Source organism: Lynx canadensis, chromosome B1, assembly GCF_007474595.2.
Source record: "Lynx canadensis isolate LIC74 chromosome B1, mLynCan4.pri.v2, whole genome shotgun sequence".
Lineage (NCBI taxonomy): Eukaryota > Metazoa > Chordata > Mammalia > Carnivora > Felidae > Lynx > Lynx canadensis.
In genome coordinates, this window is record NC_044306.2 from 35,013,882 (window position 1) to 35,126,752 (window position 112,871).

A 112,871-nucleotide genomic window follows, 5' to 3' on the forward strand; every position below is an offset into this window, starting at 1 on the left:
GCACGTGTAGTAAGCGAATGAGAATTTTACAAGCCAGTGTCTCAGGCAGAAAACGCACCCGGGGGTTCCCACGCCGCCGGCACAGGCTGAACCCCAAGCCCCGTGAGGCAATACCCCAGGTCGCGGGCCGGGGCAAGTGCGCGGGACGCCCGCCGCCGCGGAAGGGTTAACTCCCCGAGCCCCGCCCACCCCCGCCTCTTCCGGGCACAGTGGGCGGGGTTCACGTCACTTCCTGGAGACTGGCTGAATCCGGAAGTGATCCCTGAGGACCCTGTAGCGGCCGAGGACCCCGGCAGCAGGGCCAGGTTCAGGACCATGAGCTGGTGAGTGAGGCCGGGACAGCACAGCCGCTGGAGCCCCAGGCCCGCCGTGCGCCTTGCCCGCGCCCACCTGAGTCCCTTCGCCCCCGCTGCCTGCCTTGCCCACACGGACCCTCCACCCAGGGTCGTTCGAGGGCCCTTCCTCCGGTGCTTTCCCGGAGGCTCCGTCTGTCGGCAGGACTCACCGGGATATGGGGCGGGGGATCTCCTTGGCCTGGAATCCTGCGTCTGTTTCCTGACTCTTTCTCTTCCAAGCTCGTCCCGTCTTCTCCCAGCTGCTTGAAGTGAGGAACTTTCCCGTCTCCTCCTCTTGTAAATATCCGCTGAGGTGGAGTAAATGCCTTCTTTCTCCCTGTGGGCATCTTTTCACCGCTCCCGCGGCCCAGAGCTGTAGCCCTCGCTGGCAGTCTGGGCCCAGTTCACTGATCAAACAGCCACTCGCTTTCAGATGACTAGCCTTTGCACCACTTAACAGTCTTCAAAGGACAAAACTTGCTTCTCTTTTGGAAAGGTCCAGAATTGAACACCCACACCCACACTCCCAGTGTGGGTTTGGACTAGTTTTAATCATTTCCAGGGCCATTACCCACTCACTGCTTTCTCTTGAAAATAGCGGTTGGTAAGCTTAAACATTATGGGGACTAGCAGGCCATGAGAAAAGATGCTAGGAGTCTCAGAGATGTAGAGTCACGACTCCAGAGTTGGAAGGTACGTTGCTATATGTGCTAGGTTCATGGTAGATACTTCATAATATTTAATGGTTGATTTATTTTGTAAGACTCGGTTTGCCCAAAGGGCCTTACCTTCAGGCCCAAGGACCTGCATATCCATAATGCGAAACCTCAGAGGATCCAGCCGTAGTTTGCTTGTCTGAATACATTGACCCCACCCCCCCACCCCCACCCCCCGGGGATGTACAAGATGAATCAAACCTTTTGGAATCCAAGGTCCATTAGCATCGGGAACATGTTTGCCACTCTGTCCTCATAGTCTAGCTGTTTCTTTACACAAAGTAAATGTGTGATAACTAGTCATGAACGAATGAAGATAGTAGAGTATCCTTCAGGAAGGCTCTTAACGGGCTCACATTTGACCATTAGTGGAGACTAAGCTCTGGCGACAAGCAGCTAATGTCAGTCAGTGTTCAGGACAATTCTGTAATACAAAATTTAAACCATTTCTGTCCCCTCCTCCCTCCTGTTTCTTAGACAAAGATTGATGGACAAACGTTAGACAGGTGGTGCCTGCACACGAGGGCAGCCTGGAGCAGTGCCCTAATAAGCCCCGGTAGGAACTGCTCCTTTTCCCTCCACCTTAGCTCCAGGAGGCCGATACGGGGCTAGAGCCTTGAAAGTTAGCTAACTTTCCCATCTTGTTATAACCTAGTTAACAATGGGCAAAGTGGCAATCCTTCAGTTCCCTTTCCTAGAGGAATTACTTCCTTAAAATGTCAGCCTGGGTCTCCCAGCCTCGTGATACAGATGTCCTCTTGCCTGCTGCACCTTGAATCGTTGGAGTTCTCTTGCTTAATTTTTCAAGGTAAGAAAGCAGGAAGTTCAGATGCTTTTTATTGCTTACATTGGCATTTACAAATTTAAAAATAAATTGACCTTTTCTTCACAAATCGGGAGGAGAACAGAGCCCAGACCAGAGTAGAATATTCTCTTGGTGATCTGAGGCGTGCTGTTCCCACCCGTCTTGAAGAAGCTTTTTTCTGAAAAAGTAGTAGCCTATTTCCTGAGGTCTGTCAGGCTGCAGAGAATTGAAATTGACAACTAACTGTTCAGCAAAAGCTGCGATTTTTATCCTGTAGAATTAACTTATTAGTACATGTGCAGCTTGGCACCTCCTTGGACTGAGGGTCAGAACCAAAAGGGCGGCTTTGTCCCTCAAAGCTGAGATTCCTTTTTCTTCTTCTTTAGAGGGCGACTACGTCATCTCTTACGTGGACCCTGACCCTATCTCCCTGAGAGGGGAACAGCACCGGCGCCTGGGCACACAATCACACTCAGTTCCTGGCTCAATGGCTGGCAAAGGGACCAGGGCTGGGTCCTTCTGATTCACTCCTGGAGTGGTTTTCCTGCTCCCAGAATGAATCCATCCATTCATCCAAGACTGGAATTCTCAGTGGGGGAAGAGACCAGAGTGACGTAGAGCCATCATGGGAGGCTGATGCCCAAGGTCGAGTTCACCAAGCACATGGGGTATGCCAAGCCATCACTGAATAAGGCCTAGGGGCACTCAGCCCCTGGTCCCCAGAGGGTAACCATTGTTCTGGGCTAGGCCAGGCTTTCAAAATGTCACAGTGAGAAATGTCCAATATTGATGCCCTTTGCACACTGTGGATTTTGCATGAAGAGTAAGAGGTCTTTGTTCCCCGCTTCCTCTGTGCATGCAGCCCGCCCACCCCGTTTGTTTTGTGGGTACCTGCTGCCTTCCTGTTCATCTACCCATGCATTCACCCACTGACCACCCACGTGTCTTTAAGCCAGGCTGTCCAGTGGTGTGCCCTGCAAGGAAGGAGGCATTTTATGTTCATATGTCAGATCACTGATTCACCATTTGGGCTTACGTCAGGTGCTTCCCTCTCCTCTCCTTCCGCTGGTCTCCTCTCTCTTCTTATGTGTATGTGTCTTTATTATTGTATGGAGGGAGAATTCAACAGAATTAAGAAGAATCTGGCTTATTTACCTGGCTTCGCTGTCTTCAGGGGTTATAGCCTTCCCTGGAACCACATGCCTTGATGCTCTTTGGGTTCAATGTCAAGGGAAAAAGTAGTCCTGGAGGAAATCTTCCTATACTAGGGATCCAGAGGTTTGACTCAGAATGAAGGAAATTAGAGTCAGTGCAGATAAATGTGGCTGGGAGGTAGAGGGCTGAGTTCAGGTTCTGGTTCCCTCCTTCACAGTGTGGCCTGGTCAGGCATTTAACCTTCCTCTGTCTTGTTTTCTCCACCTCTGACATGGAATGGATAATCCAAGCTGACGCTGCCACCCAAGCCTGTTGTGAAAAAAATGGAGACTATGCAAATATGATTGTTTTCTGACTCTTCTGGGCTCTTTTACCTCTGTCTGCCCCTTAAATATTGGTATTCCTTGGGACCTGTCCCCCCACCCACCATGTTCTCACCGTATATGCCCTCCCCATCATCTTCAGGATAAAGGCCTGACTCTGGGCCGTAACCTACAAGGCCTTTCTGGATCTGGCTGTCCACGTTACTCCTGTGTCTCAGCTTTCCCTGGCCTCTCGTGCCTCTTCCCCTCTATATGCATTGTTCCTCTGCTGCAATGCCCTTTGCTCCCACCCCTCGCCGCCTCATCCACCAGGCCAAGGTGCACTCATTCTTCCAGAATAAGGGCAGGCTTTGCCTCTTCTGAGGGTCTCCCCTGAACAGGCCCCCACACCCCACTAAACTGAGCCGGGTCCCCTTGCTCTGACCCTCATTAGCATCTGGACTTGAATCGTTGGTTTACTTGTCAGTGACCCCCTAGTCTGCAAGTTACTGAGAAAGGGACTGTGGCTTGGTCATCACTATATCCCTAGTAGTATTCCCAGCAATCAGTGCATGTTTACTGAAAGTATGAATGAGCACTTTTTTTTTTCCATTTCCTGGCTTGCCTCAGCTCAGGAAAAGTTTTCAGATAAAAATGTGCAGAACCTATAAGCCACTTCCTCAAATGAAGAGCCTCTAAGCGTGCTGTTGTTAAATCAAAGAGGGAAGAATGGCCTCAGCGCCTCCCTGAGGCTGTCTCTGATTGTTCTCTCCCCTCTCCTCTCCACCCTCTCCCCAAACTATCCTCTTCCGAACTTGCATAGAACTCCTGTAGCACTTCCACATCCTTCCAGGGACCAAAAACGTGTTCCTCTCCCACACAGACTCCGTGGCGGCAGGATCTACAAGTTCTTCACGTTTGTGTATGCGCACTGTTTGCACATAGTAAGTACCTAGTCAGTAATTGTTAAATGAAGTTAATGGACTATAAAGGAAAGAAGGTAAACTGCTGGGTTAGTCTGAACCATCCATTCTGTTTCAAACATGAATCTCTTTTCCCTCTAGTATTACTCTTGCTATCATGCATTCGTATAGTGCTTTTACCTTTTCAAGTTACCTTCCCATCCATTATCTGATTTCGTCCTCACATCTACCCTTGGCAGTATGCAGTTCGGGTCTTATTATCTCCCTTTGACAAGTTATTAGAATTCACTCACGGAGTACCTGGGAGAGCTAGAACTAAAATCTGAGTATTCTCAGTGCTTGAAAAGTGGAAGACCATTCCCAAGCTGATTGGGTCCCAAAGGATGCTATTTTACTTTGCTGGTCTGTATGAACACTACCAGGTTGGTAGTGAATTACAGGAAGTTGTCAGTTTTCACATGTAAAGTGAAGAGGAAGTCCTGTGTCCTGCAGACCTCCAGGTGTTCTGGACCATGTCAGCTTTGTGGTACTCTGAGGCCTCCCCGCCTTGGGTGGCCCTCCCACTCACTTCGGACAGGGCAGACTCCCCCCAGGCTTTTTCTTCTATACCGAGCATGGTCATGCCCAGAAGGCAGGGACCCCCTTGAAGAGCCTGTGAGACCCTCTATTTGACATTGCTTTGGGCACAAATGTAAAACATCTCACTCTTGTTCCAGCTGTTTGTAATGAGAGGGGAAGGGGCTCTTTCCAGATTTGGGAGTAGTTGGAAAGAGGCAAGTATCTTGAATCCCACAGCTTCTTCATCAAAGATGTTTTCTTCTGTGTTACACTCTTGACGTACATGTGTTGAAGTGGCTTTGGAGTTGGCAGTTAAGCTGTTGCTTCCCCGAACCCACTATTTTGGTAGCTAGTCCATTAAACAGGACCCAGTATAACATGTTGCACACAGATAATGCTCAATAAAATTTTTGTTGATTTAATGCTCATTGAACATTTATAATGTACTAGGGCCTGTGCTGATACTTAATACTGGTGGACAGTCAGAAGGCTGTAAGAATCGATACTTATCGTCAGCCAGTGTCTGGAAAGTGCCCGGGATTCATAGGAATGACAGCCAATAAATGTTGGTGTGGCATTGTCAAGAAAGATTTCAGAGGATGTGATTTGTTACAGTGGGGGGCGAGGGGTCCACATTAGAAGAATAGTGTGGAAAAGGTGTGTGGAGACGGAATGCATCAAGAGTATTTGGGGTGGACGGTCAGGAGACCAGCTTGGGTTTAGCAAGTAGTGATTTGGGTAGAGGCTTCGTTGATGGCAGTTGGGGCCCCACTGTCAGTACTCTGAGTGCCATGCTGAGGGACTGACATTGAGCTTAAGCTTTTGAAATTTGAAGGTTTTGAGCAAGGAAGTGGCATGGGGAAACCAGTGAGTTAATCAGATTAATTTGGCAACAGTCTGTACTTCAGGCAAGAGGAAGAATGGAGCCAGGGGCTAACTTGGACAGTGGCTTCCAAAACTTTTTGACCACAACTTGCAGTTAGAAATACCTTTGAGGGGCTCCTGGGTGGCTCAGTCAGTTAAGCATCGACTCTTGCTCAGGTCTTGATCTCAAGGTCGTGAATTCAAGCCCCGTGTTAGGCTCTGCGCTGGGCATGAAGCCTAAAAAAAAAAAAAGGAAAAGAAAGAAAGAAAAAAACCTTCATTATTGCAGCACACGAAAACATTTATACTTCAAATAAAAGTTTCACATGGTATATGTGTGATGCATTCCTATATTTTCTATTATGTTCGATTTCATTTTTAAAAGAATGATGCATTTCAATTGATCCCATGTCTAATTTGGACCCAGTGTGTTGTGGGCAAACACAGTGGAATAACGTATAGCGGTTTACATGATTGATGAGTGATCCCATTTAGAAACGCACTGATCTAGGTGTTTATTACAAATATTCAGGCTATCAGCTAATAGCTATGACTCCGTGTTGTTGGTTTACTTAGTTGTTTTTCGTGGGTTATAATAAGAAATACAGAAGGGGCAACTATGAAGAGCACCAGCCATGTACTTTATAAGAACTTAATCCATAGATGTGAAAAACGTCATCACTTTATAGAAAAGAAAACCCAAATGGACAAAAGCCTATACCAAGATGTTGGTTTCTTAGTAATCGGGGAAAAGCAGATTAAAGTAACAATGAGATGCCATTTCACAGCCATCTGGCTGGCAAAAATTTTAAAGTCTGGCAATGCCAAGTATCTAAGGATGAGAATCAGGAGGAGCTCCCATCCACTGGCATCGGGTGCAGGGTGGCGTAGAGCGTGGAGGTAAAAATTGACACAATACAATCACTTTGGAGATTTCTACAGTCACCCAGAGAAACCTGAGCTCTCCTGCAGCAGGTGAGTGCAGGGGAGTATTAGTTGCTTCATTGTTTATGATGTCCAGCCTATATGTGCTGTCTTTACATAATGAAACACGTAGTCAAAATGAATGAAGTGCAGCTATATCTATCAACACGGACAAATCTCAGAAACAGAATGCTGGTCATAAAAAATTAGTTTCAAAGCAATACATTCAATATTGTGCTATTTTTATAAAGTTCAGACCTATAAAACCATACTGTATTGTGCTCACGGATTTAAACAAATGTAGTGAAAGGGTGAGAATAATACATACTAAATTCAGGGTCGTGGTGACCGCTAAGGTCATGAGGAGAGACAAGGAAATGGAATCAGACTGCATCAACAGTATCTGAGCTGTTGCGTTGCTTAAAGAGTAAGATTTGAAGCAAGTGTGGCTCAGTATTAGAAACGCGGTAACAGTAGGTGAATACAGGAGTATTTATTATGTATTCTAACTTTCTGAGTGTTGGCAATATTTTATAATACTCTCTGTTAACTTTTGTCATGCCTAGCCTGACTGCCATCACGACTAGAGCTGACCTCACCGCTCATAGCAAGGGAATTATTGCCTCCTATGGCCGGTAGATGAGGATGTCCCAAGACAGTGGGCCTAGGAGCGAGTTTCCGAGTTTCCATCTCAGCCCTCCTCCTCCTCCTCCTCCTCCTCCTCCTCCTCCTCCTCCGGCCTGCTTCCAAACCTTCAGCAGATAAGAGAAAAGGTAGACTGAAAGCTCTTTGTACAATCCTTCGTTGGTAAGAGACAGAAGTGAACATGAGATTAGAGCTCGTGCCTCAGAAGCTAAACAACTGGCCCGGCACTTCGCAGTCTGTGGGCATCTGAGCCACCGTGGGCCCATCAGCATGGAAAGCAGTCCCCTGAGGCTTGTCTCCGGCTTGTGGATTAAGCAGAAGACTTTCACCTCGCAATGCCTTCTGTTTCCCTTTTATAACATGGGAGAACCCATTTTCTAAAGAGCTACAAAATAAACAAACAACCTCCCTCCCTGAATTGCCTTCTTTCCTCCCTTTTCTTGACCTTTAGATGCTCCATCAGCCTCCAGACTTCTGTGACAGATCCTTTTACTACTTGGGAGGAAGTCCCCATTCATTGTTGGCAAATGGATTCACTTGGGGGGGCCTGGCAGTAGCTGATTGCCCCCCAAACAGAAAAGAATTGTTTCAGGTTTCCTAACCATACTTACCTCTGTGTAACTGAGTGTGAGCCACCCCCTCGGGCCTCAGTTTGATCTTCATCATCAAAATATCACCACCACTGCCTTTACTGCCAGTACTTACAGGCTGCTGACCTACGACAGGATCTGTTTTGAGCACTAAACTCATTTGGCCTTCACGGCGACCCCATGTGATAGCTATATTATTGTCCCAGTCTATAGACAGGGAAACTGAGAGACAGAAAGGTTAGGTAACTTGTCCGAAGCCTCACAGCTGGCGGCTGGCAGAGCAAGGATTTAAAGCTAAGCAGTGTCAGTGTGGCTCCAGAGCACGCCCCTCTATCCAGCGCAGTGTCTCTTGTGAGGAATACAGGAGTGGACCGCTTTAAATGAGCGGATGTTTCTGAAGTACCCAGCCCAAACCAGCAATAGTAGATGCTCCATAAATGGTCACTTTAATTGGATGATTTCTGTGATCTCACGTTCTGTGAGATCACACTGACCATTCTGTGATTCATTCTGTCTAAACTTCTCAGAGGTCAGCCTGGGGAACAGTGGGGAAGAAGGGATCACAGCTGAGCTGGGGGACCGTTCTAGTCCAAGTGACAAGTCAGCCAAGTCACAGAGTCATGCCTTTTATTTTTAAACACACACATACCTCCTTGGACTGGTGGCGAGTAGGGTAGTGTGTGTTGCTCTGGTTTTGGATGTGGCTAATTTCGAGGAAGGACTGCGGTGGGGGGTGAGAGGGGGCGCTGTGGTCAGAGGTGCTGGAAATGGGTATTTTGCAGCTCAGTTCATTTCCCCTTGTGATGGGGTCTCTCACGTCCTTGCTCAGGCTGAACTTTGTGTGGCCGGTTGGCATCATGGCCAGCTGGCCCTGCAGAGGGGATGACACCCAGCAAGCAGCTGTTCTGCCGGAGCCGGCTGCCTCTCCCCGGCAGCCTCTCCAGAAGCCCTGTCCGGGCCCCCGGCTCTCTGTTCTCTCTCCCAGTGTCAAGGTGGCGATAGCCTTGGTGGGGCCTCAGACCAGGGAAGGCAGTGACCCAAGGACAGGGTAACAGAAGGGCCGGGACAGGGGAGGGGCTTGTCCTTCCAGCCTTCAGAAGCTGCTGCCTCTCGCCCACCTTCCTGCTCTTGCCGAGACAGTGACTCAGGCCCAGACCACTCCCCGGGGAGCCAGGATTTCAGCCACTATCAGCTGCCGCCTACTCTTTGCTCAGCCCTCCCTCCGTTCTCACCTCCCTCACCTCCTCCCTGCCCCCAAAACTGTGATCCATCAGAAAGTGTGGGGTGGCATAGACTGAATCATTTCAGGGTTCTTGCCACCCCCAAGCCAGGCCGAGGCTTATTCACATTCAGCAGAAACGAATTCCAGAGGCCAAGGTGAAGACCAGGGAAGAATGTGTAGGTTTCAGCTTCTTTCCACTCATCTTTGTAATGGAAGCAGAGGACTCTCCAAAGAAGGCGGGGCTCGAGGCAGCCTGCTGGGGTGACCAGGGGATCCCCACCCAACTGCCATCTGGGCCTGCCTCTTGTCTCTGCCTCTGCAGCAGAGGGGGTGGGGAAGCAAAAGATTGAGAAACCTAGCAAATTGAAAATGCAAAAGAGCTGTTTTTGTAAATAGACATTACACAAGAGCAGGAGCTTTTTTGGAAAGGTTTTACTGAGACAGACAGAATTAGCCAACTGGCATCGTGCTGCTAATAGAGATATTTACTGTTTGAAAAAGTGTATTTGTAGCTTTGGAGAACATCCTGTTGACTTTTCTTTATTGTGAAAGTAAATCTTTCCCCCTTTCCCTCTGTATACATAGAACTTTTTTTCTGTTTTGAGGTGGGGCATGTTGGGGGTTGGAGGAGAGTATGCTTGAGAGAACTGCTCTCTGCATTTTGTTGCTCAGACCAAAATATCCCTGCTCCTGCCCTCCGGTGCTCATATTTACGGAATGGCAAGTAGAACCAAGTGAGGAATCCTACTCCAGAGGCCGGGAGCTCAGAGCCCTCTTGATTTCTTCCAGAGCAGAGACATCCTGTGGGGAGCAGGCCCTGTCTTCTCTCCGGACCTCTGCTTACCCACCGCATGCCAAGGGGAGAGCCTAAGGAAAGCTGTGAGGAGGAGGGGAACTGAGGTCCCGAGGCCCAGTGAGCCTTCCCGGGTCCTGGAGGACTGTCAGCCTCGACCCACCACCCCAGTTGGGCCGAGGAGCCGCTGCGATGCTGTTGCTCTTGCCACACGCCTTCCAGAGCAGCTGTCTGTCCCGAAGAAGTGCCTAGTGCCACAGGGGGAGATCAGGGAGGCAGTGGCAAGAAGAGGCAGAAGAGCGGCTTGAAGGGTGGCTGTTTTGCTCTTTCTACTCGCTTTCCCGTCGCCACCTTTGACTGCTTCAGTGGTGGTGGGCCACCTGCCCCGGTTTTCTGGCCCTTTCTCTGACAGAGGGGAGCATATCGACCGTTTGGCAGCCTTGGAATAAGCCCAGGAGACTCTTCTCCCTTCATATTTCCTCTTAAGCTCTTTGAAATGTCGGTTTTCCCTAAACCCGCACTCTGATAACGTCACCTGGCTTTACTGTGGACGCCAAAGGCCACCTCCGTTTCCTCGGTCTCCACGAGTGCACTTTCCCCTTTTTAACTTTTGTTTGAGTCGGATAAGGACTGGGAGACCCAAAGACAGTGATATTACCTTTTATTTGTTCTTTCTAAAGCCTTATCTGAGAGTAATTTTTTTCAGGAAACTTAAATTAGAGTATGGTATTATATAGGGCCCTTGGAGCCATGTACTTGTTTATTTGTTGAATCATTTATCCAGTGTTTACTGTGTGCGCAAAACTAGACCATGAGCTCCATGAGATCATAGAATGAGTTCGTCTTGTTCATCCTGATATTGCTAGAACCTAGCAGAGTCCTAGCCATAAAGGAGGCCCTCGATAAATATTTACCGAACATCCATTCAACGAAAGGTTGAGAATAACACTGTACCTTGTACGGTACTTACAGGAGTTGCAAAGAACCGTAACATTCAGTCCCTGCACTTGAGGGGCTTATGTGGCATAATCAGAAAGCAAGATGCATACACAGCAAAGCTAGTTAACCTGACCCTTTACCAAGCAGAATTTTCTTCAGTAAGGAAGCAGTGGCTCAGTCTTAGGAAATACATTCGCACAGTTCATCACAGTACTGGGTCAAAGAGAGCAAACTGGTCATCTAAATGTATGCTGAAAAAGGCACTGTGATATAATTTAAAAATCCAATCTTTGTGTCTTTTAGGAAACTAGAAACAAAAAGATATTTCCTTGCTATTAGAAGTCTTTCTGAATGGAACCAGTAGCCTTCTTCCTATTTAATAGTGAAAGATCAGATTCGAACCATTCTTACTAAAGTCAGAAACATTTTTCTCCAATTTCTGGCCAATGCTATAACACACAAGACAAGAAGTGGGTATGAGACATTGAGAAAGAAAAGGGAAATTTTATCATTATTTTCAAGTGATAAGACTTGTCTATTTAGAAAATCTAATTCTGGGGTTTTTTTTCCTACCTGAGTTTCTCAGGCTATATAACTTAAGTATATAGGTGTGATGAATGGTTTCAGGGTAAATATTTAATACCCAATGGCTTTCCTGTGTACCAGGCCAATAAAATGAGAAAGAGAATTCCATTTGCAGTACAACCAAAAATTAAAAATCTCGTGGAATGTACCTAAGACCTGTGTAGGGCTAAAAATTTCACATGTAAGTGTTACTTTGGGATCTTGGTATTAAACAAAATAAAAGTAGAGGACCTATATGGAAAAACTCTTAAGACTAAAAGACCGAATAAAAAGACTTGAATAAATGGAAAGAAATGTTATGGCCCTGAATGAGCAAATGTAGTATTTGTAAAAATGTAAGATCTTCAGAAGTTAATCTATAAATATAATGCATTTTCAGTAATAAGTATCTTGATTTTGGAGGGGGGCGCACCACCTATGATTTTGAGGTTCATCTTAAAAAGTAACACAGGGGAGGGGCGCCTGGATGGCTCTGTCGGTTGAGCTTCCGACTTCAGCTCAGGTCATGATCTCATGGTTTGTAAGTTTGAGCCCCGCGTCGGGCTCTGTGCTGACAGCTCAGAGCCTGGAGCCTGCTTCGGATTCTGTGTCCCACTCTCTCTGCCCCTCCCCCACTTGTGTTCTGTTTCTCTCTGTCTCTCAAAAATAAATAAATAAATAAATAAATAAATGTAAAAAAAAGTTAAAAAAAAAAAAAAGTAACACAGGGGCACCTGGGTGGCTCAGGAGGTTGAGCATCCAACTCTTGATTTTGGCTTAGGTCATGATCTTGCAGTTTATGAGATTGAGCCCCATGTCGGGCTCTGCACAGAGCCCTCTTGGGATTCTGTGTCTCCCTCTCTCTCTGCCCCTCCCCCCCAAATAAATAAACTTATAAATAAATATTAAGACAAATTAAAATAGCCAGTAAATTACCTGAAAATGAAATGTAATGAGAAGAGATCTGTTTGTCTAGAAATTAAGAGCTGTTATAACCCTAAATAATTAAATCTGTGTTACTGGCCAAAGAGTAGACAGGTCTGTGGTATGGAATAGAAGTATTTAACCCTAATAAAATGATTTGTCAAAGATAGTTTATTTTTTAGATTATGTTAAAATAACTAAACAACTGGCTGGCCAACATTCAAACTCTAAATGGAGTGATGATTTAAATATAAAAAATAAACCACTAAAATTCATATGAAAATGCAAGGGACACAGAGTAGCCAAAACAGTCTTGACCAAGTTGGAAGGCTCAATACTTCTCAATCTTGAAACTTACAACAAAAGTCCAATAATTAGGACATTGTGGTACTAGCATAGACACGTAGATCAATGGCATAGAATTAAGAGTCCAGAAATAAACCTTTACATTTATGGTCAGTTGATTTTTTTTTTTTTTACAAAGATGCCAGGACAGTTCAATGGGGAAGGAATAGTCCTTTCAACAGCGTCAGGACAACTGGATATCCACATGTGAAAGAATAAAGTAGGACCCTTACTTCACACCATATACAAAAATTAACTCAAAATTGATCAAAGACCCAAATGTAAAAGCTAAAACTATGAAATCATAAAAGGAAAACATAGGGGTAAGTCTTCATGACCTTGAATTTGGTAGAGAATTCTTAGATGTGATACCAAAAGCACAAACAACAAAAAAATGGATTAGACTTCTTCAAAACCTAAAATGTTTGTGCTTCAAAGCATACCATTAAAAGAGTGAAAAAAAAACCTCAAAAATGAGAGAAAATATTTGCAAATCATATATCAGATTAGGCACTTGTACCCTAAATAAAGAACTCTTACAGCTCAACAATAAAAGAAGATGGGGCACCTGGGTGGATTAGTCAGTTAAGTGTCCGACTTCGGCCCAGGTCAGGATCTAATGGTTCATGGGTTCAAGCCCCACATCAGGCTCTCTGCTGACAGCTCAGAGCCTGGAGCCTGCTTCAGATTCTTCCTCTCTCTCTCTGCCCCTCTCCCACTCATGGTCTGTCTCTCAAAAATAAGCAAACATTAAAAAAATAATAATAATAAATTTTTAAAAAGACAACCCATTTTTAAAATAGGCAAAGGGTTTGAATAGATGTTTCTCCAAAGAAGACCTACAAATGACTGCTAAGCACATGAAAAGATGTTCAACATCATTAGTTATTACAGAAATGCCAATCACACCACAGTGAAATAGCCCCCAGAGTGGCTAAGATAAAAAAGACAATGACAAGTGTTGGTGAGGATGTGGAGGAATTGGAAACTCCATACACTACTGTGGAAATGTAAAATGGCGCAGCCACTTTGGAGAAGTCTGGCAGCTCCTCAGAAGGGTAAACGGGTAAACGTGGACTTACCATATGGCCCAGCAGTTTTACTCCGAGGTATATACCCAAGAACAATGAAAACATATGTCCACACAAAAATATGTACACAAATGTTCATAGCAGCAGCATTCATAATGGCCAAAAAGTAGAAACAACCCAAGTGACCACCGCTCAATGAACGGATAAATGGATAAGTGGATGTGTGGCTAAATGTCGTGTATCCCTGCAATGGACTATTATTCTGTGATAAAAGAGGGATGAAGGACTGATACATGCCCAAACATGGATCATCCTGGAAAACATTTTGCTGATTGAAAGAAGCCAACACAAAAAGCTACTTATTGTATAATTCCATTGATATGAAATGTCCAGAATAGGCAAATCCGTAGAGATAGTACATTACTGGTTTGCCTGTGGGCTGGAAGGAGAGGAGAAAACGGGGCATGATGCTAATAGATACAGGGTTTCTTTAGGGGTGATGAAAATGTCTTTGAAATTAGATCATGGTGATTGTTGCACAACTCCCTGAATATACCAAAAACAACCAAATTGTACACTTGATGAACGTTATGGTGTGTGGATTATACCTCAATAAAGCTCTTATTTAAAAATTAATAAACCAGCTTCGAAGCAAGGATGACAGATTGAATACGTACATGTAATTTATCTCCCTCACAAATCCCACAAAAAAAGCACAATAAAGTGATTTTTTTTTTTTTTTAAGGCATAGATCTACAAATTCAGGGAGGATAGAGACATCAACACCATTTGGGAATTGGAATGCAGTTGCATGCAGTAACTGACTTAGTTCCAGGAAAGCCAGATCCTAAACTGGCATTTAGGAAAACCACAAGCCATCATGACTTACATCACAGAATCCTCAAAGGGTCAGTAATCGGTGGCACTGGGTACTTCCAGAAGTGGGGTGAAGCCGAGCTCTCGGATCAGAAGAACTGGTTGAAAGCTGTTTCTGAGTAAGTTTAGAGCCCTGCCATCTCCTCTCCAACTTCGGTGTCCCTGGGAGACTGTCCCTGCCTCACCCTAGCAAAAGAATGAAGGGGCCCCACCCCTTGGAGAGTATGAGACAGGGAGTTCCTATACTAGGCACACAAAAGTGGATTTACTATGTAAAAACTATTTAATAAAATTTAAGCTTCAGGGCTCCTTGCTGGCATGGACCTTGTCCAAGACCCAGAAGGAACCTTAGCTGTGTGTTCACATGATCCTGTGTTTTTGCAAACATCAACAATGTGTTTATACTGCATTCAGTTAAGAAACCTTCTGCCTTCACTTCCTCCTTTTGCTACTTGATACTACCCCTCATGTCCGGCAGCTTTGGAGTAGCCTAGGCCTTTTGGGATGCGACTGGAGGGTTGAATTGTAAATATGCTGTTTTAGCTGTAGTTTGTAGACATTTTTTGAAAACTTTGATAAAACCGTGAGAAATTTCAGGTTCCTGAATTGGAAATATACAGAGGGCACCTCTTTTGGTGATCTTTAAATATATTTAAAAACTAAGGGAAAGGGGTGCCTGGCTGGTTCAGTCAGTAGAACATGCGACTTGATCTCAGGGTTATGAATTCAAATCCCACATTGGATGTAGAGCTTAATTAAAAAAAAAAAGTTGTATGTCTTTCACAGTGTTATATAGATCCATTGTATCTCAATAAAGCTGGGGAAAAATTTTTAAAGAAGAAAAAAACTAAGGGAAAAGTTGGGTAAAAAATAACAACACAAAACAAAAGTGACACAGGTGAGCAGTTAAATCAGGAGATATTATTCTGAAATCAAAGTGCAACAAAACATTTTCAAATTGTACTCAAACCTAGTCATTCATTAAGAGAATGAGATCAGGGGTTTGCCTGGGTGGCTCAGTCGGTTAAGCATCTGACTTCAGCTCAGGTCATGATCTCGCAGCCCGTGAATTCAAGTGCCGCATCAGGTTCTGTGCTAACAGCTCAGAGCCTGGAGCCTGCTTCGGATTCTGTGTCTCCCTCCCTCTCCGCCCCTCCCTCATTTGCACTCTGTCTCTCTTTGTCTCTCAAAAATAAATAAACATTTAAAAAAAAATTTTTTAAGAATATTTCTTAAAAAAGAATGAGATCAGTTTTAAAGAGGAGCGATGGTTTGATAATCTAGTTAATAAAGAGGCGCAAATCATTAGAACACATTGATAAAACAATTTAAAGTTCTTAACACGAAAGATAACGAAGATGACAAAACTCATGATGGGCCCTCCTCCAGTGACATCAGGAACAGAGAGGTTGGTTACCTCCATTAATTCAGAGAGTGGTTAAGAGTAGTCATTATACAAGAAACCTTGAAATGTGTCCTGAAATCTTACAGTTTATTTATGAAGGAAACGAGATTTTCCTAAGTTTTACAGCAAAATTTTTATTATATTTATATATTACTGGTAAGCTGGAAAAAAAAGCTTTTCTGAACTGTCAATAATAGAAAACAAGTTTCAGTCAACCATACTAGAGGAAAGGCTGAATTACCTTCCTTTTCTCTACGAAAATGATGTTACCCACTCGGTGTCACATGAAGAGGCAATCATAGACTACGCAGCCAAAAAATGCAGGGAAATGAATACAGAGGTGTGTCAGGCAGATGATTAATAAAAATTTTAGGTTATTCTTGAGTTTTTGATTTCATGTTATTTGTCAGCTTTTATAACTTGTAATTTATTATGTTCTTTTCTCTATCTAAATAAACACTTTCATGCCGATTTTAATATTTTTTAATGTTTTTAAAAGATTTTATTTTTGGGGCGCCTGGGTGGCGCAGTCGGTTGGGCGTCCGACTTCAGCCAGGTCACGATCTCACGGTCTGTGAGTTCGAGCCCCGCGTCGGGCTCTGGGCTGACGGCTCGGAGCCTGGAGCCTGTTTCCGATTCTGTGTCTCCCTCTCTCTCTGCCCCTCCCCCGTTCATGCTCTGTCTCTCTCTGTCCCAAAAATAAATAAACGTTGAAAAAAAAAAAAAAATTTAAAAAAAAAAAAAAAAAAAAAGATTTTATTTTTAAGTAATCTCTACACACAGCATGGAGCCCAAACTCACAACCCTGAGATCAGGAGTCCCACGCTCCACAAACTGAGCCATCTAGGGGCCCCGTCCAATTTTGATATTTGTAAATTCATTTTCTTTAAAAGGCATACAAAATCATATAAGCTTCGGGCCCACAAAACACAGATCCACTGTAAGCCCAGCTGAGGGCAGGACTGCCATCCTGAAGGCAGGAGGGTGAAGTGAAGAAATGCGTGGGGAGTGCCGAGACAACCCTTCCCCTCCCCCATGGCACCTGCACACATGGCATGTGCTCAAGTGACCTCTTCTACTCACTGAGCTCTCAGAACAACTCTGCTGGGCCTTTACTCCCATGGCGAGAGACTGAAAAATTCTCTAGGAAATCTTACCTGCCCGGGAGTACAGATACTGACATCAGGGGCTCCCCACAACACTGCTCAGCCAGGTCACTGCACACAGTACACAGACAATATCTGAGCGCTCACAGCTTCTGATCAGCTGTCTTGTCTCCAGTCCCGTATGTGAGCAGACACCCAAGATTACCACACTCCCAAGGGGAGTGTTTAGTGTGAAAAATGGAGGCAAAAGCAGAAAACAACTTGAGGGGAAACAGACTGAAGGAAGGCAGAAGAAATTTTTTGTAAATCTGTCATTAAGATCATCAGAGAGAGATGGGGCGCCTGGGTGGCTCAGTCGGTTGAGCGTCCGACTTTGGCTCAGGTCATGATCTCACGGTCTGTGAGTTCGAACCCCGAGTCAGGCTCTGTGCTGACAGCTCAGAGCCTGGAGCCTGCTTTGGATTCTGTGTCTCCCTCGCTCTCTGCCCCTCCCCCGCTCATGCCCTGTCTCTGTCTCTCTCTCTCTCTCTCTCTCTCTCTCTCTCTCTCTCTCTCTCAAAAATAAAGAAACATTAAAAAAGAATTTTTTTAAAGATCATCAGAGAGAGAAGCCATCCATGAAATAAAACAAGATACCATAAAAAAAAGGACATCCTGAAAAGTAAAAAGACCTCTCAGAAATTAAAAATATGATAGCAGAAATGAAAAACTTTGCAAGTATTAGAAGATACGAAATGTTGAAAAATAAAGAAACTGGAGAAGCAACCAAGTTCGGTCAACACTGGAATTACAAGAATTTCAGAAATAAATGGGGCACCTGGGTGGCTCAGTTGGTTAAGCATCCAATTTCGGCTCAGATCATGATCTCACTGTTCGTGGGTTCCAGCCCCGCACTGGGCTCTGTGCTGACAGCTCGGAGCCTGGAGCCTGCTTCAGATTCTGTTCCTCTCTCTCTCTCTCTCTGTTCCTCCCATGCTTGCTCTCTCTCTCTCTCCTTCAAAATAAATAAACTTTAAAAATTTAAAAAAAATGAATTTCAGAAATGAGAAACAGAGAAAATGGGGGAAGACACGAGCCACAACAAAGTTTTTTTAAGCCCAGAACGAAAGATTACAAATTGCCAAATTGAAAGAATTTGGTGCGTATCCCAGCACAGTGAGTGCAATTAGACCCACGAGGTACATCACTGTGAAAGTTTATACCACCAGGGACAAACATGATTCAAGAAGCTTGCATGAAGAATGGGTAGGTTGCCTACAAAGGATAGAAATAAGAGTGCTTTAGACTTCACCACAATAGCACTGGGAAATGAGAAGCCAGGGAAGCAAAGTCTGTGAGATTCTGAAAGAAATGAAGTCCAACCTACATTCCATACCCAGTCAGACTAACTGGTGTGAGTCAGAGCAAAGAGGTTTTGGTTATGCAAAGTCTCAAAAGGTGATTTCACACACACTTTTACTCTGCCCAAACGAGGAGTAAACCAGCAAAGAGGAAGACCCGGATTCCAGCCGTCAGAATTCCTATAGGAGGCAGGAGAAGGGCGAGCCTGGGCCTCCAGCTCTACACCAGGGGCCGAGGCGACGGGTCCTGACCGGAGCAGCTTGGAGGCTGCCTCGGACACCGCTTCAAGAAGTGAATACCTGACACGAGTGAATGTATTAAGAGTAAATTTAGACAATAAATACATAGAAAATTCAGCATGTGAAAGAAAAATGACAATTTTAGGAGCAAAAGCATGCAGTGTTATTAGTTACGTATTGCTGTGTAACAAATTCCCCCACAACTTAGAGTCTCCAAACAACAGTACCAGTTTCTGCAGGTCAGGAATTTGGGAGTGGCCTAGCTGGGAGGCTTGGCTCGGAACTCTGCAGCTTCTGAAGGTTTGGCTGAGGCTGAAAAATCTGCTGGCTGCCACATGCAGGAAGGACAAGAAATCACATTATTCTCCCAACAGTTTACTTATTGATCTGACCAAATCACGTAACTGTATCGAGAAGAAGAGGAGATTCGGATGTGCCTTTGTGTAACGGGTAGAAGCCTGCAAGAGCTTGGTCAGTTGGTTGGTTTCGTTAAATCTTCCCCTTGCAAAAGAAAAAGTCAGCAGCTAGTGCCTAAAACCTAACCAGAGATAGAAATAGACGCATTTTTGTTTAGAGATGCAAAGGTACGTGCCAAAAAACCCAGCAGAGTCGAAAAGTGCTTGTCTTGGGCAAGTGAGATTAGGGCAGGGGGAGGGAGGATAGGACCTCATGTTTCACTTAACAAACCTTGCTGTCTTATTAAACCATGCACACGTGTAACTTTGATAAAAGCAAACTCAGATTAATTGCACAAAAGAGAAAGGCAAACGCTAAGCCAGAAAAAAAATCCTGATAAACAGGCCAAAGGGCTAGTGGTAAAATGTAAACCATTTCAATCTTTTAAAAAATGTAAACTGTCTCAATCTGCCTCCAGGGCAATTTGGCAAATGTATCAAAGCCTTAGACATGTATATATCCTTTGACCCAGCAATTCCAATTCTAAGAATTTATCCTATGTGACTAATCCTTGATGTACACAAAGATTTAGCTATTAGTGTTTTTAATAATAGAAGAAAAATTGGAAACAGTTGAAATGATCATTAGTAAGTGATATGGATCACAAAAATAAAATAGGGATATATAATGAAATACTAGGTAGCTCTTAACAGGGCAGGCTGATGACAACCACATCTTGGCATATAGAAGCCTTTATGATATGTTTAGGTTTTTTAAGTTATATAAATATGCATATGTACACATGTCCATGTATTTACACACAGATTCAGGGTGTTACTGTTTCTGTGTGTGTGTGTGTGTGTGTGTGTGTGTGTGTGTGTGTGTGTTTCCATTTTTTCCAAGTGTTTGACACTGATCAGGTGTTATTTTTGTAGTCAAGGAAAAAAACAAGGGATTTTTTTTTTAGTTTATTTGAAAAATATGGAAAGTGCAAAGAAGAAAACAGTAGTCACACTCTTACCACCCAGAATTAACCACTATTAACATTTGGCATATTTGCTTCAGATTTTTTTCTTTCTGCAAACTTTTAAAATATAATTAACACCAAAACATTAGCCTTGGTTATCTTTAGATATGAGACCGTGCACTGTTTTGGTTTTTTCCTTCTTTTCCTTCCCTTTCTCCCTCTCTCTTTCTCTCTCTCTCTGTCTCTGACTTTGCTGTATTTCCCAAGTTTTCTCTGATGAGTATGTTTTACTTTTTAAATGGGTAAACTTCAATTAATATAAAAGGTAGGCTATTTTTTAATGCCAAATGAAGTCTTAGACGTTTAGAAGAAGGTAAGCAAGGTTTTGGACTTGAGGACAGCTTTGATCAAGCTGGGAGAAGGGAAGGCATTCCATGTGGGTATAATGGCCATGTGTCCCAGTTGCCCTGGACAGTCCAGGTTCTTTACCTGTTGTCTCAAAGACATTGTCAGTGACGTTTTGCACTCAGCCAACATGATACCTGGAACCTATCATTTGTTCAGACGGAGCCGGGTCAGCACAAGCCTCCTTCCTCCCGATAATGCTGCCCTCCTCATTCCTTGCATTTCCAGTCTTTTCAAGAATAGTGAAAATTCCGCAGTATTTTAAGGTTAGGTATTTTGATCAGATGATTTTCCTTAGTTCCTTCAAATAAACATAACAAATTCATGGCAAAGAATAGCAGAGAGAAAAGTGGATTGTTTACTCCTGGTTCAGTCGTGAACCAGCAGAATGACCCTGGGCTAGTCACTGGACCTTTCCAGATTGGTTTTCTCATCTACAAAATGAGAGGGTTGAACTGGAACAATTTCTATGGTAACTTGCAATTCTAAAAATACTGTGATTCCAAATTAAGATTTAGAGAGGCTGTGGCACCACAAATAATGGCATCTAAGTTCTTCATTTCTTTATAGCTAGTCTGTAGTACTAGACTCCAAGTTAGAATCATTGTGAAGACCACTCTGAGAATTCTGTAGAATTTCACCCTGCCCCCATGTTCCTGGAACAGAGATTCAGTTTAGAATTCAAGTTTCCATCTCCTCTGTTTTAGAGTTTAAGGAATAGCTCCAGGGGCGCCTGGGCGGCTCAGTCAGTTAAGTGCTGACTTTGGCTCAGGTCACGATCTCACAGTTCATGAGTTCAAGCCCCACGTTGGGCTCTGTGCTGACAGCTCAGAGCCTGGAGCCTGCTCGGGATTCTGTGTCTCCCTCTCTCTCTCTGCCCCTCCCTGCTCACGTTCGTCTCTCTCTCTCCCTCCCTCTCTCTCTCTCTCTCAAAAATAAACATTAAAAGAATTTTAAAAAGAAAGAAAGAAAAAAAGAAAGAAAGAAAGAAAGAAAGAGAAAGAAAAAGCTCCAGAGAGACCGTGATTTGTTCGCATCACAAAACTAGTCAAAGGCAGAGATCAGTTTTCTGATTCCTGGTCCAAAGCTTATTATCCCACAACATGCTTCGTGCAGGCTCAATCTTCTCTCAATGCCACCAGGACCTCATTTGCACTGTCACCAAAATAGTCCTTGAGGGCAGTTGTTCACTGTCTAAAACCATTGTGTCAGTCAACTCCAATCCCTGATTTGGGGAAAAGTAACTGGGGACACGAGGAGGGGACTATGGAGCTCAGCTCCCTTACCCTCTGTTCTTTAGATTTGAGGAGGGGAAAGAGCAATTTCTCCCTTTCTCTTCTTTTCAGTTCCAGAGCTTACCTTTCCCCTGGTAATTATATAGCCACTGATTATTTGTTTACAGAAGCCACGTGAATCAGCCAGCCCCCAAAGGGTTAACGCTCCCAAATTACCGGGCTGGGTTAACAATAAACAGGATGTCCTCCAGAAATTAAATTTAAACCACTGTGACTCAGGCTGGCCCATCCTCTCGACCGGATCGTTGTCTGGGGTTATTATCGGTGGTTAATTATACCATTGGGTTTAGCAACAGTGTTGGTCAGTTTGGGCCAAGAGAAAGAAGGCTTGGGCAGAAGGGGGTGCGGAGGGAAGGGGCGGGTGTAGCGGTGGAAGCTGGAAGCGGGAGGTTTGAAAGGGAGGGACTGCAGCGTCCTGAGCACTGAGAGAAGAGTGGGAGTGGAGTCGTGCCCTGGGGACTCTCCTGCTGACTCCCTGTGCCCTGAGCTGATCTCAGGGGTGCTTCACTCACTGCTACCTTGGGGGCTCTGGGGAGCCTCTTTTTCTCCAGCAGTTGGCATGCACTGTGTTTGCTCCTAGCGGGACCACGCTTCTCAGAATTGTAGAATCAGAATTTTTCATGCCTCAAGGAAGCTTCTGAATTATCCAGTCTAACCCTGTCCTTTCACAGAGTGGGCAATGAATCCCAGGGCAGTCGTTACCTGCCAGAGGGCAGCCCGCTCCTCAGAGCGGGAGGCGGTGGGGACCAGTGGAGGGGGGCCTAGATTTAGAGGCTAGATTCTTGACCCTCCTTCTGTTATGCCAAACTGCCTTCCATTTCCAAGTGGAGAACCTGAGGTGCAGAGGGCAGACCTGGGCTAGATTCAGGTCCCTCTTTGAGTTAGCCACGTTTCAGGTTGTCAGTTCTCACCAGAAATAACCCAGCCTGGCTGGGCCTTAATGCCCTGTAGTGTGTCCTCTGTCTCCAGCCACGTAACAAGTCCTCTATAGAGAAGTAGCGAAGCACCTAATACAGACGATAAGTGGTTCTCATGGTGTTTTTAAACGCTTGTTTTCAAGGATGATAGCTGCCCCAGCGAGCCTGTAATTCTGACTTTGCAGCTCCTCAGGACACAGATTTACAATGACTGTCTGTCGTGTGGTATCTCCCCTTCCCTGCCCTCACCTTTGCAACGTGTTTCAACACCCGGCTACTAGTAGGAAAGATGCTCTGGGGCAGAAGGTGGTGCCCAGGACTTCCATCCAACACTGTCCATGGGAAGATCACCCTCCAGAGCCCAGCCTGGCTGCCGACGGCCCTAGATCCACAGGGCGTGTGGTTCGAGTGCCAGGAGCAGGCCACTGGCTCTCGTTACCCTCCAGGGAAAAGTGGCCTTGACTTCATCAGTTCTTTTCAGCTACATCCTTCCCTGTTTCTCCTAAAATCCCTCTTTGTCTCTTTCTCTCCTAGGATTCCTTTCAAGATTGGGCAGCCCAAGAAACAGATTGTCCCTAAAACAGTGAGTAACCCGATTCTTTCATTCTGAGACTCCGTCTGTCTCACATGGTCTTTGCAGAGAACCAGAGGTTTGATTCAGCACATTGTGGGGCTGGGGAGGGCAGAACCCGGGCTGCCTCATTCCCAGCCGTGTCGCTCTGGAACCTCACTTAGACTGGGGCTTGCGGAGGCCTCCTGGCCTGGGACATCTTCCTTCTGCAAATCAGGCTGGCTCGTCCCCATCCTGGGGCAGGTGGAGCAAGTGGGTGACAGCCTATCTCTGCAGTCTGGCGTGGCACTCTGCACTTTCCTGAGTGGACTCCTGAAACCTAGGCCCCTGCCAAGGACATGTCCCAGGCCTTTATCTCCAGCCACCTCAGGCTGTGTGAAGACCAGGAAGCTTCTCCAGGAGGCTCCAGGTCCCTTTCTCTCCACTGCCAAAGGAATTCTTAGCCAGGACCCAGAGTCAGGAGGGCATGATTGAATCCTACCTCCTTGAGAACCCACAATTTTTATCTCTATTAATCTCCAGAATGGGAGAGGAATCACAGATTTTTAGAAAGTTTAGAGCTGGAAGCCCTTACAGATCATCTAGTCCAACCTGATTTTCCTTACAAGAAAACCAAGGCCCACGAAGCCACCATGACTTTCTAAGGTTGTAAAAAACCGAACACTAGGGCAGCTGGGTGGCTCAATCAGTTAAGCATCCAACTCTCAAGCAGAGCTGCTTGAGCTGCTCTCTCCCTCTTCCCCTCCCCCACTCATGAGTGCTCCTAAGACAAAACAAAAAAAAAAATTTTTTTTTTTTAAAACCCTAATACCGACGGAGCCGAAATTGGAACCCAAGTCGGAGTCTCTGTTCAATGCACATTCCACTGCTCTATGCTGCCTCACTCAGGCTGTGAAGGTCTGCCGAGGTTTGGGAATTCTAGTAAAGAATGGCCTCTTGAACTCCCTCACCCCCAAATCTAATCAGGCTGTTGGTTTCACCGTGGGAACCCATAACTGTACAGTATCTCTCATTGTGACAGTTCCAGCAACTGTCAGCCTGCTGGAGCCCCTGACGGTTCTCCTTGTCTTAATAACCTCGGCCCTCCTTGGCTCAGAACTCAGGACTACAGGAAAGCTCCTGCTTCATTTTGGCAGGAAGGGAAGTTCAGCACACATCTGACCAATGGCTCAGTCTTTGGAAAATCCAAAGGCAGGCCACTTAAAAGGAAATGGGCTGCGTTTCTCTTTCAAGTGAAGGCAGGCCGAGGACAGACTGAGAGTTTACCTCCCATGCAGAGGCTGACCATCTGTGGAGGCTCTCAGCTGAAGCGCAAAGAATCTGGGCGTGCAAATGTTGGGCTCTAGCCGGCTACAGGAAGTGGGAAGGTGTGGCTTTGTGTCTCCAGAGTTTAATCCAGGGCAGATCTGAAAGGGAAGTGGTTTTGAGAAGGGTCTTTTATTCCCAGCGCTCACTACCAAAAAACAAACAGGCAAACAGAAAACCCTCCCAACACCCTTACCTCTATAGAGATAGCCGTTGTTCTCTACAGAAAAGTATAGGTTAGAATTCAGTTTCTAGCTTCTTTGCCAGTTTGTTGACGGAAAGATCTCTGGGTCTTTTAATCTGAGGAGTGGCAAGGACTCCCCAGAGGAGGGACAAATGGACAATCCCAGCACCTATGGACGGCCCTACAGACAAGCCCACAGATGGGCCCGTGGCTTCCCTCTTCCCCTCCTCACGTTAGTCTTGTTTGGGATGGAACTGCGGTCCTCTGACTTCTGGAATCTGCTCCCCCAGTCAGACTGGGCACCAAGTAGTGGTTAAGAAGCCAGATATGGTAGGTTTCCTGCCTGGATTCCCACCGGCTCCGCCACATGCTGTATGTGACCTTGAACAAGGCCCTTTACTGTCTCTGAGCGTTGGTTTCCTCCTTCGTAAGTGAGGATCCTAGTACCTATGCCACTGATATAGTATGAGTCTTGTGTACATGAGGTCATGTGTATGAACCACTTAACACAGTGTCTAGCACATGATGAGCCCTCAATAAATATTAACTACCTGTGGGAAGATAGTTGATTTGACTCTTTAGAAACCACCGAGGACTCAGCCTGTTCCAAGCAGCCGGATCCCCTACTACAAGGAAATGGTAGGCCGGGCCTTTGATCTCTCACAAGGAATCAAAGCCGACTTAGGCTTTGGAAGAGAGTTACTTGCTCCCTCAACTCCCCAGAGGCACCGAAGTATAGGGAGCGAGAGCCTGCCTCTTCAATCTCGTTCTCTGCCGCACAAGCCTCTCCGGGCCCCCATCATAGGCCGAGCCCGGGCAGCCGTCTCAGCGCCTCCGGCAGCTGCCCCCAGACAGTGGTGACGCGCTACCATTCTTGCCCAGGCACCGTCAGAGGCGCAGATGTGGCTGCCTGCTGCCTGCTGCCTGGAAGTCATGGCGCCCCCGTCATGGGAAGAAACACTCACGTTATCTTCAGGGAGTTTCAGGAGGTTTTTGGCTCAAGGTACCCAACTGTCAGACACAAAGAAAGCATTGTGTGTTTGCTCTCACTGTTCTTCTGCACCCAGGTTATTAACACGAATTCCATTGTTGTCAAGGCTCTGGCGAGGGAATGGCATGTTCTCTGCAGGGGCTGGCCACTGGATGGAGGCGGAGGGACAAAAGCTCGCCCACCTCCCAGTCCGAACTCTCTGCACCCTCTGCTTACACCCCTCCTGCCCCACCAGTCCCATAAGGTAGCCAGAGCATCTTGGCATGGCAAAAAGCAGCCGCTTCCCCGTCCGTAACCTTCGAGGAGGGAAGAGCTCTTGGAAGCAGGGGTCACCCTGGGTCTCGCACACGAAGGAAAGCACACTCTTAGACTCCGAGCTAGGCAGGCATGCCACAGCGTCAGGGCAGGGGAGCATCCTGCCACACGGAGCCCCCACTTGAGGACAGTCTCCACTTGCAAAGTGGAGAGCCTCTCAGCCTCATTTGATCATGTGGTAACACATGATCCACCAAAGGGAGGCTGCTTTCCGCCCCTAGCACCCCTCCAAGAGGGAGCTTCCGAGATCACCCAGTGTGCCCTCTGCCTCAGCTCTGATCCGACACGGCTTAGCTCCGGGGCTAGAGCCGGAGCCCTGCCTGCCGGTCTCCTTCTTCACTTCACCCCGAGTGTCCGTTTGGGTGAGACCTCAGCCCACTCATTCATTTAACGAATACTGACTCCTGCTCCATGCCAGCCTGACCCTAGGCGCGGGGGTAGAGCGCTGAGCAGCACAGTCTCACCCCTCCACCTTGAGCCTTTGCAAATGCCCAGAGCAGCGGGCCGTCTGGTGCTCATTCCCCCTTCGCTAACCTCGCCGCCCGGCCCGGCCCGCCCTGACCCGCTGACAGCCGTGCACATGTGTTTGCACTTGCATTGTTGACTGGGGGCTAATCGCCTTTTTGGCAAAAGCATCAAGCATTCAGAGATGTTCAGATCTTCCGTGTTTGGCTGTTTCCCTCGGAATGGAGATACCTTGCACTAGGACTCCAGTGTGTCTCCTTATTCCCTTATCCATTATCCGAGGGGCCAGAATCCTGGTGGTGTTGCCTCGGATCTTTCCTCAAGGGAGGAGAGCGATCTTGAGAGCAACCCACACCTGGCTGCCAGAGGCAGAAGGGGGACACGTTCATGAACATCTCAGGCTCTCACGTGGCCGTGAGCAGCAGCAGAAGGATCGAACTCCACCCTGACATACTTCTCAGCTGCCGGGGTAAGACCTCAAGCGGCTCCCCAACCAGAATGTTCCAGCCCAGTTGGAAACCCGCAGTCGCTCGCTCTCCGTGCAAGTCCAAGCATTCCCAGCCAGGGGGACCAGGTGCTCTCTGACATCCCACACACGCACCGGCACACTTGGGGATTGCAAAAGAGAGCGCCAGGAGCCAAGGCCAGAGCTCTCTGCGCCCGCCTCCCTCTGGGAGCACCCACTGCATGTTCTTCATCTTTAGAAAAGCTAGAGTCTGGGGGCGCCTGGGTGGCGCAGTCGGTTAAGCGTCCGACTTCAGCCAGGTCACGATGTCGCGGTCCGGGAGTTCGAGCCCCGCGTCAGGCTCTGGGCTGATGGCTATGGCTCAGAGCCTGGAGCCTGTTTCCGATTCTGTGTCTCCCTCTCTCTCTGCCCCTTCCCCGTTCATGCTCTGTCTCTTTCTGTCCCAAAAATAAATAAACGTTGAAAAAAAAATTTTTTTTAAAAAGAAAAGCTAGAGTCTGACCAGGACATCCTTGACTTCGTCTTTTTGGAAAAGAATACTTTTAATACGTAAAGACTCTGCTTAGCCGTCACATCCTACAAAATAAGAGGGGTGATATGTCCAGTTAAGGGAGGCCCAGGTGTAACCCCCGGGCACAGGATCCTGGCTTAGCCCAAATCAGCGTTCATCCCAGCTATCAACTGACCCCGTGCTTTGCCAAAGGGCCACAGACCAGTCTGCACCCCCAGACTTCTCTGGGCACCCCCAGCACCCCAGTGCATGGGAGAAGAACAAGGAAACCCTATCCACAGGCCAGGCACCGAGCTCTGTGCTCTACACAGACTGTTCGGTGATCCTCTAAACAAGCCAACAAGACGGACACTGCTACCCCGTTTCCTTGGCAGCCACTGAAAATCTTCCCAGGGGAAGGCCGAATGGAGTTATCCCATTCCTCTAGAAAAGTACGTGAGACTCAAAATGTTAGGTAGTGTTTTTAATACTGCACAGCTGGTATCAGAGTCCATCTGTCATCCGTCTCTGCTCGTTCCTGTCCACCACCTTCCTCGACGGTGTTGGTGGAGAAAGGGCTGGACCGTCCCAGCGCGGGCTTGCTGGGCCCCAGGCGAGGCCTCGCTACCCCAGAACAAATCTCCCGCCTGCATCGCGCCAGACGCTCTTCCGGCCTTTGGCTGATACTTTGATTCCTGCCCAGCTACACATCCCCTGGGACAGGTAGCACTTTAAGCTTTTTTCAGGAACATACGCTTTAGTGGGAGCGAAGTTTGAGCTTCCTCTTAAGAGCAGCTTTTGATGGATCATAGGAAGGTGATGATGAAAACATTGGGTTCCTGGATGGAAAAACAGGGGGTCTGTCGAAAAGAGGGCAAAGACTGTAGGGTGGGGGAAACCGATGGTGAATTTTACTTCACGACTTTGTGTCAGACCCCAGGTGCTGGGGTCAGAAAGTAAAAGGAAAGACCCTGTGTTCCTGCTTCTAAATTTTACATTTCAGTTGAGGAACGTGAGGTGTGTCCATGCAAGGGCGACATGTGGTTGTGCCCCGGGACCTTAGCTAAGTAGGTTCTCTGTGCCATTCTCTAGCCCCCGTCCTCCACGGGGCTGTCCATGGTTTAGGTTAGAGGTGTATTTGTTTTATCTCCCCTGCCAGGACCCACATCTGTTTATTCACCAGAGCATCTCTCTCACCTGGCAGATTGCGTTGCACTTAATAGGTGCTCAATAAATGTTTGTGAGGTTATTGAATGTCATTTTAAAAAGGGGGCCGGGGGCGCCTGGGTGGCGTAGTCGGTTAAGCGTCCGACTTCAGCCAGGTCACGATCTCGCGGTCCAGGAGTTCGAGCCCCGCATCGGGCTCTGGGCTGATGGCTCAGAGCCTGGAGCCTGTTTCCGATTCTGTGTCTCCCTCTCTCTCTGCCCCTCCCCCGTTCATGCTCTGTCTCTCTCTGTCCCAAAAATAAATAAACGTTGGAAAAAAAAAAAAATTTAAAAAAAAAAAAAAAAAAGGGGGGGCCGGTGCTGAACTAGGAGTCTGAATTCTAGCCTTGGTTTGCCTCTGACTAGCCCTGAGTCCTTATATAAATCACTCCCCGTCTCTGGGCTTCGTCCTCTGTGTTTGTAACATGAAATAATCGGCCTGAATAATGTTTTGCTGTTCTGTGACTGTGTTGAGTTTACCTAAATGCACATGAGTGTGGGTCCGTGGGCTTTCAGAATGCTCCTTCATGGGGCACTGTGAAGGAAGGGTGCGCTGGCAAAGAACAATGGGGCCTTGACACTTTCCACAGCTTTGGGTTCTGTGACCTTCAGCCTGCTGTGAGAGTGAGGACCAGGGTTTAGGGCTCTCACTGGAAGGCATCTCGGGGAGCAGCCAAGAAGGCACCTTTCTTGGGTCGTGGCTTTAATTCATCAGCAAATACCTTTTCCCCTTTTTGGTAGAATGCTTGTTAAGAGCACAGGCCTTGGAGCCAGGCTGCCTATGTCCAGATCCTAGCCCTGCCACTCACTAGTCATGTGAGCTGGTGCAGCATACGTCCCCTCTGTCCTAGGGAGCTCCTTGGTGCAGTGAGGGCCACAAGTACACCTGCCTCTGCAGTTGTGGGGGAGAAGCCGTTCACAGAAGCATGCGGTGAGCACCCCGTGAATGTTAGCTGCTCTTAATTGAGCGCCTCAGCCCAGAGGCTCAGCACACTGGCCAGGGAGCTCTTGCTGCCTCTGCAGAAGGGAACCAGGACAGGCCTCGGTCCCCTCCTCTCGGCTCTCAGGTGTCATATCCCTCACAGGCCACTCTCCTGAGAGGCCATTGCCAGGGCCCCGTTTGACGGATGGAGAAATTCAGGCACTGGACGTGCAAGTGACTTTCTTGACTTCACCTGACATGCAGGTGGCAGAATTGGGATCAGGACTTACACCCATCTGATGTCAGTCTTGCTGGCATCGGGGAAATCTGGTTACTTATCAAGAATTTTAAGAGAGCCTTGCCGGTCAGTAGCAATAGTATTTGTGCTCGGTACATTCCAGCACACAGAGCGTGCAGACAGGACGTTTCTTGGTCCACCCTGAACCTCACAGTTGGTAAGCCCTGTGAGGAAACCAGGGCCAGGAGTAGGAGGGGACCCGCCTGCTTCCCCCCCTGCGAGTCTCAGTCACATTCACATTCCGAGCACCTCACCTGCCTCACGATGGGAGGGGTGAGGAGAGAGGGAACGCAGCCCAGCGCCTGGCTCCCTGTGGTAGAGGAACAGAGCCACAATCCGCTGCTACTTGCCTGGCTGGCCCATCTGGGAGGGGAGTCTTGTGCCCTAAATCAAACACTTAATTAATTTGGGAACACAGGGATACTGTGTCGTTAACGATCTGCTGGAGCTTGTATGAACTGGACCGTGTTGTTTTCTGCAGCTGGGGGGAGGGTGGAGAGGGAGTTTCAGTAGGCTGGCAGATTTTTTCCAGCGTGTTGTCATTTCTCCGATGATTGAGTTATCTCTTTGGTTACAGGTGGAGAGAGATTTTGAAAGGGAGTATGGAAAACTCCAGCAGTGAGTGTCAAAGCCCAGAAGGATGGAGGCTGGGGGGAGTGGGGGGGGGGGCGAGAGGGGGAAGGGCAGGAGCCTTCCACCAGGTCTCAGTTCCCGCACTGCCCCTTCCGGCACCTCCATTAGTGGGCTGCTCATCTGTCCCGTAAGTGCCGCGGGAGCAGAGGGCAGCTCAGTTCACAGCCTGCCAGAAATTCTCCCCCAGCTGATGGCTATGTGACAGTCGTTAACTCATAGCCTTTGGGTGCTTGGCCTCATGCAGAGCCGGCAGCCGCCCTTCAGTCGGTGGGAAAACTCCCCATGGAGCAGGGGCCCCCTCTCCTGGCAGGCCTTCCAGGGCATCAGACTGGGCTTCACTCAGGTAGATGGGAAGGAAGGGGGCTGAAGCAAGCTGACGATGCCAGGTGCCTAAGCCTGTGCCCCTGCCTTGCAGGCTGGAGGAGCAGACCAGGAGGCTGCAGAAGGACATGAAGAAGGGCACCGATGCTGATCTGGGTAGGTGGCATAGTCCAGAGCTGGGCCGGGCCTGGCCGGGTCACGGGTGGACCTCTGCCCCTCCGTCACGTCAGGGCTGGCTCCTGTGGTCTGTGCACAGATGCTCATGTCACCGCTCATCCAGAGGACATGGGTGGGTCTGAACACGACTGTCCCTGGCATCTCCAGACTACGTGTGCAGCGAGCCAAGGGTCTGATTACGGAGCCCATCTGTTATTTGTTTTGTGGATAGTTCCAGGTTCCCTGGGTGGCATATTTATCGTTCGCCACTGCCTTTCCAGTACAGGAGAAGCTGTGACCTATTGCTTCCTTTCTTTGGTACTTCTCCAGATAGACTGCACTGTCAGAGCACAGATGAAGGGAAGGTTGCGTTTTCAGAGTGGGCAGCTTTGGAAGCTGTGGAACGTCAGGGATCCATGAAGTGGAGAGCATGGTTTTCCCCACAAGAAATCAAAATAAATGGGGGACCCCTGGGGCCCAGGGTTCCTGGCCTCGTCCGCCCCCAGTGAGAACTAGAATCTGGGCAGAGAAAGCCCTCCTGAAGCAGTCACAGTCAGTGCATCAGGGTCACCAGAAGGCCCGCCACGAGGCAGATTGTCCAGCCCACCCCCAGGCAGTGCTGAGGCAGCTGGCCCGGGGACCCCATTTTGAGAACCACTGCCCCAGACAATTGAGGGAAATCAACTGCCTGGCCAAGATCTAAAATCCCATTCTGTGTTCCCAAACAAGATCATCTGTGCACCGGCAGTCCCTGTTAGGTCTTTGTCGACCCTTATATTTTGAGGTGGCATCAGGGTTCCAGAGACCCATGTGGAGTTGGAGACCCGCATTCTCTTTAAGGTTCAAAGACCACCAGCCTCCCAATTGGTGCTGGGCTGGCCACACCCTCCCAGTCCCTGAGAGTGGAGGCTCTATGGCCCTGCCCTGCAGCACTCACTCACTCACATAGGCCAGTGAGGACTCCCAGTGGGATTCCACACTGTTAATTGACTTCAGATGGTTCGAACAAAGACAGAGGCAGAGGCCTGAAGTGTGAGGCTTTAGGAAAGAAAAGGAAAATTGGGAAGGAAGTCTCCCCTGCCCTACCTTTTCAGGATTTTTTTCCTCAAATATTAAAAAGTAGTGGAAGAAATTTTTCAAAAACGTTTCCAGTTTTGTCCCAAGTTTCTATCCTTTAATTATACTGTGTATGACCATTTCATGATCCAGTCCAGTTACACATGATGTTTGCTCCTAAGCCTACAAAGTCACTGCACAGATTTGAAAGAGGGTTCTTAGCTCCACTGCCTCAACATTTCTGGGAAGTATATATTTCCAGGCTTCTCCCATACTGTGCCTGTTTGCTGGGTGACTGCAGCAGGCTACCAGATTAGAGGGAGGCCCAGGACAGGGCGCTGCGTGAGCCAGTCATCCACTGTGGGCTTCTCTGCTGGCATATGGAGGAGCCTGAGTGGAGAGGGACCCGCTAGGCTTCCGTTTCTCCCACCGGAAACAGAGAAGTAGGCCCTTGGGGCCAAGGAGTAGGCACGTGGGGCCAACGCGCTCCTCATATGGCAAGGCAGGGGCACATCTCTGGTTAACTGGAGTGGACCTCATTTCATTGATTCAAAGACATTGTTTCACTTTTAACATCTCAGAAATCAACACACCGTAACATAATTCGCAGCATAGTTTTTCTTTCTCAATGGCTATACATTAATGGTGTGTTACCGTCTTAAATTCAGTGGCATAAAGTAGTGAGGAATACATTCAAAATCTTTTCTCCTGAAACCCTCAAACTGGTACAGACACTATGGAGCAAGCATGCCCCTTCTCCAGTCTCTCTGCCTGCCCCTCTAGAATTTTTTTGTTTGTTTGTTTGCAAATAATGGAGACCCGAAAACTTGTATGGGACTGAGAACCCCAAAGCTGCCAATAGATCTCCATCCTGCCTTGGAGCTGCCCTCTGATTTCCAGGCTCCCCATAGCCCCATATCCTGTGTCAAACATGGTGTAGAAACATGTGAACAAGGCTACAGCAGGGCAGCGGCCTCCATCTGTGGGGAAATGGTACCAGAGAAGACCTTTAACAACATAAGCAGATACCGCAGCAGAGCCTTGTGGGGCCTGCCCACAGCTGTCTCCAGGCGGATCACCAGGAGAGGAGTGGGCGGCGAGGCGGGTGCCCAGGGTCTAGTCCTGGCTCGGCACTTACAGCTGTTTGACCTTGAGGGAGTTATAACCTCTTTGGAGCCTCACCCTCCTCATCTGTAAAACGGGGCCAAAATACACTACCTGAAATGTCTCCTGCGTTGTATGAGCCCTGGATAAAACAGTGGGGGCACGGGAACCCTGCAGAGGCAGGATGGAAACCTGTCAGCAGCTTTGGAGTTTTTGGTCTAAAGTACAAGTCTTTCAGTCTCCATTACGTGCAAACAAAAGTCTACAGGGGCAGGAAGAGACTGGGAAGGGGCCGTGCTTGCTCGGTAGGGTCTGTACCAGCTCCAGAGGCTCAGAGGAAAACAAGTTTCTGAGTGTATGTCATTGAAACCAGGGGTTGCCTGGCCACACCAAATCTGGCCTCATTTTGTCAATAAAGGGGCAGTGGAACAAAGCCACACCCATTCTTTAGGTACTGTCTGTGGCAGAGTTGAGTAGTTGCAGCAGAAACCATGCAGCCCATACAGCCCGCCATCTTGATTTCTAGCCTTTATGGTATGTTTGCCAGCCCTCGTGGGGCACACTCTTACTCTCGTCCATGAGAGGGTCCCAAACCAAGCTTCAGGCCCAAACCACCTGGAGAGTTTCTTTAAGATACATGTTTCTGGATTACAGACTTACTGAGATGGACTCTTTTGAGCTAGAAAATAGGTATTTTTTACAGCTTCCCGCCCAAAGGATTCTGTTAAAACCCAGAGTTTGGGAAATGAAGTCATTGCCAAAGGTAAAGGTGCTCCGAAGAACTACCCAGAGCAGCCTCAGATGGTCAGGAGCGAACACCATCCAGTAAGGACCGGTGACTTTCAGCTTGTGGTACTCTGTAGCTTTTCTGGCCTGTGGCCGGGGTGGCGGTCAGGGTATGGCCGCTGGACTGAGGAAGGATAGGGTCCTAAGGACAAGATCTTGAAGGCTGTCCCTTCATAGGTTCACCGAGCTTTGACTTCTTACAGCCTTATCCAAATCTGCTGTGAAGATATCCTTGGACTTGCTCTCCAATCCCCTCTGCGAGCAAGATCAGGACTTCCTGAACATGGTGACAGCCCTGGACACAGCCATGAAGCGGATGGACGCCTTCAACCAGGAGAAGGTAGCTGGGGTCTTGCTCTCCCCCTTCCCGTGGCTTCTGCCTGGGTGGAGCGCCCGTGCAGAGAGTCCTCCCAGGGCTCGGTCTTCCGACGCCCTCAGTGCTCTGACACCCGTGTGTCACGAGCCCCGTGAGCTCGTTCCTGGACCTGCTTCGGCACCCTGTGCTGCCCGTGACTCCCACGAGCTCGTATCGCTCACTGTGAGACCCCGAGGGAGGCAGGGCAGCTCTGCTCACCCGGAGCCCCTCACACATTCTGTAGCTGCCCACCCAGCCTGCCCCCTGAGCACAGCTGTCAGCAGCCTGCAGACGGTGCTGGCGGGAGGTGAACAGACCTGGAACAAGAACAGTACTCCCTGCTGCCCTCGACGTCCTGGCCATCGTCGTCCTCTCCGCCTAGCTCCAGCTGCCGAGTCAGGGGTGCCCCCGCCCCATCTCGTCCCCACCCAGGGCTCTCAGGACAGCCCTGACTGTCCCCTTTCTCAGGAACGTAGATCCTCCCCTTTTAGGAAGAGTCTGATTTCCCCTAGGTCTTGATTCATTGGGTCTTTCTTTCAACAGGTGAACCAGATCCAAAAGACCGTGATTGAACCCTTAAAAAAGTGAGTAGTGGTCATCTGGGGACCACAGGCCTGAGGGAACTAGGCTGGGGGTGCTTATTGGAAAGGCAGGTCAACTGGCCGACTGGGGACCGAATATCATTTCCAGCAGCCTAGAACCCCAGACTCCCAGGGAGCTGACCGGAAACTCAACAGGGACGCTGGCGATGTGATCTGTGGCTCCAGAGCACCCGCCCTGCCCAGTGCACTCAGTGACTTGCGGTCTGCCCCAGCAGACAGCCTCTAGTCAGTGGTCACTTTGCCACCTTTCCCTCTGTTCCCGCTGAGAGCCAGAGGTCCCAGAGCTTGCTGAATGAAGCGAGCAGAGCGCTTGGCCAGCCCTCAGCGGGGATGAGCAAGGCCTTTCATCTCCCCGCCGCACCGGGAGAGCAGCTGCCTGCGGCGCCCGGCTTCGGAGATGTGGGGGTGGCTGCACATGGGGAAGGGCGCAGCAGCAGGGTCCTGCCTGGGAAGGTCCCCAAACTCGTGACCCGACAGGGTCAGAAATTCTTCTGCGAGGCTCATCTTCTCTCAGGCAGGCTCTGGGCAGCGATCAGACAGGCCTATCCCCCGGTCCCCTGAGGTGGTGGGCTGGCGGGGGGCGGGGACAGGCAGGAGCATTGCCTTGAAGCTCCACATCACTTCATCTGCCCCCCTAGCCTCTCCCAAACTGACTCTGACCTAGAAAGGCTCCCGCTCCAGCCCGGCAGCTGCACTTTATTACCTCTTCTGTGGTGGTCCCTGGCAGCTGCCTCACCAGGCCTGGGTAATGAGGCTCTGCTAATTACCATTAGGCCTGGATCAGGGCCCGGAGGGAGATGAAGAGAGCAGGTTTTGGTCCTCTAGCCCCTGGCTTTGAGGTTACTGAGCTCTTCACTCCCTGTTCGGGTCCAAGGGGTGGGGTTAGGGAAAGCTCTTTCCGAGCCAGGCTGTCTGGAGGCTCGGCCCACCCTCCTTCCCTGGGCCCCTTCCCCTACCCGCTGCTCGGGCCCAGGTTGCAGGGCCACACGAGGAACTGGGTGCCGAGGAGGCTGGTGGCTCAGGAGGGAGGTGGCAGCAGGGGCTCCGTGGCTGGTGGCTTTCTGACCGGGTCCCCAGGACCGAGCGTTCGCAGTTGGGTGGGAAGGACCACGGGCAGAGCAGACCCTGCCTCTGGCGTTCCAGGAGCTGCCACAGAGACACCCATGGCTGGCAGAGCTAGGCAGGGGACACCAGCTCAGAGAGCTAGGGGACTGACTCCAACCTCGATTTCACAACCAAGGAGGCGGCCTTGAAATCTGATGCCTGGCTTCTACAGCCAAATGGAGAGAAATCCCGGCTGCTTCCCACCGCCCCAGCAGCCCACCACCTGCCAGGAAGGTGGGTGAGTGGCACAGGAGGCGGGCACCATCTCCGCAGCAGATCCGCTGACCTCTGCCTGAGCCCCCTGGGCCTGCCTGCCTACCCGGCCGGCTTCTCCATCCCGTAGCCGACATGCGATCTCCCCCAACCACATAAAACCGGCACTGCCTGTTGCCGCCTCTTGCCAGGAGAGAAGCTCCCAGGGACCCCAGTACCGGAAACAGGAAACTGCAGCTTTCCTGTCCTCTGATGAAGAACATCACCACATGGCCACCCTGCCGCCCCCAGCCTCCCCCCAGGGGGCTCGGCCTCTAATCCCCCAGTCTCTGGGCTGTGTTCACATGGTCGGATGGGGATGCTTTCAATTTCCCTTTCCTGGTGGGTGGAAGATCCCGGCTGTGTGGGCACAGATTGAGGAATGGCAGGCATTCCCCACCAGGGCCGGCTGCTCCCAGCCTACCTCCCAGCCGGCCTCTTTCTCCCTCCCCCTTTCCCTCCTCCCTCTCACTGCCTCCTCACCCCACTGCTTACCCAGGGGAGGCAGTTTGGTTGAACCTTAGGACAGTCACCTGGGCAGAGCTTCAGCGAGGGTGTGGTGTAGGCCCAGCCCTGTTCTGCTTTCTCTGGAGGGCGGACACAACACAGATCTCAGGAGCTTGTGACCCAGTGTTGAAGCCATGATGGCGCTCTCAGGAAGAAAGACCAGGATGGTCCATAAATGCCGAGGGGGCGCTTTGCAGCGGAGTGGGGAAAGTGCTGGGCGGGCAGTCCCAGCTGGCCCCCAGCCGGCCCATGACCCTGGCCAGCGCCCTGCTCCTCCAAATCTGTTTCCCCATCTGTGGAAGGGGAGGCCTGAACCCAACCCCTGCAATGGCATTTAGTTGTCGTTTCTGTGCCTTTGATCCCAGCCCTGGGAATCAACCCCAGGTGACAACTGAGGGCGAGCAAAGAGACGAGTGCTCTGGGGTCAGAGGGCATCCGGAACTGCTCAGCCACCAGCATGGTGGTCATCCCGCCTGGCACCCGCAGAATGCATCCCTGGTGCTGCCCTCTTTCCTAATAGGAGGAAACCCTCCACCTGTTGCTTCCTGCCCCATTCTTGTCCTGTCCGTGCCCACTCCTCCCAGGCCGCCAGCAGCATGGACAGCAGAGGCCCAGACACTGGGGCCACCTAAGCAGGCCACTTCTAATGAGAGAATGAGGGTGGCCACTAGTGACCTCTAGTCTGGTTGGGGTCAAGAGGGTGGTGGTGGTGGTGGTGGTTTCTCAGGCTCCGTTGCACCTGCTTCCTTGAGTCACAGGCCTCTCAGCTGCTGGTCACACTCCTCCCAGGAGGGGAGAGGGGCTTGCCTAGCAACTGAGACCCCCTCAGAGCTGCCGCCTGAGGCACAAACAGTGAGGCTGGTCCCTGCCCATGGTCTTATCTGTTCAGACCTACCCAGGATAGGGGACCTTTGTCCTGAAGGTACTGCTCCCCACACCCAGTTCACACAGCAGCAAGGAGGCTCCTCTGCTGGCAGATCAGTCATTCAAGTATCGATTTGATGACTGATTTGTCTAAGGGCATGTCTTACCCACTTCTAGCCTTTCCAGTTAGGTAGTGAGCCCATTAGGTCACCAGTCAGTTAGAAGGACTCATTTTAGTGTCCTTTCTTGGGGATAAGGCTTTTGTTTGACCAGAACCTACTGCCTGTATCTATAGCCTTGGCTGGGGAATTCAGTGCTTCGGTCAAATTTATGTTCTCTGTTCTCTGGCAAAAATCTTCATTACTCTTATGTCACGGGCACTCGTGATTTGTTGGGGCTTTTAAAAACCAAATTCATGATCATGCTTCTTTGAGAGGCAGACTTGGAAAATTGTTCTTCCTGTGGCATGTGAACTGCCTAAAGATGGCCCTGGAGCTGACGGGCACCTCCGGCCCCAGCATTGTGGAAGGGGAGGTCCCCACAGCATGTTGTCCCGGCCGCTCCTAGAGAAACCCAGTCTTCTGGCCCCGAGTGCCCCCTCTGTGCCTCTCAACCCCGAATAACCACTGTGCCACCATTTTCCTCAGTTGCGGGGCCCAACCTGCAGGGTAGATGCCTCCTGCCCTGCAGGCTTTGCTCGCCAGGCAGCTGCCCCATCTCTTCCCGTCCAGTTCCAGAAAACCTGCTTGCAGGCTTGCCTTGCTTTCTCCGACACTCCAATCAAGGGAAATACAGCGTCCCTGCCTGGGATGCAGTCCTGCCCGGTGTCTGTCTCAAGACCTCATTGCTCTTCCCAGTCAAAGATGATAGTCATCACAAAGATGATGCCCACAGGGGCCAAAAGTGTCCGCTGACACTCTTTGTGAGTGGCCCACTCCTCAGCATTTCCCTGTGGTCCTTTTTAGTCCCGGTGGGGCAACAAGATGTCCTTGAGTCATTTTCCTCAAACATCTGGTTCAACGGTTCAGCCATTTCAGTGGCAGAACCCGAGGGTTCCTGCTTTTCTCACGGTCAGCTGATAGAAATAGGCCAAGACTAGGTTTTGACTGCAGTTGTCACTGCTAGTGACACCATGAGGTGGCAGGGAGGTGCCAGAGAACTGGGATGCTTGAGCTCTCTGCTGGACAGTCACTATCCTGGTTGTGACCCTGGACAAGTCATGTCATCTCTCTGGCCTCAATTTCATTGATTGTGTTAAAGGAAGATGTTGGACAGATTATTCCCAAGAGTCTTCAGCTCTCCCATGCTCTGTGACAGGTCTCTGTCATGTGCGGGGTCATATGAGATGGGTGGGGAAGGGGCAGTGGCCATGCCAGTGGCTTCCTTGCATTCCTGCTCCTGTGGCTCACTCTGATCAGTAGAGTGACCCTTAGTCCTACTTCCTTCCTGTGGCCTTACCCCAGACGGCATTCTCAGCAGTGGGTGCTCCCCAGGGGCCACGGCCTCATCTGTCTTACCCACGTGAAATCCCCAAGACCTAGAACAGGGTCTGGCACTTAGTAGGCACTCAGTATGTATTTTTGAATGGACGCCGAGCTGCTGGGCTGCGGCTCCAAGAACAGCCTGTATCCGACTGTGCGGCAGGTTTAGCAGTGTCTTCCCAAGCCTCAACATGGCGGTGAAGCGGCGGGAGCAGGCCTTGCAGGACTACAGAAGATTGCAGGCCAAGGTGGAGAAGTACGAGGAGAAGGAGAAGACGGGGCCAGTGCTGGCCAAACTCCACCAGGTACCAAGAAGGGAGAGGTGGGTGTGGACAACGGGCCCCGTGGGTGACTTGTGGCAAGTTCCTCCTTCACCTGGGGACCAGCTTTGGGGGCTAGGAGACCAAGACACCAGATGTGATCCCCACCCCACCCCCGCCCCCAACATACACATCGTGCCCCCAGCATACACTCTGGGTAAGCTACCAAGAGCTGTGACACCCAGTGTCTTGTCCCTCAGGCCCGAGAAGAGCTTCGGCCTGTGCGGGACGACTTTGAGGCCAAGAACAAGCAGCTCCTGGATGAGATGCCGCGGTTCTACAACAGCCGCCTGGACTACTTCCAGCCCAGCTTTGAGTCCCTGATCCGAGCGCAGGTGAGGCGGCTCCCCACCCTGCCCCAAAGGACGGCGAATGCTTGCTCCCCTGGGAGATGGTCCTGGGCTTTGTAGACACCCTCGCGCCCGTCCCCGCTTCCCAACTGGGAGGGTGGCTTAGCCGTTCTCCGCCAAGTCAGCAGTGCCGCCACCCTGCCCCCGGCACCGCGTCTGCGTCTGACTCTGAGCATTTGCTGGACTTACCGCCTGGGCTCCTCCGTTGCTGTTTAGTGAATCACAGTCCCAGGATGAGACCCCTTTTTGTTGAATGGCTTTTCCCTCAAGTTCTCTCTCTCCTCTCATTGTACCACCAGTGGCAAGAAGAGAGACACTCTGTCAACACCTCACTTTGACGGGCAGGTTCTTCTTGCCTGGTGTGCTCAGGTCCGGCACAGAGGCCTGCAGGGCAAAGGCCCACACCCCTGCTTCCCCGCTCTAGTTGCTCCTCCTCGCTAGGCAGGAGACCATAGGCTCTCTTGACTTCTAGCAACCCTTGGAGGGTTCCCTACATCCTGGGGAGGGCCATGCTCAAGGCCTCTGCCTGGGTGCCAGGCCACAGGGCACCTTCCAGTGGAAAGGCAGGCTGGCCTCTGGCCAGGTGTGCATGGAGGTGCCCGGGGTAGCACCGGGGCCGGGCAGCTGGAGGGTGGGAAGCAGGCTAAGGCCTCCCACCACTCGAGGGTTTGAGGACACAATGTCCAGCTGCATGTAGCTCCTGCGTAGCAACCCCCCCCCCCCCCAGCCCCGGCCATTCTTCAAACCGTTCGCAGGGATTGTTCTCCCCATTGTAAAAGAGAGGAGGCTAAGGTGCCAAACCAAGAGGTCTCTGCCATTTGGGGCCCCCGCATCAGCCTCCTGCAGGCACTCAGCATCCTGCCACCTTTCCCACCGTTCCCCAGCCGGTGACAAAGCTAAAGACTCGGCCCCCTCCTGCCCACTTCGGTGCTTGGCCTGGGTGTCTGGCGCCCTCTAGTGGACACACTCCTTGCAGTCAACAAGGTGACCGAAGCTGAAAGGCCTCAGGGTACCCAGGGAAAAGCCCGATCCTTACCTGCCCAGCCTACCAGCCTTTGGAGACACCAAAACCCATGGGGCTGCACGCCTGTGCTCAGAACCCTGAGCAGGGTTGATGTTGGAGCTGGAACTTAGTGACCATGTTTTTGGCCGCTAGGGAGAAATGAGGCAGAGCACCAACATGCACAAGTGAAGGGGGGCGGGGGGGGGGGTGGGTTTCCACACCTGCCTCCAGAGCATTCTCCTGGAGATGAGGACTTCCTTCCAGAGGCTCAGCCTAGGCTGTGGAGGAATGTGTTTAAGGAGACCTGTGCTTTCCCTCCCTGTGCCACCACCACCCCTGCTCCCGGCCCCCTGCATGCTACCCTGCCCCCTCCATTCTGTTGCTCACTGGAGGAAGCTCCAGGGTGCCCAGACCTGAGGTTAGGGGCTATGGATGCCCCGTAACCGGTCAGCGGGGTGGATAGGGACTGTTCACTGCCTCCTCAGCACCAGCCTCCCCCTCCCGAGGCTGTCGCTGCCATTAGTCACTGGAGAAGTGAGCATTCCTAGTGACTCAGCCTGCGCAGTGCGGCTCTGGGGCGGGGAGTGGGGGTAGGGCAGGCCATCCCCTGCCCTCTCCCGGCCCTGGTCTACGCCCCGTCCCCTCAGGGGACAGCAACATTTGGAGACCCTCATTTAGCTCCCCTCAGCCCAGTGGAAATCTAGCTGTGGGGGTATGAGAGACCCCTCCTCAGAAGCAGCTGAGCCACGGCCCTGCCACCAAACCTGCCACTCGGCCTGGCCTTCCCAGTGACAGCACTCCACTGTCTAGAGTGGAAGCAGTGTCTGAATAGAGTTTTGAATAATGTGGATCACTTTCACGGAAGTGTTTGCCTTTGGTCATGGAGGTGGATACGAGGCAGTGGCCCCTGGTCTGAGCAGCCCTCAGCCATCGGAGAGTTGCTGAGGGGTCTCCCCTGTCCTCAACACACCCCCACCCCACTGCCACAGGCCTCTCCCATCAGCCCCGGTGCCTACACACATAGGGACACGGAAACAAGCTGGTCTGCGAACCCTGCTTTCCAGCCAAACAGCCGAAGCGTGATTAATGGGACAGGTTGGGAAGGAACACGCGGGGGGGGGGGGGGGGGGGGTCACCTTTCTCACCTTTACCTCTAAGACTCTCAGGGTTCTGGGGTCCAGCCATGCCCCTTCCCCATGGACAAAGGTCTAGCTTCTTGAAGCACCTCGGGTCAGTGCCTGACTCCCTGGCTTCCCCAGGACTCAAGGAGGGTCCTGCCAGTGCCCTCAGCCAGCCTCAGGCTGCACTGTCCTATATCTCACGGCACAGGCCCCAACGCCCCTCAGCTGCCTGGAGGGCTCCAAAGTCAGAACCCCCGCCTCCATCCATCTCACCAAGGCCCCCTTGCCCCCCCTCCTCTGCCATCCTGGCAGCAGCAGTGGACGTTCCTGAAGGGCTGGGGTCTGTGGCTTCAGTTTCCCTACTTGCCCTGCAGTTTCAGGAGATGGGCTGAGAGGAAGGGCAGTGATGGAGGGAAGAGTGGAAGCCAGCCCCCTCCACCCAGCCTGAGCGCTCTGCTTAAGAGAACAAGCAGCATGTGGGCCTCTGGGACGCGCCCAGGGGGTGCAATGCTGAGGGGGCTTTGTACCCCGGGAGCCCAGCACCTGCCAACCTCCTTCTCCATCCCTACCTCCAGGTTGGGTACTACTCTGAAATGCAGAAGATCTTCGGAGACCTGACCCAGCAGCTCGACCAGCCTGGCCACACTGATGAGCAGCGAGAGAGGGAGAATGAGGCCAGACTGAGTGAGCTCAGAGCCCTCTCCATTGTGGCTGATGACTGAGTCCCCGCCACCGTTTCAGACTCCTGGGATACAAGTCAACCTTTCTGGTCTTAGCCCTTGTTAAGCTTAGGCTCAGGCGACAGCCAGCAAAAGGCTCTCCCCCGAGAGAAGTATGGGGACAGCAGTGGCCCCTGTTCTACCTCACGAGACCTCTGCAGTGAGCCTGGCACCAGGAGCCCCAAGCAGGGTGCTGCCTCCCCACCCATAGCAAGAACCCAGACAGGTAAGCAGCACAGAAAAACTCCAAGGGCTTTGTTTCCAAAAGAACCGTCCAAAGGGCAGCCTGGCCTAGGACCTGAGCAAGCTTCCAGCCTTCAAAGGCACAGGCTCTGTCCGCTCACCTGAGGTCTTAGCCCTGCCTGCACGGTTGTGATCTCACCTACCTCCAAAGAAAGACCCATCCTTGGGAGTCCACCCACCCTCGTTGCCTTTCCCCTTCAGACTCTTCTTTTCTGGGAGAGGCCCAAGACACTGCCTCTCCTCTAGCCCAGACTCCCAGCATGATAAAACCTGGTTTCACCCACTTCTATCCCTTAGGTCAAGTGCAGAGAAGAACCCCAAGCCTTGTAGGTTCCCTAGGAAACCAGACTCAGCTCATGTAAATAGGCTGTCAACCACACAAAATGTCACAGCCTGATTCACAGGCCTCAAAGCAATAACAGTGGGTTTGTGTCACCTGAATATTTGGAAATTTTATTTTTTCAAGTAAAGTTTTCAATAAAATTGCCAGCTGTTACTGTGCTGTAACTGAGGAGAGAAGAGAGCCACCCCAGGTTTGTGTCAGGGTGGTGCTGCCCTCTGCTGAGCTGACAGCACCCCTGTGGCATAGTGTCTCTTGACCAGCAGGGGGCAGGACCCAGAGCACCCTGGGGCTCGTCTTCCTGCCACCCGGCCCCACCTTCTGGAGATGCTGCACCCTCCATCCAGCAGAGGCTAGGCTGAGGACTAGAAGGAAGGGGGCAGCACAGGGAGACCTAGAAGAGGAAGAAGGTAAGAGCTATGGAGAACACTTAGCTTGTTTTTGACTTTGGTTTATTTAAAAAACAAAAAGCCAAAAAAAAAACAAAAACAAAACCAACTTTATATACAAAGTCAAACTGAAACCACGGATTATGGAAAGAGGCGAGACTTCTGGGGAACAGGGAAAAAGGCTGGGCCAGAGCCAATACCACATTCTGAACACGGGGAGGTGCTGGTTTCTTCTGGCAAGTCCAGGGTGGCTGGAGCACAGTGCTCTCTGGCAGACACAGCCCGACACCAAGAGTTCGCCAGCACAGACTCCATTTCTGCGATGGCCAAGGAAGACCCTTCCCCTAGGAACCTGCTCCTGTACGTGGCAGGACTTGTGCCATCCAGAGGAAGGGCTCTTACCCCCTGCCAGAGTCCACGTCTGTTTCCTCAGTTTATTGGCATCAGACCTTATGACATACTCGAAAGCCTTTTCCTCCCCTGTCTTATTCTAAACTGGAAGAGGACAGGAGAAAAGTCAGCACAAGACTAAAGGGCCCCAGGAAAAATCCCAAGGTGGAGGGCAAAATGACATTCGAGGGGTGCAGAAGGTGTTGGATTTAGTTGTTAAGTGGAACCGGGGTTCCTCACGCATCCGTCCCACATAGCACAGACCCCACCCTGATGGCCTGAGCTCCTCTACGGAGGCTGAGCATAGGGGTCAGCCACCCCTGCCTGTGGCTCCCAGGTCCTGCTCCAGCTTCTTTCTGGAACCAAAAGGGCTCGAACGTCAGCAGGCTCCATCGCTGACCTCACGGGAGGACAGCTCCTGCACCAGGCCCCTCAGTTGTTAGGTGCCGGCTCCTCCTTCTCTACCCAGCTGTCCGCCTAGAACGAGAATCAGGACTCAGGACTCAAGAGAAAGGGCCAAGATGGGAGGACAGCAGCACTTCCTCCCGGGAGACCAGGCTGCAGCTGCTACCAACCGATTCCCCAAGAAACCAGTAGGTGGAGAAGGCGAGGCGAGGCAAAGCCCCGCAAGGGCAGGAGGACGGACGTGCTGGCTGGCTGTCACCTGTCACCCCAACCAAGCCTCCCGAATGACGAATGACCGTCGGCCGGCTCTGCCCTTAGAGGCTCACCTTTTCCACCATCCGCTGCATCTCCAGCTGCAGGGGGGTCAGGCGCCTCCGGAACTCCTGGAGCAGTCGCTGCAGCTGGTTCTTCTGCCGCTCGGCCGTCCGCGCCGTCTCCTCGGCCTCGGCCAGCCGGCTCCGCAGCTCCTGCATTTCCGCCGCCAGTGTCTTGTTGGTTACTTCAGTGGCTGAGAAGCGGTTATGGCTCTCCTCTGGGGGGGAAACGGCAGAAAGACCGCTGCTAAGCTAAGCACTGCCGCACAGGGCAACAGGGCCGAAGCGTAAGGAGGGACCCCTCAATCTCCACACCCACGGCTGCACGTCCTATGCGTGCCGGGTCCCTGCGGCTTCGGGCCACTCACCCAGCTTCAGTTCCAGTGTGTGAATCTTGTTCTCCAGGTAGAGCCGTCCACTGTCCTGCTGCTCGGCGCGCTGCAACAGGTTCCCCACATTGATCAGGCTGCCGTTGTGGGACACCAGGCCTTTGTGTTCCGTGGGGGCGGCGCCCGGCTTTGCGCTTTTCCCAGAAGGAGGTAGCAGATCCAGGTTTCCTAGAAGGGGCCGAGAAAGAGATAGAAGGAAGAGTTCTCAGGAGAAAGCAGTGTGCCCCGCCCATCCTCCACAGAAGGCTACAGGCACCAGGACGCACCAAAGAGCACCTCCTCAGGAAGCCCACCGTCTGTGCCCTCCTGGCGGCTGTACTGAAGGCTCCGGTACTGGCAAATGTTCTGGGTCACCACCCTGCTGACCAGCTGTTTGGCCTGCAGAAGACATACGCCCCAGACACCCACTGATGAGAAGACGCGAGCCCTTGCCCCCATGGTATGCAAGCGCCTAGAACTAGAGCTCTCTGAGCCACCCACAGGAGTCCAGTGTCTGCATGTAACGTTAGGGGAGGCCGTCTTGGAAAGGGCGGAGAGGATGTGAGAGAAGGCACCTGCTCTGCACTGAGCCGGAGCCCAAGGGTAAGCAGGATCCTCTCCAAGTCCCGCCGGTGCAAGTAGCCACACCAGTTGGCGTCAAAGAAGACAAAAGCAAGGAGACAGTCCAAAGGGAGCACGGCAGAGGGGTCCAGCTCCTTGGGCTGCAAGAGAAACGAGGATGGACAAGATTTACAAAGAGTTCTTTCAGCGGCTAAAGCGCCTAGGACATAGCTGACCTAATGACACCGGGGCACCCTTCGGCCTGGAGACAGGCCCCCAGGCCACTTTTACACACAGAGGAAGTGAGTGCGCTCCTAGATCAGATACCTCACTCAGATTCACCCAGATGGAGATACTGAAGTGCCCTCGATCATATGAACACCCCACTCCATGAGCCAAGAACCACATTCTGGTTTTTGTCAACCGGAATCAAATGGTGAAAGTTTCCCTCTCCCAGGAGTGAGTTAGAGACCTCGCTAATAAGCCTCACGGACTCTTGGGGGATGGAAGAGAGGTCTCACCATGTCCTGAAGAGAAGAGAACTCCATCTCCGATTGGTTTGAGGCAACCGACCGGACTTCAGAATCCTCCAGCTTGGCTCCTGCTGCAGAAAGCCTGAGATAAGCTTGGAGCAGGGACCACACGGGCCCAAATCCCACAGCCGTAACAGGAGAGCAGTCCAGCCAGAGTCAGGAGGCCACTGTGTGGTGCCCGCACGTACCGAACTCCTCCTCTCCGTCGTCCCTCAGGAGCAGTAGTTCCGGATCAAGCGCCATCTCACAGAGGTCCTCGGATGCCTCACCCCGGGGTTTCTCTTCTTCCTCTCCCCCAGAAGATGGAGGTTTGGGCAAAAGCCCATCTTCCTTCTAGAAACAGACCCAGACGAGAACGGTCATCACTAACTGCTAACAATTAGAACAGCCAACATTTGAGCATCAACTGTGTTCAGGCACCGTGGTAAGGGGTTTGTACACACGCTCCCATTTACTGCACTTCATTACGTGGGGTTCAGAGCACACCAGGGCGGCTCCAGGGCACCTGGAGTTTTCTTTGGGAGTCAGTCACGGTCCCGTAAGAAATTATATGTGCACTTGATGGCATCAGGCAAGAAACAGACCTATGTGCTTTAGAAAGGGCTAAGAAGATGCGGCGCTCTAGTTAACCATCAAGCAGCCCAAACATCCGTCCTCCCCACAGCATTAGTAACCGAGGCTTCTGTGCCACCCTGGCAGGTCAACCACGCCGCCAGGCCGGCCTCCCCTCTCCTCAGCACACCACCTCCTAGCTGCACAGCCAGGTGGGAGAGCGAGGTGCCCTGCTCCCGAGGACGTGCCAGGTGGCAAGGCACACACGGGCAGCGAGAGGAGCGGTGAGAGGAGCCCCGTGAGGCCCCCCAGCAGCGCCTGGTATGGCGCAGCACTACTGTGTGCAGCCCCAGCGCCCGTGCAGAGCAGCAGAGGTACTCACCGGTGGGGCGTCTGACTCGGCAGCTGTGCCCTCACTCTGTACCTCATCCTTGGACTCCTTGGCAGCCTCTTCCTTGACTGCTTCTTCTTCCTTAGCTGCCTCCTCTTTCTCAGGTTCAGGTGGGGCCACAACCTTTTCAGGAAGGCTCAGCAGCATCTTATAAATCCTATAGCCAAAATCCCTCTGCAGCATCTCCAGAAACAGTTCAGCCAACACCATCACCTTGTAGGAGAGTCAGCAGAGGTCCACGAGCATCAGGAAAAAGGGAATGTTCAAGCCCTGCCGTCCCAGATACCCTACTGCACAGCCCCCCCAGACTCCTACACTTACTTCAAAAGAGATCCTTTCTTTTGGCCTCCGGTCCTCCACAATACTGTGGAGGGACAGGTTTACACAGCCAGGGTGTGCCATGACAGCAGGTTCTAGAGGGGGTGGAGGGGCCTCTGGGAGATCGGTGTCCACTTCCTGCTGTGCGGTGGCCTCTGGGTTCTCTGCATTCTGTTTAGAGGCGTCGGCTGCTTGCTCTGATACATCAGCTGCCTGTTCCGTTGGCTCTGCTTCCTGTGACAAAAGCCAAGAGCGGTGACCACCTGGGCCCAGGTGTCAGGGCATCTACTCTGCCCCCTTATTTGTAAGGCTCAGTCTTACCACGGACACCTCTTGGGGTGGGGGAGCTGCCTCTGCAGCTTTCTGCTGGCACAGGGCCTCCCACTCTTCCAAAGTAGGCATGATGGTCCAGACGTCTGGGAGGTACACCACCACAGTCTGGAGCCGCCTCGGTGGGCCCGGCTGCAGGTACTGAAACTCAGCAAAGCGCCACCTGCTCACAGCAAAAGGAAGAAGGAAGAACTGACCCATGACCTTCACAAGCAAGTGCTTCAGTCAATACTTAATGAGCACATACTGCATACGAAGCTTTGAAAATACAAAAACAAAGGAGACCAAGTCCTCAAGAAATGGTTCATCAATGGAGAGACTTGCAAATAAGGAGACAATTACTATCCAAGGTGCTACAAGCAACAAGGACCGCTAATATGGCAGAGGGATCACATCTGACGAGCCTTGGAGGGTCAGCTGGCCCTCAACACACATATACATTCCTAGTCATGCTCATGACCAAGGTGATCATCACTGAGGGCCAGAGGGAGGAATGAGGTAGGACTAGGACACAGAAGAGAGCTAACACGTCAGAAAGGCACAGGAACTTGACCTCCTGAACAGTCTCCCCAATACAGAGGGCCAGCCACAGACAAGCCTGGGGCAGCCACTCACCACTTTGTGCAGGTGCTCAAGTCAATGCCGGTCTGGGCTTGTGCACAGCGGATAGCGGTGCGGACTAGCACCTGCGGGTCGCCCTTGGGGTCGAGGCCATCCAGAGAGGGAGACCATTCACCCCCAACTAGCACCGCCTCTTCTTCTTTCCGGCCCAGCAAAAACTGCAAAAATGGATCCGAAATTAAAAACACAGAACAAAAACAAAACCCAATTAACTGGATCTCCCGTGAGGCAGCCTACACCCCTGAGAGTGAAAGCAGCAGGATGTGGTGAAGAATCCCCCACACAGAGTGGGAAGCAGGGAGGGGTGGATCTCTCTACCCATGAACGTGAACCAGCCATGTAACTTTTTCTGACAAGAAGATCCTGAGCCATACGGTCCTGGTGAAGTGAGTGGTAGTGGTATTTCAGTTCTGAGACTGCTGGTTTCTACAAGTTCACGAATAGGAGCCAAGCTGCCGAAAACCTGACAGGGCCTGGACATTATCAATGACTGCATCCTGCCTCACGGACACCAGCTCTTACCTTAATCTGCTTCAAAGGATGTTCTGGTGTCTCCCTTGGCTCAGCCATGTCATCCACAAAGAGCATGCAACAACGATACAATTCCTCCAGTCCCGGGGAAGAGAGCAGCAGTACCTGTGCAGGGGCGGCGTGAAGGACACACTCGAGTGCTTTCTCAGCCTCCGACAGCGGGACAAAGCGGCAGGACCTCAGCCCACTTACCTTGGAACTATAAGCGGGATCGCTGTCTGCAGGGATGGGCTCAGCACCAGTGTCTGGAGCTGGCTCCTTCTCAGAAGATACCTGGATACGGCTTGGATGATGGAGGGAAAAGGGCTGGCTCAGAGGAAAGGCTGACAGCCAGCTCAGACACACAGCCAGAAAATCTGAGGGAACCAGGAGGCTGCGGTAGCGGCGCTGGAGTTCTAAGAAGTCACAGGTGGGGCTGCAGGAAGAAAGCAAAGATCCAGACTGGGCAAGGCTAAATTATTTTTAAAAATGGAACCATATCATGAGTTTAGGCCCCACGTCAGGCTCCATGCGGACAGTGTGGAGCCTGCTTAGGATTCTCTCTCTCCCTCTCTCTGCACCTCTCCTGCTCTCTTTCAGAATAAATAAATAAACCAAAAAAATAAAAAATAAAAAATGGAACCATAAAAGACTTGGAGGGGAAAGGGCAAAATATTTTCTAACCTGGGAAAGAAGACGTCTCTGAAAAGAAAAAGATGGAGATTTGACCACTAAAATGCTTCAACCTCTAATTGCAAAATAAAGTCGAACTGGAGAAGAAAAACCAGAAAAACATTTACAATCCACGACAGCTAAAGCTCAACCGTCTTGATATGAGGAGCCCACAAATGACTAACAGAAAGTTGACAAGTCTGAGAAAACTGACATCAACAGATACTTAACAGAAAAAGAAAAGAGACTTAACAGCCTGTGAAAACATGCTCTATCTCACTTAAAATTAAAGAAATGTAAATCAGAGGATCACTTTTCACCTATGAGACTGACAAAGATCCAAACGTTTGACAAGGTACACTGGCTGCAGCAGGAGGAAACAAGTACCTCATGCCCCACTGGCGAGAACGTAGATCGACACAGCCTCTTGGACAGAACTGGCAATATATGTCCAAGTTTAAAATCAGACCTTTGAGCCAGCTACTCCAGTTCTAGGAACTGATCTCAACAGAATACTTGTGCCTGTTCACACAGATGTTTGTAGAAGAATGTTTACTACAACAATGTTTAGGATAATTAAAAAGTGAAAATGGAGAACTGGCTAAATAAAGTGTCTGTCCATTCAGTGGAGTATTGTGTAGTTGCTGAAAAGAATGCAACCCCAACCTAATAAATGTTAACATGGAAGAAATTCCAAGATGTATTAAGTGAAAAAGCAAAATACCAAACAGTACATACAAGAAGCTTCTATATACATTCAAAAAGACACACTGTGTGTGTGGCAAATTGTTGGCAGTCACATTTGGACTGATGTGAGGAGGCTCTACATGCAGCCCTGATGCAGGGCTGATGCAGGGACCACACTGTCTTGTGAGGCAGGTGGCTCAGCATGGAGCACAGGAGAGGTCCTGCCTGGCCCCGTGGACAGGAAGCGGTAATGCCAGGTAGAGCGGGAACAGCCCTCTTTCCCTTCCACCTTGAGCAGTAGCCAGGAGGCCACCACCCCACCTCAGCTCGGGCTTAAGTGAACTTTGCTACTGGGGCAGTGGCTGGAGCCCTGCCTCTCCACTGCTGAATGGAATCTGGAATCGCTCATCTACGTCTGTCAGTGAGTTGCTAAGTGAGATAGGTAGGCTTGCAGGCCAGAGTCCTCATACACCGTACAGCACTTGAAAAAGGATTGAGAGGTTCCCTGGAAAACGAGTCCCAGGGCTCTTACGATCTGTAGTTTCTACTTGAATTAGAACTAGTATTGGGTACCCGAATTTGAATTGGTAAGCCTTAACGATAACCTGGCAGAAGTATTTCTGGTGATCAAATCACAGAACTTCTATCAGGGAACCCATGTAAGTGGTGCTACGCTGGTCCAAATTTGAGATTTAGAAATTAAAAAACTGTCACATTAAAAAAACAAACAAGGGGCGCCTGGGTGGCGCAGTCGGTTAAGCGTCTGACTTCAGCCAGGTCACGATCTCGCGGTCCGTGAGTTCGAGCCCCGCATCAGGCTCTGGGCTGATGGCTCAGAGCCTGGAGCCTGTTTCCGATTCTGTGTCTCCCTCTCTCTCTGCCCCTCCCCCGTTCATGCTCTGTCGCTCTCTGTCCCAAAAATAAATAAACGTTGAAAAAAAAAATTTAAAAAAACAAACAAAAAGGTCCCAAGCACATGACCCCATATACACACAGTCTCTTGCATAGACTGTATTTCATTTACACAAGAAACTGTTACCAGCTGTGAGCCTCAGCCCCCACCCCAGCCTTGCCACTCACCTGTCCACAGTATAGGGAGTGAGATGGACCCGGTAAGGAGGCAGGTCATGCCGTGGTTTCTTAGCACCCCAAGGCTCTCCACCAGCCCGCTGTTTGCGTTTCTTGGAGTCATAGTCATCGCTGGAAGTTGGCCCGTCACCGGAAGGAAGAAACCACACTGTTACATTAAGATTCAATACACTGGCCTGACAAGGAAACAGTCTGAATCCCCAACATCAAGGAAATGGATAAAGAAGCCATGCCAACAGCCCTATGACACATAGCTATAAAGTTATTAAAATGAGTATTTAAATATTTCTAATAGCAGAAAACCACCCATGATAAGCAAAGACTAGTACACAGTAATATGTATACAGTAGTGCCTCAACTGTGCAAAATAACCTTTTAAAAACTGAAAAGAAATAAAGTATTGGGGCACCTGGCTGGCTCAGTCCATGGAGCATATGACTCTTGATCTCAGTGTTGTAAGTTTGAGCCCCACATTGGATATAGAGATTACTTAAAAAAAAAAAAAATCTTTAAAAAAAAAAAGTATTAACAATAAATGCCTCTGGTAAAACTTGTAATTTTATTTTTTATATTTTCTGAACTTTAAAAATTACAGTGAACATATAATTTTTTGAAACGAGCAAAGATTTTAACTGATTTCTAACATGAGACACATATATGCTACCATGCAAAGGGTTCTATAAAGCAAGTTTTATTAAGAGACCATTCTCGTAACAAACCCTTAACAATACATGTTAAAGTCAGAAAAACACTCAAACCCTTTGGTCCAGTAATTCCACTCTTGAAAATTTATCCCAAGGAAGTTAATTCAAAAGAAAAACAGAGGTTATAAACAGTGGAAAAAATTCAAACTAAGAGTAAGAGAACCATATTCACATCCAGCAACACCTGAACTTTTATAGTAAATAAATACCAATAATCATACAGCCGTTAAAACAATCGTGAGGATTAAACTGCAATATGGAAAAAATGTTTAATCACCTTAATCATAATGTATAAAAATAATTTGGACTCTAGGGCACCTGGGTGGCTCAGTTGGTTAAGCATCCGACTCTTGACTTCGGCTCAGGTCATATCATGGTTGCAAGACCAAGACCTGAATGGGGCTCTGCACTGACAGCATGGAGCCTGCTTGGGATTCTCTCTCTCTCTCTGTCTGCCCCGCCCCCACACTCACGCATGTGCGCTTACTCGCGGTCTCAAAAAAAATACTTAAAAGATAGTAATGTGGACTCTAAAATTACAACTTTTTAATTTTTTTTTTTCAACGTTTATTTATTTTTGGGACAGAGAGCGACAGAGCATGAACAGGGGAGGGGCAGAGAGAGAGGGAGACACAGAATCGGAAACAGGCTCCAGGCTCCGAGCCATCAGCCCAGAGCCCGACGCGGGGCTCGAACTCACGGACCGCGAGATCGTGACCTGGCTGAAGTCGGACGCTTAACCGACTGCGCCACCCAGGCGCCCCTTAATTTTTTAATTAGAGTCATAAAAAGTATGTTTCTCTATAAAGACCAGAAAAGGACATAGGGAAAAAAGCAGCCATAAATAATTTCTTTTCAAAATTATTTTCTAAAGGTGTTTAAGAATGGTTATTACCTTTAAAGGGAAAGAGGAAATGACTCATTTTTATACTATTTTGGCTTTATATAATAGCATGTACTACTTTATACACTTCTATGATATAATACTTATTATAGTATCACTACGTTATGGATTCAATAAATAAAAATAGAAGAGGGGTGCCTGGGTGGTTCAGTTGGTTAAGCATCTGACTCTTGATTTTGGCTCAGGTAGTGATCCCATGGTTGTGAGATCTGGCTCCTGCTTAAGATTCTCTTTCCTCTGCCCCTCCCCACCTCTAAAAAAAAATAGAAGAGAAAAACCTTTAGACCATTAAAAAAAAATGCCAGTTTGATGAGGGGAAAACAAACTCCTGTGTCTCTAGAGAAGTAAAATCAACTGTCAGGTCTTCCTGCCCAGGTAACTGGGCTGCCTGCAGTCTATTTGCCAGAAGGCCTCTGCTCTTCCCCTCAGACCTGTCTGCATTGTTTCCCTTGTCATTATGGCCCTGAGCATCTAAGTTCATTACATTGAACACAGAGGGTTTTTTTCTTTTCTCTATCTGCCTGGCTCATTTCCCTGCTCATTAGCATCTCCATCCAAAAGCTGCCTTCTAATCTCGCCTTTACAGAATGTCAGCTTCCACATTTCTAACACAGTAATTCTGACAGCTCTCTCCAGCTCACCCATGACTGGAGTGAACTCTTTGGGAAATGCTGTCCACCCCTAGTGAAACCGGACGTCCCACTGAATCCTGGAATCAATGGCCAGTTTTCTCTCCTTACTGTGAATCGTCAGGAACACATTGGAAAGCAGTACCAGTGAGAGACATCTCTGTAACCTCAGCAGGATACTGAGATGGCATATCCCGCTGGACACACCTGTCCAAAAAACCTCAGTAGTTCAGTACTGGCAGTCCAACGGAGACACTGTTACCTCCATCCCAGAACCTGAAATTTAAAATAAAACTTGGCTTCCAGCCAAAATGCTAACACAGCCTGACTCCTTTGTAAACTGCTGTTGTCCCAGAGTGACCGAACTCCTACTGCCCCCTTTCCTACTTTGCAAATTCTCTGCACTGACTAATGGTGTATCTCCCTGCCAGTGGTAATGTCTCCTTTCTCTAGAAACTATAACACAGAAGCATTATGGCAAAAGTAATACCAACAGGCCTTACACAGGGCTTAGCATGTCCAGGACAATCAAATGCATATGACTGTACAGAAAGACTGAATTTGAACCTAAAGCAAAAAGTCAATAGCAGCCATTGATTTCCACCCAAGCTACATTATCCCTGAGGGCACTTGCTGGGATTTGGTAATAAACTCACAGAATGTGACAGGTAGAAACTCCTTGGAAACTAAAGACCAGGAAAATGCACAGGCACAAGGAAGGGGTGCAGGTGTATGCAAAATATATACCAGTCACTTGAGAACAGGACAAAGTGTTTCATGTAGTGGGGACATGGTGGAGAACAATCCTAGATCTACGAGAGAACCATCCTCCTAGTTAGAAATCATAATGACCTAGCCCAAGGGAACCACCACTAGCTTCAGCAGACTATGCCCTCTGCCTAAACTTTTTCCCTGAGTTATTCCATGCTCCTTTTAAGAGTTCACATTGGAGTTCATTCTCAGCCCTCATCATGTAATAATCTACTGGCATCTGGAGATCTTCCTCATCAGTAGAGTTCTCATTTCAAAAAAGAACCTGAATATGAGAGACCTTTCTGGAGTGACGGAAATGTTTTATATCTTAACTGGGGTGAGGGTTACATGGGATTTCCCATTTGTCAAAACTGGTTGAGATTTGTGCATTTCAACCTATATAAAATCTGCCATAAAACATTTTTTTAATTAAAAAAAGGTAGAAGGCAGGGAATAGATGGACGTACAGATGAAAAAGAATGGAAAATATTGATACTTGTTGAGGCTGGATGGTGGGTATATGAGGGTTCATCATCTTTTTGTTTGTTTTACCTATATTCACAATTTTCCATAATAAAAAATTAAAATGAGGACCAACAGAAGAACTAAAACCAGTCTTAAGCAAACCAGTCCAGAGCTTAACTCTTAAGGATAAAAGCGAAACCTTTTAGAGAGAGAGTAAGGCGGGATAAGGACACAGGAGCTAGAGGGAATAGGCAGCATGCTCTCGCAGTCCCTGTAGCTCACGGATGACAGAAGATGGCCTAGGACACCTCCAAAGTCCCAGAGTCACTATGCCGGCTGCAGAGGGGCCATGAATCTATCTGCATGTTCAAGGCACAGGCCTGGGCTTGAGGGCAGAGTGCGACATACACATTCTAACACTACACTGATGTGTAGCATATATAAACAAACACGTTTTATATCAGCAAATAAAACCTACACTACGATGTTATGTTTTTTGGACAATTATCATTTTCTTGATAGTTTTGATTTTTTGACACCTCAATCTTAAGAACTAAAAATAAAAGAGAAAATTATGTATTTTACAAATTCAATATGGTATTTTGAAAGCTGAACTACATCAAATCCCTGCTTGCTGAACCAGTTTATATAGTTCTAATATTTGCACATACATCTCAATGCATCAGCCTGTTTCAGGGTAAAGGGCCTAGCTAGAAAGAAAAATCTAACTGCAGAAAGAGAACGTTAGCGTCAACAGGTGGCAAAGAAAGAGACACTGTTCCTAGGGGCAAATAAAATATCTTCCCTGCTTAATCATTCTCTTACCTTCGGCCCTGATCCAATCGTCCATGAGGGCCCCGAGCAGGAAATCTGTTCAGGTGGCTCAGATGAAGTGTGTGGGATGTTTGGAAGAGACTCAGAGCTGCAGAGAAGAAATGGTTGGTGACTCAAAAACCCTAAATATCTGCCCAACTTCCCTGTCCCTTTCTTCCAGTGACAGAAGTACCCACTTCCATTCTGAGAGCAAACCTGAGAGTTACAGGCCCATTCAACCAGAGTACCCTATAAAGCCAAATCCCAACATCCACGCCACTGGTACGCACGCTTCTGAGGAAAGAGCGGGGGAATCCGGTGAGGCTGGAAGATCAGCTGGGGCTGAGCTCCCAGAATCCCTTGCTTCTGGCCCAGGGCTGCCACATGTAGAAGGGGAGGTGCTGGGGATTTCAGCAGGGGCTGCAGAACAATAACCAGGAAAGTCAGGGCATCCCATGGTTGATCTGCTCACCACCTTGGAAAGATGCAGCCCCACCTCTTGACAAAAGTAAGGTTCTCGCCCAGCTTTCAGGGCACAGGGGCTTCCCTCCCTCCCCTTTCCAACGCACATGCCGAGGAAAGATGGATACCTGGTTGGAGAGCGTTTGCACCTTGACAGCATTCCAGGGCACTGCCTGGCCTGGGTTGTATGCAGCCTTCACCAGCACCTTCTCACCCAGCTGGGGCAGCCGGCCCTTCACCACACTGCCAGCACACAAGCCAGGAGACCCAGTCAGGAGAGAGACCCTGGCCAAGCCACCTTGACTGCCCCTATGAGGCCCTTCCCATCAAGATTTCTCACACCTTGCATAAAAACAGCAAAGCAATGGCTTCAGAGGGGTCCCACCAGCATGGTGACAGAACTGAACTGAATAAGCATTTCCAGAAGGGGACTAACCTCAAGCCTACCTTAGCTGAAAAAAGACCTCTTCATCCACCACCCCAAAGTAGTCATGCAAGCTGGTAACAATGCCAGTGAAGACCCGCTGCTTCTCCCCACCCTGTAAGAGAATAGTGCAGTTTGAAAGTCATAGAGAGCATCTGTCCACACTCTGCCATTAGCATCTCCTCTCCAGCCAAACCGCACCGGGCTCAGCAGAGTATTGCATCAAGGTTCACATGAAGGGGGCACGCGTGTGCAATAGTTATAATCTACTGTGGAGGAATGGGGGGAGATCACGCTGATTCTAAGGTCACCAGCTGCTTCTAGGATTTCCAGTTTTCTAATTCCCAGAAGCAGCCTAAAGATCTCCCTAGAGCCAGGACTTCGGACTCCCCAGTCAGAGGTGTCTAGTCACCTCCATCCTGGCTCAGGCCGGGAGTGTCAGGAAGGATGAACATAGCAATGCAAGAATGAAAGCACCAGGCACCCATGCATGCTGTGGTAGTCTTGAGTGTTGAAACTCACTAGAAAAAATGCCCAACCTACCTGAAGGTGCCTGGCATTTTGGGACAGGTCTGTGGCCACAGGAGGAGTGAGCAAACCAGGAGGAGGACCCAGAAGAGATGTTGAAGCTGCGCCTATGTGGACAGAGAAGCAACCTCCAGGAAGTGCGCCTACCATTTCGAGCACTGGAGTCAGCTCAAAGATACGGGAGGCCCAAAGAGCATAGTGGCTCTAACCAACTCCTCCACAGGGTTTCACTGGCCACCAAGAGCTCATCTCCTAGTTTCCTATGAAACGCTGGCAACCAATCACACTCCACCAAGGAAACCCCAAAAGCCACATTTTAAAAGACTATCTCCAAAGCACGAACTACTACCCAGTTTGAAGCCGAGCAGGAATAAAGGTGATCACCTGAGAAGTTGCGTCCCCCTGGAAGCGGGTTGATCCGCTGGCGCTTAAACTGGGACATTGGGAATGCTGTCCTCTTTCAGAGTCTTAGAAAAAACCTTTAATTGAAAAAGCAGTGTTAACAGCTTAGAGGGAAATTTTCCACCGAGCCCTCCCCCGGCCCCCCACAAAAGTAACTGAGATCTTAATAAAGGTGAGATGGGTACTGAAAATGAATGGAGATGGAGAGAACATAAAGAGGGGCAGGAAATGAAAAAATTACATTGTTCCAGTTTGCCTTCACAATAACTTAGTGGTGGGTGATACTGTCAAGCTATCTGAAAGAAAAGGAAACTGAAGCTCAAAGAGATTAAGAGACTTGCCCAGGGCCACACAGAACCAGTTGGTGACAAAACTGAGACTCGCACCCAGGTCGCCAACAACTTAACGCTCCTCTCACTATGCCACACCACCCGCAGATGCTTGGGGAGAGTGGGGGGATTGGAAAGAGCCCCAGTGACATTCATTCATTCAAATACATCCGCCAAAATGCTCCACGCAAGGCCCGGAAAAATGGAGGAGGCTGGTGCTGGAGAGAAGGTGTGGGCCCTCTCCCCGGAAGCCCGGCCCGTTGTTCCCCGGACGGGCTGGTAGGAAGGTAGCCCTGTGGCTCGGCCGAACGCGAATCCGGCAGCGCGCCCGCCCGCGCTCCTGCTCCCTGGGCCTCCGCTCCCGCCTCAGCAGCCGCCGGCACCGGGCCTCCCGGGCCGGGCCGCGGCGGGGCCACCGTGGGAGGACGAAGGCGCGCGGTTTCTCCTCCTCCCGCCCGCCCCCAGGGCCGAGGCCGTTGCCAGGGAGACGGGACTTGCAGTCCGAAGGGGGGCTCGGCCCCTTCCGCGCCCCGTGCATCTTTGCTGCCCGGCCCTCGCAGCCCCTCGGCCGGGGGAGGGGCGAAGGGGCAGAGGGGCGGCGGGGGCCCCCCAACCCACCTGCGGGCCAGGGCCGCGACACCGGGGGGACAAAGACACCCGGAACCACCACAGCCGCTGCTGCCGCCACCACCGGAAGCGCCTCTCCGGAAGCGCGACCACTGGTCGGAAGCTACCACTCTCCCGGATATGGTCCCTCCCTCCTCTCCACCGACTTCTCCCTTCCCCCACGCCGGCCTGCCATCCCGCTCCAACTGTGGAACGGAACTGCACCTTCCCCGATCGGATGCGCGTGAGGAAGCTGGGCCTCCGCGGTGTCCTCGCTTAAGTGTCCCATTAGAAAAGCAGGCTTTAGAGCATTGGTTCCTTGTCCAAAGACAGCAGGAGCTGGACCCCCAAGTGGAAGAGAGCACCTACCACCCCACATCTGGCCTCATTCTGGCAGACCCCAGGGCTGCAGCCGCAAGAGAACCAGCCCCTCCTGAGTAAAGGAGGAGAGTGCCTGATCAGTGTCATTTCTAGGAGACGCCAGGTTTAAGCCAGTGACCTTATCCCTAGCCCTGTCCTTCCATTGATAACACACACACACACACACACACACACACACACACACACACACACACCCTCCTCTCCTGCCCTCTGAATATCTACAGGAGACTAAACTTTTGCCCTTTCTCAATTAGCAAACATATAGGAACCTGCCAGACTGTAGTAAATAAACTACCACAACATTTTGGTAGACATTTATAATGTTCTCAGAAAGATTTCCTTTAGGAGTGCCTGGGTGTCTCAGTCAGTTAAGCATCCGACTCTTGATCAGGTCATGGTTTCATGGTTTGTGGGCTAGAGCCCCACGTCAGGCTCTGCTTGGGATTCTCTCTCTCCTCTCTCTCTTTCTCTGCCCCTCACCCTGCGTGCACATGCACTCTTGCACTCAGAGAGTTTCTTTAAAAAAAAAAAAAAAAAAGGAAATATTTCCTTTAGTCCTCCCAAGGCTGGAAGATTAGGTCAGGAATTAGTGCCCTAATTCCCAGGAAACCTGAGACTTCAGTAAAGTGACCTGCTCTAAGTCTTGCTGCTAATCACTGGCCGTTTTAGTCTCCATTAGCAACCCCAGTCCTCCCTTATCCTCTGGCCTTCCCATCATCCCTCCAGCTTGGCCTTCTTCCAACACCCATACCCTCCCCCTTCCTGTTCACAAAGCACTCTGAGACAGTTTCAACTCGTTTTATCTTCATTAATAAGACTGTGAGGTAGGTAAGACAGGTATCATTAGACCATTTGGGAGATTAAGTAGAAAGCTATGAGTCTAGAGTCAAAAGCTAGAATGAGTCTCTGGTTTCAACTCTGATGTGTTAAGGTTATTAGGGACCAAAGCAGCTAAAGGCAGACCTTGAAGATTACTCTGCTATTCTCCATGTTGTCCCTGACCTTTCTATTCCAGGTTCAGTCTTCAGGGACTCTGCTCCAGAGGCAAGACTCAATGCAGAGGAACCCAAGATAGCACCCTTCTCTGTCTTAGGGCTGCCCACGAGGGTGTGAGGAGGAAAGCAAGATTCCAAATCAGTAACTGCCCACTGAGGAATGAAGGTGGCCATCCTTTACCTCACCCAGACCAACCCTTTGAATGCATGATTCAGAAGACATGGTTGGATCCAGCCAGTTCACAACAGTGACAGACTTGCAGAGATACACGTATCACTTTGCATAAATACACATCTGCGACATGCTAGGCCCCAATAGATCACCAGGCCAAACATGCTCCATGGACTCCTGATAAATAAGTTAGTTCACATTGTCTAGGCCCAGGGATTTCTGGCAACCAGCAAGGCGCCCAGGGGCTGCCACACCCTGGGGCCACTCAGGGAACCAGGGCTCCTCTGCCAGGCTGCCCAGAGGAGAAAGGTCCAGCCTTCTCCTCAGAGAGAAGGGTGAGCATCAGCAGCTTTTCCTGGCAGTGCCCAGAAACAGTAACAGGGCAAAGGGCGAGGAAGATGACTGCACTGCACACCCCTCCACCCAAGGTCATGTCCCTGCGCCAGGAATTCTCAGCATACAGAAAGGTTTTTGGCTCGTTGCTTCTTAACCACAAATGATGGCATAAAGGTCTTCCGGAGGGGCTGGAATGGAGGTCTTTCAGGGACACCCCTTGACTCAATCCTGTGAAAAAGGAAAGGAAGCATTAGGCTAGGAGGAGCAAACAAGGTAACAATGGCCCCAGAGTTGATGGAGCATTGCTTATCTGCCGTGGGGAGCCTGGGGATGTTGACGTAGTGCTTCTTATCGCCACAGAATTATTCAGCATTATCCCCCATCATCTCCTGTGGGATCCTCTGTGTCCCAACCTTGCTCTCCCAGCAAATCCGGGAGGTGGCCTACGGTTCAGCCGTGAGGAGTGAAGGCTTTTGCTGGGCTTGCATGAGGGAGACTCCCCATATGCTGGTCCTGGCTCTGTCACTGCCTTGCATGCATGTAGATTCAGAAAGCGACTTCCTTCCCCAGCCCAGTCCCCATCCTCTTCATCTGTAAATGGGACACTTTAACTACTTTGTTTCTTCCACCACCCTCGCCAAGACTATCTACACCTCTCAGATTTCAAAGGGACAAAAAAAAAAAAAAAAAAAAAAAAAAAAAAAAAAAAAACAAACAAAAAACCACAATTGGCACTATAGTCTCAGCTTCTGGCTTCATCAGGCTCCTTCCTTTGCCCTAACCTGGGCTGGGCCGCAGGACTCACCTTGGGGCTGGGCCATCAGGAGGGGCAGAGGACTCAGAGTGTTTCGAGCTTCTCCAACGGATCCGGTTGAGCAGGACCTTGACCTTGTTCCAGTGGGAGAGATCCCGCTGAGCAGAGCGTGAGGGGATCACCACAGAGTTCCTCCCCACAACATACCCCTGCCTGAGCTCCCAGAGATAGCAGTCGCCACAGCCAGGACTGCTCCAATCAGGAATTCTGTCATTTTCCCAGAGTTTCTGGCCTTCAGGGTATCTACAAACCCAACCACCCCCTACCCCCGACTCCATCCCGTATCATCTGCCTCCACACATACCCATCACCTACCTTGTGTCCCTGGGAGGATGGAAAGATATGAGCTGGCTCTGCTGAAGCCTCTAAAAGCCTGGGCGGGTTGGCACCGGGAACCCCTACCTTTAGGGGTGAAGCTGTGTTGACCCCTTCAGAAAGAAAATCCCATTACCCAGGGCCAGAAACAGGAAGCCACCCATCAAAACCAGGACTGAGGAGGTCCGCCCGGGGTGGGGGGCCCTGGGTTGGCAAGACACACAGGGAAACACAATGGCAGCTCACCTGTCTCCTGGGTCTGGCTGAGCAGTTCCTGTACCTCACCGCCTGGGGCACAAGAAGGTGGAGGCGAAGGGTCCAGGGCTGGTGGCAGTGGCCGCTGCTGCTGCTCCCCCCACTCCCCCTCCACCGCTTCAGGATCCTGTGCACAGGAGAGATGGGTACTCAAGACCTGACTAGATGGCTGAGCCTGTTCTGAAGGCAGCCCTGCTCGCAGGGCTCCCAGCCCTCCTCTGCCTCCCCCACTCACCTGCCCGACCTGCAGCTCGCTTGCCCCTGGGGGCCTCTGTGTCTGCAGCTGCAAGTAGAGCTGCTGGAGCCTTGCCATTTGCTCCAGCACTAGGCACAGGTGTTCCAGATAGCGGAGACCCTGCCCTGGGAGACAGGCCCAGGCCTTAGGCCCCAGGCCCCCCACCTGTGGGACAGAGTGAGGTAAGGAAGACTTCTGAACTCAACCAGACTCCCATCCTAGGCAGTCAGCAGATGGGAACAGAGGGGCCAGGGAGAGGAGGCACACACCCCTAGCTGGCTTCCCAGTGCCCGGCCAGGCATGCTGCCAGGCCGTCCCCCATACTGCTCACCTCCACACAGCTGGGAGTGGGCTGAGGCAACAAGCCGAGACACAACCCATCAATTAGAGGCAAGGAATGCCCCACCCCAAGAGAGCTCCAAGGAGAAGTCAGGGAGGACCCACCAGCCAGCAACCCACCCCTCCATGTAAAAAGACCGTTTCCACTGCACTCTTCACCCAGCCTGAGAGTTGACACTCACCACCTCTGCTCCTTCTAGACCTGCCTCTAGGTCAGTTTCTGCCTCAGTGGCCTCCTGTTCCCCTGCTCCAAAAGGGGGCATTTCACATTCAGGCTTGATAGGTGGCTTCAGGGAGTAGTGGTGTTGTGACATGCCGACAGGGGAAGTCGGGAGCTGGCGGGACCGCTCCAGCACCTGCTCCAGCTTACGGTTGGCCAGGAGCCGGCTCAGGTGGGCAGGAGGCTCCATGGCAGCAAGGGCCCGGGGATCAGGGCTCCCTGTGGGCTCAAAGTCCAGAGAGTCCTGAGGAAGACCTGGTGAGGTGGCCAGGGGGCTGTCCCCAACCACCATCTCCACTCCAGAGTCCCGAGAAGCCAGTTTGAGAAGTGGCTCCTGCCTCCTGACACCTCTCAGCTGGCCATCCCCTTTCCAGGAGTCCAGGGAGCAACCTTGAACAGCGTCCGGGATCCTTCGGTAGGTGCTGCTGACTCCAGGTACTACACAGCTGCGTGCCAGGTCCTCGCCAACCCCATCTGCAAGGACAGTGAGTATCAGGCTGGGCAGGCTGCCCTGAACGCCCCCAGCATTCCTGGAAGCTGGCAAAATTCCCAGGGGAGGAGTGTCCTGGGCCAGAGGTGAAGGGAGGGGCCGGGACTGGACAGCCACGGCCCCGCCCAGATATCTCCCCATCCCTGGCTGGAGAAGGTAGGACAAGATCCCTTCACAAATAGTCTTTGTTAAGGATCACAAACCCAGGATATGGACAAAGCCTTGCAGGTCCTATTTATCAACTCCTTATATGGCCACCCTCCTTTGAGGGAGTAGCTGCTTTCTTCTGGGGAGCACTTGTGCTCTGGAGCCTAGGGTCAGCCTAAGACCTAAGGTCATGAATGGGGAGCCCCAGTCTCTTCAACTGCTCCCCACCGGGCAGCATGGCTACGACCTCCACCCCCACCCTCCAGCTTTCAGAGAGACGGGAAAGGGCACAAAGCAGGAAGCCTGGAGTCCAAACTAGCATCAGGATGCAAGATGAAGTCTCTCCTGGAGCTCCTGGGGGAGAGTAATAAAATAACAACAGCTATAACCATTGCGGGCTTCTGTTCTTTTAAATGGGAAATAGTGAAGATTTTGCGGAGAGTTGGGGGGAAAAAAACACACCCAACTGGAATTAGGAGGGGGTAGGAGGAGAAGCAGCGGCAGGGGTTACCCACGAGCTGGGTCCCCAACTGTAATAATGATGCACAAACTACGGCTGGAGAGGATGGAGGGCCGCCCACGTCTCACCGCGGGCCACGCAGGAGAGCTGGGTGCCAGGCCAGGCCCCTCTGGCCAAGGAGGTCAGCCAGGAAGTCTACCACGGGAACGGCTCCGCCGCCGCCGCTGGGGGGGGGGGGGGGCTTTCGGACCTGCCGGCGGGGGCAAGGGCTGGGCGGAGAAGGATCCAGATGGGGAATTAGAGGGAAGTGGAGCCCGAAGGGAGTGGGATGGAAGGTGGTGGCTGATTTAACGCCCAAACCCAGAGAGTCTCCAGAGTGCGAGGCGCCATCACTCAGCCCGTCCGAAGGGAGGCGGCGAGGACGGGCGCCTCCGGCGGGGTGTGCGGGCTGGGGCAGGGGACACAGACCGGGGCCCGGGCGCGGGAGTCGGCTCCAGGGCAGGAGGCCCGGGCCGGCCTGGGGGTGGGCGACTCACCCCGGCCGCCGAGCGGCTCCACGGCGAAGACGCGCCGCCGGCCCAGCATGGCCCAGTTCCCGGCCCCGACGCGGCGCCCCGGCCGCGGCCGCTGCAGCCGCCCCGCGATCCCGGCCCACGTCCCCCAGCCGCTGTCGGGCTGGCGGCTTCGCACGCGCGTCCGGCCCCGGCTGGGCGCGGCCCCCGGACACTCCCCGCGGGGGCGAGGGGAAGGGGCGGGCAGGGGGGAGGGGCGCGCAGGTGTGCGGGCGGCTGGGGGTGGGCGCGCCGAGTGGGGCCGTGGGGGGCAGGGGCGGGGGCTGGGAGCCGGGGAGCGCGGAGCGCGCGGGGGAGCCGGGGAAAGGCCTGGGTCCCCGGTCCTTCGGGCCCCGGGCAGTCCCACGCTCCCGCCCCTGGCCGGGGAACGGAAGCCCCCGCCTGGGGACGCTGTCTGGCTCGAGGTGCGGGGTTACCGGGCACCCCCCACCCGCGGTTCACATGCTGGTCTGTCTTCCTGCCGCCGAAACGAAGCTGGGAATGGGGGTGGAGGGTCGGTAGGGACTGGACAGCCGCGCGGAAGGAAATGGAGTCCCACGTGCTGGTTGCACGCTTGTCCCTGCACTCCCTGCTGTGTGCCTGGGGCACGTCACTCAGCCACTCGCAAACCTGACGCGATAGAAGGGGGAAATGATTCCTGTCCACGTGGAAATCCTTTCCAACAACGGCAGAGCGCCTCGTTACTAGATCTGATCCCCTCCTCGTCCCGTACCTCTCCCGCACCCGAGCACCCTAAAGCTGGGGCCTGGGGGCGGGGGGGGGAGTTCACGATCTAGGGAAGTGAGCCAGGCGAACAGGGAAGCAGCCTGAAGGCGGTGGAAGTGTGAATACTTCCCTGTCCCCCAACCCCAACCCTCTTTTGGCCCTTGGGATTCCACCAGCCCCCACCCTTAAAGGGTCCCAGCCTGCTTTCAAGCTGGTAGCCTAGGGAGCTGCCGAAGGTGACACAGCCTGGTGACCAGAGGGCTGCTGGCCTCTAAGAAAACCTCATCCTCCTGAGGAAGGGGACAGGGCTGGAAAAATCCCAGCAGGACCCAAATCCCCTGGAGGCAGATAAAGAGACTGGTGGACGTGCAAACTTGCACCTGAGCCTCTGGGGGAGGGGCTGGAACCAGAGCCCTTGGGAGGAAGCAGCTGTTAACTGGGAGGGAGAAAACAGTCTGCCCACCCCTTCTGCTTCATGCTCCTTCATACCCTTCCTCAAATACCTTACACAGGAACCTTCGCCAAAGAGCCACAAACTGTAAGGTTCTGACTGTAGAAGATGGGGAAACTGAGGCCTATAACCAGGTCTGAGAAAGAATGAGAGCCAAGTGCCTGAATTACCTGACATCTCTTAACACCTTGATTTTCAGGCCAAGCCCTTCTCTGCTAGCCACAGGTCGTCTGGGTGGCCTCCTCCTAACCCTGTCCTCCTAGACAGCACCCCGCCCCATTCCTCTTTCCCAGATACAGACAGGGAAATGAACGCAGGGCCTGGCAGGAACTGCTTCATGCAGGTCCCACAGGATGTGTGGCACCAAACCCCGCAGGCAGTGTCATACCCCACCCCAGCCCTCCCTGGGTCGGGGAGTTGGAGGGCTGGCCTATCAGGTGGCTTCCTTCCTCCAAAGTGAGAGGGTAGGGAGGGAAAGGGAGGGAACCTTTGTCGGATCTCGCCCTGAATTTGGAGAATGTGGGGCCAGATTCCAAGCGGTCTCCCTGGTGACTCTGGGGCAAGAATGCATCTGGAACAGGAAGCCCAGCCAGCAGGAATGTGGTGTCTCAGCACAAGGCTTTGTGTGGGCTCAAAAGAACCCCCACCCCCACAACACACACCCAAGCACACTCCCTTCCGGGTGGTGGGCTCCTGCACTGCCTGACCCCCATGTAGATGTGCCTGAGCCCTCATCGTGCTGGGGATCCCTCGCTGGGGGCCACACCCTTCCCTCCCATCTGCCTTCTGCGGCCCTGACTGGAGCAGCCGTGTGCCCAGAGCACAGCCACACCCTCGCTGCCCACCTGATGGGTGAGCAGCTGCCCTGAGTTCCTGAGATGCATGGTGACTGAGCAGAGTCATTCCCTAGGCTGAGGCCAGGGATGCCCAGCTGCCCCTCCACCTCCATGGGGAAGTCCCAGCTTCAGGAAGCACATTTCCTGCAAGCTCAGCACTGAGCTATGCCCTGTGGGAGGAAGGGCAAAGCCAAGAAGGCAGAGGGCAGCTCCTGCCAGAGCAGAGATGGCTGGGAGCCATGGTGACCTCCCTGTGGCCTGGAAGGCAGCCTCTGGTGATGGAGGGGCAAGAGCCCCCACCCCACACCAGAAATTCAGAATTCAGACTCCAGGTTCCTTCCCCAGCATGCACACCCCCTTACCAAGTAGGAGTCCTCGGACCAGTCACTTTCCTCCCTGTCCGCAGTTTCTTCATTTACAGAACAAGGAATACCTACCTCTGTAGGTGGGTGATTAAAGCACTCAAAATTTCGTGCTGTTAGAATTATCTACTTTTGTGGGGCGCCTGGGTGTCTCAGTCAGTTAAGCATCCAACTTCAGCTCAGGTCATGATCTCACAGCTCGTTGAGTTCGAGCCCTGAGTCGGGCTCTGTGCTGACAGCTGGGAGCCTGGAGCCTGCTTCGGATTCTGTGTCTCCTTCTCTCTCTGCCCCTCTCCCACTCACGCTCTCTCTTTCTCTCTTTCAAAAATAAATAAACATGAAAAAATTATTTTAAAAAAAGAATTATCTACCTTTGTAACTTAGGAATGTCACCTTCCCATCTCTAACTGAAGGTGGCTATCTTAGATGCTCTCCCTGGGAACCTCTAACTTGAATCTGTCATCATTTCTGAGGTTATTCCCCAAAATGCCAAAAAAAAAAAAAAAAAAAAAGTAGAGGGTACAGTACTGGATAAATTGAGTCATATAATTAGGTGGTCTCTCAGGGAGCCCAGGGGGTTCAGTCAGTTGAGCATCCGACTTTAGTTCAGGTCATGATCTCACAGTTTGTGAGTTCCAGCCCCGCATCAGGCTCGCTGCTGTCAAGACAGAACCCACTCTGTCCCCCTCTCTCTGCCCCTCCCCCACCTGCACTCTCTCTCTTTCTCTCTCAAAAATAAAGGTTAAAAAAATTAGGTGATGTCTCCCCCCCACCACTGGGACACAGGGGGTGGGTGCTCACAGCTGGCTTGGGGTGGGGTTGAGGGCAGGAGTAAAAGATCAAAGACCGCAACCTTCTTTGACAAATGGGTTTGACTAATAACTCCCATCTCCCAAAGAAGTTTGCCCCCAAGCTCGAGCTGGCTGTGTAGCCGCAAAGCACTCTGAAACCCTCCGACCCCTGGGAGGAGAGCTGCCTGCCACAACTAAAGAGGTGGATTTCAGCCTGAACCCGTCCAGCCTTCGAAAGGCATTCAACAACTCCCAGGCATACCCATTTCACAAGGGTCTTCATTCCCTACTTCTTCTCCTCTACTCCTCAGAACACCGCTGGCCCACCATGTTCATATTCCAACCCACCCTTTCCAACCTGTCACTTCCCTGCTTAAAATTTTCAAAATGTTCCCTGAGCCTCAAGGTGAAGTCAAACCATTTCTTCTGGCATTCAAGGCTCCCATCTCCCTTTCCAGTCTTCTCTTGGTACCTCCTTCAGCCGCTGCCCTAAACTGAGCATTCCACCTGCACTCACCCCTGGCAGTGGACGTTTGTCTCCTCCACCTGCCCAAGTCCTGTTCGTCCTTACACACAGATGGTCTCTGCTCTGTACTCACAGGGCATAGGGCATGCCTGAATGTGCCACATCCGCTCTTAGCACTCATTGCCATGTAGTATTATTTCATTCATGCCAGCTCAGTGGCTGCCACTTGACTATTACCTTCAGGAGTAGATTTCTGTATTCTCACTGTGCCAGGACCCAAGTGTTTCCAGAGGGGTGAATTCCCCTTTTGTAGGCATTCTCCCCGGCCATGGGCTACATCTGACACTAGGTGGCGTCAAGGAGACTATCCCATTGCCGACCAAAGTTCTGGCCCCACCCACTCCTGAACCACAGAAAGCCTTGATCTTTTCTATGAAAATAAAGGCAGCCATCCAGGCAAAAGGTGAGACAGTTAAATCAAGGTGTAAATTATATCAACAGGTGCCTGAGGAGCCAACACCAACAGTCCACCGAGATTCCTTCCCAAAAGAACCAGAGAGCACAAACACCCTCTGGAGCCCAGCTTTGATCTTTTCTGTGAAAATAAAGCTGAGGCCGTGGCCCATTCCTCAGGCTAACTGGGGAACAGGGTGGGTCTGGAGCACTCATGCACCTTTCTGAAATGTCTCTGAGATTAGGACTGGGGTTGGTGGGTGAATCAAGCCTAAAATCTGGTAGGGGACCACTGCCCCCTGTGTCAACTCAAACATACCTGAGGGCAGGCACACCTAACACTAGTCACCCATTATTTTTGTTTCTGGGTTTTTTGTTTGTTTGTTTGTTTGTTTGTTTGTTTTTCAAATCAACTACCACTGAAGCCAGCAGGGTCTCCCAGGGAAGGGACACACAGAGCAAGCCTGGCTTGGATGTGAGGACCTTTGGGGGGTAGGTCCTTCAGGGTGGGGCTCCTCTGGTGTATGCTTCCCAGGCAAGACTAACCTGCAGCCCAGTTCAAGGTTATTGCCAGTGATTATCTTTCTCAAGTGCGTGCAGACAGCCTTGGCGGAGTGCAAAAGATACTCTACATGTTGCCCCCACTCCTGCCCACCCGGCTCATCTGGGTAGGTCAGCTGGGCTGGCAGCATTCACCCCAAGTAGAGCGAGGGGCACCGAGTGCCAGCCCAGCCAGTGCTGGTGGAGCATGAGACTGTCACTGAGCCAGGCCTGGATAGCATGGACATCCGGGCCTGCCTCCTGTTTGCTGCCCGCCCTCCGGCATTCCTCCTCTTCTCCAGGCTCCGGATGAGAAACTCATTCCTCTAAAGTACCAGAGATTATCCCAGTAAAACTGGCATCTTTATAAAAGAGTCCAGGAGGGGCACCTGGCGGGCTCAGTTGATGGAGCATGCAACTCTTAATCGTGGGGTTGTAAGTTCAAGCCCCACACAGGGTGCAGAGATTACTTAAAAATAAAATCTTTAGGGGCGCCTGGGTGGCTCAGTCGGTTAAGCATCCAACTTTGGCTCAGGTCACGATCTCGCGGTCCGTGGGTTCGAGCCCTGCGTCGGGCTCTGTGCTGACAGCTCAGAGCCTGGAGCCTGTTTCAGATTCTGTGTCTCCCTCTTTCTCTGACCCTCCCCTGTTCATGCTCTGTCTCTCTCTGTCTCAAAAATAAATAAATGTTAAAAAATTTTAAAAAAATAAAAATAAATAAAATCTTTAGAGGCACCTGGGTGGCTCAGTTGGTTAAGCATCTGACTCTTGGTTTCGGCTCAGGTCATGATCTCACAGTTGGTGGGATCGGTCCTGCGTCGGGCTCTGCCAGTGCAGACCCTACTTGGGGATTCTCTGTCTCCCTCTCTCTCTCTGCGCCCTTTCCACTCATGCTGTCTCTGTCTCTGTCTCTCTTAAAATAAATAAACTTAAATAAATAAATAAACAAACAAACAAACAAATAAATAAGTAAATAAATAATGCAAGCCTCTTCATTAGAGGGTGTCATGTGGTGAAGCACCTGGTAAGGTTTGGTAAGGTTTGGGGATGTGGGGAATAAAGGGGGAAAATTATGTCAATAAAAACTCTTTGCCCAATGGTAGACAGAGTTCATCCCCAGGGGCAGAGGCAGAGAAGAAGAGGAAAGAGCTACTTTGTTTCATCCATATATGTATATTTATAGAGTTCATATGCTGAAAACTTTACAGAGTGAATACCTTTAACCTCTGACCTATCCCTCTCTTTCTACATATTTATCTCTGTATCCCAACCTGCTTAATCCCTGTTGCACAAAGATATCCAATGCAGTGCCCACCTCACACTTTGGTGCACAGCCTGTTCTACAGGAGGAAGTGAGTATCTAGCAGAGGCCTGGGATGGTGAGGCTGTCCTCATCCACAGCCCATCACAGGTCGCAGGCTCTAGCCTCACCCAGCCTGGAGGCAGGGGCCCCACCACCAACCACCACCCTTCCATGCCAGCTTGCTATTGGTGCACAGGTGCCTACGCGGTCTAGGGCAGGTTGAGAACCTAGCCGGGTACTCAGGCACGGGAGCTGAGGGCGGGGGGCGAGGAGTAGCGCTGACGGGCATGCTTCTCGCAGTACAGCTCGTCTCCGACCCAAAAGTGCCCACGCATCTTCAGGTTCAGCCCACAGTCCGCACAGGTGTAGCAGCCTGGGTGGCGGTACCGCCCCTCCTGGATGCGCACAGCCTGGTTCCTGCAGGGGCAATGCAGAGGGGAGAACCATTAGCCTGGGGGAGAGTGGGGGTGGGGGAAGGCAGGGTGATAGCATGATGCTGCCATTCTCATTCCCGGGGAGCCTAGTTCCTGGCCAGTTCCAGGCCCACAGTCAGGACCTGGAAAGATCCCCAAATCTCAGACACTGGACTCCCCAAGCCTTCCTTCAGGAATCTCACTTCAATAACCCCCAACCACCACCTCCGGGACTTCTAATTTTTAAAAAAAGGGGGGCACCTGGGTGGCTCAGTTGGTTGGGCATCCCACTTTGGCTCAGGTCATGATCTTGTGGTTCATGAGTTTGAGCCCCATGTTGGGCTCTCTGCTGACAGCTCAGAGCCTGGAGCCTGCTTCTGATTCTGTGTCTCCCTCTCTCTCTGCCCCTCCCCCTCTAACGCTCTCTCTTTCTCTTCCTCTCTCTCTCAAAAATAAATAAACATTAAAAAAATATTTTTTTAAAGCTGTTTGTCCTTTACACATAGGCAAATAAACTCGTCCTGAATTTTCTGGGTTGTTAATGGAGCAGTGGTCCTCTGGGTGTGGTCCCAGGTACCGGGACCATAGCACTACATCACCTGAGGACAAGTTGGAAATGCAAATGCTGGGGCCAGAGACCTCCTGAAGAGGAAACTCTGGGGTACAGGCCAGCAGTCCCTCTAAGAAGTCCTCAGGGACTGTGCAGCTGCTCTTTGAGAACCACCACATACAACACTTCCCTTGTGTCTGCACGGCAGGCATGCATAGTATCCCATTCTGGAGCTGAGACAGTAAAGCCTGCAGAGGCTAAGGGATTTGCCTAAGGTGAGTCATCTGACCGTCATCATGGCATGTAAGAAATTTATGGCGGAGCGGGTGGACTTTCAGCACTTTTCCAGAGAATGTGGCTGCATTACAATGCCACCCTGTGAGGAAAAATGAATCTACCTCTGGAAAAGTCATCCCTTTCCAAAGGGGGTGAGGAAGGGGCAAGAGCAAAATTTTCCAGGAGGAGGCACCGCATCTAGAGGCAGATCTCCAGAGGCCTTGAGATTATTGCAGAGAAATCAGAAGCGTCGTTTCTTACTCCTCCCAGGAGGGAGGAAGAAATCAGGGAGAAGGGGATGCGGCAGGAAGAAGCCAGCAAGACATTTTGAGAAGGCTTAAAATAACCAACATAGCCCATCACAGGTCTGCTGTGGAAACACCCCTCCAGGGTCCCTGACTGGTGTTGACTCCTCCCGGGGGCATCCCGTGCCCTGCCCCGCCCCACACCACCCTGTCAGGGTGTGCCTGCCTCCCAGGCCGTAGACACTCACACAATGCTGGTGCTGCACTTCTCACACGTGTGGAGCTTGGGCGGGGTGGCCAGGGCCCTGGAGGTGGGCAGGGAGGACTGGGGGCTCAGCGAGCTGGGCAGGAAGGCAGGTGTGCCACCTGGGAGGGGTGGGAGCAGACGGACACATCAGAGCTCGTCCACTGGCCGCGGCACCCGGGCTGTGTTTACTCACTCACACTCCGCTAGCACGGTTCCCAGGAGACTCCTAAAAGGTGCGCTTCCATGCAGACCCCTGAAGTAACACCGGGGGTGAAGGCGAGTGGGTAATGGAGGAAGGGACTGATCATGGCAGCTCCCTGGCTGAGGCTGAGTTGGCCCAAGCTGGGGCAACCTGAGGAGTGTCTGCGCGGTGCCTCCCACGTCCCGCCAAGCAGGCATGGTGATATTGATTAAAAGATGCTGCTGATAGATAGTAACAGCGCCACAACACCTTTATAAAGTTTTCAAAGGGTTCTTATGGGCACAGTTGCATGCGAGCCTTGGAACAACACGAAGATGAAGCACAGATGTTACTGGGCGGGTACGGTCCCTGTTTGCAGCCAAGGGCTCCGGGACTCCAGCGGTGAAGCCACTGACCGTCTGCACTCCCCTCACCCCGGGGCCTCCCCCGGGGCCTGCCAAGGCCTCGGGTCATGATGCGCAAGGTCTGCTCCAAACCGTTTCACCCTGACCCCAGTGAACACCCCCGGAGCTAAGTGTCAGAGTTGGAGCCAGCCACCAGATACTGTGCTGGCGAGGCTGCTGATCCCGTAGTCCTGAATGTCCCATCCTCTGCCTCCCGGAAGCCACTGCCCAGGCCAGGCTTTCTCATCTCTCCCCTGGACTAGGCCGGAGCCCCCCCAACACACACAGTACAACTGCAGCACTGACCACACCTCAGGCGCTGGGTGGGCCTGTCTGTCTGCCCTCAGCCTCCACACTCTGCACATCGCTGGCCCATCAGACAGGCACAGTGAATGTCTGTCGAGCGAACAACTGAATGGCTGGCAAGAGCCCATATCTCTTATGCACTTCAGCATCTGATGCACTGCCTGGCATCATTGAACCAGCCCTTCTAGGTGAGGGCACTCCTCAGCCTGGCACGTGAGGCCAGGACTTAACCTCTGAGACCACCCTCCATGCTGCCAGGCCCCGCTGCTCTCTCTCGCTCCCACACCAAAGCCCTCCAGCTGCCAACCACTGCATGCCACGGCGCTCTCTGCCACCATCTTAAGGCCCTTTGTTAAAATCTTGATCTTTCTTCAAGGGTCAAGTCAAATCCATCTTCCTCTACGAAGCCCACCCCGGAGACCCAGCCCCCACAGGGCCCACCACCCACCTTTCTCATTCCCCCTTGGCACTTTCCTGACCCCAGCCAGCACCTCTGGGTCCACCCCTACAACACCCACCAGACTGAAAGCTCCTTTAGTGCAGGGACTCCCTTGGAGCCTATTCCTATGATGAGCACTTAGGAAATATTTGTTCTGTATCATGTCCAGTCAGGGTCCAGGGGTATCCTGCAGGAATCTCCTTCCTGCACCCAAGCCCCCAAGGGGCTCACCTCTCTCTTCAGCCTCCAGAGCCTCCTGCAAGAGCCGAAAGGAGCTGGACTGTCGGGGGGCCACCCGCCCCTCACGATTTTCCTGCAGCATCTTGTAGACTTCTGAATCCTCCTCCAGAAGGCGGCTTCCCCCCTCTGAGTCCACACTGCAGGGACAGGAGCGGCCAGGAGTGAGGGTTCCTTCCCGGGTATGAGGACCAGCAAGAAGGCAGGGAAAGAGTGTCCAAGGGAAGGCATTCTGAGGGAATTCAGAGGATTCAGAGGAAAGCCAAATGGGCTTAAAGTGGCCGGGGACCTCCCCCTGCCCAAATCCCTCTCTGGAAAGCCAATCTGTCTCCTGCCCCTCCCAGGCCCTCCAGGATTCCACCCCACCCTCCGGATTCCACCGGGTACCTGAGTCTGGGACTGGAGGAGTGGGGACCCGGGGAAGGCGGCAGCACCAGCACAGCCGAGTCACCAGCCGCGGCGCGGGTGAGGCTGGCCTGTGGGACAGAGAGGCACCAGGGGAGGAGTCAGTGGCTGGAGCCTTTGGCCCGCACACCCGTCTGGGCTGCCGAGCCAAGCCCGGCTGTTCCCCAGGCCCGACACCAGAGGGCCCCCAGCTCTTGCTGACCAACAGGCCCTCAGGCGCAAGGGCCCAATACACCAAATCCTACCCTCGGGGCACTAGGGAGTGTTCTGCTCATTCCCAGAAGGGGAGAGAGGCCAGCACCCAACTATGGAGGTGTGAAGTTTCTGCAAGGAGATTGGGCAAGGGGCAGAACAAGCAGAGAGGAAGAAAGCAGATGCTTTTGCAGTGAGGAGAAAACACAAAGGGATGGAGTGAAGGGCCCAAGGACCCGTCTTGGAGTCAGGGATGGGGCAGCACAAGGGACCTCTCTCCTACACACACTTCCTCTCCTAAGAGGGCCCCGGGGTCTGGGCTGACCAGCCTCTTCTGGCTGCCCTGGAGGTCTAATTCTGCCCCATGGAGCCTTGGGGGCCAGGCCCATTCTGGACCCACACCCCAGCAGCAGCTCCCCCTCCCCAGGGGTGTGCTATCCATCTTGGGCTCTTTTCACTTACCGTCTACCTGGAAATCTTGCCTTCAACCTCATTGTTGCTCTGCTTTCTGGCATGCACCTCTGCACCCTCCCCTACTACCCTGCCCCCTCTCCACAGCCATCCCCCACGGAAAGGGGAACCCCAGAGACAAAAAGACAGGCCACCGTGCACTAGCTGAGGGCACATTTCCCTGGAAAGCCAACTTTCTTCCATTTTAAAATTCAAAATCAAGGACAAGTTATGGGTTTTAATCAAGGACAACTGCATGGATTTTAAAGCTAAAAACAGAAACTGCAGAGTTTTGAGAAGAAAGCCCCAGACCCTCACTCCCCCAGCCGTCTTCCCCCAGTCTACATTCCTCCTACACTTGGTGGCCTGCGGTCAACTGACAGACGGTAAGATAATTTCCTCAGGAAGGACAGTCAGCACCAGTTACTTAAGAACGACATCCCATCTTGCTGTCCTGAGCCAGCATGTGCCCTGCACAGGGGCAGCGGCTCGCAGGGAGAAATCCGCCCAGGCTCCCTTTGTAAGCCAAGTTCTCATGCTAGCCAGAGGGGTGCTGTCTTCACATCTGCTCAGCAAGGCGTGTACCTACCCAGAGGTGGCAACTTCCAGTTTCCAGAAGGGTACTATGGAGGCTGGTGGTGTCCTGTGCCTTGGACTGAGCGCAGCCTCAGCCAGCTCGGAAGCCAGCAGCAAAATCATGGCCACGGCAGACACCTCATCTACACTCACCTCTAACCCCCTTCCTCCTTCCAGACCACTGTGCCCTGAGAGAGAGGAGCCCAACTCCCTTACTGGAGAAAGTTCTTCCCTCCCTCCATCCTAGTCAGCCAGGGATACCTGCCTTCACAAAAGGAACCTTTCATCTCCAAGTCCAGCAAAGCTGTCCACCTGCCCAACAAGAGCTCATCTGTGGCCAACACCCTTCAACATGTGTTCTGGGGAACACAGGGATGTTAATAAGTGAGTGGCAGGTTGGGGTGGGGGGATTCCAGGAGACATTCTATAGTTAAACAAGTTTAGACAACTAATAAAATTAAATCTATTTCTCACGGGACTTCTTAGAGTCTTTAAGGTGTTAAAAGTACACAGTGACTCCCAAGAGGGAAGTGGGGGACCCCGACACTCCCACACCATCTGACCACAGCCTCACTGGCAGACCAGAATGCAAACTTCATTGGATTAGGAATATCTGTTTACCCACCAACGCATCCCCAGAGCCTGGGAAGGGTGCCTGACACAAAGCAACTGCTCAATAAAAATTTGTTGAAGGAATGATCACGGTCCTTGGGGCCAAAGAAGGGAACCTGGTGCATGGGGACTGCTTATCCAAGGTTAGATGGTAGAGGTGGGACTAGCCCAAGTCTCCCTGCCACCCGGCCCAGGGCTCCTGTTTACACCACATGGGTGGTCCTCAAATCTTTGGATGCATCAGATCCCTGAAGGCTCCTTAAAACACAGACTGGTCCCCCTGTCCACACCCTCACCCCTGCATCTGATTCAGTAAGTCCAGGCTGAGGCCTGGAAATTTGCATTTCTAACAGGTTCCAAGGTGTTGCTGCTGCTTTGGGAGACACTCCCTGTACCACCAGCATCTCCCCTTTGCCCAAGTTTGGGACACCACAAGGAAGAAGGCCAAGATGGATGGGCCCTCTCCAGCCACGCCCTGGGCCAAGCACATTCCCAACTGGTCTCAGCCCAAAGATCTCCCAGAGAAGCCCCCCCTCACCGGGCCCGAACACGCCAGGTCTTGCTTACACACTGCTTTCCCGTCTCCCTGGCTTATCATTCTCTAATCTAAACCCTACCCGGTCCTACCTCTGACGTCCAGCAAAATTCCTGACAAAGCCTTCTCAGGCCACCCAGCCCACATTCATCTCTCCCCTCCCAGAATGCCTCCTGCTTTTATAATTAAGACCACACTGTTTAGTACTTAATTGTTCCAAAACTGCTTTACATGTTTGTCTTATCTCCCCAACTGCATTTTAAATTCTTTAAAGACGGGGATCTTATTGAATGCATTTCTATGCCCACATTGCCTGGCAGGCCACCTGGTGGGCCCATAGCAGGCCACTGGGGAGCCCCTACTGTGCAGCCCCCAGTGAAGCCCACTCCTTCCTTCTCCAGAGCCCCCAGTTTCTAATTCCCTCCCCCAGCCATCTCCAAAGACTCTGCTTTCTGGAATGCAGAATCAACCGGAGGTAGGATTCCAGCAGCTGGGCCTCATCCCTTTCACCCCAAAGGCTGGACATGCCCCCCACCAACTCTGCCCCCAGCAGCTGTGGCCCAGGACTGTTGGCCGACTCAGTCCCTCACTTCCTCACCACCCCTGCCCTTAGAGAGGAGAAATGCAAAGGGAGGTGGAGGGGGGGGAAGGCTGTCACTAGTTCACAGTGGGACCTGGGAGGGGGGCATCCAGGGTAGAAGAGCAGGGAGAGGGGCAGACAGAGAGTAAGCCAAGTGCTACTTGAGGCAGAACCACAGTCCCATTGGTGGTTCTCTGGGCTGAGTCAGACAAGGAGGAAGGGGGATGGGGTGATGGGAGTTGGGGGCAGGCATGGGGCTTGGAATGGGGAGGAATGTGTTCAAGAGATGCAGCCAGAGCCAGAGGGAACCATCCCAACAACAGCAGCAAAACTATTTCAGCCCTGGCCCAAGAGAAACACTCAGGAAGGGAGGAAGCTAGCAGAAGGGGGGAGGCGGCAAATGGGAGTATAAGAGGTAGAAGGCCACCTGGGACTGGCAGGGCAGGGCCCCAGGCACAGGAAGTGTGGCCTACCACCAGACACAGTGGCCTTCTGGCTCAGGAGAGGGGCATGCTTGTTGCTAAGAGATGAGGTGCTGGTTGCCCAGGTGGGACCCGCCATCTGCAGCCCAATGGGTGCCACTGGCAACCAGCCAGGACGGGAGGATCTATCCTCCCCACCAGGTATTCTCACCGGTCGACTTCTGGGGTGGCCCCCGTAGGAAAAGCGGTCAGCAGCAGCCAATCCCGGGGAATGTGCCAGGCTCTGGAAACTGAAATGGGGGAAATGGATGATGTGTGCGCCAGGCGTCCCACCCAGCCTGCCTCAGGGAAGAGGAGGGTGCCCTCAAACTCCCCTAAACCCAGTTACTCAGCCTGAGAGGCCTGGTCCAGACCCTGTGGCTGCGGTGCTCACCCCCTGGGCTCACCTGCGGCTGACAACAGTCTCTCCAGGGAGGGCCTGCGGGCTGGTGGGGGGCAGGGCAGAGAACGGGCTGCCGGGCTGGGGGCTGGAAAAGACTGGGCTGGAGCAGGAAGACCTCAGGGAGGACTGGCTGTCAGTGTGCGTCCTCACGGAGCCCTGTGGAGAGAAGGACTGAGAAGGGGGTACCTGTCCCCTACCAGCCCTGCCCCTCAGGTCTCCCCTCATTTTGGGGTGCTGGAGTTCTCCACAGAAGGCACCATCCTACCTGGAAGCGAGTCGCCAGCCCTTCCACAGAGCTTTCCCCATTGGTCTGCTGGGGGGAAGCAGCCCGAGACCTGAGGAGAGGGTAGGGGGGGAGGCAAGTCACAGGGGTCCTGGCCCCCCACTAACAGGATAAGGGCCACAGATTGCAGCTGTTCCCACAAGATTCTCAAGATTAGTACAAGGTTCAAAACATTTGGACATCAGGCTGTCAAATTTCAACTTTGCCAAATTGAAAACAAACAACTATTGTTAACAACTACCATCATTTCTCAAAGGAATGGAAGGTTTAGCATCAGTATGTAGAATTTCAGCGAAAAGTTCAATAAATTCAATTTTAGTAAAAACTCCTCCTATTATCTCTTGTCTTTTTTTTCTTTTCTGTTTTTTAAAGTTTACTTATTTATTTATTTTGAGAGGGAGGGTGCAGGCGGGGGAGGGGCAGAGAGAGGCGGGAGAGTCCCAAGCAGGATCCATAGGCATATCAGCTTGGAGCCTGAAGTGAGGCCCCATTCTGGGCCTTCACACGGGGCTCAGACTCATGAACTGTGAGATCCTGACCTGAGCCAAAATCAAGAATCAGATGCTTAACCGACTGAGCCACACCGGTGCCCTTTTTTTTTTTTTTTTTTTTTTTTTGAAGTAATCTCTGTGCCCAATGTGGGGTGGGGCTCAAACTCACGACCCTGAGATGAAAAGTCACATGCTCCACTGACTGAGTCAGCCCAGAGGCCTTTTTCTTTTCCTCCCTTCCTTCCTTCCTTCCTTCCTTCCTTCCTTCCTTCCTTCCTTCCTTCCTTCTTTTCTTTCTTTCTTTCTTTCTTTCTTTCTTTCTTTCTTTCTTTCTTTCCTTTTTTTTTTTTAATTTCATACAGACTTTGTCACTGGTCAGCATCAGCTTGTAGATCAACTTTGGGGAAGATTGCTGATTTCACATAAATAATTCTTTATCTTTCACCCATAGAAAAACTGAAGCCTAGAGAAGGAAAGTGAGTTTCCTAAAGCCCAACAATGGCTGGGCCAGCTGCTCACTCTCCTCTGCCCAGCCAGAGGCTATTCCCCACCAGCTTTGCTGCTAATGGCTGGAATATCTTGGGGAGGATCATTCCTGGTCCCTTCTTCTTCTTCTTTTTTTTTTTAATTAATTTATTCTTGAGTGAGAGAGAGAGAGAGAGAAGAGAGAGAGAGAGGGAGGGAGCCTGTGTGCTGCATGAGGGAGGTCAAAGAGAGAGGAAGAGAGAGAGAATCCCAAGCAGGCTCCACACTGTCAGTGGAGAGCCTGATGTAGGGCTTGAACTCACCAACTGTGACATCATGATCTGAACCAAAATCAAGAGTCAGATGCTTAACCAACTGAGGCACCCAGGTGCTCCATGGTCCCTTCTAAACATTTCTCCGTAAAACAAAGGGTGGAGCCAGCCCCCCTTCCTGCAGGACCTGGAGAGCCAGGGCAACAAGCAGGCCCAGCTTTCCGCCAATCACCAAGGCAGCCAGCAAGAGAAGAACCCCAGGAGACCCCCTTCAAAGCCCTTCCCACTGGAGCCTTGAACAGGAGGACATTGGAGGGCTGGTACTAGCTGAGGGTGGAGAAAGAGCCTGCCGTGTCCCAATCCCACTATACCGTTCCTGGTTGTCTGGCCACTTCTAGAGAGGTCAACAAGAACCTCAGTCACCACACACACCAGCCTCAGCCTCCCCAGGGAGGGGTGTGGGATCAGAGTGAAGGGAGCTTGGGCCTTGGCTCCAGTCCAGAGCACTGCTTCCTGCCACAGAGCTCTGGGTGCTCAAGAGGCTTCCTGAGATGGGGAAGACTAGGAGGGTTTAGGAGCAGGCCGGGCAAGGGAAAGAAGAGGCAGAGAGTCTTGACCTGCCCAACATGGAGCTGGAGGCTTGGAGGGACTTGGCCAGGCCCACTCCCTGACAGGACTGGATCCCTCTAAGAGGGACCTGAGAGGAAATGGTGGTGTCAGCAGCTCCCTGTCCCTCCCCCACCCGACTCTGCAGTCTCTTGTAGATTTTGGTCCCCTTCCCAGCTGCCATGAGGTACTACTCTCCACCCTCCTCATCTGGGTCCCACTCCTGCAAACACTCATGAGTCTGAGTGGCATGAGGGAGTCACTAAAGGGGCCGGGACATCATGGGAGCCAGCTTCTACAGCACTGTGGGATGGTAGAGGTGAAGAGAGGGCATGGAGCCAGGGCCCAGAGAGAGCCCAATGGGGAAGGGGGGGGGCGGGCAGAGAGGCAGGAGGTATCTGACTCAAGTTCAAGGCCCGCCCAGAGGGTTCTCCTGGCTGGGGGATCTTCCAGCATTCCTTCCCTGTGACTCACTATGATGCCCCACCCCAGGGAGCCACCTGTTCCCCTCCCCAACCCAGGCTTCTGGACTGAAAACCCAAGCCCAGGAATCTGCCTTCACCAACACAGCCTGGAGAGGCAAAGGGGAAGGACAGAGGGGTTCTTTGGGGAATGAGCCTCCAAACTCCTCAACCTACTCCCCAGGACGTGAACAAAGGCCACCCCCTCTTGGAGGCAGGGGCCCAGGAGACCCAGCCTAAGGCACACCTTTCCCCTCTTCAACCCACTTCATGCCCACACCCTGTGCCCTGCACACTTGGGAACCAGTCAAACCCGGGCATCCAGGTGGCTGATGCCAGCCTGCCCTGCCCATGGCTACATGCCCAGCTAGGTACAGGGACACCCCTCAGCCCACTCTAGACCGTCTAAAGATGAGCCAAAAGGGCCCAGAAAGCCCGGGCTGGGGCTAAGAACAGGGGGTGAGGGCAGCCACTGTGCAGCGGGCTGGTGAGGGGAGGGGAATGCTGGCAGGCCCAGCAGTGGTGGAGGGCCTACCGGTCTAGCTGCAGCCTCAGGGGTGAGGGACTCTGGCGGATCTTGCTCTGGGCCTCAGCATGAAGCATACCCTCAGCACTCTCCCCGTTGATGGCCACAATAATGTCTCCAGGCCGGAGGTCAGCAGCCTCAGCCTTGCTCCTCTCAGTTACCTGGAGGGGATGAGAAGCAAGTGGTCTGAGGCACCCCTGCTCAGACAGTGATGACATTCAGGTAGGGATGGAGGAGAGGGAATTTCTCTCTGTCTTGCCCAAGAAACACAGAACCTGGTTTGAACCAGACTGGCCTGTGTCCCCCTTTGTCTCTCTGCACAGAAGTGTCTGCCCAGCTTATCAGCTAATCCCCTCCAAAAGCTGGAGTGGAACCCCACCCCCCACCCCAGCACTGACACTCTAACAGGGGCCTCCAGAAGAAATGGCAGAGTTTCAGGGACTGTGCTTGGAAATACTTTTGGATAGAGAGCCCTGCCCGTGCAAATCACACCATGCAGGTGGCTGCCTGCACACAGGCCTTCTGCATGAATGCTCCCTGGCCTGGGCCTGGGTCAAGAGGAAACTGCCAAGAACTTGGGGCTCCTGTTCTCGTAACCTCCCAAAATGGCTGCCAGCAGGTATGGGGTTGGTGAGCAAGGAGAAAAGAGCAGGCCCTGTACTTGGACCAGCTCCCTTTCACTCCCTAGTAGTCTGCTCCTGAAGTGGTCACCACATCCCCACGGCAACAGGGCCCAGGAGCCTGGTCCTCCCCAGGCTAACACTCCCAGAAGCAGGCCTTCTGGCTCCAGAATTAAAAAAGAAAGGTGCCTGTGGGGACCAGGTAGACAGGGTAGACCCTAACTCTGGGGGTACCGCCTTAGCTCCTGGAATTAGCCCTTACCTTGGTCACCATGATAGGCGTGTGGAAATCCCTGCCCCCAGTGATCCGGAAGCCCCAGGGCCCTGGCCCCACCACATCCACTGTTAGGGCCATATCTGAGGAAGAAGGGATGGAGACACTGTAAGGTGATGGAAGAGGTAAAAGAGAGGGGATGACAGGTCCAGGGAGCAGCCAGTCAGGGGCTGGGCGGGTGAAGGGGAGGGTAGAGGAAGTGACTAACTCCCTCCCCCCCCCCCTAGTTTCACTTCCCCCGCCCTGGGAAGCCGTGACTCTGAGTTCCCCCTTCACCGCCACCATCTTCAGCAAAGCAACTCCCCAAAGGCAGGCTGTTAGGGTGCCTCACAGGGCCTTTTGCCGGAGAACGGGCGGCAGGGGCTAGCAGGTGGTAGGAGATGTCATGGTTTCCTGCCTCTCCCCCTCCCCCACCACAAGGTTAAGTCCCACCAGCGCTGGCTTCCGGTCCCCAAAACTGACTGCACAAGGTACTTCCTCCCCACTCTGGGGGAGGGCAGCACTCTGGGAACAGGAGTGATAGCAAACAAGGGGGTGATGCCACCACAGACTCTTCAAGTAGTTGGCTGGATGGGGACTGGGCCAAGGTCTTCAGAGGGGCCTCCTGGCTGCCTGCCTGGCCCCTGGCGATGTGGTCCAGATAGGCAAGACTGGGCTTCCCACCTCCTCCAGGGGCCTGCTGCCCTCTGAACAGCCCCGGCCAGGAGGACGGGCTCATCTGCCAAGTTGGGCACACCCACCCCCTGGCAGTGGCCAGCAGGTTGAGCTGATTGATGCTGCCTGCTAGCTGGGGCCACAGGCCTCCCATCCACTGCCCCCTCCGCTGGGCAAGGGAGTGTCCTTGCACACCAAGCCCTTGTAGGATTTCCTGAGCCTCTAGTTATGGAGCTGGGAGCCAACCCAGGCAGGAAGCTGCAATGCCAGCCTGGGCCACCACCCTGCCCAGCACCCACCCTGGGGCTGCCCCTGGGGAGGCCCAGTGACTGCAAGTGCTGCCAATCAACATCAAAGACACTAGGGCCACTTCCCGTGTTTAGGAACCTGGGCAGAGGACGCCCAAGCAAGAGGAGCTGTCTGCCCTCTCCCAGGTCCTTGGCTTCCCCTTTTGCTCCGGACTAGCCCCTGTCCCTGCCTAGGTCCCTAGGTTGGCGCTGGAGGTTCATAGACGCTTTGGAGTCTCAGACCTTTGAGCCTGCCTGTGGACTCCGCGCCCGGGGCCCCGGGGAGGTGCCCAGCCCGTCGGCCCGGCTCTCCCAGTTCTGGCACCTTCTGTGCTCCGAGGCCAAAGTACCCACAGGCCGGGGGCTGGAGGAGGAGCGCCCGGGACCAGGAAAGCTCAGCACGCGGGGCGCACCAGCCTCTAGGGAGGCTGCAGGCCGTGGGCGGAGGAAAGAGCCGAGGCGCTGAGAGCTGCGCAGAGTCTCGAGACGCGGCGCGCAGAGCTGCGAGGTCCCCGGAGCCGGGAAGCTCGTCGGCCGTGCGGACGGTGCGCAGGTGGGCGCGCTCACCTGGCTCCCGCTCACCTGGCTCGCTCTCACTCGTCGGGCTGGGAGGCCAGGCCCGGTAGGGAAGGGAGGGGAAGGAGGGAAGGTGTGGAGACACCGCCGCTCCCGCTGCCGCCGCTGCCGCCGTCTGCCCGACTCTGGGGAGAGCCCGCCCGGGGCTCCAGGACCTGCCTCCGCCCATGTGATCCCGGAGCCGCCCCTGCCGCCGCCCCTGGCCGGGGAGGACGCCTCCTCCGCGCAGCCCAGCCCCGGCGCTGCCACCTGGCCCGCGCCCCGCGGGGGGTGTGCGGGTGGGGGGAGGGTCTCTCCCTAGAGCCCCCTGAAGGCTGCGGTCGTCATCCCCGAGGTGCCCTTCTCCTCCCGACTGCCCCCTGAGGGTGCCGCGGAGGCGTTCCGGTGACGGGTCGCGAGCCCCACTTCACAAACAGCTGAGACTGGCGCCCCCCCCCCCGAAGCTCCCCCAGGCCGGTGGCGCCCACCCGCCTTCGAAGGGCCCCTCGAGCACCCCCACACCCGGGGCTGGGGCGGGGCAGGGCCGGCTGGGTCTGTCTGCGGTCCGCCTGGCATCTCCGCCCACTCCGGGCTCCGACACAGGCGCGGATGCAGCCCCGACACCCACAGATCCCCAGCCCCGGCCGCCCCTCGGACCTCTTCAACTCCGTTCCCCAACGGCCGGCGCCCCGGCTAGTCGGTGGTGCAGACTGCTGGGGTTTTCGGGCTGCTCAGAGCTTCCCTGTTTGAGATGCTTCTCAAGCCTGCTCCGCTCAGGGAGACCTTCCAGGCCCAAGAGATGGAGAGACTGCTGGCTGGAGGGCGCTGGGCACTCTCCCGGGCTGATGCTCTTTCCATTCCTAGCTGCCCTCCCCTCACGCTCTCTGCTGCCCCGCCTGGCGTGGGCCAGCCCCAACAGTCACCACTGGCCCTCGCTGCCCATGTGGCCAGCCCTCTGCCAACCACCTGGAACCCAGGCTCTAGGGCTCTGGAGAGGACAGCCGAAGAAAGGCCCCAGGCACCAGCTCAGTACCATCTGGCAAATGGTTCCCCAGAGCCATAACTGGCAACCCTCACCCTGGAGACCTCGGGGCCCACCAGAGCTGGCTCTGGCATCTTCCACCGGCCTCCAGTCTGCACTGTCTCTGTCAGGCTGGTTTGTTTTCAGGGAAGCACACCTGTGGGCACAGCTGTAACTTGCCTGCTTCAGGTATGAGTCAGTCCCTCCAGGTTCCCTCTGCAAGGAGTGCCCTCACTATCCCTCTCGCCAACCTATGCCCTGTGTCTCGTCCTCCTTGCACTCACAAACCCGGAGACTCTGGGTCTCCCTCCCACAGCCTCTGTCCTCTGTGTGCTTAAGCCACTCTCCCACCAACCACTCCTGGGCCTCCTGGAATGGCCACTTTGCCTGGTACATCGGCTCTACCTCCCCGACTAGGCTGGAAGCCCTTGAGGGAGTAGGAAGCTGCAGGACAGGCAAGCACAGCCTTGGGGTCACACAGACCTAGCCTCAAATGCATGATCTGCTTCTTATTGTGGGACTTTGGGTAATTTCCTCAGTTTCCCCACAGGTAAAGTGAGCATAATGCATACTTTAGCCTCCTGTTGCATAGACTGTCCTCTCATACAAAGCTGCTGGCGTGCAGATTCCTCTTAGGGCAGGGTGGGGGGATTGGTTCACTGCTCCATTCCCAGAGCCTAGTACAGTGCCTGGCACACAGTAGGCATTCAATAAATGTTGAATGAATATTGTTTGAAATGATTGAATGGATTAATTTCCCTTCCTTCACCCCCAATTTGTGGCAGGGCCTCTGTTTTACACCTCTTTGTGCTCCTGACTTTGCACTGGTCTCTAGAAACATCTACAGGTTAATCTACAGGATTTCTGCTCTGTGGGCCATGCAGTCACAAAACTCATGACAAAGACAAAGTCGTCCGACCCAGGGACAAGGATCCTGTGGAACAGAAGGGAGTACTGTCCTGCTCTAAGCAACTCTGTGGCCCTGGGCAAATCTATCGGCTCACCTCTCTAATGGCATGAGCATACCCAGTGGCCTACAGCCCTTTCTGACTCTGACCCCACAGGTCCCCCTCACCCCTCAGGCCTGTGATCCTCCAGTGACCTCCTGCCTCACACCAGGTCAAGGCACAGAAGTAGTCATTGTACAGGCAGGTCTGTCGTGGCAGGCAGCCCAGGGGCGTAGGGTTGGCTTGCTGGGGAGGTTTCAGGGATCTATCAAAGAGGGTGTGGATTTGGTTTCTGCCCCAGGGAAAGGAAGTCACAACCCTGCTATCTTTGATGAGGGCATCAGGGAATGTGGAGAAGCTGGGACAGGGGATGAGGAACAGGCCAGTGGGTTCCTGGAGAATAATCATTTGCACAAGATGGGCTGGACCTACCAACTTAGAAGCAGATCGCGGTGAGGACCAGGGTGGACAGAACAGATGGTGTGCACGTAGGTCTTGTTCTTCCAGCTGCTGTTTAACCAGTGTTGGGGCCCAGGCCACACCCAGGCTATGGCCCTGTCGTTCACAGGTCTCCCCCACCCCCATCCCGGCAGAGCAAGGCACCAGCACCTCTTCCCACCCACAGGCCTGGAAGACAGGATTGCCAGGAAGTATATAAAGGAGGCCCAACCTGGGGCGGCCCCAGGGAAGTCCTTGGCCTCCTGCATGACCTTCCTTCTCTGGGACAAGGACTGCCTGGGCATTTGATACACTTTGTGCAGACAGGTGGCAAGAGTCATTGGACCTGACTTCACATTCATGTGGCCCAGACAACTTAATTTCTCAGCCTCAGTCTCTCGTCCTATAAAACAGAATCATATACCTGTCATTGAGACGCTTACGTCAGAGAACACACGTGTAGCACCTCATGCCCTGCTCAACTCCCAGCACCTGCCAAGGACCGGAGTTTTCTTTCTTGGCAGAGCAGCCGGCCCAGACGGTGCCACTGCTGTCGCCTAGCAGGATCCACCAGGCCCCAGGACTCTGAAACCTTGGGCGAGAAGAGTTGCTTCGGGTAAGCTGTGCCCCACCACTCCCAGCTTCCCGCAATTGATTGCTCAAAAACCCGAGCTCAAAGAAGAAAGTAAACAAACACACGAGAGCTTTGGTGTGGAACTGGAGCACACAGAAGGAAAACATTAGGAGCAGAAGAGCTAGAAATGTCATCTAGTCCAGCAACCCCATGGCCACTCCGGAATCAAAACAGCCTGCACACAAGGCCACATTCAGCTCCCATCTCTGGTTTCTCCCCACAATCAGGCCTTGCCCTGGGCCCTGTGACGTGAGTTCTCTCTCAGCATTGCTTGTCAGACTGCTGTCTGGTCCTGGGGGCTGCCCCATTCTGCCTGAGACCCGGGGGCTGAGATCTTTAGAGACAATGATGGTGCTTTTCCAGCCTCCCCTTTCACACACACACTCAACATCCCACCTGGTTCCCAGCACAGCTGACAGCAGAGAGAATTCCCACAACGTTAAGGCAGGAGGAGCCCTCTCCTGCCCAGAAGGAAAAGGACTGGCAAGGTCCCTGGTATCCAGATTATTTGACATTCTCTTCAGAGGGGACTTGGGGGTTGGAGGAGCTGGGAAGGCTGGAGGGCAGCACATATCAGTCTTCTGGGAAAACACCTGGAATAGGCCAGTCCTCTGAGGCCCAGCCCTTCCTGGGCACTACAGCAGCAGGATGGCCACACAGCCCAAGCCCAGAGCTTGGCAGCCTTTGGGAAGAGGGCGCCTTCAGGCAAGACCTCTTACCAGGCCTTGGGCACTAAGGAGGTGCTGTGTCCCTCTCCCACCTCACTCCCAAGCCCAGCTGGAGGCAGGAAGGCAAAGGGGGCAGCAGGTAAGCTGGACTGAAAGAGGAGGAATCTCCTCCAGGCAGAGGCGGCCTTTGGTCTCTGTTAGGTTAGGAAGCTGGTCCTTGTTAGAAGAACCCCATGGGGGTGAAGCTGGGAGCTGGTCCCTGTTAGAGGAAATGCCATAGCAGGGCGGGGTGGGGGGCTCCAGGGTCTGGTCTCAATAAGGCCTGGAAACAGTCTCCACTTCAAAGCAGACCTCTATATTTGGGGAGTGTGGTAGGGGAGGAAATAAAAAGGCTGTTGGAGGAATGTTTGTGAGTTGTAGGTGGGAAGCAGTCCAGGGGGCTTCGAGGGGGCTCCAAAGAATGGCTGCTGGGTTGTCTGCAGATGCCAGCAGGTCAGGTCTTGGGAAGGAGGGGGGTGGATCTTCTCTCCCTCCTGTAAGTGCTACCGCTCCCCCTCCCCACCCCATCCTGGCTTGGCTCTTGAGTTGCCACAGAGACCACCACTCAAACCGGAGCTACATAATTTCCAGGGAATGTCCCAAATTTCTGGGTCCTCCGGGAGACACCTGAAAGAGAAAAACAGAAAAGGAATTCCCTAAACTTCTTTATTTAGTAGGAATGTGGGGGTGTGGACCTTCTCCCTACTGGCAGTGCCCGGAACTGCATGTGGAGTCCTGTCCCAGGGACGAAGGATTTGCTTTCCTCATTCTGCCCCCTAGCAGGCAGCTGGGCAAAACTACACTTCAATGACTCGGAGTTTGAGTACTCTACAGTGTATAACTTTGCACACAGCACTGAATTACCCAGCCTTCCTCAGGAAAGTAAGCAGGAGGATGAATTCAGACCTTAAATCTGAGATTTAGCAGACCTTAAATATGGAGGAAACTCACTGTTCTCACCTTTAATTTATTTTTAAAAACAATTTTAAAAACTTTTTAATGTTTATTTTTGAGAGAGAGAGAGAGAGAGTGCAAGCGGGGTAAGGGACAGTGAGAGAGTGAGACAAGAATCGAAACCAGGCTCCAGGCTCTGAGCTGTCAACACAGAGCCTGATGCGGGGCTCAAACTCAAAGACCACGAGATCATGACCTGAGCCGAAGTCAGATGCTTAACGATTGAGCCACCCAGTTCCCCTAAAACAAACTTTTAATGTTTATTTATTTTTGAGAGAGAGAGAGAGAGTGACAGAGAGACAGAGTGTGAGTGGGGAGGGCAGAGAAAGAGGGAGACACAGAATCAGAGGCAGGCTCCAGGCTCCGAGCTGTCAGCACAGAGCCCGATGAGGGGCTGGAACCCACAAACCACGAGATCATGACCTGAGCCTAAGCTGGATGCTTAACCAACCGAGCCATCAGATGCCCCACCTTCAATTTATTTTTTTAAATGTTTATTTTATTTATTTGGGAGAGACAGAACCCCAAGTAGCCTCCACACCCAGTGCAGAGCTGGATGCAGGCCTCCATGTCACCACCATCAATGACCTGAGCCAGAATTGAGTCAGACACTTAACCCACTGAGCCACCTAGGCGTCCTTTACCTTCACCTTACAGATGGGACAGGCAGGCAAGGCCTAAAGAGAAGGCAGAGTGAGTTCCCCAAAAGCACTTAGGGGTAGGTGGGAGTAAATCCAGGCCTTGGGTCTGCTACAACCCCCAAAGAAACCCATGTTCTGGGGTGGAGAAGGGGGAATGCTAGAAACACAGGAATATAAAATGAAAGTAAAGTCCTGAACCTTCCCCTAGCAGGCTGGCATCCTGACTTCCTTATGAGCAGCCTATGCTCACCCTGTCCCAGGCCTTGACCGATACTGTTCCCCTACCTGGGATGCCTCCCCTAATCCTTCCCCTGCCCTTCAAGGCCTAGCTCCCCAACTTCCTCCAGGAAGCTTCCCCGTCCAAAATGATAACCACTAGCCACATGTAGCTACCGAGCTCTTGGACTGTGCTAGCGTGACTAAGATACTGAACTTTCAAGTCTTTCCTCTAAAAGCACTTGTGGCTTATACCACAAAAGTGGTGCTTTTTCTTCTTGTCTACATTTGCAAAGCTTTATTAGTAGTAAAGAAAAAAAATTCAAAAGCAGGGCACCTGGGTGGCTCAGTCGGTTAGGCATCCAACTCTTGATTTCAGCTCACGTCATGATCTCACAGTTTCGTGAGTTCAAGCCCCGCATCGGGCTCTGTGCTGTCAGTGTGGAGCCTGCTTGGGATTCTCTCTCTCCCCTCTCTCTGCCCTCCCCTGCGCTATCTGTCTCAAAATACATAAATAAACTAAGTAAATCCAGCAAAAGCAGAAGTGTACAGAGGAAAATGAGGATGTGCCCCCCAAGCCCACCCCTCTGAGGCAAGCCGCTGTTAAACACGTTAGTGCTCCGTGATCGCTGGTGTGTCAGAAACTTGGTCAGCAATGAGGTGCTAGGATTCAGATGGAAACGGTGGGTTGCCAGGTCAAGACACTGCCCCTGGGGCCAGCCAAGCAGCCTTGCCACCCTTAGGCTCGGCAGCCTTGCTGTGGGAGGGGCTCTGGCTGCTCGCTACTCTCTGAAAAACGGCCCCTTCCTCTGAAGCTGAGGCCCTGTATGGCCCTGGCCACTTGGAGGAAACAGGCTGTGTGAAGCTGCTGGGTTGGTCACCTTGAACCAGGCCAAGGCCAACTTGAGGCTTCCTGCTTTAGTCCTTTGCCTGAGCTGCCCTAGGACCAAGCCCTAAGGGCCGGGATCTTTCTCTACTCCCTCTTGTGGGCAGGGGAGCCAGCTGCTAAACTGGGGGTGGGGTGGGTATATTTGGATGTGAGACCTTGGTCCTCCCATCAGAGACAGGTGTGTGGTGGAAGGACCAGGGCTGTGAGGGTCAGGAACCGTGCTGTCTTGAGTCCATGCTGACTTCATCAGTGACCCTGGGCTTGTCGGTCAGACTGCAAATCTTTGCTGAATCGGCACTGGCAGGCTGACCGCCCACTAAATCTTCCCAGGGGACCCCCAAGATAATCCACTCTTACCTGTCCCTTGGGTCCAATCCCCCAGGACCCTGATATATTTCCCCAGCTATCCTGCCCAGAACTCACAGAATATCCCCTTCTGGTCTGCCCCTCAGCCCACCTCCCTGGGACCCCTGAAATACCCCTTCCAACCTGCCACCCCCCCAGCCCACCTGCCAGGCCCACATACCCACAAACCAGCCATCATCACACTGCTGCATGACGTCCACCCGATCCCCCTCCCGCAACTCCAGCTCATCCTCATTCTGGGGCCGGTACTGGTACATCGCCCGATACCTGTGGGAGACAGCATCATGGCAACAACTAGAGTCTGGCCCCTGCCTCAGATCAGGCCCAGAGAGTCTAACTCAAGTGTTGCCATGTCCTCTGAGTTTTCCAGATAATCCCATTGGCCCCTGGCCCAGCTTCTAGAATGGCAACTCTGTCTGGCTTCAGTGCATCCTTTCCCAGGCCTGCACCCTGCTCCAAGCCCTAACTACCCCAACCCCTCCTCCTCCGAGCTCCCAGTGCTTCAGGTCTGTTCTACCAGTTCCCACACTTCACACATACATGCACTGACCTCAGGGCTGGAAACACAGTGAGGAGACTGAGGCCAAGGGGCAGAGTGTGGGAAACTTGCTTTAAGGACAAAGGGCTAGCAGAGACAGGTCAGGACCACCACAGACAAGTGGCCCCCCAGCAAATCATCCATCGGTGCCAAAGGCAGGAGTTTACCAAATCTATCTTGGGAAAAGGGCAAGCTATGGGGGGGGGGGGCGTCACTGTGCTCAGCACTGCCTGCAAGCAACACTCCACCCCTGACTAAGCACCCCCAGATGGTACTCACGGGGTCCAGTGTATCTGAGTGCTGTTGGGGGAGGTCCCCAGATCCACGGGACGGCTGGAGCCTCCAGGATGGGACAGAGCTGACCCAGAGGTGCCGAAACCCTGAGGGTCCACAGGAGGAAAGGCAGGCATATGCAGGCATGAGGGAGGGGAAGTGCAGTGGGCCCTCCCACTTTACCTCCTGCCCCCATCTCATCCTCTGAACCCCCATGGCAGAGAGGTCTGTCTGAGCATTGCACTTCACAGGGGCTGGGAAGCTGAGGCCCAGCTAGGGTAGGTGGCCGATTCTAAACGTCAGCACAAAGCCAGGCATGGGACGTGCCTCATGCTCACATAGGTTTGCTGAGTGAATGGATGAGCACAGGAGTGAGCGTACTTGTTTGTGGACTATGTCAGTGTAAGTACCAATGATATCTTTTCCCCATCAGCTACTATAAGCTTTTAGTTCAAACCCACCCGAGTACCCTCTCCAGTGGGAATTATTATCCCCATTCCACAGCAGAGAAAACCTAAATCCAGAGACTGTATGTCATCTGCCTAAGGTCAGACGCAAGGGAATGGCAGACCTCTGACTCCCACATGACCCTGTCCTAGAAACTGATACAGGCAAATCACAAGAGTGGAGTCTATATGGTCAGGAGGTCGGGGCTGGCTTTGGTGTCACACCTAAAACTAGCTGGCTGCCCCATGCCTTCCTGGGCTGCAGCGCAAGAGCCAGAACCAACTTGAGAGGTCTGTGGTCCACAAGGCCAGGGTGGCTCTGCCGTGCAAGGTTCTGCCCAGCTATTCCACTGATCTGTCCTGGGGCAGACTAGGAAGGACTCCAAAGGATTCTGTCAAAGGAATGGAGGAAATAGTGTGGGAAGCAGGGATCAGCTCTCTAAGCTGAGGCAGGTCACCTTACCTGGCCCTGGGCTCTGGGCTCCTGGGTGGGGAAGGAGAAGCCAGTACGGCGGGGGGAGGTCTGGCTCCCCCAGTCAGGATCGACTGGGCTGTGTGGTGCTAATGGGGAGCTGGAGTGCCGAGCCAGACGGGCGGTGGTCAGACGGGGAGATGCAGGGAGCTGGGGGCCATCGTCACAGATCCGGACCCGGGGATCACGGCACACCTGCACGTAGCTGGCAGGGAAGATGCCCTGGCGCGCTGTGCCGGAGATGCGCCCCTCGTACCAGTTCTCATTCACCTTGCGGATCAGGCAGATGCGCTCCCCTGGGGGTGCAGAAAAGCATCAGCATCTGCAAGGCCCTCCCGGGCACCATGCCCCTGCGGGTGCCCACGGGGGCTGTCTCATTTAAACCTAATGCCTTGCACAGAGCAAGTTCAGAGCAGGTCAGCAGGTTGTGCAGTCACGTCACTAGAAGGTGGTGGAATCAGGAGCCAAGCCCCGGCTGCCTGGGCTCTTCCCACAACATGCCGCACTGGACACGGATCAAGTCCTGCCTCTTTGGGAAGCCTATGTGACATGTACCCCTCTGACTCCAAAGCACCCTCTCCCCGGAATTCCAGTCACGGGGGAACCTGGTGGCTCTGCCAATTTCAAGTTGTGTGGCCTCGGACAAGTTACTGTGCCTCTCTGAGCCTAGTTTCCTCACATGTTAAGTGGGGATAGCAATCGTGTTGCTGTGAGGAGCAAGAGAGATCAGTGGCCGACTGGTAAGAAGCACTGGACAGCCATCAGTCGCCACTGCCATGACACGGTCCTGTCCCTGCCTCTTCCCTGGGTGATCTATCACCAGTGCATCAAAAAACAAACTCCCAGGACAGCCAGTGTGTCCTCAAGCCCACATGCTGACTGACATTAGGCAGGGCTGCCCTGGGGAGGATGGTCTCCAGCCCTCTCCCGCCCCCCACCTCTCACTACCCAGCCAGCTCCTTCCCTCTCTCTCCCTGGGGCTAGCTCTTCTGGAGGACCTTCGCTAGGGGCATTCACGGTCTCTGCCCCCAAAATCAACCAAAGCGAGACCAGCTCCCGCTTTCTAGGACTTTTTCAAACTTCCTTATGATCTATAGTAAAAATTAACATTCTAAAACAACCCAGTACGCACACACGCACATGAGTACATATGTAAGTGCCTAAAAGTTTGATAAAATACCCTTTCTACATGCAAGGCATTATAAGATTTCCATTCTGTTCTTATAAAAATGCTGATTATGATCCTCACAGCCTACCAACCTGCAACTGAAAAAAGTACAACTACTCTAGAAGTTTCAAACTTTTAAAAAATGGGCTAAATTAGGGGAAACATATGCAAAGAGATTAGGAAAATTTTTAAATACTGGGAGAAGATGGGTACACTTGACTCCTTAAAAAAATGTTTTAGCTACACATATTTACCCATGTCCTCACCGGCCCCTGACCGCCCCCCCCCCACTTCCTGCCTGGCCGCACCTTGCGGAAGGACAGCTCCACCTCCAGATCCCCCTTGAAAGTGTACTGGGCCACTGCTTCTCCATACTCCAGCACCTGGTAGGTTGGAGGCTTGATGGGCTTAGGGATCTCTCTGCAGGCAGCACCTAGAGGAAGAAAGGTTAAGCCTGGGCATCAACTGGGCAGACCTGAGGCTCCCGGGAGGGTGAGGTAACAAAGAGAAGATGGTATCGGTGAGATGTGCCCCAGAAGCCAGCAAGGATACAGACAGCAGACACAAGCTTTGGGGTGGCCAGGGTGAGCACAGCCAAGGGGTGGTTAGTCCCAGAAGGCTACTGGAGGAAGAATTTCCCCTGTGGTATGTGGAGTAGGCAGTGGAAGAACAAAGATGGAAGTCAGTCCTAAGAGACAGTTTAAATTAGAGTACAGAAGTAAATGAAGAGTTCTAAAAAGCAGGGAACATCTTGCAACCTGATCTAAAAGTGAGGATCTAACACCGCTGCCGATACCAAGTATCCTTCTTCCCTGTTCCTTCTACCCCACCAGGTGCCTAGAATCCCCACATTCCCTTTGCTTCACCCTATTCATAAAAAAAATCAAGAAGCTAGTAAACTATTTCATACTAATATGTAAATGATAACACGGGATACTGCATATATTTGGTGGAGTTTCAGAATCACAGAGACTGTTCTGAAGGTAAGGGAGGCCTACTGATTCTTATCAAATCAAGAGCCCAAATTAAACAATAACCCAATCCATGGGTCAAAGAGGAAGTCACAAAGGAAATGAGAAAATACTTTGAGTTGAATTAAAAAAAAGCAAAACAGGGGCGCCTGGGTGGCGCAGTTGGTTAAGCGTCCGACTTCAGCCAGGTCACGATCTCGAGGTCCGTGAGTTCGAGCCCCGCGTCGGGCTCTGGGCTGACGGCTCAGAGCCTGGAGCCTGTTTCCGATTCTGTGTCTCCCTCTCTCTCTGCCCCTCCCCCATTCATGCTCTGTCTCTCTCTGTCCCAAAAATAAATAAACGTTGAAAAAAAAAAAAAAAGCAAAACATCAAAACCTGTGGAGCATAGTTAAATCAGTGCTTACACAGAAATTTATATCATTAAATACTCAAGGAAATAAAGTTTTCTTTATTTAAGTAAATTCTACTCCCAATGTGAAGCTCAAACTCACAACCCCAAGATCAAGAGTCGCATGCTCTACCCACTGAGCCAGTCAGGCACCTCTGGATCTTGTACTTAACCACTTGTCTCTGAACCTTACAAGGGCATCTGTAAAGTGGGGATGACTGATCTCTTCTCAGGTTAATGAGAGAACAAGGAAGGTACTACAGATGAACAAAGTGATGCATGTATATGTGATGTGATTAGAAAGCTGTCACACACTACATGCCCTTGCCAGTTGCCCTTGGGATCCTTCCCAAAGACAGCTTGAGACAGCTGCTGAATGGTGAAAGTCTGGGCACAGGGATGGGGTCGCTTGGTTCTCCTCCATGGGCTGCGCTCTACCTTTAGTCCTCATTTAAGAAACATGTCCTGAGTACAGGCAAAGTACTGGGTGCAGCCCTGTGGGGGCCAAGGGCATGAATGAGGCTGACCAGGCCCCTGCCCCTGGAGTTCACAGTTTTACCTATCAGGAAGCCTGTGAGATGTGTGGGAAGCAGTCAGCTCCAGAGAAGGGCTGTGGAGAAGGTCAGTGCGTCTGCACCCTAAGTCTCTGCAACCCATCCGCCCTCCAGGCCGCACTCCTGCTTGCTCTCCTGCTTACTTCCACATAATTGGCAGGGAAGATGCCCAGTCTACCATGGTGCTCCCCTTCCAGCCAGTTCTTGTCCACCTCCTTGTGGATGTAGACAATGTCACCCTTCTTCAGAGTCAGCTCCCTGCAGGCCAGAGTAAGGACATCCAGCAAAGTGAGGCCCTCCCAATCCTCCTTCCCTTCAGACCCTGTCTAGTGCACCCAGAGTCTCACCCACCTCTGGGGAGGCCCCGGCAGCCCTGTCCGCCCCTCCTCCCATAGGGTGCAGAGACAGTCCTGGGGGTGGGGAGGAGAGAGAAGGGCACTTACTTGGGGGACTGTGCCTGGAAGTCAAACTTGAGTCTGGCGGCCTTCCTCTGGGCAGGAGGAGAGGACAGAGGGAGTCACTTCAGTCAAGCAGGCGGCGGGTCTGAAACAGCCATCACCGGGACCCACCCCAGACCCCCTCGCACCCTGACCCTGGTGCTTTCACCCCTCCTTACCTTCTTCTCTTCCTTCCTGGCTGGGCTGCCCCCTCGTTCAGAGGCACTAGGGTCTGTGGAGAAGCGCTACCTCAGCTTGGGAACGCCACGTCTGGGGGGGCGGAGTTGGGATGGTGTTCCGCCCCCCCCCCCCCACCCAATGACAGGGACCAGTGGAAGCAGGGGGCTCTATGAACGTCCTGCCTCCCCACCACCCCCACCCCGCCCCCCACCCCCAGCCCAGGCACTAGCATAACTGGTGTGTGGCGGCGGGCGTCTGGGTGAGAAAAAGAGCTGGTCCTTACCTCGGGCCGAGGTAGGGTAGACAAAGTCCCTGCGACCTAGGAAGGGGCTTGTTCCATCCGCCATTCTGTGGGGGCTCAGGGGCCGGGAGGAACCCTGGTAAAGTGCATTCGGGTAACTGGAGCTCCAGGCGGAGGCCGGGCTGCGCGGGACACAGCGAGTGAGCCACCTGTCCGGGGCCTCACACCCTACGCCGCTCACCCCTGCCCGCCCAAAAGTCTCCCCGCATCTCCCGCCGCCTCCTCCCAAGGCGTCTCCCACGTCCCGGGCTCTGAACAGGATGTCCTACTTCCCCAGCGGCCGCGGCCGGGAAAGGGTGCGGCCTGGGGCCGCGGGAGGGCGCGTGGGAAGCGCGAGGCTCCCTCGGCCTCGCTCCGCCGCTGGCCGTGGCCACCCAGTCCTCGGACGGGGACAGGTTTCCCTCCGCGGCCACTGGCCAACCTCCCAGGCCCTCCTCCCGCGCCCTCCGCGGGGCTCGTCCCCCTTCCCAGCGCGGCTGCCCCTCCCCGCGCCACGTCCCCGGCGCCCCGCCGGGCCACTCACTGCGCTGGAGGCCGCGGCTCCCGGCACCGTCGGGGCACTTGGGAACTCTGTGCGGGGAGACCGGGCGCGGTCAGGGCCCGGGACGCCGGGGCCCCGCGGCAGCCGAGGCCGCCGCCTCCGGAAAAGTTTGCGGCTCGGAAGGGCGGGAGGGGTGGGAAGGGGCAGGAGGGACGCGGGGTCCTAGAGTCGCCCGCGCAGGCGGGAGGGCCGGGAACCCGGGAGGAGCCGACGAGCCGGGGGAGGAACCGTGGGGTGGCGGAAGAGGGGAGGCCGGCCCAGGAAACTGGGGCCGGGTAAGGGTTGGGGTCCCTGCGGGCCGAGGTCGGGGGGGGGGGGGGGCGGTGCGGGGCGGGGCGAGGCCGGGGCGGGGGGCCCCCGGCATTAGGACGTCAGGCTGACGTGGAGTCCGCCTGGAAGGGTTCTTAGGGGTCATTTGGAAAAGTCAACGCCCTGCATTTTATAAAGGAGAGAGCAGACAGGGATGAAGTCCGTCCAAGGTCGCGCTGGAGGCAACACCTCTGGTCTGCCTGCCCCTCCCACCCACGCTCAGCTGCTGCGGGCTCAGGGTCCCAGGAGGGGACTGGGAGGCCGGTACCTTGGGGGATGGCTGCCGGGTCTCAATTGACCGCAGGTCCTTGTCCAGCTCCGCGCTCAGCTTGGCCAGCTCTCTCTCCAGCAGGACCTGGGGGCGGGTTATGGGGAGAGACTTGGGCAGTAACGGGGGTGGGGAGAGGGAGGAAGGGGAGGGAGCGCGGGTGGTGGAGGACACAGTGCGGGAGCGCTGATCGAAGGTCAGATGTGAGAAACCCAATGGGCAGCTGGACAAAGCACGCAGTGCTTGGGTAAAGGGCAGGCTCCCTGCCTGTGGGCCTGCCCAGAGCTGTCTCAGGGTATCAGGATGGCCTTTCCACAGCTTCTCACTGGTCCCTCCCATCTGACCGGGCTCGCCCATCCCTACTCCCATGATAGTACCTTAGTACTTCCTGATAGTGTCTGTTGTCTTGTTACTTCCCTGCTCCAGAGCCTATAAGGCTCCCTATTTCCTCTCTGATCAAGTCTTCTGTGCTTTCCACAGCCTGTACTCCACCTGCTCTCCCTCCTGCTGCCCCTCCAGCCTTTGCCTCTGTGTCTCCCCACACTGAGTGCTCTCTCTCTGGCTCAACAAGCTCTCCCAAATCTTGAGAGCCCAGCTCCACCTCCAAGAACACTTCCTGACAAGTCCACACTGACCACTCCCTTCTCTGGTCCTGCTTTGGTCAATAGACATTGATTCAACACATATTTGAGTGTATACTGTATGCCAGGTACTGTCCCAGGTGCTGGGCGTACAGAGGTCAACTCTATGGGACTGGAGAGGGTCAGAGCTTTGGGTCTCTGGCCTTTGCCCACGGTCACTGGGGCCAATACCACCCAGGCGTCTCCCTCATTTGTCCCCCAACATAGCTGTCTCTCTCCTTCACCAACCTATCCTGCAGCACTCACCTCAATGGGCTGGGAGGGCTTCTCAACAGGGTCATCCACTAGCGGTTTCTTGGGCTAAGGGTGGGAAAGGTAAGTCAGAGGGGGTGAATCCCCTTTCGTAAATGCACTAGCTAAGGAGTATGACCACTCTCAGAGGGCCAGGAGGACACTCACCTTCTGCCCACTCTCTAGTTCTTGCAGAAATTGGTTCCAAGAATCTTCCGTCCAGACATTTTCCACTTTCTCTTGGCGTCTGAGCACCTGCATGGAAGTTGGTGGGCATCAGCTTGAGTAGAGGGGTGCCAGGAGACTGTCCAGGCTCAAAAAGTTGGCTTGTAGGCCACTGCCTCACCCCTGTTCCTGCCAGTGCCCATCCTAAGGACTTCGGGCTTCAGGGCTGCACAGGACAGGCCCCAAACTGAAAGGGCATTATCTATACTCTTTCGGCAGAGGGGACTGGCCACAGGGCACGATTGGGGTAGTGTGGGGAGGATGCTGGGAAGGCTACCGATGTGGGGTCTGGTGTAGGGAGGATGCTCCAGGATTACAGTGGAAAGGTGCTTCTAGAAGACTCTTCAGAGGGGGTCCCCAACTTCTTCTAAAGACAGGGGAGGACATCTCTTCAGTTTCCTTTTAGGGAGAATGAGGCATACGTGAAAACACAGCCCTGCAACATACCACATCACCCCTCACTACTGGCTCCAGCCTGCGAAAGCAGTGTTCCATAGTGGAAGAAGTTACGAGCTCTGAGTTCAAATGCCAGCTCTACCACTTAGCTGTGACCTTTTGGCAAGTAACAGGGCTCTCAGTAAGCCTCAGAATTCGATACCTATAATATGAGTAGGATTCCCACCTTCATGAGGGTGTGGTGAAGATCTGGCTAGACCTTTCCTACTGGCCTGGTGATGTGAAATACTCTACATTTCGTGTTCAGGTCTGGCCCCATGGCTGGGTCCTATTGTATGTCTGTGCAGCTTTGATGAAGCTGGCACTTTCATGGTCTGGTCCACAGACTGAGCGGTCTTAACACACATGCCTGAGTGTGGGACCACATCCTAGGTCCAAGGAGAACCCAGGGCAGGGGAAAGAGCCTGTGGCCCTGACCCTCAGAAGCCTGGGTAAGCCTATTTGCTGTTGCCTCAGCCTCAGTCCCTTAAGGGTGTTCTGGATTTCAGTGATGTCATCTGTGAAACACTCCAGCCACCAAAGCTTCCACACTGGTCACATTGTGCCCTAGTTCCCCTCCATGGGCTTCCTTTCTTGGCTGGCTTAAATGTTCCAGCCATCTGTGAGTGTTGAAATGTTTCACCAAGTGGATTCACTCTGTACCAAGCTTATCAATGATGGAATGTCTGACCGGAAGGTGAGGATTTATTGGCTGTATGACTCTATTCTCTATTTTTAGAAATAATGATATTAGTAATAACAGTGGTAATGAGAATAGAATACACCATTCCTAATTTAAGGGAGCTCTAGTCATATTTAATCCTGTATATTAGTGATATTTGTGGAGACTTGCTATGTGCCTTTATACTCACAACCACCTTGTGGTCCCCACTCAACAGATGGCTGAGATTGGTTAAGGTGCCCAAGGTCACATGGCTAGTGGCAGCACAGCAGCTTGAATCCAAACTCTGGGTTCAAATCTTGAGCTCTTAGCCTCTATCTTACTGATGACACCAAGAGCCACAGGCCCAGTTATGGCCACGCTAATGAGGGTAATCCCTTCCTATAAAGGAATAAGAAACCATTGATTTCACTGTGAGCAGAGCTCCTGATTCTCAAGGTCTGGCTGAGCCCCTCCAGGACCCTGGCAGCCTGGGCTGGGCTTGTGTGGTTTGTGCAGAACAAAGGAACTACATCCTTCACTTATGTGGAAGGGTGCCTCTCTCATCCTCATCTCCCCCCGACTTGGGAGGAAACTTGGATCCTCTGCACCCTTTGTTTCTCTAAGGCTGTGGAGTGAATGGCCACAGGTCCCCGGCCCAGCCTGTGGGCCACCTCCATCTCCACCCCATATGACCTGTGGATCTTTGGTGTGATGAGTTCCTGCTACCAACCACAAAAGAATCACAGGCATTCCTGACCTAGGGAATGGGTGCGGGAGTCCACCCCTGCCGCCATTCCCCTTTGGCCTGGCTGCGAGGAGGGTATCTGGAGTGGTGGGGACCCTAAGGAGGAGCAGAGCTGTGGGGTAGGGCAGAGGGGGGGGGATGGAGAGCTGACCGGCCATGGCCACCAGGGGTGGCCAGTCCTCACAAGGAAGCTAGCACCCCTCTGCACGCACCTTGGGCCCCTTTCCTAGGATGGCTCACCCACTCAGAGAAGAGGCCTGGCCTGGCCTGGCAGTGGTCTTTGCTGGGGCGCTGGATGCCTTGAGTCTGCAGAGGCCGCACAGGAGGAAGCCACTGAGGGTGGGAGAAGACAGGCCAGGGGAAATGAGAGCTGAGCTTGAGGATACCTGGGTGACCATTGAAGGCTCTGGCACCCACGCTCACACATGCTCGTGGGTGGCTTGTGGGAACAGGGTTGGGGTTTGCACCAAGGGCTTCACACTCTTTACTAAATCTCCACAACTCTGGGGTAGGTAGTGTCCCCATTTTACAGATGATGAGAGAGAAGCCCAGAGAAATCAGAGCCAGGGCTAAGATGTCGACTGGACAGCGAAGCTGAGGTTTTTCATCGCCACCTACCAGGGGATTTGAAGCTCACTGAAAAAGGGCTATAGGAACTTCTCAAGTTGAAGGAAGCCAACGGGGGAACCTCAAAGCCAGGCACGGCTTACGGGATGGGCAAATGCAGGCACTGAGTTGGGGCGGGCCACCCGCATCCCCTCACCTTTGGGTGATTCCTCAAAGGTCCAGTCCAGCTTGCAGGTCTGCAGGAGCAGAAAGGACCAGATCAGGGATGGGGCCGCAAGTGAGGACACCGGAGCCCTGTGAGGCTCCCTCAGCTGCTCCCAGCCATCCTCCTGCTAGAGCAGGGGACAAGGGGCTGAAGTCAGGGCCTGAAGAATGTCCCGAGGGAGGGAAGGAATTAGGAGGCAGTTCTCTGGAGGGCTTGAAATGCCTCTGGCAGACCTCGGGCCTGAGTGAGCCAACCCAGGCATGCGGACTTGCCCAAACCTCCTGTTCCTCCCTCCCCACGTTCCACAACACACCCTTTCCCTGACCTTTGTAAACCTGCCCTCACCATGTCAGGTGGGGAAATTCCACCTCCCCTTCTCCCCTCTTTCCCTTTCTGCACCCCCTTCTGAATGCCTGTCCTTCCCCCTTTGCCCAGACCCACTCCTCATGGCGCTCATGACTTTCCGGGGCCTCCTAGGAAAAGCTGCTGACCAGCCAACCCACTTGATCCCCTTGGCATGCAGACGTGCCACAACAGCACTTGTCTTAAATGCAAACCAAAATGCCTCTCCCCAGATCCATACGTCAGTCCAGCTCCTAGACTTGTTTGGCATTTCCTTTGCAAGAAACAGCTGTTGCCCCATCACTAACTCACTGTCTCCAATGCCCCTTTTTTGGTAGCAGATTTCAGCTCCAACAGATTGCCCCCAACTGCTCTTATGAAAGACCCCAGTGACCTCCATGTTACCAAATCAAAAAGGTCAGTGTGCTGGGTGGCTCCGTCAGTTAAGCCTCCAACTCTTGTTTTCTTTCAGCTCAGGTCACGATCTCACAGTTGGGTGAGTTCAGCCGCATCCAGGCTCCACTCTGACAGCGTGGAGCCTGCTTGGGATTCTTTCTCTCCCTCTCCGCCTCTGCCCCCCCCCTGCTCTGCTCTCTCTCTCTCTCAAAAACAAACAAACTTTAAAAATATTTTTTTAATATATGGTCAATCTGTCACAGTGGATCCATCTCCTGGAAGTTCTTTTTCACTGGCTTACCTGCTGTACCTTCTTTGTCTGCTTGGCTGATTTCTGCTCATCTCTCAAATCTCTGAACATCCAAGTGCCTGGGGACTCAGTCCTTGGGCCTCTGTCTATCTCCCAGGTGATCCGTCTAGTCTTCTGGCTTAAAAAAAAAAAATACTGTCTATTGCAGGAATTCACATTGGAATTAGTTGGGGGCTTTAAATCAAAATATCTTTGAGTGAATCCCAGGTATTTCCATCTGTAGCTTAGGCCTCACCCCTGAACTGCCGACTTGCATATTAACTGCCTGCTTGACACCCCCAAGCAGATGGACCTCATCTAAAACTGAACACCCCTTAGACTGTACCTGTCTCACTTCCCTGTACTTATAAGAGGGGCGCTCTTTGACTTGCTCAGGTTTCAAGTCATCCGTGACATCTCTCCTTCATGCCACATCCAATCCATCAGCAAATCCCCATGACTCTGTCTCCACAATCCCACAAGTCCCACTGCTACTGCCCTGGTCTGAGACACTGTCCGTCTCTAACCTGGATTAAAGCCAGGCCCCCTAAGTGGTTCACCGCATCTGCATCCTCGTCTCCTCCCCACCTGGCAGCGGGGCCTCCAGAGTCTCCTCCCCACCCGGCAGCCAGGGCCAGCCTCCAGAGCAGGTCACTCTTCTGCTCAGAACCTCCCAGCGGCTCCTCAGCTCTTACGGAGTAGAACCAAAGTCTGATAATGGCCCTAAAGGCCCACCGTGACCAGATCCCATCACTCTGCCTCTGTCTCCCACCAGTGCCCCTCTCACCCCAGCCCAGCCCTTCCCTTGCTAGCTCCAGAAAGGCCTGCTTCTGCCTCTGGGTCTCTGCCACTCCCCCTGCTGCCAGGCTCCTCTCCTGGCTCTGCAGGGCCGACTCCTTCCCTCCCTCAGCTCTGCTCAGATGCCACCACCTATCAGGGCCTTCCCTGACCAGCCCACACTGGGCACTGACCTTTTCTTTTCTCCCTTGCCCTTACCACAATCTGTCATATTAAATATTTATCTGTTCATTCTGTGTCTCCCTCTGTCTTCAGCTTCACTGCAGCAACGACATTCTTTTTTATTCCCTGTTTATCTTCAGCACCCAGAATAGTGCTGCTCAGCACACAGTAAGTGCTCAATAGGTGACAGGGGCTGATGTGACAAATGAGTGACTGCATGGCTTCCTAGAACTCTCAGAGGATACCAGGGACAGTGTCTGGTCATCGTCTCCCCTCCCCGCCCAAGGACAGAGAAGACTTTGAAGGCTCCAAACCCTTTGGCCTGTTTTAGGGACCGCTCACCACAGAGCCTGGGGTGGTGGAGACCTCCCTGAGCAGGTACGTTCCCTTTTTCTGCCCGTCCCTCCCCCTGCCTCAGGGGTGGAGCCCCAATCAGGCAGAGAGAGGGCCCTAGAAGCGTGTCTCACCTGGCATTTTCCGGTGAATCTGCTGGAACATTCTTCGGTACCAGTCCCTGGGGCTGTCAACACTCTGGGGTCAGAAAAGACAAAGTCAGACCACCCTCTTGATATGAAGCCACAGGAGTTTTTCCACACTGGTCATTTCTCTGGCCACCCTTGAAGCCCCAGTGGGGGGGGCTGTTGTGATATGTCTAATAACAGTAACTTCATGTAGCACATTACATATGAACAAGGTATAGGGAAGGATCTCCCTCAGTGATGGTCCCGAGGCTATGAGATTTGGGGTGTTTTCTGTTTCCCTCTTTGCTTTTCTATATTTCTGGTATTTCTACAACAAACATATATTTGCACACAATGAAAAATAAATGCAATAACACAGGCTGTTATTTCATGGCCCCTGCCTCACTGGAGGCTGAAAACAGCTGTGGGAAGCATGTTACCAACTTCAGTTCCAGGTGGAGAACTGAAGGCAGGTGGCTGGCTCAAGACAGGCATGCAGTGGAAGAAGGGCAGGCTCCTCAGAGCCTGGGCCCTGGATCCTTCCATGCCTGCCACCGTGTGAGGCCTTCTCACTCAGAGGACTCTCACTAGCTCATTCAGCCCAGTCATTCACTCCTTGGCTGTGCTAGGCCCCGTGGCTATGAACAGAGGGGATCCCTGCCTCGCTCAGCCCTTATAGCAGGAACTCTGCTCCTCTGAGAACCTGGGGGCATTCTAGATCCCCTTTCCCCCCACAGACCACTTGTGCAACTCAGACACACAAGAGCACCTGTAATTTTATGTGGCTTATGACCCCCCAAAACCCATCATGGTTGAGCCCTGCTTTAGTCTGAAATGGTTTGGGTGCATTCTTTGTGGCTCCCACTTTAATTCACAGAAGTGGAGATCAGCGCGGGTCCCTAGGCCCCATCTGTCAGTGGCCTCCAGCCCTGGACTCACAGATCGGGGGGCAATAGGCATGCCGCTCTCATCCACGGGCCCGATTCCTTCATACTTGATCCAGCGCTTGTCCCGACGTTTGTTGTCCTTGGTCCATGTGGCTGACCAGTTGTGGGGGTGCTGGGAGGCAGGGGTCTTCTGGCTCCCAGGGGGCTGGCTCCCAGGACCTGGCCAGGTCTGATACCAGGCAGGGTCTGTGGGGAGTGTGCAGTAGAGCATTAGCAAAGGGCAGCGGCCCCACCTGGACTTGTTTGTCCCTTTGCTCTTCAGAACACTGATCCTGTGGGTGCAAAAAATTTAAACATCTCCTTGTTTGTTTGGACTGATGGCTTGGACTCTACAAACTTCCCCATCCCCAGCAAGACCACAGACCTTTGTTTATTTTTTAAGTTCGAGTGAATGAAAGTGGATTTTTCCCGAGAAATCTGTGCCCAAGTCCACCCTATCCTTTCCTCGGGCTGCCCTAAAGTCTTCAGAATGAGGGCTGCGAATCATTACTGGCAGAGAATGCTGGGGACGGTCCCAGCTGGGAAGGCAGCAGGGTGCGGCAGAAAAGGGGTGGAGGGGACAAAGAATTCAGATGCCATCTTGCCACCTACTGGCTGTGTGACCTGGGGCACAGCAAGCAACCTCTCAGTGACTCAGTTTCCACTTCTGTAAAACAAGGGTAATCATGGCAAAAATCCAGGGAGATCCAGTGTGTGTGACCGTGCCGAGCACAGTGCCTGACACACACTCAACAGGCTCTTTTTTCTTTTAATGTTTGTTTTTATTTCAAGAGAGAGACACAGAATGCGAGTGAGGCAGGGGCAGAGAGAGAGGGAGACACAGAATCTGAAGCAGGCTCCAGGCTCCAAGCTGTCAGCACAAAGCCCGACGCGGGGCTCAAACTCATGAACTGCGAGATCATGACCTGAGCCAAAATCGGACGCCTAACTGGACTGAGCCACCCAGGCGCCCCTCAAGGCTCTTGATAAGGGACAGAAACTCATTCACCAGACGTGGCTACGTCTCACAGTGGCTACCATCCTCAACTTCCCCAGAACCTTCAGCCCCCAAGTCACCAGTGTAGCAGCAGAAGGTCTTCAGGCCTGGAAGGACCAGGGTTTGAATCTCGGTTCAGCCTCTGCAACTGAACATCCCTGAGACTCAGGTCCTTACTAGGAAGATGCTGATAATTGTAGCTTACCTTTCCAGGACTTCAAGGGATTAAATGAAATAAGGCTTGTGAATGTGTCTTTTCAGTGTCCTACAAGCTCTAAGTGTTCAACAATTATTTGTCAAATGAATAAACTACTTGACACAGAGCCTGCCTCAAGAGGATGCTCAATGAAGGAGGTTCCCTCCTCAGGAGAGGGGCCTTCAGGGTAGACCTGCACCCAGAAGGTCCCAGGATCTTCTGGACCCCATGGCCCAGACTCTGGTGACTGGTAGGAGCCTAGGAGCTCACGGGCTCTCAGAGCTGCCTCTCCAAACTTCCGTTTGGCTGGTGAGTACAGACTGGAGCAGCCCCTAGGCCCTGCTGTGGGGTTTGGCCCCCACACTTCCGGCAGACAACATATGCTCACGTTCCTCCACACTTCCATCCCAAATCCAAGCTATTCCATTGTCTGCTAGAGGTCCCCCAGCCTCCCAAGACTGTGTCCCCTGCATACTTCCTTCCCCTGGCACTGGGGTACAGGAGGAGGAGAAGAGATGCATCAGTCTGCTCTCCCCACAGCACATTTTACACTCACAGGACACCAGTGCTCACACAGAGAAGGGCAGCTAGCTGAGCTTGGAGGCCCAGGACCTTGAGAGTCCTGCCATTGCCTTCCTGGCCCTCCTGCCCATCAACAGGGTGGTACCAGGTCAAAGGCCCACGAAGCTCTGATCCCCCCCCACCCCCCAACATGGGGATCTTGGAGCAGACCCACCTGGGTGCCGGGAAGCATCTCTCCTGGAGGGTAAGTACCCATTGCACACGGTCCTGGGCGCAGGGTCATGAAACTGGAAATTAAGGGTGTTGGAGCCACCATTCCGGATCACAGGCACCTGTGGGGAGGGGCCAGGAGCAGCAGCTCAGGCCCGAAGTTTCCGCAGAAGGGCGGGAACCATGGACAAGGTTTACCCCATGGTGAGCGCTGGAGGGTTAGCCTAACCCCCTTTGTAGGTAGCCCGCAAAGCTCTCTAGAGCTATCTTCTGCCCCTTCCTTCCCTTTAATCCTCCTGCTCCCCCACCTGTCCTTTGAGGTCCCCATCAACTCTGGGCCCACAGTAACCCTCTCTTCACTGTCACTCACCCGTGCCCCCTGGGAGGATGACCCTATGTGAGCCCGGAGATTGCCAGGGATGAAGTCGTCCAGGCTGAGCCCAGCGGGGAGGCTGCAGGGTGGAGCCTGCATGCTTGGATCAAGGTTGGAGGGCTCCTGGTGTGCCAGCTGCTCCTCTGTGTGCCCTCTGTGGGGAAGGAAGGAAGAAGGGAAAGCCCTACTGGGCTCGGGCTGCCCATGCCCTCTGGGCTCAACCTTGGGGTGGGGGGTTGGAGGGGACAGCTGTGGGAGGGGGTCAGGCCAGCTGGGTGGGAGTCAAGGACCCAGGAAACAGGCCTCTGCGGGCGATCGCCTGCAGGCTGCCCGTGCCTGCTCTCAGAGGCACAATGGGCTGCTTGTTAGGCCCGGGCCAGGAGCTCCGGGTGGGAGTGGGGGAGGGGGAAGTCAGGCAGGGAGGAGGGGAGGTTGGCCAGGAGCAGGCCTGCTGGACAAAGCCTTGGGCACACGGGCCTGCTGGCCAGCCCCTCTGGGGCTCTCACTGCACAGTGCAGCCCGCTCCCCCAGAGGGAAGGATGAGGGAACTGGGGCAGCTGGCAGAGGAGGGCCTGGGCACTCAGGACTTTGTTTCAGTTCCCTCTGTCTCCTCCAGTCCCTCTGTGAGCATCGGCTTGCCAGCAGGCACAACAGGTTACTTGGGCTGCGGGAGAGGCCCTGAACAACAGCAAGGCCACCGGCCCACTGCCCAACGGGGCCAAGGTTATGGGAGGGGGAGAGTGTGGGGGCCTTTCCAGGCAGCAGGAACCACTCCTTCTAGGCTCAAAGGACTATCCGCTCCCTTCTTTGGCCTTCTTCGCTGGAATTGTAGCCTCAGAGGGCTCAGGGTGCTGGTGAGGGGTGGGATGGAAAGCAAAGCCGTGGATAAGAACAAAGTGGGGGGTGCTTATGATGGAGAGGTGGTGTTGAGTGCCCCACCCCCATACACCATTTTCTTTTACATCTCCAGGCTGCTTTTTTTTTTTTTTTAGGATTTTATTTTATTTTTTTATTTTATTTTTTTTTTTCAACGTTTATTTATTTTTGGGACAGAGAGAGACAGAGCATGAACGGGGGAGGGGCAGAGAGAGAGGGAGACACAGAATCGGAAACAGGCTCCAGGCTCTGAGCCATCAGCCCACAGCCTGGACCCGGGGCTCGAACTCCCGGACCGCGAGATCGTGACCTGGCTGAAGTCGGACGCTTAACCGACTGCGCCACCCAGGCGCCCCTTATTTTATTTTTTAAAGTAATCTCTACATCCAACATGGGGCTTAAAATTACAACCCCAAGATCAAGAGTCGCATGCTTCTACCGACTAAACCAGCCAGGTGCCCCTATCCTCTAGGCTGTTTTGTTTTGTTTTAACATTTATTCATTTTGAGAGACAGAGCATGAAGCAGGGGAGGGGCAGAGGAGAGAGGGAGACACGGAATCTGAAGCAGTCTCCAGCTGTCAGCACAGAGCCCAACGCGGGACACGAACTCACGAAACCGAGAGATCATGACCTGAGCTGAAGTTGGAGTCTTATCCGATTGAGCCACCCAGGTGCCCCTATGCTGTTTTTTTGAACAAGTCAAGGAACCTTGACTGATTCCTCCTTTTCTGTCCACATTTAGGACACGAATCCCTCCTAGGAAAAGTGGAAGATTAAGTAAGGGTGGGGGGAAGTAGCAAAGTCCAAAGATTTAGCCAAGAAACAGGTATCTGATTCTCGACTCTTCCCTCCACCCTCAGTTTCTGCTTGCTGCTGGCTCAACCCCACAGACAGCTGGCATGCTTTAGGGAGAGGCTGAGGATACAGAGAGCTGGGCACACCTGACTCGCCAGCCTAGTTCTTCTGCCTCATGCAAAGGCTTGGTCAGGAGAAGGGGACTCCAGGCACCCAGGAGATGAAGGTGGTCAGGCTGCCCAACAGGGCTGTCCCTCCTCACGTGTGCTGTTGGACTGGACCAGAGCTAGGCCAACCTCCACTGCCGGGGCTGGACCCATTCTGGCCTGTGTGTTCGAGTTAGGCCTGTGTGTGCCTGTGGAGCTTGGGAGCTCGTGAGAAGGGCCAGGGGGCCTTGTGAGGTGCTGTGTTTGTGTGTGGTGGAATGTAAGTGCAGAGCTGTGATTGTGAAGTGTGGGAGGTACTGTGGGGGTGGGACACATGTGAGCATGGTGGGGGTGGGTACAGAAGGATGTAAGCTGAAGGGTAGCTGTGGGGGGGGGCTGTGCAGCAGGGGTTCATAGGGGTAGCACAAGGTCTACAGAGACTAGAGGGGAATGAAGATACAATAGGGGGCTGTGATTACATCCTGTGCCCTGTTCCTGCTCAGGCCACAGGGGCTGGAGGGTACTGACAAGGCTGGTGGCAGGTCCCTGTCTCTGTTCTGAGTGGGGATTTCTTCTACCGTTTGAAAGACCTACTGGGGACAGTGCTCTTCTTTGCCCATCCCTGGCTGTGGGGGGGAGTGAGGGCTGAGGCTGGAGGAGGGGCAGCTCCCCAGCTGGATCCAATTAGGACTCCTACCAAAAGCAAAACATGCAGACACACCCCAGCTCCCGCTGTTCTCCCTCCCCTTGAGGGGGAAATTGAGGCAGGGGAGAGCAGGAATCCAGAGGCCTGGGGCAGGCTGGGTCCTAGCAGCAGCCCCTCCCTTCCCAGCTGACTGCTTGAAACAAGATGCGAGGTCAGCATCTGCAGTCCCAGCCATCAGCTGACCCAGGCCTCCTTCCCCCTCCTGCCGTCCCAGCCTGCTGTGCTCAAAGAGAACTGCCCTCTGGTAGGATGGGGAGGACAGGAGGTCGCCCCCTCCCTGCACCCAGTTTTCAGGGGTTTGCTGATCCTTGGTGGTGTAGCAAGCCACTCCCCAACACTGTTGCCTGTGGCAGGTATCCTCTAGAGATAGGCAGCTGTGGGTGGGGAAGAGTGGGCTGAGTTTTTTCTCTCAGTGGCTGTGCCAGCAGAAACTAAGAAACTCATACGGAGATGGGGGCATGGAGGCACTGGTCCTGCACCTGGCAGAGGACAGAGAGGGTGCCAGGAAACCTCTGGGGTCCTCCCAGAATTCTGGCAGTCCTTCACTCCAAGGGCTGCAAGAGGTGAAGTAGCTCCCTGTTTGTAGTTGACAGACTCCTTTGCAACTCCAAGTACGGACCTGACCTTGGGGGCTTGGCCCTAGGCGTTTTTCCAGGTATTTCCCAGATACAAGTCCACGTGGACAAGGGCAAGTTTTCTCGAATTTCGCCTTTTCTAGATTGAGGAGGGACTTCTTCACCTCTTTCCACCCCAGAGTTGGGGACGAGACTCTAGGGGGAGGGGCACGCTGCCTTGCCTCGGGTGGGCACGGGTCCCTCCCCGCCTGCGGGGCCCCCGCCTCCTCGGCGCCCCCTCCCCTTAGCAGCACCTACCTTCCCAGCAAGCAGGTGGCGCGGACCGAGGACGCCCGGGAGGGCAGGAGCATCTCTGCCGGCTCCTGCCTGGTGCGGCCCGCGGCGGGCTCTCGAGGAGGGAGGGCAGGGAGAAGTCCGGGCTGTGCCACCCGCCCTCGTGACCGGGTCAGGACCGGCTCCGCGAGGCAGGGCGCGGGAGGAGGAAGAGGGGGATCGACCGGGCCGAGGGCACGCGCAGGGAGGGAGGACCGCGACAAGCGCGCGGGCGGGCGGCGCAGTCTGTCTCCCTCCAATCTGGGCCTCTCCAGCCTGCGGGGCGGGGGCTCCGGCCGGCCGGCCGGGGCGTGCGAGTGCCCTCCGTCGGGGCGCGCCGCGGGGACGCTGTGGCCCCCTGCCGAGGGGGCCGGGCCGGCCGCGGGCGGCGCCGGGAGGGGCCGCCGAGGGTCCCTGGGGAGCCCGCTCTGGTTTCCCAGCTGCCTTCCTCGGCCCCCACCGCAGGGCTGGCATCGGGCCGGGGGGGGGGGGGGGGGGGGGGGGGGGGGGGGGGTGGCGAGCGCCACTCAGAGTTTCCAGCGACATTTCCAGCGTGTGGGAAGGCAGCCCTGCACGGCGGAGCCAGGACAGGGGGCAGGAATGATTAAAGGTCCCGGGTCAAGCCAGCAACTGATACCGAGCCAGCAGCCCCGGAGACAGGACCGAGATGCAGACAGGCTGGGGCCGAGATAAGGGCACCCCAACAAGTGGAGTAGCTCAGCGGACCGAGTTAAGGTCCCGCCGCCTCCCTCCCTACTTGGGGAGACAGACTTTGTGCTTTCGTAAGCGCGTGTCCGGGCGTGTGCAAACAAACACACGCACACAGGCACGCGTGCACCAGCAAATGGGCGGATGCTCACACACGTGCAAGCACCGCCGAGGGCGGTGGCGGGAGGAAATCGGCCTTAGGGAGCGGCCCCCTGGGCGCGCCGCGCCCCTGAAGAGGATGAGGGCGGGGTCCCTTTGGCGGGGATGGGGTTACCAGGGTCTTGGTGTTCCCATACACCGTATTTGTTTTGATTTTGCTGCTTTTCCGCTGTTCCCGAGGCTCTGACACCAGTCCCAAGAGCCCGCGCCCATTGGCTCCCAACCCCTCTGGCCATCCCTTCTTTCCCCTCTCCCACAAGCCTCTGTGTCCCCACAGAGGGTGTAGATTTTACTGCTAATGTAAAGACTGGAGTACTTCTTAGCCCTTAGCTTGTCTCTAGGACCCCAAGCCCCAAAACAACCAAACAGCAAGTAGATATTGGGCAATTTCAGATCCATTTTGGGAGTAATCAGTGATAAATTATAAAAATAAGAAAACATTTATGTGTACCTATGGGTTTAAGATTGGTGCCCTGGGGCCACCATGCACTTTAGAGTGTTTTCCAAGCACATCGTTCCACTCCAATTTGAGAAGGGAGAGAGAATGGAGAAAGATGAAAAAAAATTTTTAATCCCACCATTATTGATGCTATTAGCTTTATCTTTTCTCAATTCAGTTAAAAGCGCTATCCCAGTGTGATGAACCAGCTTGAAACAATATTGCATGTGAAAGAGGAAGGAGGGATGTTTAGGTTGTGGAGAAGCTTGAGAGACAGGCATGCTATGCTGCTAGTTTCCAGTGTTTGCGGGACTGCTGTGGGGAAACAGACCGGCTGCACTAGCAGAAGTGAGACCCTTGGGTGCATACCTGGAAGCAGGCCCAAGGTTTCCAAAGAACTTTTAGAATGATTACAGGGGTTCCAAGCCTACCGATTATGGGGCATCTTTATAAAAGCAATTGCTGCACCGAGCAGGGAGCTGAACGGGTTCACCTTTAAGGCCCCTTCCAACAATCCATGGTTCTCCAGGAAAGCTGAGGGGAGGGAGGGGATGGATAGCCCCGCCCACAGAAGACAGCTGCAGAAAGGAGCATAGGCCTTCTGGGACTTCTTGAGGACAAGCAGCAGGGCATTTTCCTGCCCCTAGAGCCTGGATACTTGCTTACCCACCCTGGGCAGCATCCTCTTGTCTCCCTCAGGGATAAAATATGTGCCCATTTCCCTTATCACCAGTCTTTCCCCACCTGTCAGAATCCTTGCGACTAAGAAGGGCCACATCTCGTTCATGTTCTTCCTTGTTCTCCAAAGATGGTGAAGCTGAAGATCTTCCAATTCCAGGAATCCTGGCCATACCCTCTCTCACCAGCAGCGAGCGTCTCTTATTCTCTAGGGCTCTGACCTGGACTCCAAGATAAATATTTAATGTAGACGGTGCAGCTGAGCTGACAAAGGTCCTCACTTCCTGTTTCTCACAAAGGGAGGTAGCCGCCAGGGGCAAGGAGCTGGGGACTGGCCACCAGTTTCATCTCTATGGGAATAGGGAGTCCAGTAAACAGCTTTGTAGGAGGAGGCCGGGTAGGTCCCACTGGAGACCTGAGCCTTTCTCCCCAGTTGCTCTGACTTCTACCTGTCTACTTAGGCCCAGGCTCTACTGGGCTTATCACCTCTCTCAGATCAGAACCTGCTCTGCCCTTGATCCAGTGGAAATTTCTCTCCTTCTGAGCCTTAGGCCATGTGCCTAGACCAAGGAGGAGCTAGAATAGGATCCCTGCAGGTTCCCTGGTGGCCATCCAGCCTCATGGCAAGGAGGATGAGAGATTGGTGGGAGCATAGAGCATAAGGAACCTTGACTGATTCCTCCTTTCCTGCCCACATTTAGGGACAAGAATTCCCTCCTAGAAAAAGTGGAAGATTAAGGGTTGGGGGGGGGGGGAGCGGGAAGTAGCAAAGTCCAAAGATTTAGCCAAGAAACAGGTATCTGATTTCTGGACTCTTCCCTCCACCCTCAGTTCTACTTGCTGCTGGCTCAACCCCACAGACAGCTGGCATGCTTTAGGGAGAGGCTAAGGATAGAGAAGGCTGTCCCAGGTGACAGGCTGTTGTCAACAACAACAAAATTCTTTTCATCCCAATACACTGTCTCCTCTGGTGACTCCCTTATCTAACAGGGACCTCCCTCCCTGTGACTCTTCCCAGTCTCTGGCACTGCCTTCTGTCAGGGGGCTGCCTCTGCCTTCTCAGAGTCACCTGAGCCATAGTAAACACAGTTACATAACTACTCTGTTTTTCCTAGCTATCTGATCCTGGTCGGGAGTATGCCCCACCCCCACCTGATCCTCCAGCCTGCCACCTTTTGTTCTGTGAATTATCCCATGACACTCATGTCAACAGAGATCTGTCCATGCCCACCACCCTGATTAGCCAAGAGACTCCCAATAGATCTGGCTCTTCACATGCAGCCTCAGGAGAAGAAGGTGGCTCTTCATACAGAAATATGGGTCACTCTGAAAACCAACCTGTGTCACCAAGAGGAAGGATGAGTGGAAAGAGCCCTTAAGTCGCTTTTTATTGTAAGTAAGTGAGCAGAGAGTTCAGTTTTAGTTCTCAAGTGAGGAAAAAGAAGCCAGGGATCCCAGAAGACATACACCTGAAGTCCCGTTTCTTGAGGAGTTTCCTTATCTAGTACTGGGAGTCTGGCATTTGAA

The 112,871-nt window shown here is 52.8% G+C and overlaps 5 protein-coding genes across 17 annotated transcripts; 1 reads left to right on the forward strand and 4 right to left on the reverse strand.

The window, feature by feature from the left end:
• Positions 1 to 243: 243 nt before the first annotated feature.
• Positions 244 to 43,268, forward strand: BIN3 (bridging integrator 3). 3 transcript variants are annotated; one of them, XM_030312406.1, is made up of 9 exons: positions 244 to 323; positions 23,117 to 23,165; positions 30,373 to 30,413; positions 30,844 to 30,905; positions 34,055 to 34,191; positions 34,750 to 34,790; positions 39,180 to 39,321; positions 39,537 to 39,671; positions 42,386 to 43,268. In XM_030312406.1, the coding sequence occupies exons 1-9, from the start codon at positions 316 to 318 to the stop codon at positions 42,530 to 42,532; spliced, it is 762 nt and encodes a 253-aa protein (XP_030168266.1). In that variant the 5' UTR covers positions 244 to 315; the 3' UTR covers positions 42,533 to 43,268. The 3 variants fall into 3 exon arrangements, with proteins under 3 accessions (XP_030168266.1, XP_030168268.1, XP_030168267.1); XM_030312408.1 differs by lacking the exon at positions 30,373 to 30,413 and adding an exon at positions 4,197 to 4,257 and having other exon boundaries at positions 267 to 323; XM_030312407.1 differs by lacking the exon at positions 244 to 323 and adding an exon at positions 4,227 to 4,257.
• Positions 43,269 to 43,547: 279 nt separating this feature from the next.
• On the reverse strand, positions 43,548 to 58,433 carry CCAR2 (cell cycle and apoptosis regulator 2). 2 transcript variants are annotated; one of them, XM_030312405.1, is made up of 21 exons: positions 58,274 to 58,433; positions 57,309 to 57,403; positions 56,940 to 57,031; positions 56,420 to 56,511; positions 56,101 to 56,215; positions 55,801 to 55,930; positions 55,523 to 55,619; positions 51,234 to 51,353; positions 49,008 to 49,230; positions 48,807 to 48,920; positions 48,279 to 48,442; positions 47,655 to 47,826; positions 47,337 to 47,567; positions 47,007 to 47,228; positions 46,261 to 46,405; positions 46,061 to 46,140; positions 45,554 to 45,700; positions 45,266 to 45,377; positions 44,979 to 45,167; positions 44,623 to 44,828; positions 43,548 to 44,368 (listed from the first exon to the last, which is right to left on the reverse strand). In XM_030312405.1, exons 2-21 carry the CDS (start codon positions 57,364 to 57,366, stop codon positions 44,324 to 44,326), a joined length of 2,754 nt encoding a protein of 917 aa, XP_030168265.1. In that variant the 5' UTR covers positions 57,367 to 57,403; positions 58,274 to 58,433; the 3' UTR covers positions 43,548 to 44,323. The 2 variants fall into 2 exon arrangements, with proteins under 2 accessions (XP_030168265.1, XP_032448732.1); XM_032592841.1 differs by having other exon boundaries at positions 46,061 to 46,143; positions 58,274 to 58,432.
• Positions 58,434 to 59,425: 992 nt separating this feature from the next.
• On the reverse strand, positions 59,426 to 66,517 carry CB1H8orf58 (chromosome B1 C8orf58 homolog). 6 transcript variants are annotated; one of them, XM_032592842.1, is made up of 7 exons: positions 66,477 to 66,517; positions 62,286 to 62,797; positions 61,765 to 61,929; positions 61,521 to 61,656; positions 61,275 to 61,387; positions 60,951 to 61,057; positions 59,426 to 60,373 (listed from the first exon to the last, which is right to left on the reverse strand). In XM_032592842.1, exons 2-7 carry the CDS (start codon positions 62,613 to 62,615, stop codon positions 60,262 to 60,264), a joined length of 963 nt encoding a protein of 320 aa, XP_032448733.1. In that variant the 5' UTR covers positions 62,616 to 62,797; positions 66,477 to 66,517; the 3' UTR covers positions 59,426 to 60,261. The 6 variants fall into 6 exon arrangements, 5 of the variants coding, with proteins under 5 accessions (XP_032448733.1, XP_030168273.1, XP_030168272.1 ...); XM_030312413.1 differs by lacking the exon at positions 66,477 to 66,517 and adding an exon at positions 63,957 to 64,005 and having other exon boundaries at positions 60,951 to 61,033; XM_030312412.1 differs by lacking the exon at positions 66,477 to 66,517 and adding an exon at positions 63,957 to 64,005.
• Positions 66,518 to 69,746: 3,229 nt separating this feature from the next.
• On the reverse strand, positions 69,747 to 83,711 carry PDLIM2 (PDZ and LIM domain 2). Of its 5 annotated transcripts, none has more exons than XM_030312421.2 (10): positions 83,563 to 83,711; positions 81,398 to 81,492; positions 80,525 to 80,676; positions 77,677 to 77,746; positions 77,416 to 77,567; positions 77,181 to 77,259; positions 73,585 to 73,673; positions 73,192 to 73,337; positions 71,632 to 71,749; positions 69,747 to 70,316 (listed from the first exon to the last, which is right to left on the reverse strand). In XM_030312421.2, the coding sequence occupies exons 2-10, from the start codon at positions 81,488 to 81,490 to the stop codon at positions 70,139 to 70,141; spliced, it is 1,077 nt and encodes a 358-aa protein (XP_030168281.1). In that variant the 5' UTR covers positions 81,491 to 81,492; positions 83,563 to 83,711; the 3' UTR covers positions 69,747 to 70,138. The 5 variants fall into 5 exon arrangements, 4 of the variants coding, with proteins under 4 accessions (XP_030168281.1, XP_030168280.1, XP_030168279.1 ...); XM_030312420.1 differs by lacking the exon at positions 83,563 to 83,711 and adding an exon at positions 82,933 to 83,092; XM_030312419.1 differs by lacking the exon at positions 83,563 to 83,711 and adding an exon at positions 82,918 to 83,092.
• Positions 83,712 to 86,434: 2,723 nt separating this feature from the next.
• On the reverse strand, positions 86,435 to 111,523 carry SORBS3 (sorbin and SH3 domain containing 3). Its single transcript, XM_030312423.2, is given in 24 exon segments — positions 86,435 to 87,279; positions 89,879 to 89,985; positions 90,536 to 90,636; positions 91,439 to 91,744; positions 92,924 to 93,035; positions 94,222 to 94,231; positions 94,668 to 94,786; positions 94,972 to 95,018; positions 95,145 to 95,197; positions 95,429 to 95,568; positions 95,970 to 96,016; positions 96,565 to 96,651; positions 97,452 to 97,505; positions 97,605 to 97,694; positions 97,941 to 98,028; positions 99,746 to 99,779; positions 99,782 to 99,838; positions 100,269 to 100,299; positions 101,069 to 101,076; positions 102,732 to 102,795; positions 103,665 to 103,858; positions 105,581 to 105,698; positions 105,947 to 106,103; positions 111,411 to 111,523. Coding segments are annotated over 24 exon segments (2,193 nt in total). The 5' UTR covers positions 111,518 to 111,523; the 3' UTR covers positions 86,435 to 87,217.
• Between the last annotated feature and the right edge of the window lie 1,348 nt (positions 111,524 to 112,871).

Bases quoted from the DNA above. Each gene is read 5' to 3' on its own strand.
- BIN3 (XM_030312406.1), top strand. The intron at 23,166-30,372 runs GTGAGTAACCCG...CTTTGGTTACAG, and splicing joins AACAGATTGTCCCTAAAACA to GTGGAGAGAGATTTTGAAAG. The intron at 30,906-34,054 runs GTAGGTGGCATA...GACTTCTTACAG, and splicing joins GGGCACCGATGCTGATCTGG to CCTTATCCAAATCTGCTGTG.
- CCAR2 (XM_032592841.1), bottom strand. From the start codon at position 57,366: ATGTCCCAGTTTAAGCGCCAGCGGATCAACCCGCTTCCAGGGGGACGC. The intron at 57,032-57,308 runs GTGATCACCTTT...CTGTCCACATAG, and splicing joins AGGGGGACGCAACTTCTCAG to GCGCAGCTTCAACATCTCTT. The intron at 45,701-46,060 runs GTGAGACCTCTC...TTTCTCTTGCAG, and splicing joins TCTCTTCTCTTCAGGACATG to CCCAAGGAGCTGGACCCCTC.
- CB1H8orf58 (XM_030312410.1), bottom strand. From the start codon at position 62,954: ATGGGGAGATATCTGGGCGGGGCCGTGGCTGTCCAGTCCCGGCCCCTC. The intron at 61,657-61,764 runs GTGAGTGGGGGA...TCCTGTGCACAG, and splicing joins GCGAGCTGCAGGTCGGGCAG to GATCCTGAAGCGGTGGAGGG. The intron at 61,058-61,274 runs GTAGGTGATGGG...CGCTCTGCTCAG, and splicing joins CATCCTCCCAGGGACACAAG to CGGGATCTCTCCCACTGGAA.
- PDLIM2 (XM_030312421.2), bottom strand. From the start codon at position 81,490: ATGGCCCTAACAGTGGATGTGGTGGGGCCAGGGCCCTGGGGCTTCCGG. The intron at 80,677-81,397 runs GTAAGGGCTAAT...CATCCCCTCCAG, and splicing joins CGCCTATCATGGTGACCAAG to GTAACTGAGAGGAGCAAGGC. The intron at 71,750-73,191 runs GTGAGCCCCTTG...CACCCCTCCCAG, and splicing joins TCTGGAGGCTGAAGAGAGAG to GTGGCACACCTGCCTTCCTG.